Source organism: Stenella coeruleoalba (genome assembly GCF_951394435.1).
Source record: "Stenella coeruleoalba genome assembly, chromosome: 21".
NCBI classification, from domain to species: Eukaryota; Metazoa; Chordata; class Mammalia; order Artiodactyla; family Delphinidae; genus Stenella; species Stenella coeruleoalba.
Window position 1 is genome coordinate 4,179,622 of NC_137167.1, and position 143,606 is coordinate 4,323,227.

The 143,606-nt window shown below is 45.5% G+C and overlaps 3 protein-coding genes across 9 annotated transcripts; all 3 read right to left on the reverse strand.

Moving 5' to 3' along the window:
- Window positions 1-686: 686 nt before the first annotated feature.
- GPAT4 (glycerol-3-phosphate acyltransferase 4) lies at window positions 687-32,379 on the reverse strand. Of its 3 annotated transcripts, none has more exons than XM_079909023.1 (12): window positions 32,229-32,379; window positions 19,311-20,292; window positions 11,801-11,870; window positions 11,370-11,646; window positions 10,518-10,592; window positions 9,643-9,732; window positions 9,373-9,466; window positions 8,749-8,864; window positions 7,807-7,862; window positions 7,201-7,286; window positions 4,082-4,290; window positions 687-1,711 (listed from the first exon to the last, which is right to left on the reverse strand). In XM_079909023.1, the coding sequence occupies exons 2-12, from the start codon at window positions 19,473-19,475 to the stop codon at window positions 1,603-1,605; spliced, it is 1,347 nt and encodes a 448-aa protein (XP_079765149.1). In that variant the 5' UTR covers window positions 19,476-20,292; window positions 32,229-32,379; the 3' UTR covers window positions 687-1,602. The 3 variants fall into 3 exon arrangements, with proteins under 3 accessions (XP_079765149.1, XP_079765148.1, XP_079765150.1); XM_079909022.1 differs by having other exon boundaries at window positions 11,346-11,646; XM_079909024.1 differs by lacking the exon at window positions 19,311-20,292 and having other exon boundaries at window positions 11,346-11,646; window positions 32,229-32,300.
- A 28,606-nt stretch (window positions 32,380-60,985) lies between these two features.
- On the reverse strand, window positions 60,986-75,947 carry GINS4 (GINS complex subunit 4). 3 transcript variants are annotated; one of them, XM_079909116.1, is made up of 9 exons: window positions 75,783-75,947; window positions 75,014-75,128; window positions 70,076-70,162; window positions 69,142-69,255; window positions 66,048-66,145; window positions 65,795-65,883; window positions 63,368-63,458; window positions 63,159-63,277; window positions 60,986-61,193 (listed from the first exon to the last, which is right to left on the reverse strand). In XM_079909116.1, the coding sequence occupies exons 2-8, from the start codon at window positions 75,107-75,109 to the stop codon at window positions 63,181-63,183; spliced, it is 672 nt and encodes a 223-aa protein (XP_079765242.1). In that variant the 5' UTR covers window positions 75,110-75,128; window positions 75,783-75,947; the 3' UTR covers window positions 60,986-61,193; window positions 63,159-63,180. The 3 variants fall into 3 exon arrangements, with proteins under 3 accessions (XP_079765242.1, XP_079765241.1, XP_079765240.1); XM_079909115.1 differs by lacking the exon at window positions 60,986-61,193 and adding an exon at window positions 62,107-62,464; XM_079909114.1 differs by lacking the exon at window positions 60,986-61,193 and having other exon boundaries at window positions 62,107-63,277.
- A 13,956-nt stretch (window positions 75,948-89,903) lies between these two features.
- GOLGA7 (golgin A7) lies at window positions 89,904-106,464 on the reverse strand. 3 transcript variants are annotated; one of them, XM_079909118.1, is made up of 6 exons: window positions 106,357-106,464; window positions 106,067-106,199; window positions 101,509-101,661; window positions 95,021-95,122; window positions 93,824-93,886; window positions 89,904-91,263 (listed from the first exon to the last, which is right to left on the reverse strand). In XM_079909118.1, the coding sequence occupies exons 2-5, from the start codon at window positions 106,175-106,177 to the stop codon at window positions 93,839-93,841; spliced, it is 414 nt and encodes a 137-aa protein (XP_079765244.1). In that variant the 5' UTR covers window positions 106,178-106,199; window positions 106,357-106,464; the 3' UTR covers window positions 89,904-91,263; window positions 93,824-93,838. The 3 variants fall into 3 exon arrangements, with proteins under 3 accessions (XP_079765244.1, XP_079765246.1, XP_079765245.1); XM_079909120.1 differs by having other exon boundaries at window positions 93,824-93,891; XM_079909119.1 differs by having other exon boundaries at window positions 106,328-106,410.
- Between the last annotated feature and the right edge of the window lie 37,142 nt (window positions 106,465-143,606).

The window sequence follows — 143,606 nt, forward strand, 5'->3', positions numbered from 1 at the left end:
GCAGGCGGATTCTTAATCACCGTGTCACCAGGGAAGTCCCCAGACAGCTTTTAAACACTGAACAGTATTGCCTACAAAAGACTAAAAATCACTGTTTATTCTTGCACATTTTGTAAAACAGTTCATAAGAGGCTGTTCTTACTGTCCTAACAGTGTTTTAGTTTGAGAGAAATGGAATAGAAAGAGAAACAGAGTTTCCTGCCCGTTGGCAGGGGCGGGTAGGAGGAAATGAGAGGCTATCCAGGGGACAGGAGCAGCCGGCAGCTGGGTGGAGACTCAGACTGAGGTCAGAAGCCCCTGGAGCCAGGCTCACTGCCACCACCTCCCCACGTCGAGGCTGGAGGGCGGCTCGGACAGCTGACCCTCCCCGCGGCCGCGGCAAAACCCTGAAGGGTGTGGTGGCTGCTCTGCCAGAGCAGGGAGCGGGGAGGGACGGACGGACAGACAGAGAAGTTGGGGGAGAGGCAGCTCTCCCCTGAGGGATGTGAACTCAGGCGAGCCTTGAAGCCATAAGGGGGAAGGGGCCTGGCTTCGGACCTGCCTCCAGGTGACCACAGGCTGGCGCAGGCGGCCAGTGGCTTCCCTCTGCTGCGTGAAGCCCACAGGGCACCCAACCCCCAGAGCCCCCGCTGCTGCCCTGTCCGGGGATTTTCTCGTCGCTTCCCCCGCCCTCACCTCCAGACCGCCTTGCACGCCCTCCACCCGCCGTCACACACCTCCAATCCCACGGCACCCATATGTGGGGAATCCCAAATCACCCAGAGCTACGCAAACACCTAACACGAGGGCTTTACCTTCTTCCCACCTGCGTTAGTCCCTGTTCCAGAAGCCAAGTCTCCGCGACGGCTCAAGTCAGAGAACCAGCCTGCTGCTGGGAAGCATGCTGCTCGGGCCCACAGCCAGGGGCGTGCGCGTGAAGGAAGAGACCCCGCAATTCAGTCACCATCGAAGACAATTTTATTTACTCACAGAAACAAACCCGGAGCCCCGTGGGCAGCTCCAGCTCCCCTCGTCCCGCCCCACCCCGGCCCTGGAGCCGCAACGCTGAGCTGACCGGCCTCCCCTCGTGGTAGCGCGTGAGCTGCCACAGCAACCCGGTGAGGTAGGTGTCGCCACACCCCCAGCCCAGGGGACAGCGGGGCAGCTGAGGCCGAGCTGGCAGAGTGCGGCCGGAGTGGGAGGACCGGTCCCCATGCCCACCCGGCCCCGTGGCCAGCGGCCCAGGCCGGGGACCGTCAGTCTGCCGAGGGCCCCTGCAGACCACATGTTCTCTTCTCGAGTCTGCGGGGCCCCCGAGGCTGCGCCTTCCTCGGGGCGGGCCTGGCCTGGTGAGGTCCCCGCCCACAGGCGGGTCTTGGGGACAGACCGCACCCCGGGTCCCGAGTGGGGATGGCAGGCTCTCGCCCAGCATTCAGGCCACACGGGCACGGTGGGGAAGGGACTTTAATGGCACTCCTCCCGCCGACTCGGCGGAGAAGGAACAAGAAGGCAGCTCATCCTGGGAGCGGCCCGGGCGGCTCGAAGAAGCCCGAAGAGTCCTGTGCGCACCGCGGCCCATGGCGCCTGCGTCCCGGGCGGAGGTGGCCGGGCGGCAGCGCGGGCTCAGGACCGGCTCCGGTCCTCGTGGTTGCCAGCGATCATCTTGCTGTACAGCTTCTGCTGTTCCTCCTTGAACGTGTCCTTCACCTTCTCCCGCTTCAGACCACCGTCCCTGACGAGAGAAAGAGGAGGGCTGGATGCAAGAGCAGAGAAGCCTCGCGGCCGCCCTGCGCCCCGACCAGGTGTGCCCCCACTGGCCGCCCGTGCCGCTCCCACCCGGAGAAGCCCCGCGGCTGCCCTGCGCCCCGGCCAGGTGCGCTCCCACCGGCCGCCCGTGCCGCTCCCGCCCGGAGAAGCCCGCCAGAGTCGCAGCGGCTCCCTCGTCACAGTGGCCTCGGAAACCGGCCCTGGGCCTGTGGGACCCACCCTCTCCGCCTTACAACTCTCACCCCTGCCCTGGGGTCAGAGCTCACTCCTCTTATCCAGGGTACTTTCTAATTGCTCACACCTGCCAAGGAGTTAAAAGTTCTTTCTGCTCAAACATTCATCCTCACCTTACAGAAAGCAAAGGAGGCCCTGGCTTTATGGAAGGTGAGCCAAGCTTTAAGAAATACCAGGACTTATAATGAATCTGTAAAACTGATCTGTAAAATAAAATCTGTACAATTCAGACGCCGGGATTCTCCAAATTCACGCAAATGAACACAATGGAAAATACAAGTTCTTACTTCTTCGCGCTCAAGGGATGGTCCCGTAAGGGAATGGAAGTAACGCAGAGTTTGGGGCTAACCACCCACCTCCTCCAATAGCCCCAAAGAAATCCTCTAAACGTGGATTCGCTTCTTCAAAGTCTCCCCCCACCTGACAGACACCCCAACGCCTTGCCTGCACCCTAGAATCATCATCATCTTCAGTGACTGATGCAAACCCAAGCCCACCGCAGTCTTTCTCTCACACTTTGAGTGTGGAGGCGGGCTGGTAGGAAAAGTCTCTGGTGAAGCCCTCACCACCGGACCCGCCTTACCCTGGGAGCCCTGACACCTGCCACATCCTTTAAAATCCCCAGCAAAGGCCTCCTTTGGAAAGCGGCCACCCTTGTCTTCGTTGGGCTTCAGCGACAGGGAACGTGGGGCAGTGGCTAAACATTCAAGCCGGTCAGACCTGAGCTCAACATGCGACTCCAGGGCTTATTCTGTAGCTTTGAAAGACAGTTACTTAACCTCTCCGAGTTTCAGTTTCTCATCTGAAAAATGGCAGTAATGATTTTCCTACTCATGGAGTTACTGAGGGTGAGGTGAGATGATCAGACCAGCGGCAGCAGCACTGTGTCTGGCGCGCAGCAGATGCCCAATAAACGTCAGCATTTTTAAAAAGGGCCAAGCAGACCTAGAGACTGCCATACTGAGTGAATTAGTCAGAGAGAGAAAGACAAAATCGTGGTAGCGCTTATATGTGAAATCTAAACAAAATGAGACAAATGAACGTATTTCCACAGAAATTGAGTCACGGATGTAGAAAACTTAACAGTTACCAAGGGGGAAAGGGGAGGGAGGAATAAACTGGGAGATTGGGATTAACACATACACACTATGATATAGAAAAGATAAGTACTATGAAGAGCCCACCGTATAGCACAGGGAACTCTATTCTGTGCTCTGTGGTGACCTATGTGGGAGTGGCGTCTGGAAGAGGGTGGCTATACGCATATGTATGGCTGATTCACTTCGCTGTACAGCAGAAACTAACACAAGTGTAAATCTACTATACTCCAATAACAAAATTAATTTTATAAAAAAAGGTTACAGGTCAGTTTAAACGCCCAGTCAGTCAAATGCACTCCAGAGCTGACCCCTGCACTTAAACCTAAGGGTCCCAGGAGCGGGGATCAGTCCCCCTGACCCAGTGTTCAACCACATCAACCTCCTGTTAGCTGGAGTATAACTACCTCATACCCTAGCGTAAGGGTCTGCAAGCCATGGCCCACGGGCTGAATCCACCCGACGCCTACGTCTGTAAGTGGAGTTTCACTGGCACACGGACCCGCTCCTGGACTGTCTCTGGCTGCTTTCCTGCTACAATGGCAGTCAGGCAGTTGCACCAGAGACCATGTGACCCAGAGTCTAAAATACGTACTGACTCTTTTCAGAAAAAGTTTGCTAACTCCGGCTCTAGTAGGTAACAAGCTACAAAAAAACAAAACTGGCCTTTCTAAGGATGGTGCAATTTGCCAAATACACGAGATGAGAGAGCCCAATGCTCCTCTGAGGTTTCCAGGTTGGCACGGAGTCCCTGCCCGCAGAGACAGGGCTGTCCCGGTGCTCAGGTGGACTGTGTCCCCAGGAAGGGGCGCCAAACACACCGCTGCGTCCAAACATCCCGGGCTTCTGAGAGTGAGTCAAACTGCTGACTCTCCAGGACTGGTGGGCTCGTTCTTCACACCAGGGAGAGGAGGATCCTTCGTAAATGGAGTCAACCACCCAGCACCTGCTTCAGAAATTCCCATCCTCCTGGACTCGGCTGCTAAGATCCGGCTCTGACTCACCACAGCAGGTCCACAAGGCCTCCCTGCCTGGCAATGGCGGACTTCACCCTGTTTGCGAACTGGACGGCATCTTCCTCGGCCTCTCTCGTCATGGGAGGCAGGTACCACACGCTGCAGACGATGGCCCAGCTGGTCATCATCCTCAGCAGGTACGTCACCATCCCGTACTTGCTGCTGTTCCAGAAAGCATCACCGAACTGGGGGTCGTACTGCAAGACAAGGGAACGCCGGACAGTGAGAAGTCAGGAGTTCCAACCTGTGTGAGCGTCAACGGCAGCTCTGCTGAACGCTCCCTGCCATGCCCGGGGCAGGACCGGTACTAGGACGCTGCTCCCAGCCCCCTACGTGGACGCTTCCGCAGGAGCCCCACACCTGCGCAGGTGTGACACCTAGCACATCCACCCCCGAGCGCAGATCACTCAGGGGGACCAGCAGCCTTCCTCCAAGGTCCTCCCTCTTTGATCCAGGGGGCCTGTCTCACTCACAGGTGTCTACTATCTATTCCTCAAGTCCTCAGGCGCATCCGCACACAAAAGAGGAGCACATCCTCCAGGGATCCACGCCCTGAGTCAACAACCCCCAATGTTTCGCCCCACCGGCTCCATCAACCCCTCCTGTCACGTCACACACTCACAAAGACCGACACGTACCTCCACAGAGAGAGACTTTCTTACACAACCGCCAGCTTTCAAAGATCGCTTCTGGTGCCCAGACCAAGGAGAAAACAACTCGAAAGCTCTGCTTGTGTCACAGCGCTTCTAACGGAGCTGCCTGTCTGTGTGAGGAGGCCGCGCTGCCCCGAGGAAGTCGCAGCGGCCACAGCGGGCGGGCGGGCGTCAGATACTGCCACCTGCCAGCCGCTCCGAGGGAGGCGAGGGCTGTGCCTCAGGGGCATTTTGTGAGCCATGTGGCCGCAGCTGCGACCCTCATTCTCCCCAAAGAGAAGAGCTAGTGCAGGCGAGTCGGGAGGGAGAGCTGCCGCAGGAAGTTACACAAGAGGCAGCAAGAGGAACCGGTTCCTGAGGAGAAAGCCTGAAAAGGGTTAGGGCTGAACTGCCACTGCACGTCTGAAGGGCTCAGAGACAAGCCGTCACATGGAGTGTGTGACTGTGAAGCAAAGACCCAGGACCCGAGTGAAAAAACCAAAGGAGATGCAGTTTCACGAGCGGCCTCACAGGACCCAGCTGCCACCAGTGTGGAGGACGCCCCTCCCCGGAGACCCTGGGAAGGGACACGGGCCAAGATGCCGAGTGCAGGTTCTCACACTTGGGGGCGAGGGGGCTGGGTTACAACTATATGATTTTTTTTCAGGCCTTTCAAGCCGAAATTTTATGATTCTCAGAATAAAAATTAGAGCATTTTGCCTAATTGCACACCTGACTACAGAAATGAAGACATTTAGACTTAATCATAGAAACTAAAAAATCCGGATGTAACTACAGAAGGCTTAAAGGGTTCATGTTGTAACACCACGAGGAAACGTGGGAGAAGAACGAGTCTTAAACAGGAGCTAGTGTGCGTGACTGGAAGAAGGTGCTGTTACAGTTTACACGGCATGACTGGAGAGAAACCTTAGCTGAGGGCTGATTCCCTATTCCATGCTGGGCAGACACCGTAGAGAGAAAAACAAGGCAAAAGTTCAAAACAGCAATACATTCCTCAAAGTCAGACAATGGCTTAATTTTGGTGGAAATGTAACAAGAGCTTTAAAACCGCTAAGGTCATGCAAGTTTGGTTACCAATGACGTCTTCACAAAAACTAGAAAAGTATCTGGGAGGCAGAAGTTCTTAATCACATGTGAGCTTTAATAAACCTGTGGGTGGAAGGAAAATTTATACGCCGTGTTCTGGAGCTGGCACGACTGTCCAAGGGTCCATGTTCCAAAAGTGGCGAAGAGCAAGCAGGCTCTCAGTGTGGTCCCCGACCAGCAGTGTCAGCAGCGCCCAGGGACGGGTCAGAAACGCAAGTTCAGAAACTCCAGGCGTGGGGCCCAACGATCTGCCTTTTCACAGCCCCCCCAGGTGATGCTGACGCAGCTGCACAGAACCGATGCTCTGGAGTGAGCAGGAAGGGCTTCTGTGCAGCAACCGGTTTTTAATAAACACGTGGGGTGAGGCACTGGGCTCCCAGGACATTAAACTGTGGGACGCACGCACGCAATGCAAACATCTCTCCCCGTTCCCACACCCACGGCACACAATACGAACAGAACGTTTTCTGCTGCTCCAGACCCAGCACCCTCAACGAATCCCGTGGGCAGCCCTGGTCCAGGGACCTGTAACTGTGCAGCCACCCTTCATTCACCATCCCTGCCCTGGTGCTCGGCCTACCTGGGAAAGCAGCGTGGCTGGAAAGTGTTCGCTTAACCAAGAAGAACACCTCCTCCCCCAAATGCCCCAGTTGTGCTGCCAGGTGACAATGAGGAATATTTCTTCAGAAGCCTTTGCAGACAAAAGACGCTCGCAAAAGTATGGAGACTAAATTCTAACAGCAACTCTGACTCACTCTTACCCCGATCTGAGACGTCAACCTAAATACTCTAAACATAGTGACAAAGGCTGTGTTTTTTTTGAGGAAGTAGTGTAACAGCATTCTTTTAGAAATAATTATGTGTATCTATTTATAAAATCAGATGGATACGAGGGGGGAGAGAGAGGAGGAGGAAAAGGGGAAACTGGCTGAGTGCGTCCCATCTTCCTAAGCAAGTTTGGACTCTCAGAGGTTCAAGTTCTTAAAAGGTGGGGCAGACTAACAGGTTTGTTTAAGGCCCCTTTACTTTCACGAGAGGCCTTCGGTCTGTCATATGCCACGCGAACCACGGGAGCCACAGCAGCAGGGCTGTCTCTTCCTCCAGCAGCAAGGACACATCTGCACCTACCCACCCTTACCTCTAACTGACCAAAGGCACAGACCCAGCTGGGCAGCCCCGTGCCCGCAGGAAGCCCCTCAGGTGGACTGCCTTCCACATCGGCGGGGCTTAGGAGGAAAGAGGAACCAGTGGGGGAGATGCGCCAAGCTCAGGGCTCCGCAGTGTGGGCTGCTCCATGCAGAGGGGGCCCAGCTCCCCGCTGTGCGTCACAGCGGTGGCGGTGATCACCTGGCCTCAGAGGGCTCGTACCTTGATCGCAACAGGGTAAACTGTGGCTCCAATTTCGAAACTTCCCTTTTTGAACATCATCACAGATGTATTGTTGATGCAGGTTCCTAAAACGCAGGAGAGAGTAAAATGCTATTTCCTTCCGTCCTTTACCCCAGAGATTAGGAGTTTAACGATTAAATATAATAATAAAAATCATTCTAATGGCTCTTCAATGAGGATAAACCTGTCATCTCCCCAGCTCCTGAACGCACACTGAAAACAGATGAACAGACTACTGCGCTGCTTCCTCTTCTCTTCTTATAGGACCGTCTTCCCTGGTTCCCACGGCAGCCCAGATGAGAGGCCAGAGGCCCTGGCCGACTCGGGAGGGTCCAGGGAGGACCCTGCAGGAAGCTCAAGGAGCCTGTCAGCAACACTAGAGAAGGGGCTCCCGCGACGGGGAACGCCACACGGCGGCACTCTCAGTCCATATTCTGAATCCCCTGAGTTTTCAGTCCCACGACCAATCTAAAGGGCCCCCACATTGCTCAGTGAAGACAGGTCCCCCCAACAAGGGTGAGGGCCCGGGCTCCAACACAACGCTGGACTCACCCTCCTGCACGGCCTCCCCACACAGAAGCTTACCCTCCGGGAAGATGAGGATGGGCAGCTTGCTTTTATCCTGCACGTGCTCGGTCAGCCTTTACAAGAGGAAAATAAAGCGAAGGGTCAGACAGCCTCACGTCCATCATCACCCAAAGGCGTCTATCGATACCCTGCCTAGACGTGACGCTGGACGTGGTATAAAAGCAGGTTAACAAACACGACCCTCTCTTTTATAAACCCATGGGCTAACAGACAAAACTCCCAAGGACAGGGAACACCGGATGATTACTACTTAATGTGCACAGCTGTTCAATGAAGTACGTGAGTCTGTGCACAGGGACCATGGCTCAGACCTAGGACTGTCTAAAGGGCTCACCCTCCACAGAGTCCGGCAAAGAGCAGCCTCGAGAAACGCGCACCCCCGACTTCCTACAGCCATGCTTGCTTCCTCTCAATTTACGGCAAAGCTCTCGCCATCACTTGCACCATGTTTACTTTTTTTTTTTACCTTGAAAACAGAGCTGCACTCTGTTCTGTTGCCTTCAGTGTCTCTTCATTTGTGACAATGAATTCATTTTGAGATTTCCCTAGATCCCACATGCATGCCGCAACTAAGAGTTTGCATGCCTCAACTAAGGAGCTGGCAAGCCGCAACTAAGGAGCCCGCCTGCCGCAACGAAGGAGCCCTCGTGCTGCAACTAAGGAGCCGGCAAGCCGCAACTAAGACCCAGCACAACCAAATAAATATTTTAAAAAAAATCAAATCACATTAAAAGTTCATACAGTGTTCATTACAATGGGTACAAGGAATAAAAAAGGTTACAAACATTACTACCTTGGGTTAGTAATAACACTAGGGTTTTGATACTTTTTATACTCCCTGTTTCAGAAAAACACTACTATGAAAGCGGCTGGGGCTCAGTGGAGAAGGCTGTAGACGCACAGCTTCCCCTAAGCGCAGACTGTGTGTCACTTGTTTACCTTTTAGCCACCAGGTGGCGATCCTTCACTTCCGAGCGCTCGAACCAGACGTGGGGGCAGGCCTTCACCATGGCTCTCTGGATGACGCCCATGAGGCCGCCGTGCACCTGCCCCACCTGCTCTCAGACAAAGGAGCAAGGGCAGCGAAGCCGTCCTCACGCAAGCCCCCAGGTCCCCTGAGACACAGACCCCAACCTCTCACCCCGTAACGCTTTATCAGTAACCACAGGCTCTCACTGTTCAGAAACCACCATCAGACTCTCTGAATTTAAATTCTCCTTCTAATCAGTGATACCAGAGATGTGTAACTATTGATAAAAACACAGCTGAAAACCCTAAAACGAACCGTGAAGCAGAGCACACCTGTGTCCAACGCCCTCCCTGGGCGGATTATCCAAAGCCCCCGAGCCCAGTGCCTTCAAATCCTCCCTCCCCACCTTCACCCCTCCCCACGGTGCTCACTCTGCTCACAACATCCAGGTCCCAAGGAGTCCCCAAGGCCACAGAAACAAAGGCAACAACCTAGGTCAGGCCCGTGTATAAAAACGTGCTTACCTGTTCACACCCTTAAGAAAGAGCTCCCAGCCCCGACCAGCCTAAAGGAGCAACAGAGAGAGGCCTTACCATGGCGTAATAGCCATCACTGGCCAAAATGATGACGTCAATGGGAGACGTATGATTGGCCACGCAGATGCCGCCGTTTCTAGGCCGGTTCTTCCTGCGTTTAAATTGTAGGCAAAGCAACAAAAATCAGTGTGCAACAATTCATCTGGAACTCCCGCCTGGCCTCAGCAGCTTCCTCGGCTCTAACGACGCTCTGAGGGCCCACGGGCCGGCTGCCAGCCCCCCGTGTTACGCCAGCGCACCCCTCTGTCCCACCCCGAGCCCCCTCACCTGTCGTGGTAGGTAATGATGGCCGTCAGGGCTCGTACGCAGATGCGATAGCACATTAGGTGAACGTGCTTACTCAGGAACTCCTTAAACCTGCGACAACAGGACAGAGATTTCTGTTTTTATTTTTCATACATATAGGAAGACAGGAAAAGGTGCTGAGTCCAACCATCTAACCATCACTGCCTATGGCCTTTATGACTGAGGAGTATTTTTACAAATATTAGTGTCTATGGTAAAACTCTGTATTAGCATATTTCTGTCTACAGGCAAAGAAAGAAAGAAGGAAATGATGAGGGCTACTCAAATTCACACAAGGTAATGGGCTTAGAATTCACAGCCCTAAAATTTCCAGCTCACCTGAGTCTCCTAGACTCCTTTCCTTCTTGCTGGTCAACACCCAGAGGCAAGGCAAAGGCCAGAGAGTCAAACCTCCCCACCAGCCCGGGGAAAAGAGAGGTTTGCCAGCCCCATAACTTCCCAGAATAAGCCCATTTCTCTTATTAAAAAAAAAAAAAAGCAAACAAACAAAAAGGCCCTACCTACACGGCTTATCCTCTTACCAATTCATCAACACAGCAGAATGCTCAAAACTCAACAACATGCTATAAAACCTGCTAGTCCTGGACACTACGGGCTTGTGGTTTCTCCCTTTTGTCTTTAAAATGGGAAGAGTGTGAGGGCTGGAGGGCAAAGAGAACAGTCACAGATCATGATCAGCTGGAAGAAAACTTTCCTGCCTATGTCATTGCTGTCGTTGGGTTACTTTCTCCCTCTAAGAGTCTGTGGTTTGGGCTACGCCCAAAGAAGTGGCCTGGCCTTCAAGATGGGAGCCGTCCCCCAGTACCTGTAGACTCGGATGCCCGCGCTCTGCTCACCTCCCGTTTGGCAGGTATCCCACCACCGTTGTGCCCACCACCAGGAGGCTAATCCCCGTGAAAGCAAGAGCTATCCTGTAACGAGAAGACAAGTTACAACACAGCAGACAAATCTGTGCCCCGAGTACAGAACTGGACGTGTGAAAATGGAACTGGGCGTCACGAAACCCCCCCGCAAGATCTGATCACCTGGACCCCGACAGGAGTCCGGGTCCCTAGAAACGCGGGCAGGCCTATCAGAAGCAGAGGGCGTTCCGCTTCCAGGGTGGCAGGACACCACGGGTTTGGCATTCAGCCGACACCCTCTCCGCAGGCACTGGCAGCAGCCAGAACGACGGGACGGCCTACTGATGGCTGCGCTGCCCTCACGCACCTGCTGCCCTGTGGTCTTACCCTTCCCTTTGGCCCAGCTTCGCTGTGAAGCAATAGGAAATAGGGCCCGAAGGTACCAGCAGCCGACAAGACATACTCAGAATAGCATGTGGTACAGAAACACTGGGAGATCAATACTGCCTCTGTCCTGGAGAGGAAGCTGCAGGAACAGAATCAGCCAGGCCCGGGGAGGGGCGGCCAGGAAGAACATCGTGTTCCCCGTCCCTGTGTTTAGTCAGTCCAGACAAGCAATTTGTCTTTGAGAAACCCAGCTACGTCTGATACGCAGACAATCCGAGGGCCCTTAAAGGACAAGCCCCGGTGCAGCCTTCCGAGAGCCAGATGGCCTAGCCGGTGAGAGAACGGTACTGTCCTCCTCTCTAAAGTGGGAGAGCAAAGCGGAGGGGCCGGGGGCACGGGCAGGCAGATCAGGCAACGGGCTAGGCCCTGCCTCACCTGAGGGGCAGGAGGAAGCAGTACCGAATCAGCACTCCTAAGCCCCAGAGCACGGTGAGCCGAAGGCTGATGTACTGGAAGTTATAATTGGTCCTGCTCAGCAAGTTCCAGGACTCCAACTCCTCTGCCGAGAACCTCTTTGTCACCTCGTCGTCCATGATGGTCTCCATCCCTTTCCGGCAGAAGTAGAAAATGTCAGAGAGCTCAAACTCGCGAGTGTTGTCCAGAGCCTTACTGCTACCACTCCGGCGAATTTCTTTGATCTCTTCTTCTAGTGACGTGGGATCTTTTGCAATGATTCCTGCAAGAGAACAGCCCGGTCAAGCGGCCCACTGGGAGAAAGCACGCTGGGAACGCTCAGGGTGCTCACCAGTGACGAGTGGGAGCGGGGCGAAAGCGCGCGGGAACGCAGCTCCAGGGGGCCGCTGCGCAGGGGGACGGACACCCCGTCTTACCGTTCGTGTAGGGCTTGTAGAGCTGGTGGTTCTTCTCCTTGGCGCCTCGCTCCATCCTCAAGGTCGCCCACTGCGGAGGGAACAGCCACACACCGCGATGAGTCCCTTCCTCGCTCGGGGGCACCTCCACTTCCGTTCCGTGACAGACTCCAGCCCGGTGCCCCGAGAGCAGACTGCGGCCGAGAGAGCACTGGCTCTGGAAGGAAACTTGGAGCCCTCTCCTCCTAGAGGACACCCGTCCCAGATAACCTGGACCGAAAGCCACGTCCCCGGCAGTCACGAGCAGGGAACTAGGAGCTGGGGTGAGCTGCTCGGGCCTCGATTCTCACGGCCTCCCGGGTCCGACAGTCCACAGACCTCATGGGTTCCTTCGTTTCTGCCAAACAGCAGCGCTTCACCAACAGCAAAACCAAGCACCCTTTAAGCTACTGCCCGCCACCCGGTGCTGCCTGCCTTCCAAATTATTCCAAGAAAGCAACAATTTTAGTTTTCGAGTCGATAAAGGATTTAAATAATATATATGTCTGGACTGCCCATTCACCCTCTGGGTAACCTTTAACAGGAGACCCCACAAACTTGACACAGAAAGCCTGAGAATAGCTTAGTGTTTAAAATAAAATAAAATTTAAAAGAAAAAAAGGTATTAAAAAACACTATTTGGAGATAAAAAAACAAAAACAAAACTAGGCTCAAATCCCAAGTTTGACAGTTATGCTGTGTCCCTTAAGCAACTCATTCCAACACTCTGGGTGCTAGTCTTTTCTATCCACAGAACAGGATGATGGTCCTTCAACCTCCTACTTCACGAGGATCCAATGAGACCATATGTGACAGAACTCGGGAAACGGCAAACCCCCCGAATTGTCCTCAGTATCACTGAAATAATATGGGCTCCAGGAAAGTGAGGCTCTTCCTAGATCCTCCCTTCCTTCATTAAAATCCTTTTAGCTGCCTGAAGAGAGCCAGAGGCTGGGTCCCTCCTGCTCTCCAATGCTGAGAGGCAGACACACGGGCTCCTGTCCACCCTCCCGCTACGTGGTACCGCAGAACAGAAAGTTATGACCGCAGTGAGTCAAGGAAACAGAACGGACATTTTAAAAGGTGTGTTTTCACACTTCTGTTTCCACAGTTCTGCAAGGTAGAAAAGAACCCCATCATTCCATGACGCAGCAGAATCCACACGGCACAAAGCCTCTGGTGAGACTCTGCTGGCAGAGCCTGAAGTGTTAGCAAGGCATCAGAGCCAGGAGCAGGACACGAGCTTAATCAGCCGTCTGACCTCATCTGGAAGTTTCTTCAAACACCACTGTCTAGAGAAAACAGAGTTTACAGAGTCACCCAGTTAGAGTCTAGGGCAGGAAAACTCACACAGCCCACTTCAGGCAGTTAACCCTTGATGGCTTCTGGCACAGGTGATTTCCTTCTAGAAGAAAATGTAAACCTAGCTCCTACAACGGAGGAAGATGAATTCCATCTGGGAATGTCATCGAGGGAAGAGGTGGCTAAGGGGCGAGAGAGCTTACAACAAGCCCGGCACACCAGAGCTGAGGGTTGTCCATTCTGGCCAGGACTCTGCACTGGAGCTGCAAAGCACAGAGCCAGAGAAGCTTGGTTCTGCACTGACAGTTCTGATACTTGGATCCGCTTCTAAGCGGCAGGTAGCACCTGCCTTCAGGCCGCTGGATCACTAGGACTCAACGTCTGTGAGGACGCCTCACGACGGAATGTGCGGGAAGGCTGTGGCTTCTGTTTTAACTGGAAAGGTGCTGGTTGCATGAGAGTCTAGTCCCCTAGCTCTGTCACAAATATCCTCCTGCCCTCCCGCTTTGTACTCGAGCTTTACTTTTCCGAACTTCAGGCACACCTCAAAATGTCTCTGCGCTGAGGAGAGAACCGTCCAAGGTCAGCAGAGCAGGGGAAGAGCGCCGGGTGGGGCCGCCAGGGGCCAGCGCTCGCGACGGGCTCCTTCGCCTTGCTGCGGTGACTCCCGGGAGGGCGATGGAGAGCTACGCTTCTCCAGCTTCACTTCAAGAAGCACTGCGTCCAGACGCCCAGAATAAAAGCGAGAGCTCCGGGTTCAGAGGTCATTTCCCCACAACCCCCTCCGTTCCCTTGATCCGGGATGTTCAGGACCAGATTACTTAATTATTCCCTTTTCAGCACCTCCCAGACAGAGACTGTTAGGGGCAAGGACAATGCTGCACTCGAGCTAACAGTAAACCCAACACAGCCCTCGCAGGTGAACGCAGGCCCGGCCCCGAGAGGTGTGGGCGGCACCACAGTGCATCTTTACTGCACGCTGTTGAGCACTGCAGGTTAGGAACTGAGTGCACCGGAAGGCCTGACAGTCTCTGCAGCACTAATCTCAGCGGAGACCCGCCCCTCTTCTCAGCCAGCCTCCACCGCACTTCGCACGACCGCACTAGAGACACCCAAAGAACCAGACCCCAGCACCCATCACCGGCCACCGCCCAGCCAGCGACGACATCCCCTCTCCCTGCTCCGCGGGAATCTCTCAGTAGCTACTGTCAAATCAACAATCCTGACTGCACAGCGGCGTCAGCCTCACGTTTCCAATCACCTGCTGGGCATGACCGTGTGCAAGTCCCCCCATCCTCACACCCGGCCTGAGAGCGAGAGGCAGCCTCACACACCTGACCCCAATGTGCTCCCCTCCGCCCGGCCCTCCTTCCATGGTCCCCAAGCTTCCCCGCCTGAGAAGGGTCCTCCCTGGCTGCCAGTGTCAGGCCACCCCCTTCATCCACCCGCGGCTTCTCCCACCTACAGCTCTCTCCCCCGCCTTCCCCCCTCCAGGCCGTGTGGACGCGCACTCCCGTCTCACCATGCAACATCCCCTCCAGGCCCCCAAAGGCTCTTCTCTCCTGAACTAGGTGCTGCCTCTAAAGCAGACCGCACTTTCTCGCCTCTACCCACTGCACTTCTAGAATGCTCTCTCTCTTTTAAGATCCAGTTCAAAGGCCAAATCTTACATGAAATGCTACCTAACCAATTCCTGCAGTCACAGTTCGTCTCCGCCTGTGTATTTTAACTGGCGTCACATTCTGAATTAGTTCTGTATGCAGACATCTGTCTTTCCTTCTAAACTATAACTGCCTCGAGGGGCAGGAGGCAGAACCCAGCGGAAGCTGACCAAGCGCCCTGCACTTCGCAGGCAGTCAGTAAGGGCTGCATTTAATTTACCAGCTCCCAGTATTTCTCTTCATCAAGGTCTCCGTATGAAAGACAGACCTGAACCTAAAACCACTCCCTAGCACCATAATCCCACTCTCATCTCCTTCAGTTCGGCCTTTAAGCTACCCCCGGTGATGCTGGGACGGGGGGTGGGGGCACGGACCCATGTGAAGGAGGCCTTACTGCTCCCACTCCCCAGAGGAGGACGTAGATTGCAGGGTCTGAGGACTTCGGTCAAGTTCCAGAGCTGGTAAAAAACCCTCCAAAAAGTCACGCCTATCCCACCCGGACCCCGCGACCTGTTCAGTCTCTTCACCCCCCTCACGGCCATCACTGGTTTCCGACCCATTCCGCTGTGGAGCTCGACGCCGCTCATTACAGCTGGCCCATCATCACTGTACTGAGGGTAAGTGTGAAGCACGAACATGAGGACAACTAAGGTACTTTAAGTAACACGCTGCCCTCCGCACACAACCATCTCCCGCAACTCAGCATTAAAAGGACCTGCACTGAGCTGTCTTCCAGGAGGAAAGACCTGGAGGACCCGCCCATGCACACATCCCCCCTTGGCAGGTACCCCAAGGTTCCTTTATATGGGGAGATGAGCTGATCGTGGGAAACCATTTGTCAAGCTGCGCCGACCTAGGTCCCCCAAAAGCACAGGTATGTGTACTGCACGGACTACCAGACATCCAGCTTGGATCATCTTTATGAAGATTACCTACTAAACTGTAAAACTGGCTTATAAGATCCCAGAAGAAAATGCAGACATAAAATTAAATGTACATGCCATGAACACAGCCATAAAATACTGCCAAGACTGAAAGGTAACAAAAAAATTTTTAAGGTGTTGTCAGCTGTGAGACATGAATGAATGTTTAAAATTCTTTACTATTATTTGTCTGGTCATCTACTGCTGTGTAACAAACCACCCCATAACACTGGCTTAAAATACCACCACCATCTATTCTGCTCATGAATCTGCAAACTGCACAGGGTCCGGCATCGGCTGGGTGTCAGCTGATGCTGGTTGTCACAGCTCCCCTGGGACTGGAATATGGAACACATATACGGGGCCTAGGCTTCCTCACAATGTGGCAGCCGGGCTCCAGGGGCAAGTATCCAGAGGCAGATGGAAGTTAATACTGCCACTTCTAACCTAACCTCACACGTCACACAGCGTCACGGCCACCACATTCTATATGTTAGAAACGAGTCCCCAAGGCAGGTCCCCAACTCAAGAGGAGGGCAATCAGACTCCACCTTTTGATGGTAGATGCTAGAATCACTCGGGGAGCTTTTTAAAAATGCCCACCCAAACCAATGAAATCAGAATTTCTGGGGAGATTCTAGTGCTCCCAAACAAGTATTTTTTAAACACTCCCCAGGTGATTCAGATGCATAGTTAGGAAGAGACCCATGGAATTAAGATGATCTCTGAGCTTCCTTCCAACTGCAAAATTACATATAGCACCCCAGTTTAGGAAGGGATGAAGAGGATAAAAAAAGGCAAAATAAAGGTCTCGTCTTTATTAAAAAGCACCCACAAGTTTAGGTGTATTTTATTTTATTTTATTTATTTCTTTTTTATTTTTGGCCGTGTTGGGTCTTTGTCGCTGCGCACAGGCTTTTCTCTGGTTGTGGCGACCAGGGGCTACTCTTTGTTGCGGTGCGTGGGCTTCTCATTGCAGTGGCTTCTCTTGTTGCGGAGCTCTAGGTGTGCGGGCTTCAGTAGTTGTGGCACACGGGCTCAGTAGTTGTGGCTCGTGGGCTCTAGAGCACAGGCTCAGTAGTTGTGGCGCACGGGCTTAGTTGCTCTGCGGCAACTAAGGGCTTCCCTGGTGGCGCAGTGGTTAAGAATCCGCCTGCCAATGCAGGGGACACGGGTTTGAGCCCTGGTCCAGGAAGATCCCACATGCTGCCAAGAGGCTGAGCCCACGTGCCACGACTGCTGAGCCTGCGCTCTGGAGCCCGCAAGCCACAACTGCTGAGGCCCACACGCCTACAGCCCATGCTCCACCACGGGGGAGGCCACTGCAATGGGAAGCCGCGCACTGCAGCAAAGAGTAGCCCCCGCTTACCGCAGCTGGAGGGAGCCCGCGCACAGCAACGAACGCAGCCAAAAATAAATTAATTAATTAATTAAAAAAGGAAAAAAAAAAGATTACCTGTCCCATGGATTGGCCCAAAAATATATGATTATAATCGACATTAAAAGCCACAAGAACGTACATCTGAAAAACACAGTCAATAGTAATAAGGACTTACTTGGCTATGAACTTTAAAATACTAATTTGAGGGGACATTTTCAAAATGGAATAGGGAAGGTACATGGATTCTAGGTCTTTTGTTCCACCCAAAGTGGTCCAAATTTTAAAAATTTAGCTACTACCAAAGAACTCTGGTCTGATTACTCCTATTTTTATGTTTTAAGAATAAGTACTTCCATAGGTCTATGAATTAATCAGTTGCTTATAAACTTGAATAAAAGCTAGACATCACTCACTGTTGTCTCCTAGAAGTTTATCAGCTGTTCTACTCACTCTATACTGATGTACGTTTTTCAGTGGCAAACGGGCATGGGTAGTTACGTGGTTCACAGGAACCCTGGGTTCTACTGAAGATTTTCAGGGACTGAAGTTTAAGAAAATTACATTTCCTGATTAATTAAAACAAACACTAAAGACTGACAAGATTACTACTTCTCAAACTTTACTGTGCACCTGGGGCTCGCTGGAATGCTGATCCTAATTCAGTGGGTCTGGAGGGGGCCTGTGACCTGCATTTCTAACCAGTCTTGGGTGACACTCAGCTGCTGGTCTCAGAGCACTCTCTGAGTAGCAAGACAACCCCAGAGACCATAGGTAGGGCTCAGAAATCTTACTGTTGAATGTAAGTACTTAAGTAAGTACAAGCGCACCACAGCAGCATTACGGACAGCAGCCGGAAGGTGAAAACGGCCCGTCAACAGATGAATGGGTAAGCGGATTACGGTACAGACACACAGTGGGATACTACTCGGCCATAAAAACCGAAGTACTGAAACATGCTACAAAGTTATGCTACATGACGGGAGCCAGCCACAAAAGAGCGCACTTTATGTAATTCCATGAAAATGAAAGATCCAGAATAGGCCAAGCCAGAGACAGAGCCCAGGTGCACGGCTGTCAGAGCCAGGGGAGGGGAAGAAGGAGGGCAAGTGCTTAGTGAGTGTGGGGCCTCCTTCCGGAGAGCTGGGAGTGCTGTGGAGCCACACAGAGGTGGTGGCCCGGCAACGCGGCAACTACCGCGAATGCCGGCGAACCTTCCCTTTAAATGGTTACCTTTAGGTTCTGTCAACTTCACCTCCATTTTTTTAATGTGAAAAAAAGTCATATTCTTATATAAAATACCAAAACTCAAGATTCAGTAATATACCTAAAAATATTTCCTGCTGTAATGTAGCACTTCATACAGCTCACTTCATCTTCCAGAGTCACTATTTCTTCACTGGTTAAGTCTATCACTGATAGATACCCTGGGCCACTGCAGAATTACATACAGGGAACCAAAGGAAAACGACTGAGACTATTCTGAACCGTAAGATACTATCTGAACAAATATAACTGCGCTGTGTTTCCTATTATGGTCTCAGCCATGGAAAAGATGAACCTGAAGATCTGGTGACTACTGAAAACAGATCCTGCTAATAAACCACCACATCTCTGAAGAGACAGTTAAGAGGCTTGTGGCAGAGATCAACTTCCAGGAAATATCACTTCTCACTCATTTCCTTCCCACTGTGACCAGTTCTGTTCACTGGTATAACGACTTAAGTTCTGACATATGTTAAGAAATATACTCTTCTCCTCCTCTTTCAGAAAATAGAAAAATTCATCAAATGCCCTTTTCTGTTACTTCTTTTTGTCTGAAGTGCAAGAACGTATTAAGATAAACATCTGAAAGAGAGAAAAGACTCTCCCATACTTATCAGTCAGGGAATATGCCAGCAGCAGCTTTGAGTTGCAGTGACTTTTTCTTTCATTCTTAAGGCCCTCCGTTTGAAATAAACAGGCAAGGTGTGGGGTCATGGAATAGGTGCCTTTGCTCAGACAGACCAAACACACAAGTCCCTTAGCTCAAAAGAAAGACTGCTGAAGGCTTTCACAAGCTCACGTTTAGTTATTCTTTCTACTCAAAATGCCACTTCCTTCCCATTCTCCCAACTCTCCCCACATCCAGCAGCAAGTTCACAATCAACCAGACAAGAACAGCTCTTTTTGCTAATGGTACTTCTTCCCTCCTCCGTGAAGCAACCATTTGTAAACAGCACACTCACCGCAAAGATCTTTAACAAAGTTTTCATGTAGAGCTTTCGGATACCAAAGGAGACTCCGAAAATGGCGGGGGCTATGATGAAAACCAGGAGGAGGGTGAAGAGGACGGTCAGGGAGATGCCCAGGAGGCTGACAATCAGGCTGTCAAAAGGCAGCAACAGGAACATGGTGGAGGATGCAGGCCAGGCCAGCGCCCTCCTCCCCACGAACAAAGCTCGGCCTCAGATGGTCCTCTCCGACAGCACCGGCCTGGGGAGGGGCACCAACTCCATTCCCAAGTTCACCTCACTCGACGGCCGGAACAGAGAGCCTGGGAGTAGGATGAGAGCAAAAGGGGGCCCCCGAGGCGGCCAGCCCCCCCAGAAGAGATGGGCTGCAGGGGTGGACGGGGCAGGGTCAGTCTTCAGTGCCAGCATCCGAGGCCAGACAGAGTGTCTGGGCGAGTGAGCGGCGAGGGCGCGATCTGGGCTCTGCTACTCTCACGCTGCTTCCAGGAGTTTTACTTTTTCTCCTGTCCAAGAGCATTTAGCAGATAAATCTCTCCTGAGGATGTGTCATTGCCAGAAGTACCAAGAAGAGTTCAACTCGGTGCCAGAAAAATCCTGATAACTCCAGCGGAGGAGGGCGACTGCTGGCGCTTCCCACAGAAGGCTAGCGAACATGAATATGTGGAAGTTAAATAACTGTTCTCCTTAAAACTCCTTCATAAGCTGAAATTGCGTCCATCATAGAGGGTTCACACCTGGCCCCGTGCTTCCCCTGGAGAGGCTCCAGGCGCACTGCTCCCAGGACCCTCCTCTCTGGAGAGCTAGAGGCTGTGCCAGGAGGCCGCAGGTGCTGGCACGGCACGCCTCATGCTGCCTGCGGTGCGTGGAATTCCAGACGCGTCTGGCGCTGGTTTCCTCTGGATACTTTTCTCCCTAAGGCGCCCTTCTCAGCGGTGACCCGGGTCCTTGGCAAGAAGTTGCTCACATGCTGCCGAAGCTGGAGGTGGAGACAGAAACACCATCCGTCACACAAACACAAACCAAGGGGAGACACATCACGATGCTCTGGGGTGGGGCCCGGCGCGTTTTAGGGTCAGCCTAGAGCCTGTGCCGTTCTCACAACATCAAGGTCAAAGGGACTGTGCAGAGCAACAGGTGGCAGACGCGCGTGTGGAGGAGAACCACAGATGTTTCATAGTTCTCAACCCCGGTGAAACGACGACCTGTGGCCGCTCAAACTTTTCTAATAGAAAATGTATGCATATTTGGGGTTAGAAGAGGCAAACTATTACATATAGACTGGACGGACTACAAGGTCCTGCTGTAGAGCACAGGGAACCATATTCAATGTCCTGGGATAAACCATAGTGGAAAAGAATATGAAAAAGAATGTGTATGTATAACTGAGTCACTCGGCTGCACAGCAGAAACTAACCCAACATTGTACATCAACTATACTTCAATTAAAAAAAAAATCAATACCGTAGACTTCAAACAGAAGAAAAAGAAAATACATGGACATAAGACGCATCTCAAAAGACAAGGAGGGTGTACTAGGCGGAGTACACGTGCCTCCTACCTGTCCCCCCACTGCCCAGAGTTCTTGTCCACAGATGCAACCGCATCACCAGCTTCGTATTCTTCCTGAGACGTTCTACGCACACAAGAGGAAATGACTCTGGCCCACCTCGCGCCCAGGCAACAGTAATGACGGCACACCACAAACACTGCTTTTTGTTTTGTTTTGTAGCTTAACGTGTCTTGGGAGAGTGTTCCCGCAGTGCACACGGAGCTCCCTTACTCTCTGAAGGTGCATGGCTCTCAACTGTTAAGAACGTTCCCTGATTTGGTTAACTGCTTTCCTGAGGTTGGACACCAATGTTTCTACCCTTTTTTTTGTTATAAATAATGTAATGAATGTGCCTACACGATTTAGCATACAAAATGCACATGCAAACATATTTGCAGGATCAATTCCTAGAAATGGAATTGCAGGGGAAAAGGAAATCTAGGTTTTAAAAAAATAATAACTCTTGTTTTTATTTATTTCCCCCCAGATTTACTGACATTTAACTGACAGGTAACACTGAGCAAGTCTGCAGAGTACAAAGCATGATTGATACACCTACATATTGCACACCTGCATATCGCAACGTGACACCCACAGAGTATTAGCCAAATATTTACCTTTTGTGTGTGTGTGGTGGGAACATTTAAGATCTACCCTCTCAGCAACTTTCAAGTATCTAATAGAGTGTTGTTAACTATAATCACCACACTGTACATTAGACCCCCAGAACTTATTTATTTTATAACTGGAAGTTTCTACCCTTTGCCCAACATTTCCCAACTTCTCCTACCCCTTGATCCTGGGTAACCACCATTCTTTTCTCTGTTTCTACAAGTTCATATTTTCTGAATTCCACATTTATGTAAGAATACACAGTATTTGTGTTTCGCTTCTGACTTAGGAAATACAGTTTCAGTATTACAAGACATTGTCACGTTTTCTACATAGATTAACTCCTGCAGCCTTTCTGGACACCGTTTTTTTTGTTCTTTAAGACTATTTACACTGGGGATCACGCTTGGTGTTGTACATTCTATGGGTTCCAACAAATGTATAATGACATGTATCCACCACTAAGGCACCACACAGAGTATTCTCACTCCTCTAACAATCCTCTGTGCTCAGATTATTCACCCCTACCTACCCCCAACCCCTGGCAATCACTGGTCTTTTCACTGTCTCCATAGTTTGGCTTTTCCCAGAATGTCATTCGGTTGGAATCACAGAGTATGCAGCCTTCTTGGCTTCTTTTACTTAATACAGCCACTTATTTTTTTAAATTTCACTATTTCAATTTTATATTACTCATTCTTAACCACAAGTTACCACTCCAAGTTCTGAACTTGGGAACATCCTATCATGTCTCTCTGGCAAACATTTTGGCCTCACGCCAATCACCTTCTGGCTCGGTTCCAATACTTTTAGACGTTCAAGAAATGGAACAAATGAACAGGTCACTGACTTCACCTTGAGTTCTGTCCAGTGCTGTTTAGGATTCAAAGCCCTTTCTCATGTTATCTCACAACCTGTCAGTATGTATTCTTTCCATTTTACCAGTTAGGAAACTAAGCGAGGGAGACACGGATCCCGTTCTCTGACTCCTAACTGCTCCCATTACATCCCACACACCTAGCAATTAAATTAAAAAGACAACGTTTCAGTGGCAGGGATCCTCCACTTCTTCCACTTTCACGTGACCATAATCATTGCTAACGTTTACTGACTGCTCACAGCACGGACACTGAGCTAATACAACAAGCACTGTGCACACGCCGTCCTCACTGAATGCTCACAACAACCCCACAGGGGAGTTACCATCACGGCTATGAGAGGTGAGGGAGCGGAGCTTAGAGGACAAAGTCGCCCGGAGCCACACAGCTATAAATGGCACGGGAGGAATGTGGACACGTGCGCCTGTCTCACAGCCCCGCTCTTTAGCCACCAGGCCCTCCTAGCTTTCAAACCACCTTGAGCTACATTAACACTGCCTTCACGCCAGGCCTGCTCGACAGAACTTCCTGCCATCGGAGGAAAACCACAAGACAAATCTGGATTCGCGCATCGGAATTTGGTGTTCTCAGAATCCAAGGTACAAACCTGCTCGTTCATTTTTAAAAACTGGCCAAGCTGACAGTACATGCCAGATTTCTAATGACATCCCAACGGACGTTCAGGAAATTAGAGGTATTTCTGAGACTTAAGTCAGTTCGCTGAGTCACTGTATTCCTTAAACCTGTCCAATTCCAGCCTAATTCCAGGGCCACACCTCTGTCCCACTCTCCCATCCCTGCCCCACTGCACAGCTGCTGTCACATTAGCCAAGGTTACCTTGAGTTCCATGAACCAAAGGTGACCAACACCGGGGTCACTTTGACGTCCCAAGCCAGAGCTTAGATCACGTTCCTCTGGATCACAATCAACTGAGAATTTCCAAGGTTATTCTGGGTTCGTGTCCCCAAAACATCAAAGTAAACACATTTAGCAATAATTTCGTCACCTAGTTCAGAGGTGGACACACCAGGCCCACAGGACAAACCTGGGCCAGTTTTTACAAGGCTCGTGTCCTAGGAACGGTGTTTACATCTTTAAAGAGTTGTAAAAAAAAAAAAAAAAAAAAAGAATAACATGTGACAGAGACCACGGCCAGCAAAACCTCAACTACTTACTATCTGACCCTTTAGAGCAACAGTGTGCAGACCTCTGTCCCGGCTGCTCTTTCCTCCCCTCCAAGGCAGTGACCTCCCCCTCGTTGCCCTCCACTCCCCGCACCCCCAGAGACTCCAGGACTCGCAACAGCAACTAGCCAAATGAGTTCTGTGGCCAACATTAAACAATCCTCTCGTGAATTCTTAGAGGCAAAGATGAGGCCAGCACACTGGTTATCAAACAGGCCTCCAAACGTCTTGGCGGACTAGCGGACCAGCCATCACAGCCAGAGGTGCTGGCGTCTTAACCCCTTAACACAGACTTTGGTCTCTGGAAATATCGGGAAACTGCTCACATGAGAACTCCATCACAACACAATTTCTAGATAAATGCTCTCGTAAGAGAGGCTATCACTTTGCCTCAAGTAAATATAACCACGACTCCTTGGCAGGAGGCAGGGGAAGCTATCAGCTCAAAGCACTAGTTACCCCTTCTCTTCCATTCCACACCTTTCAGCCAAATCCACTGAGAGTCGCTTGGACCAATGTTCCCCCAACAGTCCATATGGTCCAGAGAAAAAGAGAAGACCCAACCAGTTCTGAGCCTCTTAGGAGGGAAGATGGCCTCATCCTAGGAATGTGGCAGTCCACCACCAAGCTAATGAAACTCTTCAACCCACTGAATGGCAAATCTGGGCCCCCATTGGCCCACTTTCCAGGGCTTCTCAGTTCTCAGGGTGACGACATCAGGGCACAAACTACGTGCCACACACCATGTTAGGCATTAGGCATTCAGTGCCTAGAGACAAGTATTCAGCAAACAGGCACATACACAGTCGTCACTGCCCACTTCGATGACTGCCAACAAGAAGAGAGTCCTAGGTGGAGAAAGAGGAACCCTCCTGCACTGTTGGTGGGAGTGTAAACTGGTGCAGCCACGATAGAAAACAGTATGGAGGTTTCTCAGAAAACTAAAAACAGAGCTACCATATGATCCAGCAATCCCACTCCTGGGCATTTATCCAAAGAAAACAGAAACATTAATTCGAAAAGATCCATGCACCCCAATGTTCACTGAAGTATTATTTACAATAGCTAAGATACGGAAGCAACCTAAGGGTCCATCAAGAGATAAATGGACAAAGAAGATGTGGTACATATATACAGTGGAATACTATTCAGCCATAAAAAAGAATGAAATTTTGCCATTGGCAGCAACATGGATGAACTTGGAGGGCATTATGCTAAGTGACATAAGTCAGACAGAGAAAGCCAAATGCTGTATGGCTATTGCTTACATGTGGAATCTAAAAAATACAACAAACTAGTGAATGTAACAAAAAAGCAGACTCACAGATATAGAGGGCAAACTAGTGGTTATCGGTGAGGAGGGCGAAGGGGTAATATAGGGGTGGGGAACTAAGAGGTACAAACTATTAGATATAAAATAAGCTACAAGGGTATACGGTACAACACTGAGGATACAGTCAATATTCTACAATAACTATAAATAGAGTATAACCTTTAAAAATTGTGAATCACTATTTTGTACACCTGTAACTTACATAATATTGTACATCAACTACACCTCAACTAAAAAAAAAATATAAGAGTCCTGGAAGAGAAAATAAAGGAGGGAAATCAGGGCTTCGAAACCAGTTCTGACTCGATCACAAGGCAGAGACTATTACGATTTGCAGCTATAGAAACTTCTTTTCTGCTAGCTCTCCATGACTCTGTGACACATCCTACACTTCAGGAGACCATACCTACTACCAGAATATGTCCAGAGACATGCCACATACGAACTCAAAAAGGAGAAGATATGCCATTTCATTAAAAATAAGTGCTTAGGCTACACTGGGAGAATGCATTTTTAAAGCACACTAAGCACAATGTCTGTTATATATATTAGATCTCAATAAATGGCACATATTATTACTTCATTACGATCAGAAGACACCCAGAGCACTGTCTGCAGTTCTAAGTACCAAACTTTTTAAGAGGGCTAGATAGAGGGGAAGGCATTTCAAAGTATGTCACAAAACCCACAAAGCAAAAACTACTCCGTGGTGCCTAGCAAGCACTAAGTGCTCATACAAAGGGGAGCTGTAAAGCCAAGAAATGTGAATTAAAAGTACAGTGAGGGGCAAAAAAGGTTTCTTATAACCCACCCTATTGGTGAAAATGAGAAAATACCCTCAAATACTGCTGACTAGAGTGTACAACGGTACAACCTCTATGCAGAACAATTCGGCAATCACCGTCAGAACTTGAAATGCATATAACCTTAGATCCAGCAACTCTACTTCTAAAAACTTACGCTAAAGATAAACTGCAACAGTAGTTCTCAACCAGGGGCGATTGACTGTAGCCCCTGGGGAACATCTGGTAATGTCTGCAGACATTTGTGATCGTCCTAACTTGGGATGCGGGGCTCCTGGCATCCAGCGCTGACTGTGGACAGGGATGCTGCTAAACGTCCTAAAAAGCTCAGGCCGCCCCTGCCACAACAAGGAAGTATCCAAATGGCAACCGTGAGGAGGCTGAGAAACCCTGTGCAAAAGGAGGTATGTGCAAGGTTACTGACTCCAGTACTGTCTGTAATATCAAGAGAAACATCACTGTCCATTAGTCAAGGATACAGTGGAATACTAGTCATCTGTTTAAAAAAAAGAGAGAGAGTGAGACATCTACATATGCACCGAGAAGAAACAACCTCCCAGTGAGATGCAGAACAAGGTCCACTGCAAATACCAACAGTGAGGGAGGGAGGAAAAGGACAAATACATACAGGGTGCGTGTGTACCTGCAAAGACACACATCTCTGGGAAGAGACACAGGAGACTGGCAATGGCAGCCGCCTCTAGGAATGGAAGGAAGGCATCACTTTATCTTTTTGGTACTTTTAAAACTGTATTTATCATTTTTGAATAGGTAACAGACTCATGATTCAAGAATCAAAACAAACACTTCAGGGTTTGAATCCTCACTCGATCACTTAACTGGTAGTGTGAGTGTGACTTTGCGTGAATTACTTAATCTCTTTAAACTTCTGCTCAACATCTACTAAAAAGAATGTTCACATTTCACAGTGTCTGGAACAAGGTAAATGTTCAAAATACATTAACTGTTATTACTGCTACACTAAGTTCCTGTTATTATGAAGGAGAAGGGGGCACTGGAAGGTATTTCCCAAGAAGTCATGACATTACACTGACAAGAAATCTCTTTCGACACCACTCCTGCCTAAAGGTGTTTACAATCCCTAAGGTAGCTGTCGCAAACCACAACTTTATTAGTGAATCACTGAGAATTCTAATGCAAGCTCCTCTAATGGCTTAAATTATTAGGCTTGGAAGAGTTGAGTGACGAGACAAGCTACAAAATTGGCCAGTAACAGAGGCAGGACTAGAACTTACATCTGCCTCCCAACCCCCCGTCTTATGGTCTTTCTGCTCCCCAAGCTGGCCTTTGCTTTGGGGCAGGTTACACTTGAGAGGAAAGCCATCCATTTTTCCTAGTTTACTCTGTCAGGTCACAGACCCAGCAAATGCCCCCATTCTGATGTGATGGTAAATAAATGCACGTACACAGAGGAAATGTACGCTGGGGGGAATTTGATGTCAAGCATGTCAGAGCAGTGGAGTATAAGAAATATGCCTGAATAGGACGCTGCTGCTTAGGAGGAAGGGTGTAAAAATGTTTCCAAGGAGTTGGGACAGCACAGAGCTGCTAGGTGAAGTGAACCTGAACTGCTGAAAAACCAGGGATATGCTTACGGCCAACAGCAATCCTGGATAAAACAGATGGTCCAAGACAAAGCCAGGATATGTCAGGCTCAAGGATGACTCAACTCACTAGGAAGAAGATAGGAACATGGTCAGTTTCAGGGTCTTGGTCTTAACTAAGGTCATTCTGACCCTAAGTACTTTCTCCTTGCCTAGAAAGGCCTCACATCAGCTGGACCTGGGTAACAAGAAATGTGGTACCAAGTTCAACCCAAAGCAACATAACCTGCAAAGCTGGAAAAGAAAAAAAGGACAAAGATACAGAATACACTGACATTCTGGGGCCATCAGTTTAAGAAAGGACAATTCCATTTGCTGGGACTATAAGACCCGAGAGGTTTCGTTACCCAACCTGAACGCTGCTCTCAGAGTTCCATTTCAAAATCAGTGCTCTGACATCTGAGTACTGTATATGTAACTGGAAGCAACTTCCTGGCCTTCTTTTTTCAAAAATTTGAGTCTGGTTTATTTTACTTAGCATAATCACTCTGAGAATCATTCATGCTGCTGCCCGTGTCAACAGTTCATTCCCCATTGCTGAGCTGTTTCCCTTGGTAGAACAGGCCACAGCTTCTCTATTCACTCACCTAGTGATGGGTCCTTCCAGCTGGCAACTGTTACAAATAAAGTCGCTACCTACAAACCTTGCATGGACATACTTTTCATTTCTCCTGCGTTAATACCTAGGAGTGGAACGACGTAAGTGTACGTTTAGCTTTTAATGAAACGGCCAAACCGGCTTCTGAACTGGTTGTACCATCTTGCATTAATTCTCACCAGCAGTGTCTGAAAATTCCACGTGCTCTACATCTTCACCAACACTCAATATGATCAGTCTTTCTAATTTTAGACATGCTAATGGATGTTAGGTGGTATCTCACGGTTTCAATTTGTTTCCCTCATGACCAATGATATGAAGCATCTTCCATGTGCTTATTGGCCATCTGTATATCCTCTCTGGTGAAGCGCTCAGATCTTTTGCCTGCTTTTTATCAGGTTATTTTATTATTGAGTTTTATCACTAGCCATTTTTTAAAAGTCAAACCTTCCCTCCCATGACTAAGCAGTCTCTTTACAATGAGAAAGCATTTCATCACAAAGGCACAAAATTTGTGAAACATCAGACTTCTTGGTTCAACTTGCCACAAGGTTGAAACAACCCTAATTGTGCAAAGAAAAGTCACCAAAACCACAAACTCTACTTTAACCTCAGACCTGTATATTACCAGGAACATAAAATGCTCTTTCATCTTTCTGCTCAGCTGACAGTGATTCTGCACTGTCCAACACAGCCGCTGCTAACCATGTCTGACCCTTGAGCACTGGAGATGTGGCTAGTCTAAACTGAAACGTGTTGTAAATGTAAAACAGACTCTGGAATTTCAGTGATTTAGGGTAAAAAAAATGAATGTAAAAGATCTCGTTAATAATTTGTACACTGATTACATGTTGAAGTGATATTCTAGATAATCTGGGTTAAATAAAATATATTATTAAACTTATCTTCACCTGTTTCTTTTTACTTTTTTTTAAAGTGGCTACTAAAAAATTTTAAAAACTATACGTGTGGTTTGTGTTATGTTTCTATTGGATAGCACTGACCACAAAGTTTTAAGGCAGACTCTGAAGATAACGTATCTCCAACTGGTAACGGAAAAAATACATATAGTATCTTCCCCGCCCTACTCCTCGGAGGTGTGAAGAGAACAGTGCAAAGGAAGGGACTGAGAAATGGACTCAGGAGTCGTCTGAGGTTGGAGGCCGAGCTCTGTTACTCTCTGCTCTGTGTGACCTTCAATAAGTCATTCACCTTCTGTGGATTTAAGTTTCCCCACCAGCTTTTTGGTTTCTGTTTTTTTAATTCAAAAAGTCAACAAAAGCGTATCATGTGCCTACTTTTTACAAAGCATCATTCTAGAATTGCAGATCTTGAGCTAACAGTTTAATAGAAGGCAAACACACTAACAACTATTATGAAGACAAAATAAAAAGAGCTCCCAGAGAGCAAACCAGCCTGTAGGGCTGGGTGGCGTGTGCATGTATCAATGTGTTTTAAAAGAGAGAGTACCTTTAAGGACTTACGAAAAACTCCAAGCACTTACAACACTCCTCCTAACTCTAAAATTCTGTGCTCTTAAAAAGCATTCATCATGCTATAGAGTAAGCATTATTATACAGGGAACTGATGACATTTGCTCAGGTCCTCCCCATGAATGTAGTGATACAGTAAGAAGTAAATGACATGCCACGATGAGGTTGTTTTACGTGAAGAAACAATTCTGCAGTACAGCTCAAGCTTAACCAGGACCAAATATTCTCCAACACACACCAACCCCTCAGCCAAAACATACAATTCCCCCACCCCCTCATGTCTTCAGGGGCAATGATTTACCAAGACACCCTGATGCTGTTCATTTGAGCGGCATTTCCATAAACTGGATGTGCATGACAACTACTGTATTTAGGTCACAAACTCACAGAAGAAAAGTCCATCCTGAAAATAAATTTATAAACAATTATGTCATATCATATAAACTGAGCTTACAAGCAAACTCCAAGAAGTCTACATACAAGGATTCCCTTGTTCACAGCATCCCTCAGGTAGCATTTAAGGGTAAAAAAAATTGAGGCCCAAGTACTGAACTTAGCTGTCTTTCCTGAGGTATGGAAACTTAACTGCCTAAAGTGTGCTAGGAAATACAAACCATGGTTTTGTTTAAAAAAAAAAAAAAGCCTAACCCAGCCCAGGATTCTTACCTGATCATGGCAAGGAAGGATGTTTTTATGGGAGGGCGCTACTGTTCTCTCAGCCACAAGAGCATAGCATCAGGGGTACACCCCCTAAAAAGCATTCCAGTTTCCCTTAGTCACTCTTCACTCAATAGCTATGAATGTCATCTAAATCTTTTAAAGCTTGTACTCATTCTGTTTGGATTTCCACTTTTAAGGTCAGCATCTTCCCATGTTTCCTAAAAGCTATGATGAGAACTCTTCAACTTGTCCCAAATCTAGCTTAAGAAATAATTTAAGGCCTATCCCCTAGTTTCATTATTCCATATTTTGGTGGAAAGGTTCATATTTGCCTACCCAAGCCCTTCATCGGAAGAGTTTTCAGTTACAGCCCTTCCACACACTTCTCTTTCCCAAAGGAAACAACATAAATGCAAGCAGCATGGTACAGGAGAAAGACTAGATGCGGAGTTGCGAGATGTCTTTTCCAGCCTCAGTTCAACCTCTCATTCTCTGTAGATCTGGACAAGTAACTGAACCTCTCTGGGCCTTGAGGGCTCATCAAAAATGAAAAAGACAAGATGATCTGGAAGTTCTCATCCATACCTTCTGTTTTAACCTGTCCTCCAGCCACTTAATTAATTTTTAGATGCCCTTTTCTGGTGCTTCTCCAATGCTATTATGTATTTTGGACTTGAAGTACTTGTAATAGACTATGTCCCAATAAAAGTAAGTTATGGCTTTACTCCATAAAGCCATAAAGTAAGATTTTTATTTTGACTCTCAAGCTACTTTTTTTTTTTTTTAAAGAACTTGGCTCATTGAAGGAACATGGTGTTTTTTTTAATAGATGTTGGGGGTAGGAGTTTAATTAATTTATTTATTTTTGCTGTGTTGGGTCTTTGTTTCTGCGCGAGGGCCTTCTCTAGTTGTGGCAAGCGGGGGCCACCCTTCATCGCAGTGCGCGGGCCTCTTCACTATCGCGGCCTCTCTTGTTGTGGAGCAGGCTCCAGACGCGCAGGCTCAGTAGTTGTGGCTCACGGGCCCAGCCACTCCGCGGCATGTGGGATCATCCCAGACCAGGGCTCGAACCCGTGTCCCCTGCACTAGCAGGCAGACTCTCAACCACTGCGCCACCAGGGAAGCCCTCTCAAGCTACTTTTGACATCAAGGATTTATCCCAGAGATATGGGGGCGCGCGGAAGGGGGATGTGGATTAGACATGCTCAGTCACAGGTGAGTTCTTGAGGCTGGATGATGGGTACATGCTGGCTCACTATTCTATCTACTTTTCCATGTCTGAAATTCTGCATAATACAAGGTTGAAAAAAACATCACTGTCAAAGTGAGAAAATAATACCGAACTGGCATTAATACAGGACTCTTTTCTACCATCTCTGGCATAAGGACAATTGCTTTTCATACCGTTTCCCTTGGGTTGAGATAGAATCTACAAGACATGAAACTAAACAGACGTACTCAAACTTCAGCCAAAATTAAGGAAAATGAACCAGAAAGCAAATTCTTCAACGGATCTCAAGAAACTTATCAGCGAGAAGGTCCGCGGCACAGAGGCCTTGAGCCGTGAGGCACTGGTATGTAGTACAGCATGGAGCTTACTTCCACAGAACTACAGTATGTTTCATACGGTATATTTTCCCTAACTTTTCAACTGCGAAAGTTAAAGCCCTCTGTGACACGGAGAGTGAGGAAATAAGACCCTCCGGCAGGAGGATGCTTCGCAGGGCGTGAAATCAAAACGGAGAGGCAAGGGATATCGAGGGTTAAGAAATCCTGAAGAAAGCAAAATGGGGATCCTCTGGAGAACAGGAGCGGAAAACGTACATCCCAGGGACACCAAAGAACTTGAGCGGTCACGGTGAAGGCCTTTCCCCGTGATCTTTCACCCTCCCGAACGCGCGGAGGGCAGGCCGCGGGGGCCGGGATTCGGCAGGACACGCGGGGGCGCGGGCCGGAGGGCGCCGCGGGGACGGGCGGGCCCGCTCTACCGCAGGGAGGGCGGCACGTTCCGGCGCCGGGAACCCCCCGGCAGCGGCAATGGTGCCTCCCAACGCCGTGGGGTGGGGGGCGCAGGGAGCGGGGTCGCTCGACCGCAGCCCTCACGGGCGCCGGCCCAAACCCCAGCTCCCGCAGACGCCCGTGACCTTCAGGAACGGGCCAGCCGGACCGTACTCACCTTCCTCGAGGCTCCAGGAGGCAAATCCCTCCGGGGACCGTCCGCCCCGCCCTCGCCGCCGCCGGCCGAGGCGTGCGTAAGGACGTGCGCGCGCCCGCCCTTTGTCTATGCCGCCTTGACGTGACCCTCGCGTCCAGTCCCCACCCTCCCGTCGTCTAACCTCACGCCCAGTACCCACGCGCTGGCGCGCGCCCGGTCGGGCTGGGCGGGGCCCCGAGGGGCGGGGATATGGGGGCGGGGCGCCGGGAGATAAGCAGACGGGGCGCCAAGTCTTGGGCCGGGGAGGCGGGGAGGCGGGGCGCCAAGGGGAGGGGCGATGGGGAGGCGGGCCTCCGAAGGGCGGGGCGCCGGGGAGACGGGCAGACGGAGAACCGAATGGAGGGCCGAGGAGGCGGGGCTCCGCGTCCCGAGCCCCAAGTGGGCGCGCCCGGTACCCTCCAAGCTGCCACCTGGCGGGCGAGGACCGCTGCCTGGGCCGGGCCAGCTGCTGCAGAGACCGGTACTGTGCGCGCCGGGCCCTGGTCGCCTGCTCCTCGCCTGGCGCGTGCCCCCGAGACTCCTGCTGTGATAAGGGGAGCACTTCCTAAAGAGAGGTCTCCACGCTTCTGAGCTGCGCCAGGACCCGAACGCTGGCTGCTTCCCGCAAAGAACACTCTTATAGGTTCTGGAGAGAGTGAAATCAGCCTGATTAGCGAGAAAAGGCTTGAAGTCACCAAATGGCCTTGTCATCTTGGGGCTGTTGTGAGTATACAGTGAGATACAGATCGGTATGGAAAGAACTTAGCTTGCGGCCGGCACACTCAAGAAATATTAGCTGTCATCACCACCACCATCATCATCCGAGTCTCATTTGCCAACTAGCGAAGCCAAGGAGTTAAAGGGTTGGTGTAGGCATCTCCCTGTTCCCTCGCAGCTGCAACTTTCCAACGTCTACCTCAACTTGTAACTTACCTCTCTGCTAAACTCTAGTTGCTGCCTGCTAGAGTTTGCATGTGTATTGCTCACCATCTCTTTAAACTTCAAACGCCTAACCCAAACCTGTATCATCTGCCCTAAAATTGGTTCTCCTTAAAAAAAAATTAGCCCTTTTCCTTCCTGTTCTTAAAAGATCAAGTCCTCCCTCCTAGTTTATTCTGCACACTGCTGTCAGATTGCCAATCCATGCTAAATGATCTGATAGTAAGGCTTGAGGGTAAAGTCCATATTCTTAGACCTCAAAATCATCATATAAGAATGATGGCTCTGCTCTCAAACACTGGACCGCTCATCCCCATGCTAAATGCTACCACACCTGTGGGACTTATCCCATATTCATTAACTCAATCACTTATCCATTCATTTAACAAATTTTGGTCCCAATGATGCAAAGCCAAACAATGCATGGCTATGTCTAATCTTCAAATAGATTAAGTTCCATAAAAGGAGAAACTGGACATCATCAATGCGAGGCATAGGGCTTTAAAGTGGCCACCACCATCATAAATGCTCTTTGAGTTCTTATATCTGCTCTCCTTTCTTGATCCAGAATCAGTCAAAATGTAGAAGTCATCCATTCACCTGCTTTGCTCATATATATTCATGTTTAAATTTCCTCACAATTCTTACCATACACTACATTTCTTTGTACATAATAATTTTGAAATTTAAAAATGTTTTACACATACTAGAGACTGAACACAAATAGTGTTGACTGATTCTTTGCCCAACCAAATAGTAGACTCAGTTGTTGGGTATCAACACACACACACACACACACACATACACACACACACATGCGTGAGAGAATATGTACACGTTCCCTGAGAAATCTCTAAACTTCTTGAGTGCAGGAAGGCAATCAAACTTCTCTCCAAAGCGGAAGCCAATAAGAACCGGGTTAATATAATTCCCTTAGGCTCCAAACTTTTGTTTGCAAAGGTCAGTGATCTGGTCACATCTCTGTCATGGTCATTTCTAGGCATGAGGAATACAAATGGGAGAGAGAAAATGAGCAGGCAGCTTGAAAAGTTAGACACAAAGTAGGTTTACTTACAGAGGAGGCCTCTTGCCTATAGCATGATCAGCTTATATCCAACAGTAAACTCCTTGTCACGGTGAATTGGGACTTTTAGATTATTGTTAAAGGAATTTTCACATTCTAGAATGAATATACTCTCATACTACAAAAATTACCTGAGTAATTTAAAAAACCTGATGAAGGATAGTCCATTAAGAGTAGGGGATCACAGTGTTTAAGAGCTCAGTGAGAAGTTTAATAACCTCCCACGCCGTCCTAACTTTGAACTCATTTCCCAAAATGCGCCTCTGTAATCACTGTGTTTGCTGTGTGTATGTCACACGGTGCTATGAACTGGGAAGATACTCCTTTTAAAAGATACTCCTGGACTTCCCTGGTGGCGCAGTGGTTAAGAATCCGCCTGCCAATGCAGGAGACATGGGTTCGAGCCCCGGTCTGGGAAGATCCCACATGCCGTGGAGCAACTAAGCCTGTGCGCCACAACTACTGAGCCTGCGCTCTAGAGCCTGCGAGCCACAGCTACTGAGCCCGTGTGCCACAACTACTGAAGCCCATGTGCCTAGAGCCCATGCTCCGCAACAAGAGCAGCCACTGCAATGAGAAGCCCACGCACCGCAACAAAGAGTAGCCCCCACTCGCTGCAACTAGAGAAAGCCCACATGCAGCAACGAAGACCCAACACAGCCAAAAAAAAAAAAAAAAAAAAGATACTCCTTCCCCCAGCAGAATAATCCCGTTCGTGTGCTGTATAACTTCTCTCCCATCCAAGTCACCTTTATGTGTGCAAAGCCTTTGACATTTATTGAGAGGTGAATCCACAACCAGCAACAGAGATGCTCATTTCCAAGCCCCTAGAGAAAAGGCCAAATTAAGCAAAAGTTGGGTTCTTTTTGAAAAATGTTTTCATTGTGGTGAAATACACATAAAATTGACCATCCTAAGCACTTCTAAGCATACAGTTGAGTAGTGTTCAGTATATTCACATTATTGTGCACTCAATCTCTAGAAATTTATCATTTTGTAAAAAGAAAACTCTGTATCCATTAAACAAATACTCCCTAATCTTTTTCCCCCAGCTCCAGGCAACCAACCATTCTACTCTCAATTTCTATGACTCTGAGTACTCATATCTCATATAAGTGAAATTATACAGTATTTGTCTTTTTGTGACTGGCTTATTTCAATTAGCATAATGCCCTCCAGCTTCATCCAGAATTTCCTTCCTTTTTAAGGCCGAGTAATATTCCACTGTATGTGCAGACCACAGTTTCTTTACCTGGTCATCCACTGGTGGGCATTCGAGTTGCCCCCACCTTCTGGCTACTGTGAATAATGCTGCTGTGACGTGAATGTACAAATATCTGAGTTCCTGCTTTCAGTTCATTTGGTTATATACCCCAAAATGGGATTGCTGAATTGTGTGGTAGTTCTCTTTTTAACTTCGGGGGAACCACCATTTGAGATGCTATTCTTTGACATATGAGTCTGGAGTTGGGGGGAGAGATCCAGGCTAGTAATATAAATTTAAGAATCCTCGGAATATGGATGATACACGTGTTGGATCAGATTAATACAAGGACACTCGGTCTTAAGTAGGACTTTGCAGTTAAGAGCAAAATGAAGACAAGCTTCTCAGTTTGTATCCACACTGTGGTCCTCAGTGTGAATACACACAGACTCAATCCTGCCAATTCACAGCAGGATGATCCGGCTCTGGGGATTGCTCTGTAGTAATCAAGCCAACAGGAGACACTGATAATAAGATAAGGCTTATTTCTTAATTTAGGTGGCTAATTGAAAATGCTTAATTCACTAGAATAGTAGAATAATATAACTGGGATAATAGGTCAGTTCATTATAGGTCAGTTCATACCCTTAGCGGTAGGAAATCTACTTGGGGAACCAAATCAATACCAATAGGTTGCTGTTGACGATAACAAAAAGAAGAAGAAAGGAAATGTGTGACTGTAAAGGCTCTGGCAATCTGATACACCCCGAAATTCTACTTGTACAGCATTCTACCTGCCACGTAGCTGAAAAATCCTTGGTTGAGCAAAGCATCCTCTTGGATGAATACGGGAAACTACTCCTCTTCGCCAGGCTCCCCATTTTCTAAAATTCACACCCATCAGCCATTATCACCTCCATTAAGGCTCTCCATTTTCTAAAATTCACACCCACCAGTCATTATCACCTCCATTAAGACAATGGGCTGCCTTCCAGAGAGTCTCAAGAAAAGAAAAGGGGAGCTTCAGTTGCTTTAATTCAAAAAGTCTAGTGGAAATTACATATGTAAATAAGGCCACTTAAGCTGACTAAAATGCAATTTCTGGCAAACATCTGCTCAGCTTGTAGGGACTCATGATAGCGGGCAACTCCAACAGGAAGTGGTCTCCGATTTCTCCCTCGTGTCCCCTAACACTCTTAGTTCCCTGACCAGAGATTGAACACACGCCCTCCTTCCCCTGGCAGTGAAATCACAGAGTTCTAACCACTGGACAGCCAGGGAATTCCCTGTTCATTTTTATTATCTATTTATATGGCTGGCTTCCCTCACTGGACTGTGATTTTTTTTTTTTTTTTTTTTTTGCAGTACGCGGGCCTCTCACCGCTGTGGCCTCTCCCGTTGTGGAGCACAGGCTCCGGACGCGCAGGCTCAATGACCCTGGCTCACGGGCCCAGCCGCTCTGCGGCACGTGGGATCCTCCCAGACCGGGGCACGAACCCGTGTCCCCTGCATCGGCAGGCGGACTCTCAACCACTGCGCCACCAGGGAAGCCCTGGACTGTGATTTTTTTAAATTCATCTTTCCATCCCTAGTAGTTAGTATCTGGCACATAGCACTTGCTCAATCAATGTTTGTTGAATGAGTAAAAACTACACAATGTAACCATCAGAAACTTGACAAATTATTTACGCAGTTAATGAAATCATGAAATGAACTAGTACTGAATGCATGAAATTTGGTAGACAACACACATTGTGTGTGGGGAAAAATAGTAAAAGGGGTTCTTAACAGCAGAAAGATCAGAGCTCAGTGAATGGAAATATTACCCAGATAAGAAAGGGTGTTATAAATTAGACCAGTTTATCTTAGTCTGGAGTCTTCAGAGGTCAAGAGGGTCCTGAGCCACTTTCATTTTTTTTGAGATTATCACTATGAAAAAAGAATTACAGGATTAATATTGTGACATATAGTACATGTGCATATTTCCAAAATCAACAATTCTAACAGAAAAGGGGGCAATGAGCACAGTTGTGCAATTTACAAGAGAAGGCTTTATAAAATACCAAATATTAATTCAAAGTGCACTACAGGCTTGCAAAATTCACAGATGATGATGAATAGCATCTTTTTTCAATCCTGTTAGCTATGGCTGTGGTGGCATGTATAACATCATTGGAGATAATATCAAAAACCTAGATTCCAGGTCCCCGTAATTGTGACACCAGACCCACATGGTCTTCCAGACTTCCGCTCCACAGTGGTGAGTTCTGACATGAGTAGTACTTTTTCAAAGGCTCATTGATGAGAGTTTAGAAACCTTAATTTCATTACAAATGTATTACAACACATTTCTAGGGGTAAGTCACCTTTATAGCTGGCTACTTACTTTTTCTGTTGACACTGATGAAATAAAAATTCACATTTTAAGGCAGACATAAAATTGAAATAAAATAAAACAAAAATAAACAAAAATGGAACATAAAATAGAAAATAAACAAAAAGTTAAACATAACATAGAAAATAAATATAAACAAAAAACCCCACAAAATTTAAACATAAAATCTGTCCTTTGAGGCCTCTTCTCTCCCCTCCAGTGTTCACTGTGCATCTGTTTTATAAGTTAACCAGACCTCTCCAATGGCAGAAATACTTGCCACATAGATCCATTTTTCTTCTTCTGGCGCCAGCCATGTAACTCCTTAGAAGATAACATTCCTTCCTCAATCTCGTAAGGGGTCATAATGACCCACCACTCACCTTGTATGTGCCGACACCTTTGGTGAGCTTTCTGTACAATGCCAATATATTGTTTCCCTTAAAGACAGTGGTTCGTGTAGAACAGACTGGTCAGATGACCTGGGGAGACACTAGGCCACACCTAATGGAAGTTCTTAGCTTAAATACTGACTTATGACCTTATTAATGCTACTAGCTATATTATTGATACTTGTATTCTGCCGAGTTTACAAGATTATTGTTTCTTGCAAATGTGTGACTGAGTCTCAAATAAAGTTAATGATTATTAGGTGACTTGAAATGATTGATGAACTATATAGCTCTGTAAGATCAATGACTGTACTATATTGTAACTCTAGATAAGGGAAGAAGCAAGAAGAGGGAACCATTTCCTGGACCACAAGAGACTAGTAAGACTGGCGATCCAGAGGCTCTGAGCTGCTATGAACAGGACCAGATGCGGTAATAGCACATTGAGAGGCCCATCAAGAAAATCCTCGCCTGGCCTGGGAATGAGCATTCCTAGCGACGTGAGACGAACTGGTCATGAAATGCTTCCCAAACCTTGGTCGAAATTAAGACCACAAGGGAGGGGACTGTAAGATAAAGAATGCTGCCCACCATCCAGTTCTACAAGAATCAGGTCATTAGCCACTGCAGTCGCTGACCTACAGGACACCCTGAAAGGAATTCTGGGGGAAGATCAGTATGAGGCACTTTGTGCTCTGGGAAAACTGGCCAAACTGGCCCTGAGGCAGTTAGATATTTTCAGGAGAAAATTTTATGACTCCAGTTTCTTGCATCTTCCCATACTTAGAAAAGCACTAAAACCATTAACTAAGATATCTGTTCATCGTGAACAGCAGTAACCTTCTACCAAGATGATTGCGTGGCTGCGTAAACCATTTGCCAAAATCACACATATACTGGCTTCCCCTTTACCTCTTCGAAAGAGTCCTCAGAGCCTTCTAAAAGACTGTCTCCTGGGTTATAATCCTCAGGTTGGCGTGAATAAAATTTTCCATTTCTTTCTTAGATTCACTGGTTTTTTTTTTTGTTTTTTTTTTTTTGCGGTACGCGGGCCTCTCACCACTGCGACCTTTCCCACTGCGGAGCACAGGCTCCGGACGCGCAGGCTCAGCGGCCATGGCTCACGGGCCCAGCCGCTCCACGGCATGTGGGATCTTCCTGGACTGGGTCATGAACCCGTGTCCCCTGCATCGGCAGGCGGACTCCCGACCATTGCGCCCCCAGGGAAGCCCCAGGTTGACTGTGGATTAACTTTTTCATGGACAAGTCTTACCAGCTTTAATTTCAGAGAGCATTCGTTCCCCAATCCTGACAACATACCTGTGGGGACCACCTACCCTATACCCAATCATTCCTTAATGGAGTCAGGACTAGAGGCAGGATATAGGGATGGGGACGAAACGGGGGCGGTCACAATAGCATCCCTTTTCAGATGAGGAAGTTGCAGCTGTGTTCACACTGTCCCTGGAAGCCTGTGTGTTTGGCTGCCTCTCTCTTTACGATGTTAACCACCTGGTTGTTTTACAGAGTGAATTGGCCAGGGCAGGCCCTTTAGGGAGAAAAATAAAGAGAAGGTTGCTTGCTCGACCACTATGACTGCATTTATATAGCCAGCCACTGGCACAAACAATTGTAGCCCAACAAGTCAAGGATCAGAGCAGATAAAGATTTTTTGAAAAGCATGGTTATTTAAAATTTGTCATCCATGAACAATAAACTGAGGAAATGAACAAACTCTGAAAAGAGATTAAAATCTTCCAAAGCCTAAAGATCTCAGAATATTGTAAACTGAAGCTAGAAGCATACTTGGCATGCTTGGCACAAATACTCATGTATTATACCAACCCATACATTCTGGGCGTCTCAGTGGTGGCCAGGCTCGGGGACTGCAGTGTACATGGCAGGCCTGTCCCAGCCTCCCCAGACCTGAGGGAGTTGTTGACTGAAATAAAACCCCACGACGTGAGAGCTGTTTCAGCTTTATTGGGGAACTTATTAAGGACTATAGCCTGGGAGACAGCCTCTCAGATAGCTCTGAGGCACCTGCTCCGAAGAGATAAGATCAGCATACGTTTGATTCTGGCAAAAGGGTATGTGCACTCAGGCATACATCTCAGCAGAAGGTTACTGCTCGTTACGAAGAGCAGGTGTCTCAGTTAATGATTTTAGTGCTTGTCTAAGGAGAGGAAGATGCATGAACCCAGGTTCATAAAAAATGTCTCCTGCAATATTTCTAACTATCTAAGGGCTCATTTGGCCTGTTTTCGCAGAGCACGAAGTGCCCCAACCTGGTCTTCGCCCTGAATTCCTTTCAGAGTGTGTTGTAGGCCAGGGACTGCACTGGCTAATGACTTGATTCTTGTAGAGCTGGATGGTGGGCAACATTCTTTACCTTACGGGAGGCACAGTTCAGTCAGCAGTTTCAATATGGGGTAGTAAATACAACAGGGAAAGTGTGGGTGGCCATGGGAGCAAAGGTCAGCCTTCTGGGCCTCAGTAAATTACGGCTTGAAAAAAACGGTACTAAACCATTAATTTTTTAAAGTCTACCTACTTAAAGTAGACAAACTTGTCCCTGCCTCTTATCTGCTGAAGAGGGGAAAGGTCAAGTGTTTACAACTTGAAAATACTTTAACAAATATTTCTCTTGGCCAAAGTTGAAGAAGCAAGACGATTCCGAGTTACCAGAAAACGAGACCTTTCCAAACAGGGAGGGAAGTAAAAGAGGCTGTTTCTGCGCTGCATCCTCCTGCCTTAATGCAAAGAACCCCTCCCTCACCCCTCCTACCCTCCACACCATCCTCATGGACACGCTCTGCCAGGCCTTTGAACAAATTATATAGAAAAGCTTTCTTTACATTTCTTCTGTTTCCACACTCCAAAAGCTTTCCTGCAGAGGGTGAAGGGCGCCATTGGTGGCATCTTCCTAAAGGAAATCTCATCTCTTTGGTCTACTTCCTGACCTTGTGAGGTAAGAATGCAAGGCATTCAGGCTTATTGGACGACTAGGAGTTGCGTCATTCCTGTCTGCCCACTGTGATGCAGGAGCTGTAAGGGTCTGAGATGGGCTCCAGGGAAGAGAGGAAAGGCGCACGTCCTGGGCAAGAGATTCAAGCTTCGCACATAAAAAGTATCCCCGAGGGCTCTGTCTGTGGGCCCTCGCCGAGTTCAGTTTCATTCCGATGAGCAGGACTGTGAAGTAGGCGCCAAGCAATAATTCTGCCCTTGATCATCGTCCCTCGAAAGCTCTGAACACACTCTAAAAAGGAGTAGGACTGGATGGTGCCCCCCGCCTCGGGGGGCCTCGCGGCAACACCGCGCGAACGTGTTGTCCTTTCCGCCAGCACCGGGCGTGTGACACGCGGCGCTTCAAGGACAGATCCCAGGCATCCAAGGCTATGCGCATCTGCAACACCTTCTGGAATCCCAGCCCGCGCGCCCGCACCGCGCCTCGCAGGAGGACCCCGGCCCCGCACACTGCTCCCGGCGCCCGAGGGGTCTGAAGACGCCTCCCGGGAACCCGGAGTCCTTCCTATGGCGGGGCAACCCGGAGCCTAGAGGCTTGGCTCTGGCGAGCTGGGCTGTGCAGGGCGCGCGCAGCTGGACCCGCGGCAGGAGTCCTCCTCTGATTCTCCGCCCACAGCATCTTCAAATCTGTGCACCGACGTCAGCGAGGGCCCCTTGGTGTCTGCGAACACCACCCGCTTTCTGGGTCTCCGGGCTTCAGGAGGCGATGCTAGGCAGGAGCTGAAGGATGACCGGGGACGCAGCTCCTCTGGAACGGTCCGTGGGGCGCTGCTGCGGGGATGCGCTGCGGCGGAGGCACAGGTGCATGGGGCGGCGCGCGGGTGACACGGCAGCACAGGGACCTTTGAACAGAGAAGGAAGGGCCTTCTGATGACAGGGCAGAAGGGCCAGGCATTCTCAACTGCAGCCCGCCTACCCCCTTCCCCTCGCCCCATCACTGCACTTCTCCTCCCCTGGGTCGCCGGCCCACACGTGTCGGATGAAAGTGGATACAAAGAAGCGCAGGCAGGAAGGGGCAGAGCGTTGCGCGCCCAGGGAGCTCCCAATTCCTGGACGCAGGAGCGCTTACCCCACTCGGGTCTGGGCAGCAGCGGTGGCAGAGATGTCTCTCCTCTTGTCTGAGACCAGGTTCCCCAGCAAGAACTATTTATATGCTCCTGACCCCCCAAGGGCCAGCCGCACTGAGGCACCGGCCCGGGACGCAGCCAATCAGGCCTTTCATGTCTTAAACACTTGGTTGGGGAAATGAAAAGGTGACAAGAAGCGTGACTCAGACACTCTGCGCAGGCGGTGGCACTCCGTCCCTGACCAGGCAGGCTTAGGGTCACCTGTGATAGGGAGAGGAAGGACGGTGATGAGACTGAACCCCTTTCAGCTGTGAAAGACAGGCTTCCAGTTCCAGGAGTGAGAAGTTTCCCCAGGGTTCCCACGGCACTCTCTCTCCTCTGCTTCTGTGAGAGTCAGCCTTGCTGCTTTTCCTTACGCTACTCCAAGCTACCCACTTTCTGGCCGCTTTTCTCCACCATGGTTTCCTCCCGATCACACTTCTGTTACTGCCTTCTCTCTCCATTTTGGATTCTGTGTTGATGTACTACTCGATACAGGTGTGATCCAAAGAGACTTGGGGGTCATTGGGTGTGGCACTCATTGACCAATACTGAGAGCTGGCACAGAGCCCTGGGCAATGATTTCTGGTTCAGTCAGTTGTGGCTGGAGTTACAGGGTCACAGTATACAAAGTACATCGATAACACATCCCACCTGTGTACCTGGATGGCACTCGCGGGCTTTGAGCCTCTGCTGGATCAGATGGTCTCAGGTGGTGGACCAGTTTCCTGGGGTTCTAGTTCGTGGGTCACCCATCCCGAGGGTATGGGATTTGATTTTATCTCGATTGCACCCCCTCCTACCATCTTGTTGTGGCTTCTTCTTTGTCTTTGGATGTAGGTTATCTTTTTTTGGTAGGTTCCAGTGTGGGTTTTTTTTTTTTTTTTTTTTTTTTTTGGTCGATGGTTGTTCAGCAGTTAGTTGTGATTTTGGTGTTTTTGTAAGAATAGGAGCTCACGTCCTTCTACTCCAACATCTTGTCTCTTTCCTGGGGTTCTTACCTTGGGCATCCTTCTCAGTCTCCTTTGCAGACCGAGTATACTCTCCCTACCCCTTAGGCTTTAATGTACCCCAAGTCCTCAGCCCTCACATTTTTCACTTTATACCTTTTTCTTGGATGTCTTTATCCGATTTTGACAATAGTCAATTATTTTCCTATGCTAACTCCCAAGTCTCTGCCTTTAGCCTGCACCTTTCTCTTGTGCTCCAGACTCCTAGATAATAATGCACTTCTTGATCTGGGTGGGGGTAAGTCAGGTATGTTCTTTGTGTAACTTTCTGTATGTATGTTCTACTTCAATCAATCAAAAGTTTATTTCAAAAAAAAAAAACAGCAAGAAAGTAAAGTTGTTGGTTATAAAGTGGTTTGGAGATTTTATTCTTACAAAAATGGCTTCAGTGTACATATAGGCAATGTGCGTTTTTCATATTAGTATATTATAGATGTAGCCTATTTTCCACCCTGGTGCATGGGAGTCCATCATATGGGTCCACCATACTCTACTATTGACATTTACGGGATTCTCAATGTTTTTGGCTAATAAAATAGTCCAACCAACATTCTTGTATACATACATTTTTGTACATGTGTGAGAATTTCTCCTTGACAGATATTTAGAATGAGTACTGTTAGTTCAAAGGTAGACATTAAAAATTCTGTTAAGTATGGCCAAACTGCCTCCAGAGAGGCTGAATACATTTATAATTTCACCAATAACCTTGAAGAATTACCCTTTTTCCGTACCTTCACCATCACTAAAAATGATCAAACTTTAAATATTTGCCAATATGATAGGTGAAAAACAGTATCTCATGATTGTTTTGATTATATTTTTAAACAAAAATGGTATGTATTATTTTTTCACGTATTTATTGGTCATTTCCATTTCCTTCTCAATCAAATGCATATTCCAACCTCTGGCCAATTTTTATAGTAAGCCATTTGTATATTTTTAAATTAAGTCGTAGTAGCTCTTAGGTTAATAAATGACATTGGCAAGTGGACTATCTAGCTGGAAGAAAATAAAGGTAGACCGCTACCTCACACCAAAAATAACTGAAGAATTTAATTAAAAAAATATCAGTCATAAGAAAGGATTATCGGAGAATATTTGTATAGTTTTGGGGTGGGAGAAATTCTGTATGGCTAATGACACCATAAAAAAATCAACAAACAAAAGACTAGGAAAATGTATTTGGAAATATTTGACCAACCAAGGTGATGTTACTTCTTCTTGAGTCAGTTTTGATCCTTTGTATTTTCTTAGAAAATCAGCCATTCTTCTAAACTTTAAATTTAAACTTAATGATGTGAAGTTGAGCATAGTGTTTTATTAATTTTTTAAAATCTCTGTGTTATCTGCAGTCCTTTTATTATACTTAATATACTTTATTTGTGTTTTCTATTTTTTTCATGATCAGACTAGGTTTCCTTTAATTTTTTAGGCAGTGATTTTCTTTTTGTCTAGCTCGTTTTCTTTTGTTTTCATTTTATGATTTCCCTTTTTCTTTTTCTATAATACTTTGTTTCTACTTTCTTCAGCAGAATACTTTATTTCATTTATTTGCAATCTTTTATGTTTTCCAAGAAATGCATTTAAAAGTGTAAATTGTCCACAAAGACAACCTGTACATTTTTTTTAAACTGTACTTTTTTTTTTTTTTTTTTTTGGTGGTACGCGGGCCTCTCACTGCCGTGGCCTCTCCCACTGCAGAGCACAGGCTCTGGACGCGCAGGCTCAGCAGCCATGGCTCACGGGCCCAGCCGCTCCGCAGCATGTGGGATCCTCCCGGACCGGGGCACGAACCCATGTCCCCTGCATAGGCAGGCGGACTCTCAACTACTGCGCCACCAGGGAAGCCCTAAACTGTACATTTTTATACACAGTACTCTTATTGTCATTTACTTTTAAATCGGTTCTAATTTCCATTTCAGTTTTCTCTTTGACACAAGAATTATTTTGAAGAGTGTAATGGAAATTTCTAATTGGGGGGAGGATGTATTCTTCAAGCTGCTTTTGTGTTGTATTGTGGGTCATCCTTCCTTCCTTAAGAAACTAATACTTTTGGATCCCTACTGTGTGCTAAACATTGTGTCAGGTGCTCAGGTACAAAGGTGAACAAAACTGGCAAGGTTGCTGATCATCTTGGGGTTTAATTCCTAGCATTCAGAAAATGTGGAATTTATTGAGCTTTTCTTTGTTGGCTAGTATGTGAACAAATTTTCTTAAAAAAAGCAAGTGTTTTCTCAGTTTGTTCAAATGAGGTTCCCCAATTTGATCTTCAGATTCTGAGAAAGGAGAGTTCAAGTCTCCTATGAGGTTTGCGTTTTTCTCAAATCCGTATATTCTCCAACAGTTTAGGGTTCATATTATTGTAACACTGTCTTATTCGGTGTGTGAAGACTCATCACTATTACATCTTCTAAGTGATTTCATCCCATATCAATGGATGATAAAATTCTTTATCCTATCTAGTCTTTTTCGCCTTGGAGTCTATGTTGATAATTCTATAGATACCTCTATTTTGCTTTGTCAATGTCAGTCTGTTACAGCTTTGCTTATTTCCCTGTTATCCACTTTTCCACTATTTTAAGTGTCAAGTTACTGTAGGGGAACAGAATGTAGTTGGACTGTGCTTTTCTAGATTTGGCTTCTTTTTTTCTTGTACTTTCAGTAAGTGTTTTCATGACCTACGTTGTGTAAGTTTGTTTTCCTCTGTTTGTATTGGCTGATGCCAAGCTCAGCATGATCCTGGCACTGCTATCAAAGCTTATGTAGATGGCAAGAGCAGTTTCACAGGCAATTTTTAAAAATTAATTAATTTATTTATTTTTGGCTGAGTTGGGTCTTTGTTGCTGAGCATGGGCTTTCTCTAGTTGCAGCGAGCTGGGGCTACTCTTCGATGCGGTGCGTGGGCTTCTCATTGCGGTGGCTTCTCTTGTTGCAGAGCATGGGCTCTAGGCACAGGGGCTTCAGTAGTTGTGGCACGTGGGCTCTAGAGCACTGGCTCAGTAGTTGCAGCGCACGTGCTTAGTTGTTCTGCGGCATGTGGGATCTTCCCGGACCAGGGCTCGAACCCATGTCCCCTGCATTGGCAGGCGGACTCTCAACCACTGCGCCACCAGGGAAGCCCCAAAGCAGCTTGATTTTTACAAGACTCCATTGCTTTCCCCCCACTAGTCATAATATTATAAATTTTTGGTCTTCTAACATTCACTAAAAAAAACTTGCAGGCTTCCCTGGTGCCGCAGTGGTTAAGCATCCACCTGCCAATGCAGAGGACACGGTCCGAGCCCTGGTCTGGGAAGATCGCACATGCCACAGAGCAACTAAGCCCGTAAGTCACAACTACTGAGCCCACGTGCCACAACTACTGTAGCCCATGCGCCTAGAGCCCGAGCTCTGCAACAAGAGAAGCCACCAAATGAGAAGCCCATGCACCGCAAGAAAGAGTAGCCCCAGGGCTTCCCTGGTGGTGCAGTGGTTGAGAGTCCGCCTGCCGGTGCGGGGGACACGAGTTCGTGCCCCAGTCTGGGAGGATCCCGCGTGCCGTGGAGCGGCTGGGCCCGTGAGCCATGGCCGCTGAGCCTGCGCGTCCAGAGCCTGAGCTCCGCAACGGGAGAGGCCGCAGCAGTGGGAGGCCCGCGTACCAAAAAAAAAAAAAAAAGAGTAGTCCTAGCTCGCTGCAACTACAGAAAGCCCGCGGGCAGCAACAAAGACCAAACGCAGCCAAAAATAAGTAAATAAATAAAACAAAAAAACTTGCTTAATTCCTTCCTTTTTCTTTTCAGCTGAGTAATTCCACAACCATTTCCTCCTGGATTTTTTAATCCCACAAAACTAATTTGCCCCTTAAAAATCAGGATCAAATTGGGTCATCAGATCTAGTATATGCCTTGAATTATCACATGCAAATTGATGGTCTCATTCATCACCATGTCCAGACCCCCAGCTGTTCTGGTTAATTCATTAAATGGAGCAGGTTCATTTTAAAGGTCACTGAAGTCTAAGCCATCAGTGGTTGGCTGTGAATCACAAGCAGTGAGGAAAGCCCAGGTTCCCATCTGAGAGAGGACAGGGCTATACATTTCTTAGAGGCTCCCAGGGATGGAAATTCCATGGGTCTCTTGTTTGCTGTCAGCTTGGGGTGGTAAAACAAAATACCATAGACTGAGTGGCTTAAACAACATTTATTTCTCATAGTTCTGGAGGCTGGAAGACTTGGGTCACAGTGTCAGTGCAGATGGGTTCTGATGAGAGCCCTCTTCCTGGCTTGTATATGGCTGCCTTCTTGCTGTGTCCTCACATGGTGGAGAGAAAGAGGACTTTGGGCTCTTCATCTTCTTGTAAGGGCACTAATCACATCATAGGGGCCCCACCCTCATGACCTCATCTACACCTAATGACCTCCCAAAGACTCCACCTCCAAATACCAACACCTGGAGGTACTGGAGCTTCAACACATGAATTTTGTTGGTGCAGTGGTGGGGACACAAACATTCAGTCTGTAACATTGCCCAGTCTACAATTTTATCTTCCTTGTAGTCTAGAGACTTCCTCATGTTCAGAGAACACTTCTTTTGCTGTGTAAGTAATTATATTACTGTTTAGTCCTTTTAAAGAATGAACTATTTAGCATTACTCTAAAAATTCTTCTTTATATTTTTTTTAACAGAGGGATTGAGTACCTTTTTTTTTTAATTTAAAAATTTATTTATTTTTGGCTGCATTGGGTTTTCGTTGCTGCACGCAGGCTTTCTCTAGTTATGGTGAGCAGGGGCTACTCTTCTTTCCGGTGTGCAGGCTTCTTATTGCAGTGGCTTCTCTTGTTGCAGAGCACAGGCTCTAGGCACGCGGGCTTCACTAGTTGTGGCACATGGGCTCAGTAGTTGTGGCTCGCGGGCTCTAGAGCACAGGCTCAGTAGTTGTGGTGCACAGGCTTAGTTGCTCCACAGCATGTGGGATCTTCCTGGCCCAGGGCTCAAACCCATGTCCCCTGCATTGGCAGGCGGATTCTTAACCACTGTGCCACCAGGGAAGCCCCCATCACTTTCTTTACTCCACTTCCACCTTACAAAATTGTTCTACATTATCCTGTACCAATGAATGGCATTGCTGTTTTCACAGTTACCCAGATCAGATGGGTAGCCAGCCTCCTCTCTCTCTTTTAAAAAAATATTTACTTTCTTATTTCTTTTAGCTGTGCTGGGTCTTAGTTGCGGCTTGCACGTGGGACCTAGTTCCCTGACCAGGGATTGAACCCAGGCCCCCTGCATTGGGAGCTAGCCACTGGACCACCAGGGAAGTCCCAGCTTCCTCTCTCTTTTACTCAAATTCCCACCCACCTCCAATCTAAGTGCTCATCCCCTTCTCTCAGGCTTGCTCTTTGCTAACATTCTTTTTCAAATCTGCAGCGTTACTCTGTATTCCTTCTAGTTCCTCCCTGAAATGTTTGCATTCGTGTTTTATCTCCATGAGGATGGTCGGTTTCCAGCCTGTGTCTATTAGTTCCACCATCTGGAGGACCTGCGTCTCTGTTATCTGTTCCCCCTTTGTTTTTTTTCCTTTTATGGCCAGTTATCTCTATGTTAGATATTGTATTTGAAAAATTATGTATAGAAATCATTTAAGGCCTAGGATGTTCTCTTTCCTCAGAGATGATTTTAGTCCTATCAGGTGCCTGGATTGCTTTAATCCAATTTACGAGTTTGAAATTTTCAGGACCATCCACTGGATTCAAAGCTGGCCTAAAATCTCTGTGTGAGGGGTTGGTGTGCTTCTAATTCACCTGCACTTGTAGAGTCCTGATACTGAATGAAGGGTGGTTTACCAGAACTCTCAACCTCCACAGGCCCTGGACTCTAACTTTTTCTGTTACCGAACCCATGTCCAGCTGCTTGCCGCTCAAAAGCCAGTTCTCGAGAGAGACAAGTGTTGGTAGGAAAGGAAAGGTTGCTTTATTTCAGAGGCGAGCAACCGGGGGGAGGGTGGACACCTGTCCAAAGGCCAACTCCCCGCCCCCCAACAATCAGGGAGCCAGAGCTTTTTTTAGAAGATGTTGAGGGTTGGAGTTTATTAATTAATTAATTTATTTTTGCTGTGTTGGGTCTTCGTTTCTGTGCGAGGGCTTTCTCTAGTTGTGGCAAGCGGGGGCCACTCTTCACCGCGGTGCGCGAGCCTCTCATTATCGCGGCCTCTCTTGTTGCGGAGCACAGGCTCCAGACGCGCAGGCTCGGTAGTTGTGGCTCGTGGGCCTAGTTGCTCTGCGGCATGTGGGATCCTCCCAGACCAGGGCTTGAACCCATGTCCCCTGCATTAGCAGGCAGATTGTCAACCACTGTGCCACCAGGGAAGCCCAGGGGGCCAGAGCTTTTATAGACAGAGGGAGGGGGCTACATGCAGAAACAGCACAGTCAGCTCTGACAGTCATCATGAAATTGGTCATGTGGTGGCCTGACCAGTGTCATCTCGATTGTTTTAGGTACAGTTAATCTTCAGTTCCAGGGTCGGTTTGTTTCCGTTTCTTTGAGGCCAATTCTTGGAATTGTGGCAGCTTATGTCATGGCTACAGCCTGGTCATCATGGAGTTAACTTCTTCCATCTGGTGGGGGTTTCAGTATCTACAAGACAGCTCACAGGACATGGCTCAGAATATTATCTATAGCCCTTAAGGAGGAACTAAAGATCCTTAACTATGCTTAATGACTAAACTGTTATTATTTGGTCTCCTTGGACTGTTTTCCTCTGTTTCTGCATTTTCTCACTTCTCTGATTAAACTTATTCTTCAGCTAAAGTTTTTCCACAGACAAAAGGTAGGCTGAGGACATGGGGTGGGGGGCAGGGAAGGACCAAACGGCTCCGTTTCAGTTCCACCAGGCCAGGGGTGCTTAGCCTCTTCTGTCCCTTTGGCAATCTGATGAAGCTGTGGACGCCTTCTCAGAACGATGGTTTTTAAAACATAAAATATGTAGAGAACAAAAAATAAAAGAAGAAAATAGAAAAAAATTAAAGGGAAAAAAATATACAGAGTTACAGAGGAAGCCCGTTAAATTGAAATACAGTTAACAAAACATTTATAAAAACCTTGTGATAGAGTCATGTGTGCTTCCTTATTAGAGCATTAAATAGCGAGTTCAAGCAGCAGGTCTGAAAGTGACTGCAATTTAGAAATAGTGATGAATGTAAATGACACTTTGTTTTTTGGCCGCGCCATGCGACGTGCAGGATCTTAGTTCCCCAAGCAGGGATCAAACCTGTGCCTCCTGCAGTGGAAGCGCAGAGTCCTAACCACTGGACCGCCAGGGAAGTCCCTAAACATTTTGAGATACATACAGCTGTAAATGTGGTGTGAAAATAGCTGATTTCTGTTGGTGACAAAGTCACAGGCATGCACACATCACTGAGGCTTGTGGCCTAGACTCATAATAGAAGGAAAATCTAAGCTTCATTTAGAGGTTAGTGAAAAGAAAATGTAATGTTTTTCTTAACCAAGTTCACAGACCCCTGAGTTGACCTGTCTGTGAACCCCAGATTTAGGGTCACTGCGTTTGCTGTAGGAAGCGCACTGCTGTTTCATGGCTACCATGTCGCCTTGGCAACGCTAGACTCACTCACCTGTCCTGACTTGTTTTCCTCTAGACCTTGTGCAACAATTTCTCACTAGCTCATTAGCCATCTGATGTTTTTAGAAAAATGCTTTTTCTATTTTATCCAGTGTATAAATTGTTTTCAGCGTGAGAGTTGCCCACGGAGATGCCGGCCCATCGCCTTGTGTCTCCACCTTTACGTGCTGCCGGGTCCTCATTTCTCCTCGCCTGGATTGCCAGCGCAGCCACCTGTTTCTAACTCCTCCATTCTCCACAGTCAGCAGAGGGGTTTTTCTAAATGCAAATCAGATTTCTACAATGCAAACCTGATCAAATCAAAGTCCTTCAGAGGCTTCCAAATGTTTTAGTGCAAAAATCCAAATTTTTTAGCATGGAAAATCAGACTCCTGTAAAACTTACACATCATGCATGTCTTATAAGCCTCCTATGAGACCCTGTGAAATGGGAAGCTGCTCTCTGGCTACACCCTGCCTCTCATCCTATGCTCTTGCAAGCTCCAAGCCAGCTCCTCGGAGGGCCCAGGATGCTCTATGTGCCCATGGCTTCTGTGCCTTTCAACGTGGCATTTCCACCCAGAACAGCCATCGCCTCTTCCCTCCTTGGCCGGGCTAACTCCATGAGTGCTCAAGTCCTGGCTCGGCCTCACCCCTTCTGGGAAGCTTTGGCGATTTCTTCATCTTTGGAGGCCTTCCCATGCTCTCTCTTAATGCTCCACGCCCATTCCTACTGTGATAAAAGCATGTTCTCCTGGGATTTGTGCTCTGGTTGGTCTCTCTCACTAGACCACATGCTGTTTCAGGTCAGGAGCCTTCTTCCTCTGAACGCACAGGGTACAAGCAGGTTACACACACAGTGTCTGACCCTATGTGTTCAGGTACCAATTGAATGGAGTTACAGTTAGCAACTACTATTTTTTTTTTTTTGGTACGCAGGCCTCTCACTGCTGTGGCCCCTCCCGTTGTGGAGCACAGGCTCCGGACGCGCAGGCTCAGCGGCCATGGCTCACGGGCCTAGCCGCTCCACGGCATGTGCGATCTTCCCGGACCGGGGCACAAACCTGCGTCCCCTGCATCAGCAGGCGGACTCCCAACCACTGCGCCACCGGGGAAGCCCGGCAACTACTATTTTTATTGCATCATTGACGTGACCTATTCCCTCTTTTTAGAGTTCTAGAGTGACAGGACTCTACGACTCTTGCCTTTATCACCACTTTTGCTGATGTGCCTCACTTAGGAATTTGTGTTTTGTGAAATGGCTCATTCTCATATATATTTTATTTTATTTTAAAAATGTATTTATTTATTTATTTGGCTGCACTGGGTCTTAGTTGCGGCGTTCGGGATCTTTAGTTGCAGCATGCGGGATCTTTACTTGTGGCACGTGGGATCTAGTTCCCTGACCAGGAATCAAACCTGGGCCCCCTGCATTGGCAGCATGGAATCTTAACCACTGGACCACCAGGGAAGTCCCCTCATACATATTTTTAAAAATTGGGGACGCAAAGTTACTCATATATGCCCAAGTGACTACTCCATACTGATTTATCTTTTACTTGATTCTTCCCCAAATTGGGCTCTCTTTTTAAATTAAGACAAAATAAAATAGAAAAATTGGAGGTATAAAAAGGAGATCAGAGAGTGTTTAAGGAAAGATCCAGGGCAATATTACAGGAAGCTGCAGTGAGACAGTGAAACAGGAATTGCCTCTGTGCCCCTTGCTAGGAAGGCTAACAAGGGGAAGTGATAGGACTCATCTGTCTGATAAAAATAAATCATAGGGCTTCCCTGGTGGCGCAGTGGTTGGGAGTCCGCCTGCCGATGCAGGGGATGCGGGTTCGTGCCCCGGTCCGGGAAGATCCCACATGCCGCGGAGCGGCTGGGCCCGTGAGCCATGGCCGCTGAGCCTGCGCGTCCGGAGCCTGTGCTCCGCAACGGGAGAGGCCACAACAGTGAGAGGCCCACGTACCGCAAACATAAATAAGTAAAAATTAAAAAATAAATAAATAAATCATAGACATTTGAAGAGGCAAACTTTTACTTGCACTAAATTCTAAGAAAAATCTATTACATGGATCCTTATAAAGAAAAGAATAGGTCATGTAATTGACCATGTCTTCAATTATAATTTTTGGAAGACAGGAGATGTTGCTCACAGGGCTATTTCTTCGCTAAAAGCAAGGAACTTATACCTTAGCCCAGGGGTATTGCTTTCCAGCATCAAGTTTGATATGGAAATAAAACTTGGGGGAACCAAGAGAAACAGACAGATGATACTGTCCTTACTATCTCTCTCGTTTCCCTTATCAAACTGTGGCCATGCCTTGATTAGCAGCCTGCTCATCACTGAGCCCACAGAGTGCAGACATGCGATGTTGTTGATTGGAGATCAGGAAGCTTTAGGTACCAGAAGATGGCAAAGTTGATGATCTTTCATAAAAATGAAGGAGGCGGGCTACAGTCTCATTCAGACTGAAAAGCAACCGACTTGCCCAGAGGTTGAGGGCAGCCATGCCTGCAAACAGAGCTAAGCTGCCGCCGTTTGTTGACGATGAAGTCAGATGAAGCATATGCCATTTTTCATTTAGGTTATTTTCATGACCTGTTCTGGAAATTAGATTGCAGCCATGCCCAAATCATCTTGTTGGCCCCAGTGTTACTAATGTGAAATTATTTATACCTTACTTAATTCCCCAAAGAATCTTGGTGGGATTTTAAGAAAGATAAAATAGTAAAAATGTAAGTATGAAAAGGAGATTAGAAACCATTCAGGGGAAGAGAAAATACAATTTAACCAGGAAGCTGGGATAGGATGGTGAGACTAGTGCTTATCTTACAGGGTTGTTATGAGGATTAAACAAGGTAATTTGTGGAGGGCAATCAGTCCACTGTCCAGGACACAGATGCTCAAAAAATATTAATCTCCTTCACCCCCTTCCTTTCCTGTAGGCAATAAGTAACCACGGAGGCTTTTTAAGAGAAGCAATGACATGGTTAGAATTATACTTGAGGAAAATTGCAGGTTCAGAGATGACAGAAGCAGTTAGTAGAAGTTTTAAAAAATTTACATTTGAGCTGGGAACAACTTTGGGTCCCAAGTAGTACCCCACTTAAACATTCACTGAAAACATTCTGTCATATACAAAGCTCTGAACCCAAGAAAATCATTTCCTTTCAAACTTTTTAGTCCCGGCTGTTAGGACAATTTTTCTTCTGAGTCAAACAATCTCATATGTTCAGATTTACTTAGGAAGTCTTCTTAGGATTCCTTGTAAATTCCTTGGGGCAGAAATAGCCATTTACTTTTGTCCTCATTCTCATAGAACCTAACAGAATTGGACAAGAAGCCAGGCTTAGGTAACTGTGCACTGAATTGATATTGTTTTTCCTTGTCTTAGCCAGGAGAATTCGTGAGCATCTTGGTATATAGAACATGACCTACTTAAAGCAGAAAATACTCCCATGTTAAGAAAAATGCCATCTCCTCTAAAGTCATGTGAATGGTAGTGGTTATTCCCCCAAGGAGTCTTTATGGAAGACTTGAATTTACTCCAGTGAAGCTCTCATGGCTCAAAATACTTCTGGATCTTCTTTCCTTTTGTGGAGAGAGTATTACAAGGTAATGAAGAGGATGGAATCTGGAGCTCTGAGCTCACCGGAGTCTGAACCCACCTTCTCTACCTAGTAGCTGGGTGTGGCCTTCAGTGGATCTGTCTGTTTTTTCCATCTATAAAATGGGGATATCAGTATTACCTACCTTACAAATACATGAAACATTTAAAAAATGTATTTAACAGTAGGAACTGTTGACTCTCGGACAGATGTAAAATGAACATGTGCCAATGATTTTATTTAAAAAATTTTTTTATTGGGGTATAGTTGTTTTACAATGTCTTGTTAGTTTCTACTGTATGGTGAAGTGAATTAACTTATTTTTTTTAATGACAGAATCAGGAAAATGTTAAAACCAGTTCAAATGAGGATTTAGCTTTATTCTCTACAGGACAAAATTCATTTTCATTGCCATGAATGGGAATCACTTGCATAGCAACAGTTAGGGAATATTCACATTACTATCAGTTTTCTATGAATTAACTTCTACCTCTAGAGAGTTGTAAAATAGCCTATTCAAAGACGTGGTCACACACCCTACAAGGCTCAAGCATCCCATTGAAAGGATATCTAGTAATCTCTTTTGTTCATTCCAAAAATCTTAAGTTTTTCCTTGCATAGTGTGGTTGTAAAGATTTACAGGTTTATCTACTTAAAGCATATGAGCGTCTGATTCATAGTAAATAAATCATAAACATTAGATATTACTATTGCCTTCAGAATCTACAGTGCCTTTGATATTCTATATTGATAATCTGTACTGCCTTTGAATACCCCCAGTAGTTGTTTTTCTGCTGCGGAAAGGATATTCAATTTTTTTGAAACGACTAAGTTATTTGAAATCAAGTCTGTTAAATATTAAGAATACTGATTTTGCTTTTTAAAGAAATGAAGGGTTTTTTTGGACAAGGTGAGAGTACTTTCAGAGCTAGTTGATTAGATACATTTAAAAAAAAATCAATTCTCAGAGGATTCTGGGAGGTGGCAGAGCAGGAAGTGCCAGGAAGCTGTCTCTCCACCCAGACAACAACTGCAATGGCTCAAGGGAGTCCTGTGGGGTAAAATGAAAGGACACTAGACAGTGACTTGAAGCTATATGGAGAAATAAAGATCTCAAAAAAGGCAAACACATGGGCAATTATGTAAGCTACCATCATTGTAACAATGGTTTGTAACTGTACTTTTTGTTTTCTACATGAAGTAAGAGACTAACACATTTTAAGAAAAAAAACTCCCAACAATTACTAGTGTAAAAGCTAGTATTACTGTAACTTTGGTGTGTAACTCTAAATCTAGACTAATGCATTTCAATGAATTTTTAATTTATGTTTTTGGGCATACAATGGATAAAGACGCAATTCTGTGACATCTGCGAATGAAAGGGGTGGGGACAGAGCTGTAAAGGAGCAGTTTTATAAAAACTTATTGAAGTTAAGCTGATATAAATTCAAATTAGAGTGTTAAAGCTTTACCATGTTATCCCCATGATAACCACAAAGAAAAGGGCTATAGAGTATAAAGAATGAGAAAGGAATTTAAACATTTCACTACAAAAAAATCAACAAAACACAAAAGAAGACAGGAATGCAGGAAATGAGGGACAAAATGGCTACAGGGCACATAGAAAACAAACAGCACAATGACTGAAATATGTCCCTTCTTATCTGTAATTACCTTAAACGTAAATGAATTAAACTCTCCGATCAAAAGACAGATTGGCAGAATGAATAAAAACACATGACCCAACTATATGCCATCTACAAGAGACTCCCTTGAGATCCAAAGACACAAAGAAGATGAAAGGGAAAAAGACATTCCATGTAACTAGTAACCAAAAGAGAGCAGGGGTGACTATACTAATATCTGACAAAATAGACTTTAAACCACAAAAGGTTACAAGAGACAAAGGACATTATATATTAATAAAAGGTTCAATACAGCAAGATGATATAACAACTATAAACATTTACACACCTAGTGACAGACCATCAAAATACATGAAGCAAAAACTGACAGAGTTGAAGAGAGAAACAGACAGTTCCACAAAAATAAAGACACCAATACCCACTCACAATAATGGACAGAACACACAGAAAAAAAAATGGAGGACTTAAAATAAGCTAGATCTAACAGACATATATGATACAGAGACCCCACCCAACAGCAATAGTGTACACATTCTTCTTAGGTGCGTATGGGGCATCTTCTAGAACAGACCATATATTAGGCCACAGATTAAGTCTCAATAGATTTGAAAAGATAAATATCATACAAAGTATCCTCTCTGGCCACAAGAGGATAAACCTGGAAATCAATAACAAAAGTAAAACTGAAAAGTTCACAAAATTATGGAACTTAAATAATACCCTTTTAAACAACCAATAGCTCAAAGAAGAAATCACAAGGAAAATTAGAAACTACTTAGATACAAACGAAAAGAAAAACACAGCACACCAAATCTTATGTGACATAGAGAAAGCAGTGCTAAGGGGGCAATTTACAGCTATAAATGCTTACACTAAAAAACAAGAAAGAGAGAATCAACAAACTAACTTTATAACTTAAGGAACTAGAAAAAAGAAGAACAAAATAAACCCAAAGCTAGCAGAAAGAAGGAAATGATTAGGACTAGAGCAGAGAAAAATGAAATAAAGCATAGAAAAACAACAGAGAAAATCAATGAAACCAAAAGTTGGTTCTTCAAAAAGATCAATGAAATCGACAAACCTTTACCTTGATGGATTAAGAAAAAAAGAGAGAAGACTCAAATTACTAAAATCAGAAATGAAAGTGGGGACATTATTACAGATTCCACAAAAATAAAAAGGATTATAAAAGAGTTCTGTGAACAATTGTATGCTAAAAATTGGATAACCGAGATGAAATGGACACACTCCTAGAAACACAAAACGCACCAAGACTAAATCACAAAGAAACAGAAAATATAAACAGATTTTATACCTAGTAAGCAGATTGAATCAGCAATCGAGAATCTCCAAACCGGGGGGAAAAAAAAAAGCCCTGGACTTGATGGCTTCACTGTGAATTCTACCAAACAGTTAAAGAACTAATACCAAACATTCTCAAACTTTTCCAAAAAACCGAAGAGGAGAGAATACTTCTTAACTCATTCTATGAGGCCAGCATAACCTTATGCTAAAGCCAGACAAAGACACTACAAGAAAAGCAAACTACAGCACAGGGGACTATATTCAATACACTGGGATAAGCCATAATGGAAAAATATATTAAAAAGAATGTATATATGCGTATAACTGAGTCACTTTGCTGTACAGCAGAAATTAACACAACATTGTAAATCAACTATACTTCAATAAAAAAAACTACAGACTAATATCCCTTATGAACAATGATGCAAAAATCATCAAGAAAATACTAGCAAATAGACGTCAGCAGCATATTAAAAGGGTTATACACATGACTGAGATTTATTCTTAGAATGCAAGGATGGCTCAACATATGAAAATTATCAATGTAATAGGTCATATCAGCAAATGAAGGAAAAAACACAAAATCTTTTCAACTGATGCAGAAAAAGCATTTGTCAAAATTCAACACTTTCATGATAAAACCACTCAACAAAATGGGAAGAGGAAACTACCTCTACATGATAAAAGCCATATTTAAAAACCCACAGGAAACACCACATTTGATGGTGAAAGACTGAAAGCTCTTCCTCTAAGATCAGAATGCCCAGCTTTACCACTTCTATTCAACATAGTACTGGAAGTTCTAGCCAGAGCACTTAGGCAAGAAAAATAAATAAAAAGTATCCAAATTGGAAAGGACTAAGTAAAATTATCTGTTTGCAGATGATGTTTATCTTATATGTAGAAAACCCTAAAGACTCCACAAAAAAGTTGTTAGAACTAATAAATGAATTCAGCAAAGTAGCAGGATAGAAAGTCAACACACAAAATCCAATTGCATTTCTATATGTGAACAATCTGAAAAGGAAATTACAAAAACAGTTCCATTTAAAATAGCATCAGAAAGGACAAAATACTTAGGAAGTAACTTAACCGAGGAGGTAAAACACTTACACAATGAAAACTGAAGGTCACTGCTGAAAGAAATTAAATAACACATAAATCAATGAAAACACATTGCATGTTCATGGACCAGAAGACTTAATATTGCTAAAATGTCAGTACTACCCAAAGAGACCTACAGATTCAATGCAATCTCTATAAAAATCCCAGTGACTTTTTTTTGCAAAAACAGAAAAAACCCATCCTAAAATTCATATGGAATCTCAAAAGACCCCCAATAACCAAAACAATCTTGAAAAAAGAGGAACGAAACTGGAGCACACACACTTCCTGATTTCAAAACTTACTACAAAGCTACAGTAATCAAAAGTGTGGTATTGGCATAAAGACAGACATACAGACCAATGGAACAGAATAGAAAGCCCAGAAATAAACCCTCACATGTATGGTAACATTATTTTTGACAAGGGTACCAAGACCATTCAGTGGGGGAAGGACAGTCTTTTGAAAAAATGGTGCTGGGAAAACTGGATATCCACATGCAAAAAAATGAAGTTGAACCCTTACTTAACACTACATACAAAAATTAACTCAAAATGAATCAAGGACCTTTAGGTCTTTAAATTTATTTAAGACCTAAGCAAATAAAACTCTTGGAAGAAAGCATATGATAAAAACTTCATGACATTGGATTTCGTAATGATTTCTTGGATTTGACACCAAAGGCGCAGGTGACAAAAGAAAACATCAACAAATTGGACTTTATGAAAAAAATTTTTAAATTTATGCATAGAAGATACTATCCACAGAGTAAAAAGGCAACCCACAGAATGAGAGAAAGCATTGGCAAATCATATATCTGATAAGGGATTAATATCCAGAATGTATAGAGAACTCCTAAAACTCATCAACAATAAAAACAACCTGATTAGAAAAGCACAAAGCACTTGAATATACATTTCTCCAAAGAAGACGTAGGAATAGCCAATAAGCACAGGAAAAGATGCTGAATCATTAGGGAAATGCAAATCAAAACTATAATGAGATACAACCTCACACTCATTAGTACGGTTACTATAAAAAAATAGCAAACAGGTATAGGCAAGGATGTAGAGAAATTGAAGCCCTTGTAAAATGGTACAGCTGCTGTGGAAGAGTGTGGTGCTTCCTCAGAAAATTAAAATCAGAATTACATTATGATCCAGGAATTCCACTTGTGGGTGTATAGCCAAAAATTTAAAAGCAGGATCTCGAAGATATCTGCACATGCATGTTCACAGCAGCATTATTCACAACAGCTGAAATGTGGAAGCAACCCAAGTGTCCACTGACAGATTTATGGATAAGAAAAAGGTGGTCTATACGTACAAGGGAATATTATTTAGCCTTAAAAAGAATTTCTGACACATGCTACAACATGGATAAACCTTGGGGTTTCCCAAGGTTTCCCTTATGCTAAGGGAAATAAGCCAGCCACAAAAAGACAAACTATGATTCCACTTAATGAGGTACTTAGAGTTGCCAAAACCGTAAAGACAAAGTAGAATGGTGGTTTTCAGGGACGGTGGGAAGGAGTTATTGTTTAACGGGTACAGAGTTTCAGTTTCACAAGATGAAGAGTCGTGGGGACGGGTGCTGGTGATGGGTGCACAACAAGGTGAATATATTTAATACCACTGAATGTGAACTTACAAATGGTTATTAAGACAGCAATTACGTTATGTGTATTTTACTATAATACAAAAAAGAAAAAAATCAATTTTGAACAATTCCAAATATTTGGAATGTTTAGCCTCCCATGATAAATTACTTAACATTATATGAAGGTTTATTTTTATTTATTTATTTATTTTTGCGGTACGCGGGCCTCTCACTGTTGTGGCCTCTCCCATTGCGGAGCACAGGCTCCGGATGCGCAGGCTCAGCGGCCATGGCTCACGGGCCCAGCCGCTCCGCAGTATGTGGGATCTTCCCGGACTGGGGCACGAACCCGCGTCCCCTGCATCGGCAGGCGGACTCTCAACCACTGCGCCACCAGGGAAGACCTATATAAAGTATTTTTTAAACTGAAGTATACAGTAGTTGATTTACAATATCGTGTTAGTTCCAGGTATACAGCACAGCGATTCAGTTATATATATATGTACCCTCTCTTCAGATTCTCTTCCCTTACAGGTTATTACAAAATATTGAGTAGAGCTCCCTGTGCTACACAGGTCCTTGTTGATTATCTATTTAATATATAGTATAGTAATAAATAATCCCAAAATCCTAATTTATCCCTCTCTCCCCCTTTCCCCTTTGGTAACCATGTTTGTTTTCTATGTCTATGGATTTGTTTTGGAAATAAGTTCATTTGTATTTTTTTTATTCCACATAGAAACGATATCATATAACATTTATCTGAAGTACTGGTGTATGATGTGCTCACTTCACAATCCCTCTGAGAGTTTCATGGTTAGCTCAAGTCCATCACAGACGGAAGGTGGATGTGCACGGGGTTGGGGGCACTGAAGCCTCAATGTTTGGGCACAGAGTAAACACAGCGGGTCTTGCTCCAAGGTCACAGCTGGTACATGTTTTTGCTGCACCTGCAGATATGGACATGCAAGCATTTCTCAGGAATCTCGCTGGCAACAAGCTTATGATAAGGTATGATGCCACTGTTTGAAGTCAATGTCCCATCCTGCTTCCAGTGATGAGTTTTTAACCATAAAGCAAAATACTCCCCACAAATTGAAAATGTTAAAGACGTCACACTAAACCACATCATTTCCCTTCACTTGGTTTTGAAATTCAACTTCCCCTTTATTTCGAAATGGCTTATCTAAACCAGTCTTCCTTTGCAGAGGTGACCTAGGAAATGGAGCAATGAGCTCTGTGGCTTCAGTGACCACCTTACTCCTCCGTGCTGCCCGGCATGAACAGGGCGGGTGACATGATGCAGCCCAGTCCTCTCCTCTCCACAGCAGAGGCAACGGTGACATGGGACCACAAGGTGGCCCCGAGGAAGGAGACTTGGGTTCAGACTTATTGCTAAACGCCCACCTTGTTTCCCACCTATTTACCTACTACCAGCCCTGCCTGCTTCTCAGGATGCTGTGAGGACCCATGGGGTCCTTGCTAACAAAGCCGTTAAGTGATCTGGGGCCAGCCTGCCTCTCAGACCTTAATCCTGCACGCTTCTGCATTGTGCCCACTGCCTTCTAGCCACACCGACTGCAGGTAGAATTCGTTTCTGCCTCAGGGCCTTTGCACAAGCTGCCTTTTCTGCCTGGAAAGCCTTTCGAGTTCTGTGTCTGGCCCCTTCTTGTTATTCAGACCTCAGCCTAATTCAGTGAGATTCACTGAAATCAGTGAGAGCCTCTCAGAGCACCCAGTCATGCTGGTGAGCCCCCGTGAGCCCCCCGTTCTAAGTCTCTTCAAGGCACTTCTCCCACCTGAGCAGGGTCAGTGACCATCTCATTCTGGCTTGGAGCCCCAGTGTGGTGGACTGTGCCCGGCATACTGTGTGCTCACTGCACATTTATTTAATGAATGGCTGAAGAGGGTGAAAACGCTCAGGAGAAAACAAAGCACTGCGTGAGATATAAAACGTTTTTATTAACGAATAAAACCTTCCTTGCTTTCACTTAGTGATTTCTCTTGGAAATGACAGCAATATTACACTGATTACTCCAAGAGCCAACATCATGTAGATGAAAACCTGCCTTTGCAGGAAAGAAAGACTGGAAGGCAGTTGCTCTGTATCACGTTTCAAGGGAAGACGATTCACGTGTGTACATCCCTCCTCGGGTGTCACCGAGACACTGTCCACTCACCGAGGTTAATTTCATCTATTCCCCTTGAGAAAGTGAAGAGCCTAAAAAGGAACAGCTGCCGCTGAGGTGGCGGCGTAAGAGAGCTGCTGCTGCTCTGCCCCCGGGGCCCTGGTCAAGGCTGGCACATGGCCTGCAGGCTGGCCCGGGAGACCGCCCGACGCTGCAGTTCGCCACGGGGAGGATGCACCTCACTAGACTACACGCTGGGAAATGCCCACGGGCTCCTTCTGCCATGAAACCGAGACCTAGTTACTAGTTTACTGGTTGTGATGCTCAGTTAGGCATGACAGAAGTTGGCTTTAAGTGTGAGAGCAGAGGCCCCAGAAGCTGAGTTTACACGAGTCAGTGACATACTATACAGGGCGGCCACACGGTTTAATCTATTTACACTCTTCCTACCAGGAGGGTTGAGGGAGCGCTCCTGCAGCTGTCAGGTTGGGGCCCACCAGTCCCCTCATCACAGGCAGCGAGGCCTTTCTATGCACCCCCTCGGCCTCACTTTCCTCAGTTCAAACACCACCACGAAGGGCGCTTCCGTGTCCCTGCCCAGCCGCGGGGTCGGCAGAGCGATGACCCCACCTGCTGATCCTGGCTGGAGCAGCCAGGGAGGGATCTGCCCCGAGCAGATCTCAATGCCCCAGTGACCCACGGCACTGCCGGGAAAAGTTCCCGTCCTCGGGCACCGGCTGACACGTGGGGTTTCCAAATACGTTCTCCAACCTTCCATGTCCTCACTCTTGGTTAGTTGCTTCCGGTTTTAAATCAGCTGTACGGCTCCAGAAGCGACCAGGGGTGCGATGGTTTTGTATCGGATCAAGTGCTGTGAGCCCTCCTCCAGGTCGATCACATAGTCCCTGGAAGAGAAAACAATGTACCCGCGGAGCTCGGCTGCAGCCCCATGGGGAGGAACGCTTCCCACGATCCACAACGCAAACGCCACTCACCTCTGCTCATCTGTTTCCGGTTCTACCAGTATGTTTTCTTGTCGCTCTTTCACCCTCAGAAACACATATGAATCCAGATCTGGTTTGGGAACTGCCAGGAGGACGAGAGTGTGATCAGAAAATGCTCAGCTGACAAGACCGGGATGGAGAAGCTGCTGGGATTAACTGCCTCAGGCACAAAGGGACCCCTGATGTAAAAGCCTCTTGGGGGCAGGGACCTGAGGAGGGATCTGGCTCCTTCTAGAACAGCACGCTTCCCTCAAGGTTTCACACGGCACCCGCTCATTTGACAAGTGATGAGGCCCTAAGATCTGCAGGGCGCCTGGGAGGAAGAGCAAGGGCCATGGGAGAAACACGCGTGACGTCTTAGGAGGACAGAGTGTGTGAATCGGGCCAGAAAGTATGTCTGTATAAAGGGTGGGAGGACTGGATGTTAGGGAGACTGGGTCACACGGCAATGGCCTTGAATGTCAGGGAGATGAATACGGGCTGCGCGCTGTAAGCATCCCTCCCTCTCTACCACCAGCCAGCACTTCACCACGAAGTGCCCCGCGCTGGCAACTCTCCAGCCCTTCCCTGCCTGCGGCTCCGTTTGTGCCAAGAGGACCCCATCACCTGCGGGGTCCGGAGAACCCACCGGACAACTCAGTGTTCAGAGCCCAGCTCAGGTGTGGGGCTGCCTCGGTTCCCTGTCTACGGGAGGGGGGTCAGGATAACTGACCGCAAAGGTCCAGGGAGGGTCCCCTGGGCTGCTCGGGGGTTCTGGGCCTGCCAGAGACACCAACTTCAGCAGGGTCAGCTGGGCCCACTGGGCTGCTGCTGATGTGAGGAAACCCTCGAAGGATGCTCGGCTACAACGCCCTTCCACGACCCTGCCACTGCGGTCTCCGTGCTCCAGGGGGCATCTGGGCTACGTGAGCAAGGCTCTGATCTCACGAGGGCAGGCTGGCTCCCAAACAGCTCCAGCCCTAGGCGCCCAGCTCTGGTCCTTGGAAGGGACCCAGGACAAGCAACACATGAGCGTCAGCAGGTGTTGGCCAGCATCAAGTAGAAGCAGCTCTGGGGCAACGGCCTGGACCCGGCTCAACTGGATATGACAGGTGGTGCTGGGCAGTGATTAGGGACGTGGTCCTTGCCCCACTCGTAAGTGCAGACAAAAGAGGCTAAACTGGACACGGACTGGGCCTCCTGTGTCCCTCAGGCAGGTTCACCAAAACGACCAGTTCAGAGTTCCACAAGCCCGGCACGCGGTGGGCTTGCTCCTGGTGTCCCCTCCACGATGACACGCTGAAGCCCCGAACCCCACTACTTCAGGACGGGAATGGATTTGGAGACCAGACCTCCAAAGAGGCAAAATGAAGCCGTCAGGGTGGGGTCCTGAGGCAACCTGCTGAGGAGAGGGACAGACGGCAGGGTGCGTGTGCAGGGGGCGGCCGCCTGCAAGCCAAGGAGAGAGACTCGGGGAAACCAACACTGTCAGCACCCTGACCATGGACGCTGGCCTCCACATCTGTGAGAAGATCCACGCTGGCTGGTCAGGCGCCCCCGTCCTGTCGGTGGTACTTAGCTGTGGCAGCCGGGGCTAAGTCCCCCGCCAGCGGCAGGGCTCAGGGCGCGACCCCCAGGCTGGGTCGGCGAGGGACGCTCAGGGCTCAGCTGTCGTGAACTCAGCTTGGGAACCTGTGGACTCCAGGCCCCCGTGATGTCCTGCGTGGACACGGCGAGCTGGGAAAGGCCGGGGAGGAAGACTGGAGGCCACAGGCCAGGGGCCCTGCTGGCTGACCCAAGGTTAGGGGTTACCAGCAGGGCCCCCCCCCCGTGACTTGGCAGACTTTCAGGGGACCGAGCAAGGGGGCGAGAGGCAGAGGAGATGGCTGTGCTTCCCTCCCTGGCGCCTCCCTGCCGTCTGTCCTGCTCCCCTTCCCACAGCCAGGAGGCTGCTCACAACCGAAGATCAGGAGCACTGAGGGACCCCCGTAGGCGTCCCAGTCTTCCAGCTAACGTCCCCCCCGAGGAGACAGGCCCTGCATGGCCTGGAACCTGTGAGGGGAACGCTGCTGCCCCCGGAGACCAGAGACCCCGGCATCTTCCTCGCCCAGAGGAGCCGAGCACAGCACGGACCCTCAGGAGGTGACTGCGTACGAGGGTGAGTCTGCACTTACAGTGGCAGCTACGAGAATTTCCTCTGAACCGGAAGAACACAAAAGTGATGCTGAACTCGTTAGCCCGGCGCCTGCTTTTCACGATTTTTGGTTTAACCCAGAACCCTTCCCCCCTGTCTCTTTTCTGCTGATCTATCTATGCACCTATTTGCCCACGTTCGAGAGAAGAGAGTGGAGATGAAGATGCTATTCTAAGACACCTGGAGATACGTGGGGTGTAAACTACGGCCCCTCGGGATGTCCGAAAGGAGAATGTTCTGCTCACCTGCCCTCAAGAGGTCCACCTTCTGTAAATTAGGAGGCATGTGCTTTAAGGCAACGTTCTTTAGGTAGGTCTCTGTGTTAGCCATGTACCTGAAATACACAAACCCACATCGCAGTGACGACACGCCCCGGAGCCACCAGGGCTATAAGACCAACAGCAGTGGCCCCGCGATTGGCCTGAGGGACACAACCACCAAACTCACACTGGCAAGCCAGGAAAATAAAGGCGGGTCCCACGCTCGCTGCTTACTCACTCTCTGGCGAAGGCAAACTCTTCCGGAGAAAGGCTGGAAGGCTCCCCCTCACGGCGTGTTCTCTCCTTTTCAAGGACGTGAGGGAAAAACCTCTCTATCTGTGGGGACAGGAAACACCTGTCAACGCTTTTTGCCATCAGCAAGTTCGATCAAGTGTGTCATCGAAGGTCTGGTCTGATTCCAGTGGCACACATGCTAGTTTTCGGAAACAGGTCGAGGTTAATCTAGAAAGTGACGCTTAAAATGACACGTTTTCATGGTTGAGACTCTTTCTAATCATAAGACTTACACACTGGACTTCACGAAGGCAGGTTTCAGAGAATTTGGAGCAAAGGCCAGGGCTCAAAAAAGGAAGACAGTTTAAAAAGATGAGAGGCTTTCACGAAAGAAACTCTGTGAGACAACTGGAAATGGAAGTTAAGAGAAAGGAAGGGGCTGTTACCCAGCACTTCTATGTCACTGTACAGACACAACTGTACAACCTGTGAAGTAAAACAGATACAGAGGCTGGAGAGACACACACAGAACATTTAAGCAGACAGAGAGTGATGCTCGATTATAAGACTATAACCAGGGACTTCCCTGGTGGCGCAGTGGTTAAGAATCCGCCCGCCAATGCAGGGGACACGGGTTTGAGCCCTGGTCCGGGAAGATCCCACATGCCACGGAGCAACTAAGCCCATGCACCACAACTACTGAGCCTGCGCTCTAGAGCCCGCGAGCCACAACTACTGAGCCCATGCGCCACAACTACTGAGCCAGCGAGCCACAACTACTGGGCCCACGTGCCACAACTACTGAGCCCACACACTTAGAGCCTGTGCTCCGCACCACAACTACTGAGCCCACGCGCCTAGAGCCTGTGCCACTGCAACGAGAAGCCTGTGCACTGCAATGAAGAGTAGCCCCCACTCGCTGCAACTAGAGAAAGCCCGTGCGCAGCAATGAAGACCCAACACAGCCAAAAATAAATAAATAAATTTATAAATTAACAACAACAACAAAAGAAACAATATAACCAGCAAGGATAAAACCCACAATGAGGTAAGGCTTGGGAAGCGTGCTAAGAACTACCAGAAAACAACAACAAAGCTAAAAGCTACAGAAAGGTGTGTGGTCAGGAACCAGGAAAGGCAGTCTCGTTTGGAGTCAAAGCTCTCACGATCACCTCCGCCAGGGAAACGCTCTCTGCGAGCAGGACCACGATGATGGCAAGGAGGAGCTGAAGGCCCAGAGAAGGCAGCACTTATCCTTAAAGCGGTGAGGTCTCCCGGCTCGGACGCACTGTGTTCCAGGATGAACTAAATTCTCGTCTGTACGGAGTTTGAGTGTGTGAGGCACCTTCTCCTGTCCTATGTGGATCACCGCTGCTACTGTGTCACTTCGTGCACTAAAAATACATGCCATTTCAGAATCTCAGAGTCACTGAGTTCAGAAGAGGTGGGGAAGATTAGAGGCGGACACATTTCCTGATTTTCAAAACTACAAAGGAGGAGACTCTTCCAACACACATCAGTGTCCTTCACGTTGTACGTGGCCTTACAGATAGACGGTCGGTGAACTCAAAGGAGAGTAGCCGTGCGCGCGAAGAGCATTCACCTCACCACACGCCTCAAAAAACTGAGCGGCCTGGCAGCTGAGGGTGGGGAGAGGCGCAGCGCGTCTCAAGCTTTTCAAAATGCGTGATGATATCTTTAACGTCCTTGGGGACAAGCTGTAGCAGGGCTGCTGGGTGACAGCACAGACTAGGAGACGCATAAATGAGTGAAAGAAGAACACGGATTCAACTGACGGACGCCGATCGGCGGGGAAGGCTCTGGCGGGACATCGATCACTGGCCCAGTCCTACTAAAGAATCAGATAAGATCTTTGATGACACACTCATCAAACTTGCTGAAATAACTAATAGTCTAGGTGACAAGACTGGGATCCAGAGACCAGGGAAATGGCCCCAAAAAAGAAGCTGAAAAGGGACAAGTACTGAGCCCTATACTGAGGGGTCAAAAATCAAGCCATGGAAATACAGGAGTGACGGGATGGTGTAATAATAATAACAACAGCTTAAAAACTTCCAAAGAGGTTGGTGCTCATGGCGAGTGCGGAATGAACCCAGGGTGACGTGTCCGTCAGACGCTACATGACACTGGGTGGCGTTACTACCAGTCTGATACCCACAAGGGAAGTGATCATCCTGCTTTTCACAAAAGTGACCAAACTACAACGGGAACTCTGTTCCATTGTAGGTGGGATAATTTAAGAAGGATACTGATAAACCTTTTAAGGGAAGAGACCAGGAGAGTAAATGGAAATAAACGGCTGAAATGTTTAGCTCAGAGGACTCTCGAGAGCCTTCTGAGCTGTCTTCAGTATCTGAAGCGCGTCCACATGGTAGAGGGTACGGCTGGCCCTTGAACAACTCGGGGCTTGAGTGTGCCAGCAGCCCTCCCCTCCCCCCGCCTTACAGTCGGCCCTCCGTATCCCTGGTTCTGCACCTGGATTCAACCAACCTCGGATCACTTTACAGCAAATAATGAAAAAATTCCACGTATCAATGGACCCACGCAGTTCACACCCACGGTGCTCAAGAATCAAGCATGTTTGCTTTGTAGTAACTAAGAGGACAAGTGGAACCAAATGAGAAGAAACTTCAAGGAGGTAAGAACTTCCAGGGTTAAAACAGACGTCATTGAAAATAAGCATGTGTTGCCGTTTCATTTTTATAAGTTAGACGGCCATAGAGATATAGCTGAATGTCACTAGCATGGTCCATTTGACATTGACTTAACGACAGATGCAAAACAGTTCTTAAAACCAGGTCTCCTCTGGTCAGTATTCCCTGTTCATCCACTGCCAATACCTCCACGCTCAGCACCGCCCGACGGTCACTCTGGGGGGGACCGTTCGCGCAGCAGACCGACTAACAGTGTCCCTGGAGGTGGGAGACAACCGTGCCGTCGATGCTTCTCCAGAACAGTGCCGCCCTCCCGACTCTGGCTCCCCTGACGTGGGGCCTCAGCACCATCTGCAGGCCCTGGACCCTCCCGCTCCTCCCAGGACCCTCAGTCTGCACGACAGCTGCCCCCTGCCCCCCGACCTTCATGAGCCGACACCGCAGGTAGCTGCTCAGGACGAAGCGGATCCTCTCCATCTCCATCTGATGGATGCTGACCTTCAGGTCCCCCTTCTTGGCCCTCCTGAGATTTTCTTCCTGTTAACAGAGAAAACACAGTTTGTAAAAAACATGAGAGTCAAAGACTAAGGACCTTATTTGTTGAATCAGCGCACAGCCCATCATCGCTGGCAACATTAAGGACTCACACAGGCTACATTTAGGTCAGAGGAGAAGAAAAAACTCATCGTTTAAGGGCTCTCATTTCCTTCTAATTTCTTAACTACACGAACAATACATGACCATAGTCTCACGACATAAAGTGCAGACAGCACTCGTTTACTTTTAGAAAATGACCACTTGAATAGAATCTGAATCTGGCTGGTCAGAAGGCCCCAGAAGAACCCCAGCCCGAGTGTGAAGGAAGCAGCAGACAGAAGAAATGTCTAAAGGGTCTTGGAAGTAGTTAAAACACCAGCTGAGAAACTGTAAAATACCAACGTTTCAAAGCCACCCTGAGGCTGACAGTGACTAAAGTCCGGCTCATCTAAGGCAAGGGCCACACACTCAGAGGCTTCGGGGCCAGGCAGGTAAGGTACCTGAGAAAGGTGGGCAGCCAGGAGCTGGGGGCCTTGGGAGCACATTGGAAGGGGCCGTCCCTACCCTGCTCTGGTCAGCTGTTCTCGCGTACAAATGCAGGAATGCTGAGGACAGGTTTTTAGAAGCTGACATCCAGATGTTCATAGGAGCTCCCAGGCTTTGTAAGTGTAGGTAATTAATTCAACATTAAAAACCAAAAAAAAAAACCCAAACTAGGCTGGGCCCAACGGAACAGATTTGCTTTCAGCCTACGGCCTCTCACTGTGCCGACACACCTTCTAAGCTGCCCTCCTCTGAACGCCGAGGGGCCACCTCTTACCATGTGCTGCAGCTGCTCCATGACACATTCTACGATTTCCGACTTGTTTTCCAGCAGCTCAGGGGCAAACTTTTCGTTCATCCAGGCCTAAAACGACAATGCCCGAAAAACGCACCAAGGGGCATTACTCACAATGGAGCAAAATAACCCTGGGAGTCAGTACTCACCCCTAAAATCACAGCTGCCTCAGCAAAGAAACTGTCTACCGGTTGGAAATACTGGAAGTGCTTTGAAGACAAGCTATGTTTAATGATGGCTTTTTTATTTCCTTTAGTGGAAAGGCTGTGTTGTCAGTACACCTATGGCTGAGAGTAATCCTACCTGGTGTCCACTCGGTACCTGTCACCGGGCACCAGTGTCTGTATCTGCTATTGCCCACCAGGGGGCACCAGCGCCCTCCCATTCAGCTCAGAGCATTTTATAATTTTTTCATTCATCACTATCATAACTGAGATGAAATGGATACAGTTATCCTTACCTTGCTGATGAGAAAACACAGATTACGTTATTTACTAACTTCCCAAGAGTACAAAGGATCACAAAGGAAATGGAGATTTATCTATTAAGCAGTTTTTGGAATAAGATGTTAAATCCCTAATTTATGACTTAGGCCCAGATGCTTGGTATGTTTCAGAAATTACCAAGGCTTAGGGAACTGAAGTATCCACTGGTGACTGAGGAAGCTGTACTTATCTTTCAATCACAGGAAATTGAGTTCTAGAATAGCTCAGAGTTACAGGCCAAGCACGCTCCAGTTATTCATTTTGACACACTTAAGTGTCTGCTTCTTCAATTATCACCATTCAGACGCATTATTAAATACCAGTATTGCTACTATCATAAAATGTCTTTTCAGGTGCTCAAGCTTCTGAATAGTGTTGCAGATATATAAAATTAATCAGAAAGACAATCTGTCTTTTCAAGTAGCATAATGAATGAGAAAAGATCAAACTGTCATAGAGAACTTATAAAGCAGGAGATTTTCTTTTTTTATATATAAATTTATTTATTTTGTTTATTTTTGGCTGCATTGGGTCTTCGTTGCTGCGCACGGGCTTTCTCTAGTTGCGGCAAGCGGGGGCTACTCTTTGTTGCAGTGCGTGGGCTTCTCATTGCGGTGGCTTCTCTTGTTGCGGAGCACAGGATCTAGGCGCGCAGGCTTCAGTAGTTGTGGCTCATGGGCTCTAGAGCGCAAGCTCAGTAGTTGTGGCACACAGGTTTAGTTGCTCTGCGGCATGTGGGATCTTAGTTCCCAGACCAGGGCTTGAACCCGTGTCCCCTGCATTGGCAGGAGGATTCTTAACCACTGTGCCACCAGGGAAGCCCAGGTTTTCTTTTTACCTGACTTCATTAAATACTGAATAGGTACAAAAATATTTATGAAATACATAATAACATGAAGAATACTGATAAACACCTATGTGCACATAGCTTCATTAAAGAGTATCATCATCATTTTACAAGTCCCCTTGTGTCCCCTCCCTCCTCAGAGGTGATCATTAGCCTGAATTTAGTGATTAATTTTCTGTAGTTTCATTACTTCTGTTTTTATCTCTATGTGGTGCTTACCAACCTTTCCATGACAGGGCTCTCAAAGAAATGACAGCACTTGTATGGTATACTGGGTAAAATGGAGTAGATTTGGGGGAGAGTTCTCATTTACAGTATGAAATCATGGTAATAAAACATATAACAGTGGGGCAAAGTTTATATTAGTACAAAATGCTCAAATAAAATCTTTTCAAAATTTTTAGTGAGAAACTTGTATTTAAGTTCACAGTCTTTTTAAAAATAATCAAGTTCTCTGTTTGAAATGACTGCATCAAAAAAAGTTTAACAACAACCTGTTTATCACTGTTACGGGTGAAACTGCGCCGCCTCCACCTGCCGATTTGTATGTTAGAGCCCTAACTCCTAGCACCTCAGAATGTGACTGGATTTGGAGATGCAGTCTTTTAACCAGGTAGTTAGGTTGAAAGGTGGTCATTAGGTGGGCCTTAATCCAATACGGCTGGTGTCCTTGCAGGAGAAGAAGAGGACACAGACACGGAGTTTCCCAAGGCTCAGTCGCTGGTACCTTCTTTCCTTTATGTACATTCACTCTCTATGGGAAATTATCTACAGAGAGGACAGAGCACATGAGGACACAGAAGACGGCCGTCTCCAAGTCCAGGAGAGAGGCCTCAGAGGAGACCGTGTCAGCACCTTGATCTCCTCTCAGATAGAAGAGCCTCCAGAACTGAGAAGATAAATTTCTGTCAGCAAAGCCACCCAGTCTGTGGCACTTTGTTAGGCAGCCTTAGCGAACTAACATGACCATTAAAATGAGAAACTTTGCATTTTAGGTACCAAGTTTTAAATTGTATTTTTACCAGCATTCAAGAGCATCCTACGTATGCGCCCAGAGCTGTGCTCATCAGTGGCCTGTCAGGCCGGCCCCGAGGCCATGCTACACGGCAGCTGTCCAGGCGGTGGCTGCCCTCCGGGCAGGAGAGCATCAGGCCGCAGGCGTGACTCCTGCTCACCCCCTGCCAAGGCCGCCAGACCCCACCCTCCTTGGGCTCCCTCCCAGGGAGCCCTGAGGACACCCAGAAGAGGCCAGCAGTCTGGGCCCGGCTGACCTGGAGGGTGAGGGTCAGCATCTGAGCCTTTGCAGAGCCTCAGCACCAGCAAGCTGGCAAGCTCGGCCCTGGACGACAGCTTTGCAAGGGTCTGAAGGGTACACAGACGGTTTCTTCAGCAACTTTTCTTTTGTTCTTCTGTGTGATGCTCCTGACAGCTGTCCATGCTGCGGCAGGAGCTTTTACTCATTTTACTGCTATTTTTCTCCCTCGTTACGTGTATATGCCGTACTCTAGGTATGCACCCAGGAGTAGAATAATTCGGCCACAAGACACGTGTGCCTTCTTTAACCTGACCAGAAAATAACGTTAATTTTTTAAAGTGACTGTACCAAGTTACACACACACCGTGGTATACGTGTGCTAAATTCTCTACATCCTTGCCAACACTTTATACTGTTCACCTTTTTCATTTCTACCACTCTGGTGGGTATAAGTGATACCTCATTGGGTTTTAAATTTTCAGGGTGCCTGTGAATCTCCTGAAATTACATGCAAAGTTCTGCATGGGTGTATATGTGCATTATTCTGGGAGGGAGGGCCAGAGTTTTCACCAGATTCTTAAAAAGGTCTGAGACATAATTTTTAAATGAACTTCCTTGGGTTTTATCACTCACAATGGCATGTAACGGTAGGAAGGAATGAAGAATCCTAAAGTAACAAACATGAGAGAGCTCTGGAAAGGGGCGGTGAGAGGGAGACGAATAAGGCAGCAGGTGTAGTAAATCAAAGAGACCTGGTTCACATCCTGGCTCTGCTGTCCTTGTGTGTCCTTGGCAAGTTACTTTACACCTCTAACCTCTAAGCTTCAGTTTCCTCATCTGTAAAATGGAGATGACAAAAGTGCTTGCCTCAGGGCGTTGTTGTACTGATTATGACCACTTGCACCTAACATTCAGTGAGCGCTCAGCACACGTCAGACAACACTCTGAGCTCTTCACACATAATACCCCATTTCATCCTCACAAGAGCTCAGTGAGGCAGCCACTATTATTACCTCCACTGACAGTCAAGGAAGCGCTAGAGACAAGCTATACAACCTGCCTAAGTTGTAAAACAGACGAGTGTGGACTTCCCTGGTGGCGCAGTGGTTAAGAATCCGCTTGCCAATGCAGGGGACACGGGTTCGAGCCCTGGTCCGGGAAGATCCCACATGCCATGGAGCAACTAAGCCCGTGTGCCACAACTACCGAAGCCCGCGTGCCACAGCTAATGAGCCTGCACGCTGCAACTACTGAAGCCCGTGTGCCTAGAGTCTGTGCTCCACAATAAGAGAAGCCACCGCAATGAGAAGCCCGCGCACCACAACAAAGAGTAGCCCCCGCTCGCCGCAACTAGAGAAAGCCCACGTGCAGCAATGAAGACCCACCGCAGCCAAAAAAAATATTTTTTAATTAAAAAAATTAAAAAAAAAAAAAAAACGAGTGACATGCAGGATTTAAACCCAGGTAGTCTGAACTCCAAAACTACCAAGGTCTCCTCAGACAACAATTGTGAAGAGCCCTAGCACACAGGAAATACTCGATAAGCCACAGGGATTATGACTAAAAGGAGAAACAGCCCAGAAGTGGTTTGAGGTAAGCAGTGGAAACATACAGAACGGTGGACAAAAGGAAGTATTTGGAGGAAAAGGAAGAATAAGACCAGTTTTCTCGGGCTTCCCCGGTGGCGCAGTGGTTAAGAACCTGCCTGCCAATGCAGGGGATACGGGTTCAAGCCCTGCTCCGGGAGGATCCCACATGCCGCGGAGCAACTATGCCTATGTACCACAACTACTGAGCCTGCGCTCTAGAGCCCTTATGCCACAACTACTGAAGCCCGCGCGCTTAGAGCCTATGCTCCACAACAAGAGAAGCCACTGCAATGAAAAGCCCTCGTGCCGCAACTAGAGAAAGCCCACACGCAGCAACAAAGACCCAATGCAGCCCAAAATAAAAATAAACTTAAAAAAATAAAAAAGACCAGTTTTCTCCTAAAGAAGGTGTTTCAGCACTTTCTAGACCTTACAAGTCTCTACCAAGCACTTCTGCGGTCCCCACAAATACCAAGCAGATCCTTTGCTCTGTGAGCTGTTCTCGTAAATGTCCCCAAAGCTGACCCTCTCTGGCCCCACTTGAGAATTTTGTGTCTGACATTATGAGGTTTCTATCCGGCTGTCCCCCTACTTCCTATTTCTGTGTAGATGGTAAGATGCGGTCTCTCTTCTCTTGAAATAAGCCTAGAGTTCCATCACATTTCCTGATTCCTGACATTTGCACAGCTGGACTAAATAAAAAGGCTGAGCTTGGAGCAGGGGGATTCTGTTTGGACTGCTTACCTGTTCCAGCCTGTCAATGAGCTCTGCAGGGGTCAGGACCACCTCCTCACTCCCCGCATCAGAGTCCTGTCCCGGGAGATCCAGTTCCTCTGTCATCTTCTCTGAAACCAGGAATCTAATAAATAAAAGAACCCATATTATGCTGTGTGTTCCATTTCTTTTCAAGAATATGCAACTACGTACCTGGAAAAGGGAAAGGTTTACTGCAGTTGTAGAGGCTCACTGGCAGTGGCTAGGGAATTCATAGGTTTTGGTTTTGTAATTCTTCACCTCTTCGTTCAAATCTTAGGTCAGGGACCAATTTCTCAAAGCGATCACTCCTTACAAGGGCTTCCACGTGCACCCTGAATTGAGCAACTACCACACCCTGCAGTAATTATCTGTTTGCCTTCCAGAAGGAGGTCCTCTCCTCGGGGGCTGCGTTCACTTCAGCTCTAATATGAATCCTGGAACCTCTAAGGACTAGGGACACAGTGACCTGTGCAGCCCCTGCGCTCAGCACGGCTCTTCACTAAGAGCAGGCAAATAAAATTGCTGGGAGAACCAATCCATGCCCGTTTCCTGGAGCCACAAGGCCACAAGCAACATCTGTCCGGTCAGTGACCCAAAGGGCTTAGGAAGGCGGGTGGTGGGGACGAGGGCGCGTCCCCGGAGCCTTAGGGACACCGAGAACACATTCCTCCCGCTCGCCTCCCGGGGCCACGAGCACAGGGTCACCTCCTCCCCCGAGGCGCGCGCGCACTCCCAGCGGTCCCACTCGGACGCTCACCCGGGCCTGGCCAGGCTGCGAAGGCACCCCGGGTTGGCGAGTGGCGAGGGCGGGACCCTCGCGGGAAGCAGCCTGAGGTGCACCGGCCGCAGAACGGTCCGCGCGAGGCCTTTCCGGGACGCACCCGACCCTCCACTTCTCAGCTCCCGCGCTCCTCTTGGACACTTCCCGTCCGGACTCAACGTCACTGCGCACGGACGGGGCTGACCAATCATGGCCAGACGGCCCCGCCCACCCTGGGGGCGGGAATTGCGTCCCAGTGGCTCGATCTCTGGGCCACTTCCTGAGTGGAGGCGGGCCCGAGCTGGGCCCCGCCCACCTCGTCCCGGCTTGGGTGTGCGGTGCCGGATGACACCTCCCAAGGACCGTCGGCAGGAGGCGCCTGGTCACCGAGGCTGGGGGCTCCGGCGGCGTGGGCCTTCCCGCCACCGGTTGCAGCCGTCCGCGTGTGCTCTGGCCGACAGAGAGGTGGGCTGTGTTAAATCAGGCCGCTTCCACCTCTTGGGTCGTCTTCTCCACCCACTTCCCTTGTGGCCCTTCTGTTACCGCATATCTGCAGGGGCTGCACCTGTGGCCACTACTCCCAGCTCTAAAAGCCTTTAGGCGAGTGGTTCTTAAAACGCGGTTCCAGACCACCAGCAACAAATCGGCTGGGACCCGAGAAAAATGCAAGTTCTCAGACCAGTCCGAGAACTGCGGAATCGGGAACTAGCGGGGGCCGGGGGAGGAGTGGGGGAGACGGTCAACAGGTTCATCAGGTGATTCTGAGGCAGGTGAGCTTGGAGAACCATGGCTTTAGGCAGTGCTTCCATCCCAGCTGCTCTCTAGGTTATATTGACATTTACAGTTTATGTCTTCTGCCTTTACTGTAGGGCAAAGATATATATATATATTTTTTTTCTTTGTGTGATTATAGTTTTTCATCTCTGAATTGCTGATGCTTTTCTTTCTGCTCTCCTTTGTTTTCTGTGCAAAGTGTCGCTTCTGGCTCCCCTAGAAGTATCTCTTCCCCACCAATCTGAAGATTCTTTGTGATGTGATTAGAAAAAAGAAGTCCGGCTAATTGACCGATTGGGTAGCACCTGCCTGATTACAATAGTGTTATAAAAATAATTACAATAGAATATACTGAGTGAGAGAGTGGGCATATTTACAAAGGGCTGAGGAAACTGGGGGACAGCAAAGAGGTATTCCAAGGGAAGGGCCCTTTGAGCTGTGCTTGCAGAACGAGTTTTGTTAATGACAGATGATGGCCTTTTCCAGGTCCATTTCAATTCTGTGTTGCAGTGGTTGGTGGCCCAGTTGTTTTTAGTTGTGGCAAGTTGTGTTTTCCCAAGAGAGCTGCTCTGACATCAGCCTTATCCTGAACTCTTCTGCTCACACCTCTCCATCAAGAGGTGGAGTTTGTGATCTCCCCTTTTTAAAAAAAATCTTATTTTGTTGAAGTATAGTTGATTTACAATTATGTTCATTTCTGCTGTACAGCAAAGTGATTAAGTTATATATATATATATATATATATATACATATAAACATACACATGCTTTTTCATATTCTTTTCCATTATGATTTATCCCAGGATACTGAATATAGTTTCCTGTGCTATCTGGTAGGACCTGTTGTTTATCCGTTCTCTCTGTAATAGTTTGTATCTGCTAATCCCAAACTCTGAATCCTGTCTGAGTCTGTTTCTGTTTCATAGAGAAGTTCATTTGTGTCATACTTTAGATTCCACATAAGTGATATCATATGGTTTTGTTTTTCTCTGTCTGACTCACTTCACTCAGTATGATCATCTCTAGGTCCATCCATGTTGCTTCAAATGGCATAATTTCATTCTTTTTTATGGCCGAGTAGTATTCCATTGTATGTATATACCACATCTTCTTTATCCATTCGTTTGTCGGTGGGCACTTGGGTTGTTTCCATGTCCTGGCTATTGTAAATAGTGCTGCTATGAACACAGGGGTATATGTATCTTTTTGAATTAGAGTTTTGTCTGGATATATGCCCAGGAATGGGATTGCTGGTTGTGATCTCTCCTCTTCAATCTGGGAAGATCTTTGTAACTGCCTGGACCAAGAGAACGTGGCAGAAGTGATGCTGAACGGCTTCCGGAGCTGAGTCATGAAAGGTGGTGCAGCTTCCCCCCACTGTCTTTCTTGAGCTGCATCCCTTGGGAGCCGTGAGCTGACAGGTAAGATGTCTGGCTGTCCTGCAGCTGCCATGGAAGGTCCACATGGAAAGGTCACTTAGAGATGGAGAGCCATGTCCAAGGAACCCCAACTGTTCTGTCCTTCAGATGTCTGAGTCGAAGGAGCCTTCAGATGGTTCTAGCTCTTAGACTTTGAGTGACCCCAGCTGACCCTAAAGGAGCAGAGACAAGCCATCCCTGCAGAGCACTGCCCAGATTGCAGATTTGTGAGCAAAATATAGGTGTTTTAAGGCCCTAAGTTTTGGGTGTTTTTTTTTAATTTATTTTTTAATTTTTTTTGGCTGCATTGGGTGTTTGTTGCTATGCACAGGCTTTCTCTAGTTGCAGCACGTGGGCTTCTCATTGCAGTGTTCTCTTGTTGTGGAACATGGGCTCTAGGTGCTCAGGCTTCAGTAGTTGTGGCGTGCAGTTTCGGTAGTTGTGACGCACGGGCTCTAGAGCGCAGGCTCGGTAGTTGTGGTGCACGGGCTCTAGAGCGCAGGCTCAGTAGTTGTGGCTTGCGGGCTTAGTTGCTCCATGGCATGTAGGATCTTCCCGGACCAGGGATCGAACCCGTGTCCCTACATTGGCAGGCGGATTCTTAACCACTGCGCCACCAGGGAAGTCCATTTTGGGTGGTTTTTAATCAGCATTAGAGGACGTGAACATTAGTCTCTGAGCACAATCCCATGCTTCCATAATTCTCATTCCTACATAGCTTTGCGATGGTCTTTCCAAATATTCCTTAAGTGTTCTAGATTGGAGTCCACTCACCGATGACTTCCCTGTATGAGTACCCATTGCTAAGTTTGCTCACTCAGAGTCTCCCCTTCCGTGGTGCCAACTGCCACCCCGGTCTCCTGCTGTGCCCCAGCTGGGGAGCTGGCGTCCAGCGCCTGCTTCCTTACTAAACAGGGCCGTTACCTGGGACACATCACTTCTTTGGGCTTCGATCAGTTGTACTGCCTGTCCAGTGAGAACGAGATGTGCCTTCCTGAAGGCAGAGAGATAGATACAAAATTGGGCCCCGCCTTTCGCTTCTAAGATCTTTGGTTCCAACTAATATTCATCAGATAAAATCACTCTAGAGTAAAATGAGTTGGCAGAGAACGATTTCTGCTATGTAAAGAAGGAGCATTGAAGGAGACGTTCCAAAGATAATCGACAGAGCTACCTGTGGGCAAGCAGCACAAACTTCTGGTGGGACGGTTGGCCTGTGAAGTTCAGGAAGGTGGGAGAAAAGACCCGGCTTAAGTTACGTTAAATGGAGAGAAAAATCAGGAACATCTGGTGGACGTAGCCCCATTGTCAAGAAGTTTTAAAAAATAATTACATAGCCGTGCAAATGGAACGCCTTTCATGAAAATGATCACGTGAAAAAGAGAATTACATAAGTTATGATAGCAGGAGGGTAAAGTTTGATGGTGATGTATGGAATTGCAGGACAGAATTTACAGGCAAGTTCTGATGATGAAAAAAGCAAGTGAACATGCCAGCATGGATTCAGATGAGTAAAACATGAAGCTACCAACATAGCAAAAGAAGGAAGAAGCTAGTGCCCAACGGTGAAGAGGATACAGAAAATAGGACCCTGTACAATTGAAGAAAGTCAATGCAATTTCCGGATACTGCTCAATGAAGGAGTTGATTGCACTTAAAGACAAGGCAAATGGAAACAGCCAAAATATATGTGGATAGGTATGGAAGTATCATTAATAAGAATGGACCTAATTTTTTTCAATCACTAAGGATAAAAGACAACATATACATACCTATACAGTACCGTGAGCCTTTCTGAAGATGATGCTTTCTAAATACGAAGTAATACCATCGTCACTGTTCATGTGTCATCACTGCCTTGCTCATTTGGTCAACAGCTGTTTCTCAGTGTTTCCTTCCTCTAAATTCCATCACATTCTTGGTCTTGGTACCCTCACAAGCAAAGCACTAAGTCTTGGGGAGTGTATTCGTTAAGCAGAGTTTAAGCCCCAGTTGTTCTGAATGAATGAAGACTTGGCCAAGGATAGGAAAGGAAGAGAGCAACTTGCATTTTTAAGGAAAGCAGAAAAGTACTCTTAGAATATTTCCTTTTAGCCTCACAAGGAAAGCTGTCGACTGGTGAATTATAAGTATTTTTCTGGCCGATGGTAAAACCCCATACACAGTTGTATGGCTGAGATGCTGGAAAACTCAGGAGGTCAGAGCCCTGAAAAATGTAAAATCTGGGCAGTGCATGATATTTCCAATTCCTTTTTCCCCCTCAGACTTTATAGCTCCTCATCCCTTACTCAAAATCCATCTTTAAAGCACATTGAGGGCTTCCCTTGTGGCACAGTGGTTGAGAGTCTGCCTGCCGATGAAGGGGACGCAGGTTCGTGTCCTGGTCCAGGAGGATCCCACATGTCGCGGAGCAGGCTGGGTCCGTGAGCCATGGCCACTGAGCCTGCGCGTCCGGAGCCTGTGCTCCGCGACGGGAGAGGCCACGACAGTGAGAGGCCCGCGTACCAAAAAAAAAGCACATTGAATTAACCTATATATGTTTCCAATAAAGATATAAACTTTTCAAATGTCTTCTAAGCTTTGAGATCACAGTTTCAAGAATAAAGTGGCTTTGTACTATTGTTTAATCAAAAAAAAAAAAAAGGCAGGTACAAACCTTTAACGCTCTTATTCTCCTAGCCGCTCCCTCGTAGCAGCGCGGTGAGACCCTCTTTCCTTAGTTCAGTCTTAGTGTGTTTCTAGTTTCTAGCACAGACGCGACCTTCACCTTTGTGTCTTGTTGCCTTATGGTTGATGGGAGGATGCTTTTTTTCCTCCCAAGCCCAGAATGAGCCTTGGGAATAACAAAAAGAGTCAGTTTGCTGTGGAGGGGAACCCATCTTCTGAAAAGAAAGCTGACTCAGGAAATAGAGCATCTGGCTTTGACTTCAGCTCTTATGAAGGCTCCCCAGCCCTGGGCAAAGCTGTAGATGCTGTCTCCTCACTTTGCCTGAGCTTTGTTAACGAGGAAGCAGAGGCTGACACCAGCCAAGGCTGGCACCTCCTCGGGCAGAGTGTAAGATTATGTTCTCTCGTCCAGTCTCGGAGCTTTCCTTGGAGGGGCGTGGACAGAACACCTCAGGCTTAGACCACTGCAAGGAAGCGGGTTGTTGGAGGCTGGAGGGAATCCCCTGAGAGGAGTCGGGAGGTTATGTGATTTTAGTCATGCTCTGAAAGCAGCAGTGTTGATTTTCTTGTTATTCAGTGTTTCCCCCTTACACCCTCTTTGCTCCCTTCATGTGGAACTGCTCAGGGACATGAGGGATTTTGTCTCCTCTCTTTGCACCTCCTGTTCCCTCTTTCTAGGCTTCTCTCTTTCCCTGTAACCACCTAACGAACTCGTACGCATCCTTCAGGACTCAGCCGAAGTACCTCTTCCTCTGTGAAACCATCCCTAGCAATTAGGTCAGTGTATATGCCTTACACTGTACCTTACACTATTCTGATATAGCATTTATCACACCATATGGCAGTGTTAACATGTCCATTTCTCCTATTAGGTTGTGAATTCCCTGAAGGTATCCCCAAATCTAGCACAGCACCCCTCATTCCCACGTGCATTCATTTCTTCATTCAACAAATATTTCTGAGCATGTAGTGATACTTGAGTATCTACTTCCAGGCCCTGTGTAGGTGCTAGAGATAAAGAGTGAATAGGAAACACAAACCATATGATGGGAGACAGACAGTAAACAAATATCAATTGTTTGTCAGGTGGTGATAAAATAAAGCTGGGTAACACATATAGGACATTAAGAGGAAGGACATTTTAGTTGGTTGTCCATTCAGGCTGCTATAACAAAATACCATAGAGTAGGTGTCTTATAAAGAACAGAAATTTGTTTCTCACAGTCTGGAGGCTGGGATGTCCAAGGTCATGGTGCCAACAAAGTCAGTGTCTGGTGAGGGCTTCCAAATGGCTGTCTTTTCACTGTGACCTTACATGGTAGGAGGGACAGTGGAGCTTTCTGGGCCGCTTTTATATGGGCACTAATCTCATTCATGAGAGCCCCACCCTCATGACTTAATCACCTCCCAAAAGTCCCACCTTCTAGTACCATCACCTTGGGGGTTAGGGTCTCAACATGTGAATTTTGGGGGAACACAAACATTCAGCCTATAGCAGACTCCCTAAGGAAGTGACATGTGAGCACAGCTTGCAGGAAGAATGAGTCACTTCCAAGGAGACGAATGTGCAGCACTGTGAGGAGATCCAAAGGCTGTGCAGTTACTTGCTCACTGCAGAATATAAAATGACCATGAATTTTCCTTTTTTTTAAAAAAATTAAATATATCTTCTGAAAAACTATGGCCAAATAGCATTTATCAGGCCAAGTAGAATGATTTTCTTAATGATTTTCTGGATAAGAGTCAAGCAAAGAGAAATGTGACCTTTCCACCAAGAAATATGTGTGCCTTTGTGTCATGAACCTGTGATGAAAAGCTTCTGTGTCTACGTGCTGGGCAGGTCCTCATGTTTATTTAGGGTCCACATAATTACTCTAGGGAATTGTCTCTAGGTCTAAATGAAAACCAGGCAAACTCAGTATTTCTAAATGCTTACAGCTTAGGGCAGTGCTCTTTTTTTGTTGTTTTAAAATATATAGCCATAGGAAAAAGCTAAAGGGTAGCATTACTCAAGAATGTACCCTGTATTGGCACATGAAAAGATGCTCAACATTGCTAATTACTAGAGAAATGCAAAACAAAACTACAATGAGATACCACCTCACAGTGGTCAGAATGGCCATCATCAACAAGTCTACAAATAACAAATGCTGGAGATGGTGTGGAGAAAAAGGGAACCCTCCTACACTGTTGGTGGGAATGTAAACTGGTGCAGCCACTATGGAAAACAGTATGGAGGTTCCTCAAAAAACTAAAAATAGAGTTGCCATATGATCTAGCAATCCCACTCCTGGGCATATATCTGGACAAAACTCAAATTCAAAAAGATACATGCACCCCTATGTTCATAGCAGCACTATTCACAATAGCCGAGACATGGAAGCAACCTAAGGGTCCAGATGAATGGATAAAGAAGATGTGGTGCATATGTACAAAGGAATACTACTCAGCCATAAAAAAGAATGAAATAATGCCATTTGCAGCAACGTGGATGCAACTAGAGATTCTCATACTAAGTGAAGTAAGTCAGACAGAGAAAGACAAGTACCATATGATATCACTTATATGTGGAATCTAAAATATGACACAAATGAACCTATCTATGAAGCAGAAACATTCACAGACATAGAGAACAGACCTGTGGTTGCCAAGAGGGCGGGGGGTGGGAGGATGAAGTGGGAGTTTGGGGTTAGCAGATGCAAACTATTATATATAGAATGGATAGATCATAAGGTCCTACTTCTATAGCACAAGGAACTATATTCAATATCCTGGGATAAACCGTAGTGGAAAAGAATATGAAAAAGAATGTATAACTGAATCACTTTGCTGTACAGCAGAAATTAACACATGTTATAAATCAACTATACTCCAATAAAATAAATTGAAAAAAAGAATGTACCCTGTATCAAAATTCCATTCATTGTTCTTCATTTTCATGCCACACCTTTCTTTGTGTTAATGAATTGTAGGCATGGCACCATTTTGAGAACGTCACCTAACGAATGAAATGGGTCATTCCACTTCAGACTAAAGTTTATTAAAATAATTTTTTCTGTATAGAGGCAACTGTTAGAATACAATCAAGTTTGTCTGCATATAGATAGTGGTTTCCCTGAGCTGACAATATACAGTAAGATTTATTTTAAAATTTTCTTAAGTTCCAAACTTTCTAATTAGAGTTACAGAGATGGAATTGTATTATAATTGTTACCATTTTGTTTTCATTTCTACACGGAGGATCTATAAATTATACATCTCTTGAGGTGTCAGTACGTGAAATAATAAGGAATAAGAGGCTTGGTTTAATATAAAAATGTGAAATTTAAAAATTTGTGACATCTTAAAAACTTTTGGCATTGTATCTAAATTTCTTCATTTAAACACTTACAGGTTTCTCACTGGTAAAACTAAACATTTTAATTGAGTTCCGTATTCACCCTCTATCAGATGGCTAAAGAATGGCATGATTAATTATGTTCCATAATTTTACTATTAAATTAGCTAGAACAGATAATGTATTGATAATAATTCCACCTTTAGGGTATCCAAAAGTAATTTTAAAAATTATATTTTCAGTTTATGCTATGTTCAGTCAGTTATAAAAATATTTTCAGCTGAAAATACTGAAATTTGGTCATGAAATTGTGTTACTTGTTGGTATCTTTGGAAACAAGAACCAGAAACCTTGGGTCAGTTGATCTGTCAGAGCTGATCTTGCTGTGAGCAGCTGTCATCCTGTGAGCTGCTAACTCAGTAGAATCAATAAGATTTGGATGTGACCCATGGAGCTCTGTGAGGGATGAAATTACTTTGGACTTTTCCCTGTTGGTGGGGAAGTGAGATCATACATTTCCCAGTCACCCTCTTTGTTTCGTCTTAGACATGTTTACTTTAAGAGAGAAATTCAGCTTGACCCTGAACTTTACCCTTAGCTAGAGGCTGCTTCTAGGCTACAAGTTTAATTCATTTCTTTTAGAGGCCTACTCACATACCTATGAACAGGAATAAGCTAGTTGTCCATATTTTTCACTTTTTTTTTTTTTTGGTATAAGTAGAACTAGCAGGACTCAGAGGCTAGTGTCTCTTGACAATGAGACCAATGAGATTAACAGACCTGAACACGTGGAGGAGTTACAGAGACCTGAGTGAAGTCCTGGGGAGTGGGGTTGTGTGTGTGAGTGTGAGAGGTATTGTGTAAAATGATCAAAGCCCAACCTGATACTGGAGATGTTAACTGGTATGCATAATATTTAGGATATGGTCATTTATGTTGACAAATATATGTAGTTTTTTCAAATTTTTTGATTTTTTTCTCTTTTTAATTTCTTTTTTTAAATTATTTTTTATTTTATATTGGAGTCTAGTTGATTTACAATGTTGTGTGAATTTCAGGTGTACAGCAAAGTGATTCAGTTATACATGTACATATATCTATTCTTTTTCAGATTCCTTTCCCACATAGGTTATTACAGAGTATTGAGTATTACTTTTTTTTTTTTTTTTTTTGCGGTACACGAGCCTCTCACTGTTGTGGCCTCTCCCATTGTGGAGCACAGGTTCCGGACGCGCAGGCTCAGCGGCCATGGCTCATGGGCCCAGCCACTCCACGGCATGTGGGATCTTTCCGGACCAGGGCACAAACCCGTGTCCCCTGCATCGGCAGGCGGACTCTCAACCACTGGGCCACCAGGGAAGCCCTGAGTATTACTCTTTTTGATTGCAGTATAGTTGATTTACAACACGTAACTGTTTTAGTAACAAACATTTTTTAGGCATTTGATGAAGTATGGAAAACAGTAAGCCATTTAGCATCACAAGTTCAATCTAGGCCCTGCACTCCTTTTTCTGACCCCATCCCGTCTCCCCCTCCAGAGGTAACAACTGGTGTTCCTCACTCCCAGGCATGTTTACATAGTTTATCAAAAATAATATGATAATATAAAAATTGTGTGGTGTGTGTGTATGTGTATCAGTTAGGATAACTCATGGAGTGTAGCCATAAAGCAACTTTGTTTTTGTCCCTTTACATTTATTTGTTGGGTATAGTTCTTCCCTGTCCATGGATGAAAACCGAGGAAGGTCCATGATTGCTCTGTCAGTGTTTGTTGGAAAATAGAATCCCATGATCACTGTCCCAATTCAGTAATTAAAATGTTTTGTTATCATCAGAACGCCCCTGGAGAAGGGTGCCATACTGGGGCTTCGCATGGGCCTCCGATGGCCGCCTGGGCACTCAGCCGTGGCCGTGGGCAGCTCGGCGGTGGAGGAGTCCACGTGGTTGAGCCACATGCTCCCCCCACCCCGCTGCAAGGACCATTTCAGGCGGCCCCACAGAGCAAGCACCAGGGAGGTGGGAAGAAGCTGGCAAACAGCAAAGGGTTTTCCACTTCCGCAGTGAGAAAGAACCTTTGCGGAGGATGCTCTCCAATGGGCACTCATGTGGCGTGGATGTCCTCACACTCTGAACCTGCTCCGAGAGGTCCTCACCAGGTTCCTCTGCTCCTCCGGGGCTGCGGGCTGACCCGCTGGCCACGCCCTGGATCAGTGCGCACACTCAGATCAGGCCCTGCGCATCCCTCCCACCGGTCGAAACTCCAGGAAGCTTGGACCAGGGAGCCGGGTTGAAGCTGTGCACAGGTCAGTTTTCCAGAAGGTAGCGAAGACACCGAAGGAGAAAGGATCCGAGGGGCAAAGAGACTGTCCCGCCCACCGCACGTGAGCCTGCGTCCAGCTCTGCATTCTGTCCCATCTAATGCGCGTCTATTCTTGCTCCAAAGCCACGCATATCAGCTCTAGGACTCGGCATGCCTTGCTAGTTGCAGGGCATGTCCCTTCACTTTCCCTAGAATCAGCATGTCAAGTTCCATTAAGACAAAACCCAAAAAACCCTTATTGACACTTTGATTGTCAGGCCAGTAAGTTCTTCAGTTCCTAGTCAGCTTGTCTGTTAAGTGAACTGACTAAGTTTTACCCCGTGAGCCTTTTAAATGCCGCCAGTTTCAGAGGCATTTTTATTTTCTGCCTCTGCAGCTGCGTTTTATTGACACCACACATTTCCTTGATAAATAAAAACATTGTATTCACTTCAAAATCCACGTAGAACTTGGGAGCAGAAAACAATGCACACAAGCAACTTTTTCTTTTCCTCAGAATTTTCTCAGTTTCTATCGGGGATCTGATTATTTTTAATGTATAGCTCTTGCTGGCAGGGGTTGGTAAAGTTTCTATTGTCAATATGATTGCTGTTGATAATTCTGGTTATTTAAAAGGATGATTTTTCCTGTCCTCAAGTAGCCCCTCCGTATCATGAGATATGAAGTGAGGATTTTTCTCTGCAGTATTAAAAATGCCCCAAACATCCTGTTAGGCCTTTCCTGTTTAACTGAAGCACTCCTCATTTTAAAATTACACAGTAACTTCTACAATAATGTTGCTTTTTCATAATCCTTCAAATATCTAAGAAATTAGGAATTGGACTAAATAAAACATTTGTAAATTGTATGAGATGCACAAAGATGTGCAAGAGTTGTGCACACCAATCCTTTAATTGGAAAGAAAAGGCCACAATACACCTAGGTTTCTGAGCCCTTGTGTATCACAGAATCTGAACTCCTACAGTTATGCTGTTTGGCATTTATTTGGTTGTTCAAAGAAGACTAATTGCTAAAACATTGTGAATACAAGTTATGATGTTCATTTCCTGGCAATAAAGTGGTCTGTGAAAACATGAAGTAACAGAACAGAAACATTAAGAACAACAGATCTGGACTTCCCTGGTGGCACAGTGGTTAAGAATCCGCCTGCCAGTGCAGGGGACTTGGGTTCGAGCCCTGATCCGGGAAGATCCCACATGCTGTGGAGCAGCTAAGCCCGTGCGCCACGACTGAGCCTGTGCTCTACAGCTCGTGAGCCACAACTACTGAGCCCACGTGCCTAGAGCCCATGCTCCACACAGGGGAGTCCACTGCAATGAGAAGCCTGTGCACCGCAAGGAAGAGTAGCCCCCACTCACCACAACTAGAGAAAGCCCGCGCACAGCAACGAAGACCCAACACAGCCAAAAAAATAAATTAAATAAAAATAAAATTTAAAAAAAAGAACAACAGATTTAGCAGCCAGTGGACTGATTTTTAGCTGCCATCCCTGCCCCAACTGCCTTTTAAAACAAAACTCTTTGTATGAGAAACAAAAAGAAATTCTTCAAAGTGATTTATTAATCTTAAGATTAAAGATTTCACTATCAAGGTAAAAAGTGATAGCACAAAGTTAAATAAATTCTTAACAAGGTCCATAAATACTTATTACTCAGATACTATTTAAAAAATCTGAAAATTCTGCTGGCATCAATTTGTTTTAACTTGACAATGATACTTAACTGAAGATCTTTGGTTTTGTCCAATTTATAAAATTATTTCTTTTTGCAAGTTGGAGGCTTAAAAAACTTTAAAGTAGGCATTAAGTTCCTAGTTTCCTAGTTTGAGGCAGAATTTCTCAGAACTTCACATCTGCACCATTTAAGGTTTATGGGAAGAACTTAGGATACAATACAGAAGGGCCATGACCTTTATTTGATCACTAATTCTGTTTACTCATTTTGGAGCAAAATGTACCACTGTCATATCCTAGAACTTGGGTGATCTAGAACCTACGTTTTGGCATTCACCATTCATGGCAAATACGATGTTAATCAGACATTTGCTATCCTCTACACATTTCCATGTTTCCAGTACTGCAGAGTACTAGTATATAACCATTTACTTCAGCTCTTGTGGGAGGAATAAAATCCTTCACATTTTACACAACTGCAGATTAAAGTTGGTCATTGTGTAATGGTTATATTTATTGATGTTTATCCTCCAGCCAGGCACAAACGATGAGGAACACTTTGACCTATTTCAATTAGTATTTATACCATTGAGTGGCGATATTTGCGAGCCTGTTTGATTCATTCTAGCTGCTAAGTGAGTGACAAGCACATCCTTCATACAGTCTCTTGTAACTTTGTACAGGGAAGTCTAGTTAGTAAGGTCTTACATGAATACAAAGTGTCATTCACGCTTTATGAGGTCCTAGAAAACTTTGATAAGTGGAAACTTTCTCAAAGTGAACGTTTATCAGAAGGTTCAAGAAGTTTAAAGAATTCAGGAGAAAAATACTTTAAAATGTTTTCTAGTTTTAACCAGAGCTAGATTTAACTTAACACACTGGCAAGGCCAACGACATACAGAATAACAAAAGGACAAAGTATGCGTAGGAGGCTTATTCGTTTTTTTCATTACTTATCTACTTCAGGAGTTTTGAATGCAATTCCTTTCCTTTCCCTGGGAATTCCTGATCCAGAGGAAGAAGGTCACTGAAATCCTCAAGAATAGTTACCTCTAGGCAAGCCCACTCTAATGGACTTTAAGCCACAGATACTGCCTCTTAGAACAAGACTTTATAAGGGGAGTTTACCAGCCACTATCTTATCAAGCCAGACAAACATCTTACTAATGAAGATGTAGTAAAGTAACTCTGTTAATGACCTGTCAACTTATATCTCGTGCATTTACACACTTTATAAATAGCTGAGTGCCAAGTGTATGTAGCACTGTGCGGGATGCTGGGAGTTGGGGATGGATGCAGGGAGAAAGAGGAATCACCCCTGCTCTCAGGGCATTCGACGGGCTAGGTGGGGCGGCAAGGGGGAGGGGAGGGAAGTTTGGAAATCAAAGGTGGCATGAATACCCTGACTTCCTTTATGAGACTGAAACAAACAAAACAAGGAACAAAGCCTGTCACTCTTGAGAAGCAATGACGCGGATCCAGGAACTAGGGCCAAGTGGAATATGGAAGGAATTTAAGTCGGAATATAGTCTCTATTTTATAAGCAGTTACTCTGCAAAGGCATTTCATTTAAAAAAAACTGGAGTCATCAGATGATCCAAGATTGTCACAGCACTGGGATACTTTTTTCCTAATGAGACATTCCAATCTCTTATTTCTGTAACTGAATACATTTTGACCATTAGGAGCTATTTCTTGGTTTTTACCTGTTTAGCTAACATGTCTGCGCTTGAGATAAAGCATGTAAAAAATTGCAAAGTGTGACAAACTGTATGTCAGACGTTTGTTTAAAAATACTAAGCTACACTGAACCAGGAATTCTTGTAGTATTGTCTATCTGCCAAATTTAATACCATATCGTTTATCACTTTACCAAATCACACCAAATATGACACAGAGACAATTTGTTTAAGAAAAGTTTTACTAATGTGTTAATATTTCAGCAAAGTTATTGCAATGGGTTTAAAAGGCAGACAGACACACTATTATAGGCTATAAAGTAACAAGTTTCATACAATTAAAATATTACATAGACCTATGGGATTTACTGAATAACTAACAGACCCATAAAAGAAATTAAATCTGAAAGGTTAAATCCAGTATTAGCACCTACAATATCTCTGAAAGTAAAACTTTTAACCGTTTCATTCTCTCCTAGTATATGTCCTAACTTTCTCCCAAATACAGTGCTCTCAAACCCCAAAGATGAAGGGCACAGGAAGTCCCAATACTAAGAACACACAGCCAAAAAGAACTAGAAACAGTGACACAGACTTGAGAGTTTTAGTTGGAAATCACTTAACTTACTGAACTTGAACCAATCATAATATTTCTGTGCACTGAATACTGTATATGAGGAAAGTCTAGGAATCATAAGGTTTGCCAGTAGGGATAGTTAAAAATTAGCAATATATAGTATTATTCCTATCAAATTTTTTTCTCTTAAGTTATATTTATAACAAAACTATAATTAAAATATTTATTAACACTTGCTCATTCAGGGACACAGCAGGGACATTTGTGTTTGATGGTTTAGCATCCACTTTATTGTGCTTACTTATTTTTATAAGGAACAAGCAACACATACCACATCTTCCCAATGTTCAAGGTAATGCAGTAATAACAGAATTCTCAAAAAAAAAAAAAAACCAAAAAACAAAAACCTGGAAATTGCATTAAATACTGCTTTAATCAGGAATTGCTATAATAAAACAAGTAACATTATACATTATTTTTCCAATGAGCTTCAGTTTGAGAAACTGAACAGCAGAACTTGATCTTTAAGCTTTGAGTCATGGCAAAACTGGTAATTCTCTGAAATCTGGGAGATGCAATAGCAAAACCAGACGCAGCCCACCCTTCACCAAAATCCTGGTGAAAAGCGTTTTATGAATTTGGGGGAGTAAGACTGAGCACTGGCTAGTTCACGACTTGCTGAGGCCCAAGGAATGACGAGAGCCACTGGCACTGCTGGCAGGTAAGAAATAAACTGTGTTGGGCTGACCAACTGCATATTTTATTAATGGCTTTGAATAAAAAAAGTGAAATGCTTCATTGCGTTTTCTCAAAAACTAATCAAAAGATTACAGAGTCCTACACAATTTGGAGACACAAAGTGGATGCTGAGCGACTAGAGGTCACTCCAGGTGTGGAATTTTACAAAGTCAGTCCTTGGAGTGAATGGCACCGTGGCTCTGGCAGCAGATACGAAGGAATGATGCTCTGGAGAGGAGGTGGGGGACACTCTGCGGTCGGCCGGTGGACAGATGAGGGTCCCAGCTGGAGGTGGGCCTAGAGTTAGAGGGGAGAAGAAAAGGTTTTAGAAAGGGATGCTAACTAACCTCCAAACATCGACTGATGGGAGCTCCTACACTCTATGAAGCCAGTGCTAGCTAATAAAATCCCTGGATCTGTACTACCTGCCGGAGTGAGTACACAGCTCGACGGTCTAGAGATCCAAGGCTGTGTATTTCCATCTCTGACCAATCCTGTCAGGACAGGTAGCACAGCACGGGGCAGGTGGCCAATCCGGGGCCTGGCTACCTCCATGACTGCCTGCCCATTTTTGGCCTTGTACAAGTAACTTAGGTTCTCTGTGCTTGAGTTTCCTCATCTGAAAAACAGGGATAACATTATCTACCTCACAGGGATGTTGTGATAATTAAAATGAAGCATTTAGAAAAGTACAGGCACATATGAAGTGCCAACAAATGGTTATTTTTATTATCACTTATTTATTGTGACAGAATAATGACATATTCTGTTTTTTGAGTAAAGAAGACAATCTTAATCCAAAGAGAGAAAACACCATCAGTCTGTATTTTTTTTTTGCTTTGCGGTACGCGGGGCTCTCACTGCTGTGGCCTCTCCCGTTGCGGAGCACAGGCTCCCGATGCGCAGGCCCAGAGGCCATGACTCATGGGCCTAGCCGGTCCGCGGCATGTGGGATCTTCCCGGACCGGGGCACGAACCCGTGTCCCCTGCATCGGCAGGCGGACTCTCAACCATTGCGCCACCAGGGAAGCCCACCAACAGTCTATTTAAAGGCCACCTCCAGGATTTGTGTACTCTTCTGTTAAATCATTAATTTAATTCCCATATAATACTTCAACCTGCAGACACCATGTAGACTTAAGAAAAATTATAGAACTGAATTCATTATTCTTATAGTTTTCCCCCTCCTCCAAGACCTCAGCCCACACAGGATCCTGGGTCTGAGGAACACATAACTCGGAAAACTAAACTGCACTGAACAAAAATATCTGCATTCACGAAATTACCACAAGTTCCTACTGTAAATCTCATTTCAAAATTTCACTGTTGTTGAATGTTGATAGATTGGTCTCTGGTGTGTAAATGCTCCAAACCCCGCACCACCTCAGAAAACCAGTGTATTGAGCAATAATAGCTGCAAAGTGAGCCATGATGACAAATGGATTGGGCCGAGTCAGTGCAGCTACAACTGATCAAACAAACTTATCCCAACGGCACGTCACAAATACCACATGTAGGGCTCCTGGTTGCTCGTTTGAGAATTACCAGTTAGGAAACTGCATGTGAGAAAGTGCATGAATAGGTAACACTAAGTGTTCCAAAACAAAGCCTCAGTAAAGAATAAAAAGCCGAGCAGAGGGCACCATTACTTAGGTCTGTGGCTTGTAAGAATCTGTGTGACACATTCCCTAGAGCTAAAAGAAGGCAGCTTTGTAGGATTCAACAAATGGCACAGGAGCAGACAAAATGTATTTTAAAAGGTAGTGAAAAAGAAAAGAAGGGGATAAATACTTAGAATAATCTGATCAACTCTTTCCTTTGTCCACGTCTCTGCTGCTGCATGTACTTACAGGAAGTACGGTGTAAAAAATAGGGGTTTTATGGTCCATCAGATTTGGGTTCATATCTCAATACCCATTAGCTGTGTGACTTGGAGAACATCATTTAATATATTTGTACCTTGGTTTGCTTATCTGTAAAGTGGGGGAAATCCTCTGCAGAATCTTGTGAGAATTGGAAAACACCGTTTGAATAATAGCGGGCACATAGCAGGTACCCTCAAAACGGTAGCTACTATTATGACTGTTGCCCTGGGAAGGAACTGGTCTGCTCTGGTACAATCTGTTTCTGTGCGGCCTGTGAATTAGTGATGGATGCCTGCAGACAAAGTCAATCAGGCAAGCACAGCAGCAGAACACATGACTGACTTGGCAGCAACAGTGAAGTACAATGTTTTTGTCACTTGGAAGGCTGGGCTAAGGTGCTGTGGCTTCCACGGGATTCTCCCCATAGATTCCCATCAGTATTCACCCATTTGTTTCTCACTTGTTCAAGGTCATTATATGGATATATAAGAACATAAACATTCTAAAAAGAATGAAAATTTATGGTTCTACCCACTAGAGGTAAGTGTTCTTCTAAAGGGCTATAAAGCCACTTAAATAAATGAAATATTTAGAATCTCCCTACCCCACTCTGAAACGTTTCTTTGGTTATTAAAGCCATTTGTCATTTAGGCAGGGAAATCTCTGAACTGATTCTTATATGCAAGATCTATCTATTAAAATGTCTAGGATAGTTTTAAAATATTAAAATAAGATGCCTCCCCCGCAAAAAAAACCTCTCAAAACCCCCAAAACAAAGTAACAACTAAACCAGTCTGAAAGCAATACAGGGGGAAGAAAAAAAATCAGGATTAAATTCTCTATCACTTGGGTTATAGAATTTGGTTTAAGTACACATTTTAAACATCAAGCCAGTACAGAGAATGAGCCACTACTTACGATGCAGGGAAGAAAATTCATGCATCCTACAAAATTGCAAAAATTGCACATAAATCATATCATTTCATATTTACCTTTAATCCTATGGTTTATCTTCCACTGCTCATGCCTCTGTCTTCATAAATAGTAATTTCAATCTAAACAGCATGGCTGTTAAGAAAACACACTAAAGAACAGAACATAGAAAAAGGGACCGCGGCAAGATGATAGGTATGATCTGTGCAGACTTGTCTTTATTTATTTTAAATTATTACTTAAATTCTTATTTAAATAATTAAATTCTTATTTAAATAATTAAAAATTATTTGCTCTACTTATTTTGAATTATTAAAGTTTTCTCCTGCTTGAGTTAAACACGATGTTTTCTACACCTTGCTAAAAATTTAAGAACTGTAATTGCTTGTAGTATACCACATGTAGCTCCTCCCCAAACAGATTATTCGTTTTTTGAAAAAAAAAAAAAAATCTGAAAAAGGATGCTTTATTGTAGAACTAAGGGGGGGCTCTTAACTGAGCATCCATGGAGGTAATGAAGTCAGGGGTTCAGAATGCCCTGAATTATATGCAAACTTTTTCTTGGGAGACGGCTCACAACGTCTAAAAGTTTAAGAACCATTGCTGCTGAGTATAATAAAACTGCTGAAATTATTATCAGCCGGAAGGCCTGGGGTTATCTGACCTAGGTTTTAAAAAAAATTTATTTTACCCAGTTATTTATTTTACTCCCATTATCAAGCTAAATTGGTTTTTTTGCAATCTTATTTATGAAATTCACTTTGTGATTTTCAAAGCTTGCTGCCTCTAAAAATACGCGCAGTATGTCAAAGGTAATGAAATGATACATCTGGCAGCTGCGGCTGATTTCAATGAGCCAGATGAACCCACGGATCTGTGATTCATCTGGACAACCTTGCTGCACGTTAGGAGTTCATGCATTTCAAAGGGGCTTTGGGTCCAGCCTCTGCAGCTGAAATGCATGACTCACACCACTCCCATTATTACTACAAGATGCCACAGAGCCACCAAGATGACGGCAACCCGAGCACTGCACAATGCACAGAGACCAGCATGATATAGAGGAAGGAGAGGCGTGCGTCAAGGGAGAGTGCTGGAGCTGGGGGGCTCGTGGCGGGTGTGCCTCCTCACAGAAGAGTCCTAGGGCAAGTACGGCAGAAGGGAGTTTAAATTCTCTCCGGCCGCTGCTCGACAGGACCAATCAAAAGGTTCTGTTTACAGATATTGAGACCTTGTGATCTAGGCTGAAAAGATACAACTCGAAGTCCTCTCTCGATGGGATCTGTCAGGAGGAGGCCTTGGGGAGCATAGATCTTCTCATTCTGCTCTTGAATGTATTTGGAGACTTTCTTCAGAACCTGACAAAAAGAAACACCACAGCTTTTTATAAATGTCATCAGATTTCCCTGTGAAGCATCAGCTGGACCTCAAAATATTCAGGCAGTGGAATTAGTTTTCAAAGCAAGAATGGGTGTTCACGTGGAGGGACGGCCCTGACTAGGTGGCTAAGGCCACGGGGCTCCCGACACCGCCTCCCCCCAGTCCCGAGCACCGTCCACACAGTTCAAGTGCCACAGCAGATGTGCCTCACGGTGGCACGAGAGCCACGCCCTCCCCTCCCGGTCACCTTCATCCTGGTTGCGGAGAAATACAAGGTGACTATATACACGAGGGTTAGCATGCTTTCCCCTTCCCTACTCATGAAGTGCACATCATGTGACCTCTTCTGATATCAAGGGCAGCTCTTGGCCTTCTCCTTAATCCTTAAGAACTGCTTCTCGGGACTTCCCTAGTGGTCCAGTGGTTAGGACTCGGCGCTTTCACTGCTGAGGGCCCAGCCTCAACGCCCGGTTGGGGAGCTAAAATCCCGCAAGCTGCGCGGCGCAACAAAAAAAAAAAAACAAAGAGAGAGAGAGAAAAAAGAAAAAACAAAGCACTTCTCTCCTTTGTACATTTTCATCAATTTTAAGTAATGATACAAGGTAGGCCTACAACAAAGGAGCCCAGTGAGTTTTAAACTGAAAAGTTTATTCCCTTCATCAAGCATGCACGTGCTGGCTGCCATGGTTCTGATGACAAGTGTCTTATATCATTTCCAGGCTTGCATGGAGCGTTGCTCTGTAGTTCGCTCTTGTGTCCTAGGTGGGAACCTCGCTAAACCTTATAAGTTTAGTATTAAGCTTGTAAAAGTCAAAGCAAATGTAGACAAAAGCCAGACAGGATACAAAGGAACTTGTGGAAATTGCCAAATCTCCAGCTTTAATAAGGGCAATTCTGAAACAGATAACCTAGAAGAAAATAAATTTTAATAGCTATATACAAAATCAAAGAGTTACATGTTTTATTTCAGATTCAAAGTCATTATAATCCTTTTCTGGCTCTAATCTTCAAAGAGGCTTTGATCCAATTCTTTAATTACTATATGCTTTCTTAAATTCACACTACCAGAATATGATAAAATCACAGATAAATGTGATCACAACATAAAGGGAAAAGAACTGTATGAAAATGAAGTTGGAAATTAAGAAATGATTTATGTGTGGGTCTATAATGTACCAGGCTAAACTAACAAATTAGGATGTTAAAATTTAGGTGCTTTGGTATAAGTTGATTTAGAATTTAAAACTCTATGTGGTTTGTATAATGAATTTTCTCATTAAAGGAAGATAAATAGTTTATTCAGGTTACATCTTTGGGGAATAATACAATCTAACATTTTACGCTTTTTAAAAAAGAGCATGATATTATTAAAAGAGCAATCTGCAGGGTTATGAGCAATTTAAGAATACTATTTCTAAAGAAAAGAGCTTTTCACCAAATTATCTGAAGTACATATGTCATTCTCCTATTCTCAACTCTCAAAGAATGTGAGCGGTGCTTGGTCTTTATGGGCGCTGTCTTTCTATCAGCGTTTGTTAATCATGCTGAAATGACATGGGGAAGGAAGTAGCCCATGAAGGTGCCCAACTCAGGACCCTCCATCTTCTCTCCAATTTCCTTCTCAGCTCACTGCCAGAGCTAGAAACTGGAGAGCCAGTCTCCCCTCACCCCAGTCCATTTATACTCGGGGGGACACTCAGAAAAATGCCTGCATGGCTGGTTTCAAAGAAAGAATTCCTTCAGAACAGCTTTCCTCCCTGTCTCCGTGGGTACAGGTTACTAGCAAAGAAACAGCATTCCTTTATGCGATTCATGCAGAACTTTGTCACGCAAGGTTTTTATTTAAACTTTAATAACATTCATGGGCACTTGGGTATCAGCTCAGAAAGAAAACAATTAGTTTTCTTTTTGTGTAAGTTCCAAATCCTCTTACGGTATTATGGTGAAGCCAGCTTTGTCCTAACCAAGATGCTTTTAAACTCTTAGTGTCATTAGCAATAGGAAAGCATTAATATGAGTCAACTCATACCTCATCCCAGACAGGACAAAGCACCGTTCTCACCCCCAAGAAACCTTATGTTGACATATTACTCATACTTTATTATTTTTGGTAAATCAATGTTAAAACAAACTATGATATTGAACAAAATTATCTGTTATCTTCACTCAATAAAACCTCAATTTATATAATATTTACCAAGCTAAACACTCAAACCTCAGGAAAGACTATTATCCTCCTTGAGAATATTAAACCGGAGAAAGCCTACCAGACCCTCAAGGAAAGATATCCTAAGTGAGGCTACATGAGAGCACCAGGATTTTAGTATTTTCAGAAAGATCTAAGCTCCTCTGATTGTGCTCCTTTCAGATCACAGCCCACGGGCAGGAGGGATGTCTTCTGGTTGATGAACACAGCAGACAGCTCCTGAGAGGAGAACCTTCTACAAGCCCATTTGTTCCCTGATTATAATGGGCAGCAACAGAGAGGAATAACACTGAAGCCTTTATCTTCATTTTAAATCAATAAATAGCACATTATAGGAAAAAAAATGCATGATTGTTCTAGTGGGTTTTAAAAGGCCTATTTACAATTTTCAAAAGTTTAACCCACGTGACTAGTGTAAGCACAATTATATTTGGCTTACTGTTTGTAGACTAGAAGTTTTAGTGTTTAAAACAATAAAGACTACTAAATGACTCAATCCTGTCCTTTCATAAAGTAGAAAATAATAGCACAGAAATTCCTGAGGGACAAACTGGAGAGTGGGAGTGGTTGGGTATCAAAAATACAAATACACGTTTAAAATGTTTTTTAAAAGTACAGGTACATTATATCTTAATTATGACCATTCCAGTTATTTACTTTGCATGATCTAGTTATTCATGTCCAGTTTCTAAAATAAAATCATGTATTTATAAAAAGTGACCATGCCTTAAATTTTGGTTTCTTGACTAATTTTACTTGGTTTTTACTTGTGTTTATTAATACTCACTCTGTAAAAAGAAAGAGACCTTAACTAGACTTATAAAGTAGTACCTTGTATGTTACCTATGAACTCAAGTCCATTACATTTCTGACACTGAGAACTTCCTTCCAAGATTAATAATCAAAAAGATTTTAACTAAGGGTTGCTAAATGTTTTAGTAGATAAATAAACTAGCAGCTGCTAAAAAAGATTACTTATACACTTGAAATAAAAAAACTGTACATGTAAGTTCACAAATATCTGATTAAAACATACATATATATACACTAACTTAATTTTTAAATCTATCTTAAGAAAACTTTATTAAGCATCTACCACATATAAAGCAATTTATTAATTCTAAGACCCATTTTATTTAATTTTTTTTAGATTTAGCTTTTTCTAAAATTGAAGTATAGCTGATTTACAATGTTGTGTTAATTACTGCTGTACAGCAAATTGATTCAGTTACACATGTATATACATTCTTTTTCATATTCTTTTCCACTATGGTTTATCACAGGATATTGAGTATAGTTCCCTGTGCTGTACAGTAGGACCTTGTTGTTTATCCATTCTCTATGTAATAGTTTGCATCTGCTAATCCCAGCCTCCCACTCCATCCCTCCCCCAGCCCCCTCCCCCTTGGCAACCACCAGTCTAAGACCCATTTTATGGTTGAGAGAACTCAGACTTGGAGAGATTAACTTGCCCATGATCTCATCATTAGTAAATGACTTGGCTGGCACCCAATTACCAATTTCTTTTTATAACTGAGGTCAGAAGCAGGTATCTGTATCTATTTTAGCAACTGCACACAAATAAATAAAAGTTAATTAAAATCTCATCAACAAATTTAAAAGCTAGAGTGAAATGAGAATTCAAGCACCTAATACTCCACTAAGCATGAATAAAATACTCTGGAGGATCTACTTCCACCTTAGACTGACAATATTACCCATGTCTTTAATGGCCACCCGGGATGACTGCTTTTACCCACCGTGGTCAGTGGCTCCTCAGGGTGTCCAGGCTCCACCACCAGCGCGTCCCCTGAATTTGTTCACCTCCTTCCATCCCTGCTGCTCTGCTCTCCATCCAAGCTATCACCCTCTCTTGCCTGGACTTCAACGGAGCGTCTTACTTCCACTTTTATTCCTTTTCCCCCCAGAGCCAAGGAATCTCTTTAAAATGAAAATCTAGTCCTATTATTACTCCTGCTTAAAACCTTTGAGTGGTTCCTCCCTGCAGAGAAATAAAATCTAAGCCTCTTTCCATGGAGCACACACTCCCGGAGGATGCAGGTCCCCTCACCTCTCGAGTCGCCTCCGCCCTCCTCTCCCCACGCCCCGCTCCACACGGGGCACACCAGATGCTCTGCATACACTCATCCCTCCGCCTGAAGGGCCCTGGGCTTCCCATCCTTCACGCGGCAGCTTAACGTTACCATCTCAGAGGCCCTTTCTGACCACACGATCTAGATTAGGTCTTTCCTGTATTTTCTATCCTAGGGAAGTTCGTTTTTTTCAAGGCATTTATCACGACTTACAATTCTGTGGGTTTTGTTTCCTTATTATCAGTTTTTACCACTGAGTTATAAACTCCATGATGTCAGCAACCATAGCACATGGTAGGTGTTCAATAAATATTTATCGAATGAATGAATCCCCTGTCCCTTCACTCACCAAATGTATTATTACAGAGAAGCTGGTAAGACAGACAGACTGAAAGCTGATACTGATCCTCTGTAACTCCTGATGTGGAATATTCAGCAGGAATGAGAGTGTGCGACATGGAGAGGGATATAAACTACTCTTCTTCAGTGCTCCCTTTTAGTAACACCAGGAGAATTCGTGTCAGGATGCTAAGGAAGAATGCAGCATCATTGTCAGCCGACAGCTCAAAATATTTTAGCTGCAACTGTATCTGCTCACCACCACATGGAGTGCAAGACAGTCACAGGGGAACTTCTATCAGGTGGGTATAATATAGATCTCCTTACAGCCTTTCGTTTTCTAATCATGGTCAGAATTTAATTATCTATTTGGGGTTTACTGTGATTAACGTAAATTCATTCACTTAACACACAGTAGATGAGTGCCTCATCTACCCAAGGTATGGTGCTAGGCCTGAAGAGGGATACACTGTCCTTGACCTCAAGAAAAAGACATACTTGAAGGGCAAGTAAGACAAGAATATAAACGGCTACGTTCCTAAGTAGAGAGTGCCAAGTGCCAGAAAATAGATACAAGTAAAGCATTGTGGGGATACAGAGGAGAGAACGAATTCTGATTACAGGGGTAGATAAAAAGTTAGCTGAGGGCTTCCCTGGTGGTGCAGTGGTTGACAGTCCACCTGCCGATGCAGGGGACACAGGTTCGTGCCCTGGTCCAGAAGGATCCCACATGCTGCGGAGCGGCTGGGCCCGTGAGCCATGGCCTCGGAGCCTGCGCGTCCGGAGCCTGTGCTCCGCAATGGGAGAGGCCACAACAGTGAGAGGCCCGCGTACCGCAAAAAAAAAAAAAAAAAGTTAGCTGAAAGTGGGACTGAGGGACTGGTGAGATTCGGACACGGGAAGAACGGCACTTCAGGTGGAGGAAAACCTCGGAGTTTTTGCGTGGTTGGCTGGAAGACAAAGTGAGGAAGGGGCGCAGGACAGAGCTGGAAAGGTGAGCTGGAGGTGGGCTCGAGAAGGGCCTGAAATGGAACCCGGGAAGGCCTCTCACTTTGCAGGAGTGGCAGGGGAGGCACGGCTGTGTTTTATGACACAGCAGCTGTTTGGAAATGGAAAAGAAGGGAAGGAGTGAGGCTCCGGAGACTGTGGCACTGGTCTAGGAGAAAGGTCATAAGGGCATGAATCAGGGTGGTGGCAGAAGTCATAAAGTTAATGAATGGGAAAATGGAAGCTATTTCAGTCTGACAACTGATAAATTCTCCCCCTCTAGCCCTCCACCTAAAGATGGTCCTGAAAAAGACAGGATGCTACTGAACGAAATGGGGAGGTGACTTCTGGACATCTAGGTTGAGAAGCCGGCAACCCTGGGCCCAGCAGACAGTTGAAAGAGAAGACAAGAACTCAGAGGGGAGGAAAGATGGAGGATAGAAATTTGGGGAAATGAAGAAAGGGCTTCTCAGAAGGCTAGGCAGGATGAGAACATGGATTTTCTACATTCTCCTTAAGTGTAAGCCGATTTGAATATTAACAGGGCAACCTGTTTCTGAAAGACTCAGGATTCTTTTCTATGTGTCTGGTCATAGAAGCAACAATAAAATCTGAACTATTATTATTATGAATGCCCCTTTAAGTTTTACTGCAACTGTCACCCTGTAAACATAAACCTGTAATAAACCCACCTTCTTTATGATTTTAAGAGATTGTGCGAAAACAGACACAGGCTTACCTTCTCGTAGTGAGTTTCCATGCACAAGAAGATGGTGTACGCTGTTAGGCAAGCCAGGCAGCCTTCAAGATAGGACTGGCCCCCGAGCTTCTCTGCTTCAGCATAAAGGTTATTTAGAGTTCGAACTGTTTCTTCAAATTGTTGCCTATCAATCTGTAAGGAAAAAAGAATTTAAAAACAAGTTTTGGAAAAAAAGACGAGCACCTCACTCCTGCTTGCTATCACTAATTTAGGTTGTTGTTTTGTCAACATTCTTATCTAACTGTCCGAAAACAAATTTTTAGGTGATTAAACCTGGACGTAAGTTACTGAAACTGGTATGTTTGTTTCATTTTATCCTTCTTATGGACACTGGATATCATCAAGGCTCAAAATGGTGTCTCTTTATCCTCTATACTGAGTCACAGGTAGCTTAATTAAATTATACAATCTTTCCATCTTTCCATTCTCTCATATTCACATTTACGGAGCACCTACCATCAGATATCATGACAGGCCTTAAAGAAAGATGACTAAGATACTTTCTAGTCCTCAAGGCATTTACAGTCATAAGCATAACAGATATGCAACAATAAAAACACAGTAAGTCAACAGAATACTGTAACTGAGGCATGTATAAAGTATGGTGGGGAAACAAACGGAGGGGTGCATTCTCTTTATCTGGAAAGAGCAGGTAATCTTAAATCAAGTCCCTAAATGCTGGAATCTACTTAGGCAAAAAAGGGAAGTAAGGACATTTTCAGCAGATCAAAAGGTGCAAACTGTATTATTTCCTCATTTCCCATCTCTTTTAAAGTAACTATTTGGTTACTAAAAGCTGACACGGAACCAGGCAAAATCTCAAACTACTACACAACTCTTCATACCACGGGTTCCTATTACCCTTTTCTAGTCAGTGACACCATGTACACTAATACTACTATTGTATACTCTTTTCACTCTCATCATCTGCTTTCACTTTCTTCTTCCAATAGCACATTACTTTCTTCTTTTAACAGTTCGTGGATTTCAAATCTCAACACTTTGCCCTAGGAATTTCAAGTCCCATTAGTTGAGTATTTCACCCAATTGTAGCATTCTTGGTAGGTAACAAAGCACAATTTATCTGTCCTTATTCTCCGCTTTCTCTCACACAATATCTCCCTTATTCCTAAAACTAGTAACTACTTACATATGAATTCTCTCTTTCATGAAGACTTTACATAGAAATAGACTCAGAAAGAAACTCAAAGAACCTCAGTATACAGTGTGAGACAAAATGTTCCCAAGAACATAATTCTCTGTTAACATACAGAATACATCTGATGATTTATGACCATCACCCTTAAGCTATTGAAACCCTTTAGGTGAGAGGCAGTTGTTTTGTCCTTCATGTGGAAAACCGTGAGGACTCAATGAGCCAAAGGCATGAAAACTTGAAAGTGGTGGTGGCTTGACCTGTTTCCAGAACATGCGTGTTTCTGACCGGGGCTGGGTGGGTGGAGATGGTGCTGAGAGCCAGGGCAGCGTCCCTTCACTGAGCCTCCACTTGAAGATGTGCTGTGTTACGAACGGTCACCCAGGCAACCTGTCACCATTCCCAGAAAACAGACTTAGGAGAACAACTCAGTGAACAAGTATTAATGGTAAATTGTTATCTCCACCTCGTTTTGCCTAAGTTAATGCCTTCAGTTTGTCCAGCAGTAAAAGCACAAAGGTCCAAATAATTTCAAACACTCGCATTTGATTTACTACGATGTTATGATCTGAGAAAGAAAGTTCTTTGAATTATTTATGTTTCTTTGGACAGAATGATTCAAAACTAGGGAATCAACCCAGAAACATTTTATTTCTTTCAGATCAGAATTACTGATCCTACCAGAAACACTAATTCTTAAAAGTTATTCCAAGATTGCAATGCTTTATAGGTTGGAGGCAAATCATAGATCATTAAAAAAAAAAAAAAATCCAAGGTGAAGAATTTTTTAAAAAAAAGTTTAATTAAAAAAAAGGGGGGGGGGGAATTCTCTGGTGGCCCAGCGGTTAGGACTCCATGTTTTCACTGCCCAGGGCGCAGGTTCAGTCCCTGAAGATCCTGCAAGCCTCACACCTTGGCCAAAAAAAAAAAAAAGAATAAAAAAGGAAAAAGCACGATGGGCAGCAGTAAGGGCAAGGATACACTTACGAAGGGCTCTGTAGAGGTGTGGGCCTTGTTCTCATACCCTTCAGGCACCATGAAGCACGGCTGTCAATGTTCACCCCTCGGTACCTGCACACTAATATAGCAGCTACACTGACATCTGGAGACATGTGAAGCTGGAGCTAAATGCAAATTTGGACCAATAAACACCGGCAGCCAGAAGAGAAATAGGAATCAGGCTCGTCTTCCCAAAATTTCTGTTTCTTGTTGAACTACCTGTCAAAGAATGGGGCTGAAGCTTAAAGAGACTGCAAGTCAAACGTAATTTCTACTGACCGGATGTAGAGGCATATTTTTAAAGGGATGCAGGGGAACAAATGCCTCAATTATAGTTCACTCACTTCTCTGCTGCCCAGGCCAAGGGTGCCTAAGATGTCTGTATTTTCACTAAAGTGAGAATCGAGCCTTCTTTAAAGAACTGTCCTGGCAACAAAGCACTTATACATCAAAGTATTAAGTTCTCACAGGCAGCGAGCAAGTAAACTTGTTAACAGACAGAACTTGTCCTCACTCACAAATTAAAGGGTACAAATATGTGTGTTTAATGCTTTAAAGTCATACAAAACATTTGCATGTTTATTTCTTCCTCTATTAAGTTGCCAAGTGCAATGTTCTCACAAAGGGAAAATCAGCCCCAGAGGCAGAGCAATCAGTACAATTTCTAGGGTAAGTAGTAAAAAAACAAAGAAAGAAACTTTCAATTTTCCATCAAACAAAGCAAGGAAAATTTAAATCTGTAATTTATAATTAATCTCGACACATTTAAAAAAAAAACCCAAAGCTTTCCCAAGCAGTTTAAAGTATAAGCTAGTGTTTTAATCCAAACATTTAAAAAAAAAGAAAATTCAAGGGCACAATTGAACAACACCAAAATATCATTCCATATAGTACTCAGAATCACAAGCAGTTCTGGGCTACATGAAGTCAAAGAAGTAAAAGGACTCCAGAATTTAGAGACAGCAATTTCCTGTAACAGTGAAGTTCCATGACTACATTGTTTCTGTATTCAGACTATGAAATAAAGGCTCCACCACACACAGAGTGGAAGGCTCATGTCTGATTCTACATACATATACTTGGGTCAATTATGAGTTGGACGTTTGACTTTTAAAACTTTTAAACAAAGGCATCATGTGACATCCAAATAAGTGTGGTGCAAAAGAACTGTTTACACTCTGATTTGAAAGTACATAAATAGTATTGTCAGGGTTTCAGTGTAAGAGGCTTAAAAGTAAAACATTTGATCCATTTCATGTAAGTCCTAAAATGTAAACCATGTTAACTGTGATGTTAAATTATTTTAAAAAAACAACATTCAGTAGCTCTAACCAAGAGGCAACACACTCAATGGCAATCAGGTAGGACAACCCACCTCCTCACAAGCCAATTTTAAATGACTGCTACACAGTGCTCCAGTAGACTCAACAACACCTTCTTTCTCCACAGCCAGCACCTCTCAGCTCCACACCCATGCCCAATGACCTCTCAGTCCCGCACCCACCCCTTGTCAAAGAGGAAAGAGCCACAAAACCTGCTCCCATCTAACCAGAAATTGACCTCTGAACAGGAAACACACAGTCAGGTTTATCTTACAAAGCTCAAGACCAAACAGTCTGTCTCTGGGTGTGTGAACACATGTGGGCACAAGAAAACACACATACTCACATATGCTCACGTCGTTGTACCTTTAAAGTAAGATACAATAATCATTACCATTATTTTTCCTAAGTCTGAAAAAAAGGGAAGCACATCCCTTTTTGTATGCAAGGCTGCCCAAAAGACCCACATCCTGATGACAACACAGTACAGGTGTCTCCCAGCTATCAGAACTGCGAGGGACAAGTTGAGGGCCTCGTTCTGAGATATTTCCCTGCCCAGGCCCATCCAATGCTCTGCGTTTTCCAGGTTCAAGGCCTGTCTGCACTGCCTAGCACAGCCCTTAATAATAAACCCTTCCGGCCAAGCAGTGTGGCCAGCACTGTGGCCACGGACGCCAGTCACGAAAATGATATTTATTTCCCTGGCGTGGTGAGGTTGGAGGATGCAGCTTACAACCCGCTGAGGTAGGTGGCCTGGAGCGCCAGGAATTAGTTTCTCATCACTGTGGTCAATTACCCGGGGTGGGGTGGGGACGGCCAGGCAAGACGGCGGCGCACACATCAGTGCCCTGGGCACCACGGAGCTCCACCAGGTCGTCAGACCGGGGGCTTGGCCTTATTTCTTGTCCTCCAAACACCAGGTCTGGCTTAGCGGCCCTCTTCGCACATCCCCAGCCCAGGCTCCTTCTGTGCCTGCTCCTCCCAGACCCGCACTCCCTGCCGCCCTAGGGGAGGCTCCCGGCCTCGCCCCAGAGCAGGTGCGGGGAGCCCGGCTGCATACCCGGTTCTCCAGCTCCGCGGGGAACTTGGTCTGGAACTGGCAGCGGGTGCCACTGCTGTAGTCTCGCTGAATGAAAACCTTCCCGGACACTGGCGCCTGCTGCGGCCTCATGGCGAGGACAGGACGGGCCGCGCTGCGGGTTCGGGGGACACCAACCACGGTCAGATCTCCGGCCTGGACCCAGGACTCCAGCCCGCCAGCCCCGCAGACCCACCCACCGCCCAAAGCAGCCCAAGGCCTCCCCGCCCCACTCCCCTTCACCCATGCTTTCACCGCGGGTCTCCAGCTACCTTCCGGGCCAGGCCCCGCGCCCCCCAGAGCCCGGTTCGGCCCGGGAAACACGAACCCGCCTCCGCTGCCCTCCAGCGGCTGTCGCACCGCCTACGCCGTCACTTACGTCCTGCCGCAAAAGGCCTCTTTCCTCGCCCCTCAACTCGGCCTCCTATCTCGAGTCTAGGACCCTCCCACTCCTCCGGCCGTAAAGCGATCCTGCCGAGGCTGCGCGCTGAGGTGCGGGGGCGGGCACCGTGGGCGGGGCCAGGGCCGACTCCGTCCCCCACCTAGCTTGGAAGAGTCCATCCGGAAGGAAAAGGCCGGGCGGGGCCGCAGGGCGGGGCCGGAGGGCGGGGCTGCAGGCCCCGGGGGGGCGGGGTTGCGGGGCGGGGCGACGGGGAGAATGGTGGAGAACGAGTTCATCTGAGGGTGCAAAGGGTTCGAGACTCGGGATTTCCCCGGTGTGTCATTTCCCTGGTGTGTCATTTCCTCGTTAATCATGGCGACATAGTTTCTGGTCACCGATTGTAAGGGTTTATTTTCACTCTTGATTGGAAGTCTCAGTTTACACGTGGGACACCACCCAACTCTACAAAACAACTGCTCACACAGATTTACAAATGGAAAGCAGGCTTGGCGGGGGACGATCGGTTTGGCAAGGGGCGGGGGGAGGAAGGGAGGAGGGAGAAGCTGCATGGGCTTCATTGTCAAGCATCCCTCCTTCAACTTTCCTGGAGGTGTTGTCTTTCCTTCTACCCCAAAGATTTTCATCCAGCAGTCCAGCCTCCACCCCTCCTGAGAGGCTTGCCAAGGGCCCTTACCCCCCCACCCCCACCCCCAGCTCGGCGTACCTTTGCAAGGCAGCCACGGAAGCCCTTCTTTATCTGGTGTGCCTGGCTGATACACTATTCCACCTTTGTTTTGCTTTCCCAGGTTTCAGTTACCTCCGCCCCCACCCCCAGTCAACCTCAGTCTGAAAATATTAAATGGAAAATTCCAGAAATAAACAATTCATGTTTTAAGTTTTGTGCCTACTGTGAGTAGCGTGATGGAATGTCTCGCTTTTGGCTCCAACCCTTTGGTATCACCAATCATCCATGTCCACTCCTGACGTCCCATCATTGACATCATCATGATCCAGGATCTCCCAAAGCAGATGCTCCTCTCTGACCTATTATCAGGTCAATAGCAGCCTAACGCTGTCATTCACCTCACATCATCTCATCGCGTAGGCGTTTTATCATCTCACATTATCACAAGATGAAGGGTGAGTACAGTACAATAAGATTCTGAAAGAGACCACATTCACATAACTTTCATTACAATATATTGTTATAATTGTTCTATTTTGTTATTAGTCATTGTTGTTAGTCTCTTACTGAGCCTAATTTATAAACTAAAATTTATCATAGGTATGTATATGTAGGAAAAACAGTATATATAGGGTTTGGTACTATCTTCAAGTATCAAACTAGTACTTTGGTACTAGTTTCAGGCATCCACTGGGGGTCTTAGAATGTACCCCCCGCCTTGGGTAAGGGGGACCAATGTATAACCTGTTAGCACCACTCTCTGATACTGCCTACTATATATTTTAAAAATTTTCTCTTATTGTATTTTAAAAAGAGCTTTATGGAAGTATAAATAGCATACAATAAACTGAATGTATTTAAAGCAGACAAATTGTTAAGTTCTAACATGTATACAACCATGAAACCATCACCTCAATCAAGATAATCCCTCCTTCCTTTCTTCAGTCCCTTTCCCCAGGCACTCATCTACTTTCTGTCCCTATACATTAGTTTGCATTTCCCTGAATTTTATATGAAATGAATCACACAGTATGTATTCTTCTTGTCTGGCTTCTTTCACATAGACTAATTATTTTGAGATTCATCTGTTGTGCTGTCAAGAACTCATTCCTTTTTGTTGCTGGATAGTATTCCATTGTAGGGACCCCACAGTTTGTTTATTCATTCATGTGTTGATAGACATTGGAGTTGCTTCCAGTTTTTGGCTATTACAAGTAAAGCTGCTATTGCACATTCATCTGCAAGTCTTTGTATAGATAAATGTTTTCCTTTCTCTTGGGTAAATACCTAGGAGTAGAATGTCTGGATCATAGGATAAGTATATGTTTAACTTTTTAGGAAGCTGCCAAACTATTTTCCAAAGTGGTTGTACCATTTTACGTTCCCACCAGCAGCAAATGAGAGTTCCAGTTGCTCCACATCTTTGCCAATACTTGTATTGTGGTATCCCCTTGTGGTTATAACTTTAGTTTTTCTACGCCTAATGATTCTGAACATCTTTTCATGTATTTATTTGCCATCCATATATCTTCTTTGATGAAGTATCTGTTCAAATCTTTTGCCATTTTTAATTTGTGGTTATTTTCCTATTTTGAGTTTTGAGAGTTATTTGTATAGTCTAGAGCAAAGTTCTGTATCAGACATATAGTTTGCAATCATTTTTCCCTATTCTGTGGCTTGTCTTTTTAGTCTCTTAACACATTCCTGGGTTTGGGGGGATTAGGGTGTGGACATCTTGAGGAAGGCATTATTCTGCCTACCACAGGTATGGAGTTCATTTTTCCCCTCCATATGATTATCCAATTGTTCTAGCACCATTTGTTGGAAAGACTCTCCTTTCTCCACTGCATTGCCTTTGTACCTGTGTTGAAAATCAGTTTGTGTGTTTGTGTGTGTGTGTGTCTGTTACTGGATTTTCTGTTCTGTTCCATCGTCTAATCTTGTTTTGCATTAAATGTCTACTAGTGTTTGTCTATGAAATTGATGCTTCCTTACTGCCTCAGTAAGATCTCTTGGGAGTTGTTTTCCTACACACTTAATATTTGCAGTTGGGAACACCCTGAAACAGGTAGGTAAAACAGTTTCCACCCTCAAACTGTCAGTTTAGTGGAGTAAACAAAGAAAACAGTTTTCATACAATGTGTACAAGGGTAATATTTTTGGAAATATTTCTCGGTGTACTTACCCTAGGGAAAGTACAACCCAACTCTTGATGCTTGGGAAGAGGGACCTGGTTGAAAGAGGGATTAAGGGACAATAAGTCAGAGTAAATGTCCTTGCCTACCCCCTTCACACAATCATATGTCTGTATTCTTTCGGGAGGAAACTGCCGGGGGAGGGAAGGAGGACGAAGGGGGAAGTCCAAGATGCCAGGACATCTTGCTCACTGCTTCTCAAGGTTTAGAACAGAAAGTCCCTCTTCCAGCATCGAACCGGCAATCAGAGGAGCCCAGGTGCCACACAGGTGGCAGGTGAGAGAGGCCAAGACCGGTGGGCCAGAGTTGGTGCTCCAAGGTCTGTGCCTGTGACTGGGGGAACCAGAAACCCCTCTGTGGAAATGCCCAGAGATCCGGGGACACGGAAGAAGCCTGGGGCGGGGATGAATAGGCTGCAGAACGCAAGGGCCTTCGGCTGGGCATGCATTCTTCTACATTGCTGCCAACGTGATGCTCAAAAGAATCATGTGTGCCCTACTGCACCTCTGTGAAGAGCAGCACAAGATGCCCAGAGGCTAAGCAGGGCAAGCTAGACCCGGAAGGATGCCAGAGCAAGAGCCCAGCTCCCCTTCCTGCAAATCAGAATGCTATGCAAGCTCCTCTACAACTTGCATTTCCTCCAGGAGGAGGGACTCAGAGTTGACTGCACTTAAAACCTAACCCGGGTTAAAAAAAAATACTTGGAAGGGAAGTTTTTTTGAATAGACAACTTTAAGTGCCCCCCTCCGCTGCTAAAGTAGCAATAAAGAGAAAATCAAGTTATATTTCTTTAACCCAACTATCACAGCCTCTAAATTTCACTTCTCGAAGCCAGCACCTGGAAAGTTATCCCCAAAGATGTGAAATCTGATCGTCCCTATGAATAGGAAGGAGTTAAATGGGAGAGGTGGGCTCTCTCCTGCACTTGAGTTTGTTTTGATACCAGTGATTAGGGTTGAGCTTCTACCTAATTACATTTGTTCCTTGGTATCCATGGGGGATTGGTCCTGGGACCCTCATGGATACCAAAATCTGTGGATGCTCAAGCCCCCTATATAAAATGGTGTAGCACAGTTGGCCCTCCACGTCCACGGGTACCGCAGGTTTGTTGAATCCGAGGATACAGAGGGCCCACTCTATTGAGGGAGATAAAAGTGTGACTATGGAATTACTTTTCTCCCAGCGAGACTGGTTAAGAATCAGAGATATACTTTTACCTTAGTGGCTCCCAAGCTGTTTTTCTGCCTTGATACACCAGATGGACGACGACTGCATTGATGAAACACTTCCATAGACGTGCCTAGATCCGGGACTATGGTCCAGAGAAAACATTTCCATTTGCATCAGTCTTCATTCTCCTCCTCCTTCCCCTACTTTTCCTCCTCTTTTTTTTTTGGTGGCCCCTCCCGTTGCAGAGCACAGGCTCCAGACGCACAGGCTCAGCGGCCATGGCTCACGGGCCCAGCCGCTCCGCGGCAGGTGGAATCTTCCTGGACCAGGGCACGAACCCGTGTCCCCTGCATCGGCAGGCGGATGCCCAACCACTGCGCCACCAGGGAAGCCCTCTCCTCCTCCTCCTTTCCCTCCCTCTTTTCCTCCTTCTTCGGTAGTTTTACTGTTCTTGGTTTAGAATGAGCCCACCCTAGTCTATGCATTCAGCATATTTTGGAATTCTGTACTATTAATACATATTCAGTTTTAGTTATCAGAGAAACCATCAGCATGGCATGGAAATGCCCTTGAAAAATTATCTAGGGTCTTCCCTGGCGGTCCAGGGGTTAGGACTCAGTGCTTTCACTGCCACGGGCCCGGGTTCCATCCCTGGTCTGGGAACTAAGATCCCGCAAGCTGCGTGGTGCTGGCAGTAAAGAAAGAAAGAAAGAAAAGAAAAAATTTATCTAAACAATGTCCTTGCCTTGTAGCACAAACCCCAGTGGTAGACTACTAAGGACTCTAGCAAGTATTTCACACACCTTCACATAGTCACCTTTCAACGTCGAATCCTGCTAATTCAGGCTGGCTTTCTGTGCCTTCTCAACAGCCATGTGAAAAGGCTGGCACGCTGTGCCCTCCGAGGCACACGCAGAGCAACGTGAGGGACTTGAGTGGGTGAGCTGTGTGGAGCACTGGGGGCGCCCGTGGCCAGCTGGGGAAACCCACAGTGGCTCATAAACAGGCTTCCTGGTGGAGTCTGCACCCTTCTAATGCCCTCTGAGGGCCCTGGCTGCCCCCATCCTCCCATCGTGTGGCACAGGTCAGTCTTCCGTTTGGGGTTCCTTCCACACAGCTGGGGAAGCCAGGCGCTTACTCGGTTTCACTTTTTCCTGTGGGAGAAATCACAGGCCAAGAAGGTTTCTCTTGGCACTTTTCTGAGCCACCTTGGGGGAGGGGTGACGTGGATGAAGGAAGATGTTCTCCCGTCCTTTTCAATACATCCAATATTGGATGTTTTCACTCCAGCAGTGTGCTGGAACTTCTCTGCTGAACTCCTGGACTTCCCCCAAACCCTCTTGTCCATGGGAAATTGTCAAAACTGGTGTTCTGGGCTTCCCTGGTGGCAGAGTGGTTGAGAGTCCGCCTGCCGATGCAGGGGACGCGGGTTCGTGCCCCAGTCCGGGAAGATCCCACATGCTGCGGAGCGGCTGGGCCCGTGAGCCATGGCTGCTGAGCCTGCGCGTCCGGAGCCTGTGCTCCGTAACGGGAGAGGCCACAACAGTGAGAGGCCTGCGTACCGCAAAAAAAACAAAACAAAACAAATCAAACAAACAAAAAAACTGGTGTTCTTCATAGGAAAGATATCTGGTAGAAACTCTTATTCCTCTATTTTTCTGACATCACTTCTCTCCCGTAGGTATTTTAGAGCGACTCAAAATTCAGCCTGTGAAGCCATTTAAGACCCAGCTGTGGTTATTGCCTGGGCCCTGTAGTCTTTAAACGTAAAATGTTACAGTAGGTCTGTGCACTTCCTGAGAGCTGGGCTCTAGTTAGATGAGTGTCTACAGCACCATCCTCCCGGGCAACCAGAGCACATGCCTAGAGCCACCCAAACGCTTCTGTAAGACTGACGGCTTGGCGATACTTCAAATGAGAAGCAATCGCTGTTTTGTTTGTTTGTTTGTTTTTGGCAGCACTGCGAGGCTTGCGGGATCTTAGTTCCCTGACCAGGGATCGAACCCCGGCCCCCGGCAGTGAAAGCTTGGAGTCCTAACCACTGGACCGCCAGGGAATTCCTGCCAAGCAATCGTGTTCTGATGGAATGTGCCCTCTGGTCAGAAAAATGGAGCTGTGGAGGGAATAAGAGTCTCCTTTAGAGAGTCTCCTTTCTAGTCTAAGATCGTCTCCAGCTGGAAATTGTTGTGTCATCTCTGGAACTGCAGTACATCTTATCCTCCACAGTATCTTGCAGTCACCATCTCATGTCCTGGCTGTCACCACCTGTGCCCTTGGTTGCTAGTTCCGGGGCAGGACTGGACAATCGCAGCCTTCACTGTAAGGTTTCAGCCAGCCTCACTCACCAGATCTTTTTGACACCTATGCCATATTGGGTACTGCATCAAGCCTTGGGGTAACGTTATGGATAAGACACGCTCTTGAGCTGCTTGCAGCCTAGCAGTGGACGCCAGAAACAAATTTCTTTTAAAGTATGGGATAAGCAATACAATAACAGAGAAATGCTCCTACCCTATCAAGAGCTTCCCTTCCTGTGAATCCCCCTGAGCTCTTCTGAATGCCACGTGTGCCACGTAATCATGCGCTCGCTTTCATGACCCCTTGGGATGACAGATCTTCCTCAACTTATGATGGGGTTACGTCCTGGTAAACCCAACGTCAGTTGACAATATTTTAAGTTGAAAATGCCCTTAGTACACTTAACATCAAATATAGTTTATATATTAAATGTGCTCAGAACATGTACATTAGCCTACAGTTGGGAAAAATCATCTAACACAAAGTCTATTTGATAATAAAGTGTGGAATATCTCATGTAATTTATTGAATACTCTTCTGAAAGTGAAAAACAGAATGGTTGTCTGGGTGCAGAATCGTTATAAGTGTATTGGTTTTTTACCCTCACGATCGCATGGCTGACTGGGAGCTGTGGCTGCCCTGCCCAGCATCACAAGAGAGTGTTGGACCACATATTGCTATCTTGGGAAAAGATCAAAATTCAAAATCCTAAGTACGTTTCTAAGGATGAATGAATGCATAGAGCTTTGGCACCATCCTAAAGTCGAAAAATCGTAAATCGAATTATTGTTAAGTCAGGGACTGTCCGTGTCTGTACTTTCTCTTAAAATATATACATTTCTCAAGTGTAGGGATTGACACTGTTATAGAAATAACACAGAATCTAGAATTCTAGAGTGAGAAAGATGTTACATGTTACCTGCCCACATCCCACTCTGCAGAAATTCCTTTCTACAACCTTCCTTGAACACTAATTTTAGAGGTCGGTAGACTATAACTTTATCGTCTGGATCCATTTTCTTTGTTAGACAGGTAACCTTTTCCTGGCTGGAAGTCTGCCTCCCTGTAACTTCTATAATGCTGTCTTAGGATGGATCTCACTATGTCTCAGAACTCCACAAAGGCTCTACATGCCGAGAATCGTAGGTGAAGCTGGTGCTTGACTACCTATGTGGACAGATTAGGGAGATTGCAACCCTTGTCCTATCAGCATCAGGGCACCACCCATCTCTGCTGGCCTTGAGAAACTTCTTTTTTTGAAGGATTATTGGAGTCCTTGGCATTTCCCGTCAAACCAAGTTAGAAGGGATTCAAGAAAGACTGTTCTGAGAGTTTCCAGTATGTCCCAGAGTCTGAAGAACTCATGCCTGAAATGTTTAAAGGCTGGAGGCTGTGCCTGCAGCTGCTCCCATCCAGGGCTGTAGCGAAGAGGCTGCCTGGGAAGGGAGCTGCACCTTCTCTGATGGTGCAGCGAAGGTGCGTGTTTTCCAGGGATCAGATGATCATGCAGAAGGGAGCCGGTCTGGGTCTTCTCAGAAGGGCTCCAAGGAACTTCTGGAGAGGCAAAGGGATCCCAATAGATGGGTAAGTGGCTGGGGGAAAGCTGTAGGCTGCTCTTGGGAGGAGAGGCATTGCCTCAGTCAGGGGAACACAGCCTGACTCTGGAGGAATCCCCAAGTGCTTACAAAAGGAACATACTTTTCCTTCTGCCCCCAAGAGGGTGAAACCATCAAATTACAACCATACCTACCTCTTTGCCCTTTTCCCCTAATCTCCCCTCCCCTTTAGGGTTTGACCCTAAAGGCATCAATCGAGGTGGCTGACAGTCTGGGGAAGGAGGTGGAGATAGGAAGAGAGACTGAGTCAACCAAGCCTCCTTCCCCAAACCTCCCCTCTATTGGCCTCCAAGCTGGGAGAAGAGGGAAGCCTCAAGTTTAAATGAGTTTGGAGTGTTGATGTTACACTAGAGAGATATTTTACTTACTGAAATGAAATTGTCCAACTGATTCAAAGGGCCCAGAAAAGCTGTGGGATCTGCTGGGGATTTCATCCAAGGATGGGAAAGAGCTAGTCCAGGGAGCAGACTGGGAGGCGCAGTGGGGGAGAGAATAAAAGTATCCCAGCTGGTACCCAATAAAACTGTTACCCTTCCAACCACCAAGCTCCATCTTCTCTCTAAAGTATCACAGGGTCAGTCTACTTCCTCTCCAACATTTTGACAAACCTTCAGCTATTTTAAGAGCTCATGGGCACGTGCCACTCCCCACCCCAGTCACCTTAAATATCCTTACCTTCTCAGGTAATAGAATTTTTGTTTGACATTGCTATACTCTAGTTTATCAACATCTCTCTAAATATACTACGTGCACCAGCGCTATTGCTTCCTGGGACCTGGACACTAGATGCTCACTAATGCCGGGCATCACATGGTTGATTCTTATTCCGTTTCATTTCTGTAAAACCCCTCTTAAGTTTTCACACGAGCTGCTTTTAAGTCAAGCCACCCCTATTTTACATTTGTGTATTTTTTTAAAACTCAGTTGCAGGACTTTATACGTTTTTTTCCTGTGACGTTTCATTTTACAGATCAGTGGATTTGGGGTCATGCCTGTTGAGAGTATTCTGAATCTATGGTCATCATCCTCCTTCCTTGCTTGGTGCCATTGACCAGTCTTATAAGCAAGGCTTCTATGACTTCATGGAAATGCCTGCAGGCAGGGTGCTGTGGAGGTCATAAGCTGAAGTTCAGGCCTTGACACTTTTTTTTAAATTGAAGTATAGTTTATTTACAATGTTGTGTTAATTTCTGCTGTACAGCAAAGTGATTCAGTTATACATATATATACATTCTTTTTTATTTTCTTTTCCATTATGGTTTATCACAGGATATTGAATATAGTTCCCTGTGCTATGCAGTAGGACCTTGTTGTTTATCCATCCTATATATGATAGTTTGCATCTTCTAATACCAAACTCCCAGTCCATCCCTCCCCCACCTTCCCTCCCCCTTGGCAACCGCAAGTCTGTTTTCTATGCCTGTGAGTCTGTTTCTATTTCGTAGATAAGTTCATTTATGACAAGTAGATTTCTATTTCGTAGATAAGTTTGTATATGTTCATTAGATTCCACATATAAGTGATATCATATAGTATTTGTCTTTCTCTTTCCGAATTACTTCACTTAGTATGATAATCTCTAGTTGTATCCATGTTGCTGCAAATGACATTATTTTGTTCTTTTTTATGGTTGAGTAGTATTCCATTGTATATATGTACCACATCTTTATCCATTCATCTGTCCATGGACATTTAGGTTGTTTCCATGTCTTGGCTATTGTGAATAGTGCTGTTATGAACATAGGGGTGTGTGTAACTTTTTGAATTAGAGTTTTGTCCGGACATATCCGGCCTTGACACTTTTTAGCTCTCTAACCTTGATGTCTCACTAACCCCTCTGTGCCTTCATTTCATCACATGTAAAATGAGAAACTGATAAAAATACACTATTATTATGGTACTCCCCGTGTCCTTTAGCTAACAAAACATCTCGAAACTTAACCGCTTAAGACAACTATCATTTATTTAGTTTATAGTTTTCAGGTTGGCAGTTTGAGCCGGGCTCTGCTTGTCAGTTTTTCTGGTCCCAGGTAGGTTCCTTCATTTGTCTGTGGTCAGCTGCAGGTAAGTAGCAGCTCTGCTTCTGAAAGGTGGCTGGCCTTTAGCTGAAATGCTTCAGCTCACTCTTCAGGTGGCTACCCTGGGCTCATTTTCCTGGTGTGGAGAGGGAGAGCAGGTAGGGCCCCTTTGAGGCCAAGGCTCACATCTGGCACACTGTCCCTTTCACTGCTCTCTGGGCCAAGGCAAGTCACAGGGCTGGCCCAGACTCAACGGGGGGCGGGCGGGAAGGATGCTCCGTCACATCTTCTTGGGAGGAGCTGCAAGGTCACTGCAGGAGTGTGGGTATAGGGAGAGATGGAGAACTGGGCCATTTTTTAATTCAGTCTTCACATTGCCTCATATGCGATTGTTTGAGAAGTAAATGTGTTAATATACATAAGGTGCTTAAATGGTACCTGGCACATAGGAAGTGCTCCATAAATATTAGCTGTTATTGATAATATTCACTAATAGGTGAACAGGATCTGGAACGTCCTCACTTCTATAAAAATGAATGAATGAATGAGTGACTATCATTAGAGAATTCTTGAGGTTGACGTCAATATATTGATTAGGATTCTTGGATGGCAGAAGATAAGCCAGCTGTAAATCTGTGGACCAGTTTACATGTTAAGAGCATGGGGGCTAGAGTCAGACAGACGTGAGCTGGAATCTGGGTTCATCCATTTCCTAGCTTTGTGTCCTTGGACGAGATGGGTCACCTCTCTATAGCTCCGTTTTCTCATTGTCAGTGAATGTGAAATACCTACTGTGTTAGTTTCCTAGGGTTAGCATAACAAATGACCGCAAACAACAAAACTTGATTCTCTCATAGTTCTGGAGGCTAGAAGTCCAAACTCAAGGTGTTGGCAGGGCCCTGCTTCCTCTGAAGTCTCCAGGGGAGATTCCTTGCATGTCCCAGATTCAGTGATCGCTGGCAATCCTTGGCATTCCTTGTGTGACAGCAAAACTCCAATCTCCATGCTCACACAGCCTTCTTCCCTGTGTCTCCCCCATGTCTTCAAATCTCTCTCTCCTTATCGGACACCGGTCATTGGATTTAGGGCCCACCTTAACCTAGTATGGCCTCCTCTAACTTGATTACATCTGCAGACATGGCCACATTCTGAGCTTCCTGGTGGACATGGTTTTTAGGAGCACCATTCAACCCAGTGCACCTGCCTTGTGGGGTTTCAGTGTGATATTGTATGGAAAGCGCTGAGTATGTGTTTGGCACATTAAATATTCAAAACATAGTCATCATTTTCTTTCTCTTCTTTTTTTAATCAAAGTATAGTTGACTTACAACATTGTGTTAATTTCACGTGTATGGCAAAATGATTCATATATGTATATATTTTTTTCAAATTATTTTTCCAGGACTTCCCTGGTGGCACAGTGGTTAAGAATTCACCTGCCAGTGCAGGGGACATGGGTTCGAGCCCTGGTCCGGGAAGATCCCACATGCCGCGGAGCAACTAAGCCTGTGCTCTAGAGCCCACGAGCCACAACTACTGAAGCCTGTGTGCCTAGAGCCTGTGCTCCACAAGAAAAGCCACCACAATGAGAAGCCCACTCACGGCAACTAGAGAAAGCCATGAGCAGCAACGAAGACCCATTACGGCCAAAAATAAATGAATAGGGCCTCCCTGGTGGCGCAGTGGTTGAGAGTCCGCCTGCCGATGCAGGGGACATGGGTTCATGCCCCGGTCCGGGAAGATCCCACATGCCGCGGAGTGACTGGGCCCGTGAGCCATGGCCGCTGAGCCTGCGTGTCCAGAGCCTGTGCTCTGCAACAGGAGAGGCCACAACAGTGAGAGGCCCGCGTACCGCAAAAAAAAACAACAAAAAACCAAAAAAACAATAAATGAATAAATAAATAGATTAAAAATTATTTTCCATTATAGGTTATTGCAAGATATTGAATATAAATCCCTGTGACATATAGGAAATCCTTATTGCTTATCTATTTTATGTAGTTTGTGTCTGTTAATCCCATACTCCTAATTTATCCTTCCTTCCCTCCCTCTCCCCTTTGGTAACCATAAATTTGTTTTCTATGTCTGAGAGTCTATTTATTTGTAGTATTTTTTAGATTCCACATATATGTGATACCATCTAATATTTCTTTTTCTGTCTGACTTACTTCGCTAGGTATGATATTCACTAGGTCCATCCATGTTGCTGTAAATGGCAATATTTCATTCTTTTTTATGGCTGAGTAATATTCCATGATATATGTCATGTCTTCTTAAGCCAATTGTCTGTTGATGGGCACTTGGGTTATTTCCATGTCTTGGCTATTGTCAATAGTGCTGCTATGAACACTGGGGAGTATGTATCTTTTCGAATTCAAGTTTTCTCCAGATATATATCCAGGAGTGGTATTGCTGGATCATATGGGAACTCTATTTTTAGTTTTTTAAGGCACCCCCATGCTGTTCTCCATAGTGGATGCACCAACTTACATTCCCACCAAGAGTGTAGGGGGGTTCCATTTTCTCCACTCCCTTTCCAGCATTTATTGTTTGTAGACTTTTTTAATGATGGCCATTCTGACCGGTGTGAGATGATACCTCATTGTGGTTTTGATTTGCATTTCTCTGGTTAATTAGTGATGTTGAGCATCTTTTCAAGTGCCTGTTGGCCATCTGTATGTCTTTGGGAAAAAAGTCTATTTAGGTCTTCTGCCCATTTTTTGAGGTAATCATTGTTTTTATTATTATTACTGTTATCTCATTAGAGATGGTCAAATGCTTTGCTGAGATCAACAGCTATCATGTATTGAGCGATTCGTGTCAGGACTAGGCTGGCTAGTCTATGTATCATCTCGTATAATCCCTACTACATCTATAATCTAGGAACCCTAGCCAAACACGATAATACAGTAGTTCCCCCTTATCCACAGTTCTGCTTTCCATGGTTTCAGTTACCTCCAGTCAACCATGGTGTGAAAAAATTAAATGGAAAATTCTAGAAATAAACAATGCGTAAGTTTTAAATTGCACACCATTCTGAGTAGTGTGATGAAGTGTTGTCCCTCCCTGGACCTGAATCATCCTTTGTCCCATGTGTTCCACCCATTAGTCCCTTAGTAGCCCTTTCGGTTATCAGGTTGACTGTTGCGGTATTGCAGGGCTTGTGTTCAAGTGACCCTTATTTTTTATTTATTTATTTTGCGGTATGTGGGCCTCTCACTGTTGTGGCCTCTCCCGTTGTGGAGCACAGGCTCCGGACGCGCAGGCTCAGAGGCCATGGCTCACAGACCCAGCCACTCCGCGGCATGTGGGATCTTCCCGGACCGGGGCATGAACCCGCGTCCCCTGCATTGGCAGGCGGACTCTCAACCACTGCGTCACCAGGGAAGCCCTCAAGTGACCCTTATTTTATTTAATACTGGCCAAGGGTAGTGATGCTAGAAATTCGGATATGCCAAAGATAACCTGTGAAAGGCTTCCTTTAAGTGAAAAGGTAAACGTTCTCCACTTCCTAAGGAAAAAAAATCGTATGCCGTGGCTGTGGAGATCTATGGTAAGAGCCAATCTTCTGTCCGTGAAATTGTGAAGGAAAAAGAAATTTGTGCTAGTTTTGTTGTCACACTTCAAACGACAAAAGTTACAGTCACAGTGTGTACAGTGCACAGTGTTTAGTTAAGATGGAAAAGGTATTAAATTTGTACAGTAAGATATTTTGAGAGGAGAGAGAGACCACATTCACAGAACTTTTATTACAGTATATTGTTATAATTGTTTTATTTTTAGTTATTGTAGCTAATCTCTTACTGTGACTAATTTATAAATTAAACTTTATTATAGGTGTATACAGGAAAACATATAGTCTGTATAGAGTTCGGTACTATCTGAGGTTTTAGGCACCCACTGGGGGTCTTGGAACGTATCCCCTGCAGATAAGGGGGGCTACTATAATACTATAATATGAATCAGACACAGTCTATGATCCATGACCCTATGCTAGCTCCAAATGATCTTTTATATGTTTTCAAAACTCCTTTAATATTTTAACTGGCTGAAGTCAAACTACTGGTCTCTAGCCTTGAAACTTTATTCTTTTCTCTTTTGAAGCTTGAGTCCACTGTCTGTGTCTAGTTTCTTTGAAACCTACATGTTTATTTTATTACTCTGTCCATGATAAATTCTCAAGAAATGATTTGACAGCGAATTCATCCAACAAATATTTATTGAGCACTTACTCATATGAAGATGAAGGGGTGAGCAAAGCATGGAGTAAGTCCTAGCAAGCGGGAGCCAGAGGGTGGGAGTGGGGAGATTATAGCAGGTAGATGAGCTTGAAGGAGGAGATGGGCTTTAACAGATGGAGAGGTAATAGGATATTCCAGCCCTGTGTCCAGGGAATGATGAGGGTACCTGGGGGCGTGGTAAATTTTACATCTCACCTTGACTTGGCCAAGGGCCGCCCAGATAGCTGGGTGTGTCTGTGACAGTGTTTGCAGAAAAGACTAGCATTTGAACTGGTGGACAGAGCACAGCAGGTGGCCCTCCTCAATGTGGGTGGGCGTCACCCAATCCACCAAGGGCCTGAATGGAACAAAAAGGTGGAGGAAGGTTGAATTTGCTCTCCACCTGACTGACTTGAGCTGGGACGTTGATCTTGTCCTGCTCTCAGCACTGGTTGTTCTCAGGACCTCAGACCCAGACTGGAATCTACAACATCAGCTTCCCAGCTCTTGGGTCTTCTAACTGCATCAGCAATTTTCCTGGGTCTCCAGTGTGCAGAGAGCAGATTGTGGAACTTCTCAGCCTCCATAGTTGCGTGAGTCTCTTTCTACATAAACCGGTCAGTCTGTCTTTCTGTCTCTCTCCTTCTCTCTCTGTCTCTCTCTCTCTGTGTCTGTCTCTGTCTATATATATGTATGCGTGCTTCGCTTCTCTGGAGAACCCTGGCTAATACACCTGGAGTGATAGACTTTGATGTCTGCCTAGGTGAGGGCAAGGTGGGCGTCAGGGTAAAAGACCTTCAACAGAGAAGAGAGATAGTGGTAAAAATCGTACATCCTCTTACATGCCCCTCTATTGTCTATTCTTCTTCAAGATAAATGAACCAGTTCCCTTTGTCTTGTAGGGTAGGATCTCTTTTCCAAAGCTTCAGTCTTTTTGTACGACTCTCGGACCCTTTTGGTGTTTAGAACTAGAGGCAGGACTCCAGTAAGAGCATTCATCTGTGCTGAAGATGATCAGAGAATGGCCTTTAGTCCTTTCATTGTAAACTCTATTTCTTTCTGATCAGAACAAAGCAAGCTTTTCAATATGGGACCCTATTCTGTATCACTGACTCATGTTCAACTTTTGACCCAGAGATCATTTTCAGCCCTGCTTACAAACAGCTTTCTGTGCTGCAGTTTATTTCCCTCTTCAGCTACCATCCCTCTCAGGTTTTGTTCTGTTTGTGCCTGACCACCTTCTCTGAGGTCCTTCACCAAGATTTGAATTGAAAGATGTACTTATACTAAAGAAATTTGAGACTGTGCTCCCTGGCCATGCTCGTGTTGCTAACCAAGCCTGCCATTTCATCCAGCATTGTTTTTTAGTTGTTTCCTTCTAAAGCGTTGAGGCAGAACTAGACGGGAAGATCACACCCATTTTTTAAAATTAATTAATTAATTTATTTTTGGCTGCATTGGGTCTTTGTTGCCGCACACGGGCTTTCTCCAGCTGCGGCGAACGGGGGCTACTCTTCGTTGCGGTGCACGGGCTTTACATTTGGTGGCTTCTCTTGTTGTGGAGCCTGGGCTCTAGGCGCACGGGCTTCAGTAGTTGTGACGCACAGGCTCAGTAGTTGTGGCTTGCGGGCTCTAGAGCGCAGGCTAAGTAGTTGTGGCGCACGGGCTTAGGTGCTCCGCGGCATGTGGGATCTTCCTGGACCAGGGCTCGAACCCGTGTCCCCTGCATTGGCAGGCGGATTCTTAACCACTGTCCCACCAGGGAAGTCCCCAGACCCATTTTCTTAGTTTTCATTTCTTGTTTCCAGAGCGCACTCATGTGATGGACAGAACTGCAAGGATCATTGTCTCTTTGTGTTCATGCATTTGAACACAAGTTAGCTCCTGTTTCAGAAGCTTGCCTGTCTTTATTGCATTTTCAAGTTAGCTTCTGTTTCAGAAGCTTGCATGTCCTTATTGCATTTTGAGATTGCATTATTAGCATATCTGAGTTGACAGCATCTGTTCCTTCCCAATTAAATCCCACCATCCAAAGCCACACGTTCCCCAGTTTCAGAAAGCAGGCTGAACAGATGCCTAACAGTCGTCCTGAACACTTTCCCCACAAAAGAGCTGTTCTCGCCTGCACTTTTGTTTCTTTCACTGTGAAGGAGAAGAGTGGATTCAACTATGTCATTAACAGGGGTCCTTTGCCATTATTGTTTGGGCTAATCATGCAGACCTCTCATCTCTGAAGTGGGTGGTGGGTGCAGGTTTGGAGATTTCAGACTCTCTTCACCAGCACAGCATAGATTCATAGAGCTGGAAGCAATGTGGCTTCGTGGACGTACAGCCTGTGTGGTTGCACCTGGCTCAGTGCTTGCGTGGACCCCAGGATGCTGTTGCGTCTTGACATCCTTCATTTTTGAACATGGGGGGGGGTCCAAATTTTCATCTAGTCATGGCTGGGAAGAATAAGAGAGCATCACACCATCACTGTCTTGGGTAGACGTGTCGACTGGAGAAAAACGCATAACCTACAAGTTGCAAATTATGTTTTATTCGAGGAACTTACTGAGGACTATAGCCCAGGAGACAGCCTCTCAGACAGCACTGAGCAATTGTTCTGAAGAAGAAAGGGAGGAGCCAGGATACGTAGGAGTTTTGCGGTACGCGGGCCTCTCACTGTTGTGGCCTCTCGCGTTGCGGAGCACAGGCTCCGGACGCGCAGGCTCAGCTGCCATGGTTCAAGGGCCCAGCCGCTCCGCGGCATGTGGGATCCTCCCGGACCGGGGCACAAACCCGCTTCCCCTGTATCGGCAGGCGGACTCTCAACCACTGCAACACCAGGGAAGCCCCTACATAGGAGTTTTTGTTCAAAAAACCCATGTAGTAGAACATCAAAACATTATCGCTAATCACAAAAACAGACGCCGCAAGTTAATGATTTTAGTGCTTTTATATGTATGGAAAGATACAAGAGCCTGAACTCATTGAAACTATTCCTTAACTATCTAGGGCCAGTATCCTGCTTTTCTCCACCCTGAATTCCCCTCAGGGCGCAACGTCAGAGGTGGCGACCGTGGCTGGTGGCTTGATGGCGTTGTTTATCGGAATGGCAGGTGATTTTTTTTGTCCACAGATGGTTAACCTGCCGTCTCTCCATGGAACCTGATTCAATGTGAATTTTTATAAAAGTGGAAAAGAAAAAGAATCTCTCTTAGAATTGAATCTTCCTAGAGTTAGAAGGGCCTGGTAAGTTCTGCTTCAGGTATCCTTCTTAGAGTGGAGCCCTGTTAAACCATCTTTGTGACTTGTAGGGATGAAGACTTCACATCTCCCCAAGAGGTCCTTTCAAGTCCACTGCAGGCTATACCCAGTTTTCTCATAAAGGACAAATACCCGTCAGACATGAAGGATTAATGCCTATAGTATCTTCATAGTAATATGCATTCCAGGGCATTGGAAAAATGAGAATTGAGGCTGTCAGTAAATTTAAGAATTTTTTTCCCCCTGAGAGCTAGCATTGTTGAAGAAGGATGCATACTTAGATCTTTGCTTTGGAAGGGGTTAGTAAAATTACTCCCCTCTTGACATTTGACCATGGAGACTCCTTTACAGAGGGGAGGAGTTGGAGCATTCAGGGCTAGAAGATAATCGAGAGGAATGAATGAAGGAAGGACCACCCCGCCACCGGCAAAAGGGAGAGAAGATGGAGGCCTTGGGGAGGATATTGTTTGGGATGGCTACATTACTGGCCACTGATTCGGTATGTTCTAGAATCCTCTCCACTTTCTAAACCATGCGTCCATACATGTCATTAAACCCTGCCCTGTATAAAGCGTGGCACGCTCTGTGCATCCCTAAACCCCTCACACCTGCCCTGCTGGGTGATGCTGAACCATGTGGTCTCCATATTGTTTGGGTATATTTTTAGTTCTTTCATGTAAGACTTGTACAATGTCCCTAGTAAACTCCATCTTGCCCTTGAAAATCAGTCCTATTCATGCCCTTCCTGCTTTAGTGAATCTCCTGCATTTAACCAGCTCCGTTTTTCTTTCTCAAGATTGCTTTGGCTATTCATGGTCTTCTGTGTTTCCATACAAATTGTAAAAATTTTTGTTCTAATTCTGTGAAAAATGCCTTTGGTAATTTGATAGGGGTTGCACTGTATCTGTAGATTGCTTTGGGTAGTATAGTCATTTTCACAATATTGATTCTTTCAATCCAAGAACATGGTATATCTCTCCATCCGTTTGTGTCATCTTTGATTTCTTTCATCAGCGTTTTATAGTTTTCTGAGTACAGATCTTTTGTCTTCTTAGGTAGGTTTATTCCTAGGTATTTTCTTCTTTTTGTTGCAGTGGTAAATGGGATTGTTTCCTTAATTTCTCTTTCTGATTTTTCATTGTTAGTGTATAGACATACAAGAGATTTCTGTGTATTAATTTTGTATCCTGCAACTTTACCAAATTCATTGATTAGCTCTAGTAATTTCCTGGTGGCTTCTTTGGGATTTTCTTTGTGTAGTATCATGTCATCTGCAAAGAGTGACAGTTTTACTTCTTTTCCAGTTTGGATTCCTTTTATTTCTTTTTCTCCTCTGATTGCCATGGATAGAACTTCCAAAACTATGTTGAATAATAGCGGCAAGAGTGGACATCCTTTTCTTGTTCCTGATCTTAGAGGAAATGCTTTCAGTCTTTCACCATTGGGAGTGATGTTTGCTGTGGATTTGTCATACACAGCCTGTAGTATGTTGAGGTAGGTTCCCTTTATGCCCACTTTTTTTTTTTTTTTTGCGGTACGCGGGCCTCTCACTGTTGTGGCCTCTCCCATCGCGGAGCATAGGCTCCGGACGCGCAGGCTCAGCGGCCATGGCTCACGGGCCCAGCCGCTCCGCGGCATGTGGGATCTTCCTGGACCGGGGCACGAACCCGTGTCCCCTGCATCAGCAGGCGGACTCTCAACCACTCTGCCACCAGGGAAGCCCTATGCCCACTTTTGAGAGAGTTTTTGTTGTAAATTGGTGTTGAATTTAGTCAGAAACCTTTTCTGCATCTATTGAGATGATCATATGGTTTTTATTCTTCAGTTTGTTATATGGTGTATCACATTGATTGATTTGTGTATCATGAAGAATCCTTGCATCCCTGGGATAAATTCCACTTGATCATAGTGTATGACCCTTTTAATGTGTTGTTGGATTCTGTTTGCTAGTATTTTGTTGAGGATTTTTGCATCTATGTACATCAGTGATATTGGCCTGTTATTTTCTTTTTTTGTGATACCCTTGTCTGGTTTTGGTATCAGGGTGATGGTGGCCTTGTAGAACGAGTTTGGGAGTGTTCCTCCCTCTGCAATTTTTTGGAAGAGTTTGAGAAGGGTAAGTGTTAGCTCTTCTCTAAATGCTTGATAAAATTCACCCGTGAAGCCATCTGGTCCTGGGCTTTTGTTTGTTGGAAGATTTTTAATCACAGTTTCAATTTCATTACTTGTGATTGGTCTGTTCATATTTTCTATTTCTTCGTGGTTCAGTCTTGGAAGGTTGTACCTTTCTAAGAATTTTTCCATTTCTTTCAGGTTGTCCATTTTATTGGCATATAGTTGCTTGTAGTAGTTTCTTATGATCCTTTGTATTTCTGAGGTGTCAGTTGTAACTTCTCCTTTTTCATTTCTAATTTTACTGATTTGAGTCCTCTGCCTTTTTTCTTGATGAGTCTGGCTAGTGGTTTATCAATTTTGTTTATCTGCTCAAAGAACCAGCCTTTAGTTTCATTGATCTCTGCTATTGTTTTCTTCATTTCTATTTCATTTATTTCTGCTCTGATCTTTATGATTTCTTCTCTTCTACTAACTGTGGGTTTTGTTTGTTCTCCTTTCTCTAGTTGCTTTAGATGTAAGGTTAGGTTGTTTATTTGAGATTTTTCTTGTGTCTTGAGGTGAGATTGTATTGCTATAAATTTCCCTCTTAGAACTGCTTTTGCTACATCCATAGGTTTTGGGTCATTGTGTTTTTGTTGTCATCTGTTTCTAGGTAGTTTTTTATTTTCTCTTTGATTTCTTCAGTGATCCATTGGTTATTTAGTAGCATATTGTTTAGCCTCCATGTGTTTGTGGGTTTTTTTTCCTGTAATTGATTTCTAATCTCATAACCTTGTGGTTGGAAAAGGTGCTTGATATGATTTCAATTTTCTTAAATTTACCAAGGCTTGATTGGTGACTCAAAATGTGACCTATCCTGGTGAATGTTCCATGTGCACTTCAGAAGAAAGTGTATTCTGCTGTCTAATGTGTCACTTAAGGCTTGTATTTACTTATTAATTTTCTGTCTGGAAGATCTGCCCATTGGTGTAAGTGGGGTGTTAAAGTCCCTCACTATTATTGTGTTACTGTCAATTTCCCCTTTTATAGCTGTTAACACTTGCCTTATGTATTGAGGTCCTCCTATGTTGGTGCATAAATATTTACTATTGTTATATCTTCTTGGATTGATCCCTTAATCATTATGTAGTGTCCTTCTTTGTTTCTTATAACAATCTTTATTTTAAAGTCTATTTTGTCTGATATGAGAATTGCTACTCCAGCTTTCTTTTGATTTCCATTTGCATGGAATACCCGTTTCCATTCCCTCATTTTCAGTCTGTATGTGTCCCTAGGTCTGAAGTGGGTCTCTTGTAGACAGCATATATAAGGGTCTTGTTTTTGTATCCATTCAGCCAGTCTGTGTCTTTTGGTTGGAGCATTTAGTCCATTTACATTTTAAGGTAATTATTGATATATATGTTCCTATTGCCATTTTCTTAATTGTTTTGGGTTTATTATTTTTTTCTTCCCTTCCTCTTTTGTTCTCTTCTCTTGTGTCTTTTGCCTAGAGAAGTTCCTTTAACAATTGTTATAAGCTGGTTTGGTGGTGCTGAATTCTCTTAGCTTTTACTTGACTGTAAAGCTTTTGATTTCTCCATCGAATTTGAATGAGAGCCTTGCTGGGTAGAGTAATCTTGGTTGTAGGTTTTTCCCTTTCATCCCTTTAAATATATCATGCCACTCCCTTCTGGCCTGCAGAGTTTCTGCTGAAAAAACAGCTGATAACCTTATGGGGTTTCCCTTGTATGTTATTTGTTGCTTTTCCCTTGTTGCTTTTAATATTTTTTTCTTTGTATTTAATTTTCATTAGTTTGACGAATATGTGTCTTGGCCTGTTCCTCCTTGGGTTTATCTGGTATGGAACTCTCTGTTCTTCCTGGATTTGGGTGACTATTTCCCTTTCAATGTTAGGGAAGTTTTTGACTATGCTTTCTTCAAATATTTTCTCAGGCCCTTTCCCTTTTTCTTCTTCTTCTGGGAGCCTTATAATTTGAATGTTTGTGCATTTAACGTTGTCCCAGAGGTCTCTGTGACTGTCCTCATTTTTTTTTTGTTCTTTTTTCTTTATTCTGTTCTGCAGCAGATATTTCCACCATTCTGTCTTCCGAGTCATTTATCTGTTCTTCTGCCTCAGTTATTCTACTATTGATTCCTTCTAGTGTATTTTTCATTTCAGTTATTGTCTTGTTCATCTCTGTTTGTTTGTTCTTTAGTTCTTCTAGGTCTTTGTTAAACTTTTCTTTTAACTTTTCAATCTGTGCCTCCATTTTTTTCCGAGATCTTGGATCATCTTTACTATTATTACTCTGAATTCTTTTTCAGATACATTGCTTATCTCCTCTTCATTTAGTTGTTCTTGTAGGTTTTTATGTTGCTGCTTTGTCTGCAACATATTTCTTTGTCATCTCATTTTGTCATACTTGCTGTTTGTGGTCTCCTTTCCACAGGCTGCAGCATCGTAGTTCCTCTTGCTTCTGCCCCCTGGTGGGTGAAGTTGGTCCAGAGGCTTGTGCTGTTCTCCCCCTGATAGGGGGTTTGATTGGTGTTATGTTGATCAGAGCCTGCCCTAGACATTGAGCGCGGGACCTCCCCTTTGCTCTGTGGTTGTCACTGCCCTGTCAGGGTTGGGCTCTGCTCCCTCTGTGTTGGAGTAGAGGTCCTCAGATCTGTTCCTTAGCTGTGATTCTGATCTGCAGTGTGAGGTAGGTGGGATTAGAGTGCTCCCAGTGGGAGAGCAGCCACTGAGTTTTCCTCCTCTGGAGTTGTTCACCTGTAATTGTGCTCCATTTTGTCCCCTTTCTCCCATTGTGTGGGCTCACAAAGTATACTGTTGTTGGAACTGTCTCGGTCCCACCTTATCTGTGAGTATGCTGGCACCTGGCCCTGGTGACTCTCAGGTGTTTTTTTCACCTGGCCACCAGCACAGATCCACTGAGGTTAGGTGCCAGTACTGCAGTAGTCGTGCACCTGGACCCACCATGGGAGCTATGTAGGCAGCTTGAACTCTGGTCTGGCCCTGCCCCAACGTGTACGTGCTCACAGAGCCCCAGCTACTAAAGCCAGACCCGCGATAGGTGGTGTGACTGGCGTTGTGGTGACCAGAGCTTGCCGTGGATGTTGCGCAGGGCCTCCCCGTTGCTCTGTGGTTGTCACTGCCCTGTCAGGGGCAGGGTCTGATCCCTAGCTGTTGGAGTAGAGCCCCCAGATCTGCTTCTTAGCTGTGTTTCTGATCTGCAGTGTGAGGTAGGCGCGTTTGGAGCACTCCCGCTGGGAGGTCAGCCACTGAGTATTCCTCCTCTGGAGCTGTTCACCTGCGGGTGTGATCTGTTGTGTCACCTTTCACCCGTTGTGTGAGCTCACGAGTTACACTGTTGTTGGCACTGCTCTCGGCCCCACCTTAACTGTGGGTGTGCCGGCAGTTGGCCCTGGTGTCTCTCGGACGTTATTTTCACCAGGCCACCAGAGTAGATCCACTGAAGTCAGGCCCCAGGACTGCAGTAATCATGGATCTGGACCTGCTGTGGGTGTTATGAGGGCCCTCAGACTCTAGCCTGGCCCACCCCCCATGTGTCTGTGTCCACAGAGGCTACAGCTGCTAAAGCTGGACCTGCCTTGGCTGTGGGAGCGCTCGTCTGTTCAGTTGTTCTGTAGGCGCTGAGTTCTTACCAAGCCACTTGTGGAGGTGTCAATTCTCAGTTTGCTCAGCTGCAAGGGGAGATTTCTACTTTTCTTCCTTAGTTGCACAGCCCCTGGTGCTCAGCTGTGGTTTCAGCCCCACCTCTGTGTGTGGGCCACCCACAGGGGTCTGCTCCCAAGGCTTCCCTGGAGCATTGGGTCTGCCCCAGTGAGGACAGGGCATGGAGGTGGCACAGCTGCCGGGGTCTCGGGAGCCCTGGCGATGACAGGTGCGCTGGGCATTTGGCGGCAGCTAGAGATCTGGCCCTGTCAGTGACGCGGCACGCAGGAAGGCTGGTGGCCTCAGGCGCGAGAGATCAGGCTGCGGTGGGAACCTTTCCTAGCTCCTGGCTACAGGCACCGGAGTGACAATTTCTTACTGGAGGCATGTTGATATTCACGAATGTGTTAGCCTAGACAGATTTCTCTTTTTCCTAGAAGCCTGGAGGGCCTTGGAGGATGTAAAGGAGTTTTATTTCCATGGAGAAGTGTGGAAAGAAGTAGTTGGGGCACAGGGAATAGCCCAAGTGAGCCAGCCCCCAGAGGGTTCCTCGAGGGTCTGGGGGCTGCCCAAAGGCATAGGGTGCCTGGGAAAGGGCATAGCTAGATGGTAACAGATGTTTATCTTGGATGTCATCGACATTTACAATTTTGCTAAGAGCTGGTCCAGGACAAGACGTTAGCCCTCTATTATGTCCAATCTGCAGAGAAGTTTCCTTTTTCCACAGGGCCACAGAGAACAGGACAAAGGCTGGGTGAGCCTGGACCAAGCAGAGGAAGAAGCATGAGGTCTGAAGCAGGGCAGGCTTTAGTATGATGATCTCTAATGGGCAGGAGGGGGAAGGATTGGGAGGGAAGACGATTGGGAGGGGAAGACGAATTTCTCCTGCTTAGCAGTTGTACTGGCATGGCCCTGCTTCGACCGATAAGACCATTTCAAAAATGAGCTAACCTTTAGAACCGGCTGCTTCAGGACTTAGTGCGGTTGAGGAGGGATGACCAGGTTTGCAGGTGTTAAGAACAGGTGTCCAAACCAGGTGTCCTCTGGTAAGTTGTATATCCTGCCAGGTGAGGTGTGTCCCTGTGGAAAACGTGCCCTTCATCTCATGCTTCTGAGGATGGGGAAGGTCCTTCCTGTGGTCTGTCTCTGGGCCATACTTATTCCTTGACATTTGTCTTTCTTTTATTTTTCAATCCATCCAGTGTACTTTAATGGGCAAAAACTCTATACTCTTGATTTCTTTGTATGAAATCAGAGGTAATTGATTGCTGGTCCCACAAGTTGTAACAAAGATGAAATGAGATAACTCAGTTAAGTTCCTAACTCAGCTTCTGGTAACTCCCGGGATGTTGGTTTTCGTTCCCTTCTAAGATTACTTTTCCTTCATTCATTTATTCATTCTTCCATAAGTATTTATTGAATGTCTCCTAAGTGTCAGATACTGTTTTGAATTTTGTAAAATAATGATTGCTTTGAAAAGAACTAAAGTACTGGCTTGCCTGTAGATTAGTTAATGTTACATGTCAATGTTAATCATACAGCCAACTAATAATACAATTACTAATCATATTAATTAGTATGATTGATCATCATACAATTAATAGTATGATGGGTTATTAGACTATGGTTTTATAAGAGGGTAGCATTTGTGGAAGCTAGGTGAAAGATATGTAAGACTTTTTTTACACAACTTTTTATGTAATTATTTCAAAACAAAAAGTTTAAAAATTGTAAGAAGTATTGGGTCTCTCTTTTAAGTAGCAATCCATATGTATTTATCTCTTTGTCATTAGGTGAGGCTTGATGAGAGCATTGTAAATTATCCTGGGATTCATTGACTGGGTAGAGATTCAGGGAGACAGATTTTGCGGTGAAAGACCCCTCAAACTCTGCAATTCCAAAATTGAGCCAATTCTCTTTTTTACCTGCTCCCCTTTCGGTAATTCTCTTAATGAGTAACTGGCGTCCCCTCCCTAATTCGTCACCATCAATTCGTCATTGCATCTTTGCCTGTTTACACGCAAATATCTCTGAAACTGTTCTCTCTCCATCCCCACTGCTCTTGCCTTTGTCTGGGGCTCATTCCTGATCAGTCTTGCATTCTTCTATACCACCTTTCACACCTCTACCAGGAAGGTCTCTCCAAAATGAAAATTTGACTGTGTCATACTCCTGTTTAGAGGTCCCATCTGCCTACATGATAAATTTCAAAGTCCCTAGATGGGTTAAACTGCATCCCACCCCCCAAAAAGTATGTTGGAGTTCTAACCTCTAGTAACTCAGATCGTGACATTATTTGGAGATAGGGTCCCCTTAACGGGGGATCAAGTTAACATGAGGTCATTAGGGTAGGTCCTAATCCACTATGGCTGGTGTCCTTATAAAAGGGGAAATTGGATACAGAGACAGACAGGCACAGCGGGAGAATGTCATGTGAATGCTGCGATGAACCAAGGAACCAGCAACAGCTAGGAGATTGGCCTGGGGATGAATCCTCCCCTAGTACCTTCAGAGGAAGCACGGTCCTACTGCCACCTTGATCTTGAACTTCCAGCCTCCAGAATCTGAGACGACACCTTCCTGTTGTTTGAGCCACCCAGCTTGTGATGCTTTGTGATGGCACCCCGAGCAAACTAATAGAATGAGAGTCTGTCTCAGCTTCCAGGGTTTACTTCATTTATTCACGCAGCCAATATTTGCTGAGAGCTGATCATTTCCAGGGTCTGTGCTAGCTCTTGGGATAGAGCTGGAAATAAGGCAGGTGGCTCCTGCCTCATGGAACCTGTGCTCTTGTGGAGACAAACTACCCTCCCCTTCTCCCCCTGCTGGCCACCCTTCCATTATGTTCCCTGCAGGGGTATGCTTTGTGGTTTCTTTTCCCCTTCAAACTTGACCTTATTCACTTTAATCAGATACAGACTATTTTTGAAACATGGTAAAGAGAATGAGAAGACAAGCTACAGACTGGGAGAAAATATATGCAAAAGACATGTCTGATTAAAGGAATGTTATCCAAAGTATAGCAAGAACTTTTAAAAATCAATCATAAGAAAATGAACAACTTGATTTAGAAACGAGCAAAAGACCTGAACAGACACTTTGCCAAAGAAGATAGCAATAAGCTTCTTAAAAGTAAGCATGTCACGTGTCATCAAGGGCATGCGAATGAAAACAATGAGTTCTGCTATTCACCTCTTTAGAGTGACCAAAATCCAGAGCGCTGACAACACCAAATGCTGATGAAGATGTGGGTCAGCATGAACTCTCATCACTGCCGGTGGGAATGCAAAACGGTGCAGCCACTTTGGAAGACAGTTTGGAAGTTTCTTACGAAATTAAAAACGTTTATCATATGATCCAGCAATCATACTTCTTGATATTTACCCAAGTGAGTTTAGACCCTGTGTCCATATAAAAACCTGCCTATGGGTATTTATAGCAAAACTGCCAAAATTTGGAAGCAACGAAGATGTCCTTCAGTAGGTGAATGGATAATAAACTGTGCTACATCCGGACAATGGAATATTAGCACTAAAAAGAAATGAGCTATTGAGCCATGAAAAGACATGGAAGAAACTTAAATGCATGTTACTAAGTGAAAGAAGCGCATCTGTAAATGCTACATACGTATGATTCCAAATATATGACATTCTGGAAAAGACAAAATATGGTGACAATAAAAAGACCAGTTATTGCCAGGGGTGAGGGGGTAGGGAGGGATGAACTGACAGAGCACAGAGGATTTTTAGGGCAGTGAAACTGTTCTGTGTGACACTACAATGGTGGATACATGTCACCATACATTTGTCAAAAATGCACAGAATGTACAGCACCAAGAGTGAGCCGTAATGTCCACTCTGGACTCTGGGTGATGATGATGTGTCAGTGTAGGTCCAGCCATTGAAATGCACAAATGCACAACTGTGGTTGCGGGATTGTTGGTAAAGGGGAGGGTACATGTGTGGGGACAGAGGGCATATGGGAACTCTGTATTTTCCACTCAGTTTTGCTGTGGACCTAAAATTGCTCTAAAAATAAAGCTTATTGCATTTAGAAACCAGAAACCGAAACTCATGGGTCAATAGAGTTGTGGGTGGGTAGGAGTTGTCATCTCTCCAGTTCTGTGCCTCTTTCTCCCACTCCACTTCCCCGTGGGTGACATTCCCAACCATTTCTCCGATTTCACCTCTGGCTCCCGTTTTCTTATTTTTCTTCCTTCCTTTTACTCTGTCAGAGTCCACAGAATGTCAGTTTCCTATAACGATGTTTCCGCTAACATCCAATTTCCATCAAAAATACTCTCTTATTTTTCTGATGCCCAATAAATTTTACCTCCCTCCCCAAATCTCTCAAAGCACAGGCTTCCCAGGTCTCACCAGTCACTGGTTTAATTCTACTTAATTGGATCTGTCCTTTATACATCGCCATATGGCTTCAATATGTATGCTTTCAGTATCTCTTAATATGTTATCTCCTAGATCCGGAGCATTTATAAAGATGTTGCAAATGGAATTTAATTAAAAACAGATGGATCCTCTTTGAACCGCTTCCTTATCAATTAACAATACCAGCTGTCTCACTAATGCAACCCTGGAGAAGAGAGAAACCATCTAATCTAACTCTTTCCTTTCATAGATGAAGAAACTGGGGGCCAGAGATGTGACTTTCCAAAGGTCACACAGCTAGGGAGTGACAACACTGTGCTTTGAGTTGGAAGACTTGAGTTCTAGTCCAGCTGAGTTTCATTCAGCTTAGGCTGCTCCCCACTGGTGATGTGTGTTTGCGGGGTCCCCATGGTCAAATGCTAGAGCCACTGCATGGAGGAAAGTTCATTCATTTCTGCTGGCTTTCTCCTCTTTCTTCCTCCTCCTTCACCTCTTCCTCCTTCTTCTGTCAGATAAAACGGAAATACATTTTTCACGATCTCACACCTTTTCCTTAAAAAAAATAAAAAGATGATTCATGATACAAATGAACTTCCTTGCGATACAGAAACAGACTCACAGACATAGAAAACAAAGTTATGGTTACCAAAGGGGTAAAGATGGGGAGAGGGATAAATTAGGAGTTTGGGATTAACAGATAGACATTACTGTATATAAAATAGATAAACAACAAGGAACTACTGTATGACATAGGGAACTATATTCAATATCTTGTAATAACCTAAAATGGAAAAGAATCTGAAAAAGCATGTATAGAATATATATACACATATACATGTATATGTAAAACGGAATCACTTTTCTGTACACCTGAAACTAACAAAACACTGTAGATCAACTACACTTAAAAAAAAAAGATTATTGCAAAGACTCCGGAGGTCACTAAGTCTTGCCCTGTCACTTTACAGATGAGAAAACTGAGGCCCAGAGGGTTGAATTAACTTGAGTTAAGTTGTTCCACCACAGAGAAATGGTAAATCTGAGATTAGAAGTCCACTCTGCAGACTTCTAGTGGAAAGTGCCCACCACAGCCTCCTAACACAGCCTGATCTGCAGAACAGCTTTGTTTAGCAAGCTGCGGGTGACGTAGGGCTGGGAGCATCACCGAGGGGGCCCCTTAGGAGGGATCTGAAAATGCACCATTAATTAATTTCGTGTGAAGGGGATCCAATACTTCTAAAAACATGTCCCTGGATCAGAGATACCACTGTTGCCCTGAACTTCTCAGAAGATGAAAAGCAGAAGTTTGTACTGCACAGTCTCCTTCAGTCCACAAAAAAGGAAAAATGTCCTCTTTTTGGTGCAAAGAACCACAAGGATTGTTAATTTCATTTGTGCTTTCCTAGGAATTTGAGAGAGTGGGAACAGATTGGCCTTTACTCACACATTATTTCTCAGTTTATTTTGCTGATAAACATATTATCATTTCCAGACCAATTAACTTTTGACCTCCAGAATCCTGCCTTCTCGACACAAGCAAGCTCAAAGGTTATTTTGTTCAATGAAACATTAGGATGGTTGTTATTCCACCAACTCAGCTGCTCCAAAATGTGAGGTTTTATTCCTCTTCTTATATCTATTTTCAGAGGTTTCCTTTTTAAAATCAAAACACTTCAGATTTTTATAGACAGGCAATATTAATTATTTGTGAATTCTAGCATTCTGTGATAATAAATTTGAACACATTTTAAGGCCTTAGGCTTAAAAATAACATTTCTTAGAAACTTCTCTGCATTAATAACACCAAAGATATTTTCAACTTTAAAAAGCATTAAAAATGCTTAATTGGTATTAAACTTCAAAGCTTAGTTTTTATTTCCCAATTACCTTGATTTTAGTCTAAATCAAGTGGCAATTTCAGCACTTCAGAGTAGGGAGAATGTTATTGTTACCAAGTCCAAGCCCCTTGTGCTCGCTACATGACAGGCCAATAAATCGGGAGATGAGGTGTTGGGGCAGGGAATATGACTTTATTCAGAAAGCCAGCAGACCGAGAAGATGGCGGACTAGTGTCCCAAAGAACCATCTTACCCAAGGTAGAATTCAGGCTCCTTTTGTGCTAAAAGGGGAGGAGGTGTGGCTGGTTGTTACAAACTTCTTGGTGTCAGAATCCTTTGTTCTTGCAGCTGTCCACACAGGGCAGGTCAGCATGTTCCTGTAAACCTCCAACAAGGCAAATGTTATTCTCTGTTCTGCAACTTTTTATCTCTATATGAATGGAAAAGTGTTACACCCTTAAAGGTCAGAGCCTTGAGAACTGGCTATCCTGTATATTTCAGGCTACAGGCAACATTCTTCTACAAAAGGTGCAGAGCCAACATGACTAAGCACAGGCCACAGGGCACAAAGGTTAAAGAAAAAGGAACAGATCTAATATGGAGTCAGATTTGTTCTTCCCCATTACATTATGGGTGGAATTGTGTTCCACCCCAAATTCATATGTTGAAGTCTTAACTGCCAGTACCTTAGATGTGACTGTCTTTGGAGATAGGATCTTTAAAGGTAATTAAGTTAAAATGGGTCATATGGGTGGGCCCTGATCCAATGTGACTGGTGTGTTCTTATAAGAAGAGAATAGGACAAGGTCGCACACAGAGGAAGGACCATGTGAGGACATGGGGAGAAGATCACCATCTACAAGCCCAGCAGGGAGGCCTCAGGAGAAACCAGCCCTGCCAACACCTTGATCTGAGACTTCTAGCCTCCAGGATGGTGAGAAAATACATTTCTCTGTATAAGCCGCCCTGTCTGTGGTATGGCAACACTAGCAAACTAACAGGAAGGGGGTTCTTGGAGAGAAAGTCCCTTCTTTCTCTCCCAGAAATAGCGGGACAGGCGGCTCCTCGCTTCCCTTACAGGGCTGGTGAGAGGCTGCAGTGTGATAACGCGTGTGAATTTGATTAGAAACCGTGAATCACTGTCTGGCCATGCGACCTTGGGCAAGTGTCCTTCGACTCTTCTCATCAGCCTCCTGTCCTGGGGGTCCCTCGACATTCTGATGGTGGCTCCACACTGCTGCTCAGTGCACCCCCTCCAGCTGGGCCCCCGGGGAGCCGGGTAAACATACAGATTCCCAGTCCCACCTGCAGATATTCTGATCCAAAAATCCTTGCAAGTGATGCACGGGAATCTCTATTTTTTAACATACTTCCCAGCAGATTCCATTGGGAAGGCAGTGCTGGGAACCGCTGGATTGGGTCATCTGCAAGCTTTGTGCCTGAGCCAGCACTCTGTGCTTCTGTGCAAAAGATTTTGATTCCCGACCTCCACCAAAGGGGTGGGAAGCTGGAAGCAAATGGTTGATGGGATCTTGTTGTCTCCATCACACACTAATTATGGCCCCATTTTATGGCTTGCACATTTCCCTGCCCATCTCCAGATGTTCTGAAGCAGCACAGGACAGTCTGGTTCACGAGGGGGCCTGATGGGAGACAGGCTGCGCCCTGGTGGCAGGCTGTTGTTGGTGCACAGCATGGGGCCGGTTTGAGGTTTAAGTAAAGGGATCAGAGACTGGGCCCGATGCTGGAAGGGCGGCTCCGGGCTGTGATGGCACGTAGATTGCTGGACTGAATTCTGTTCCCAGCTTTGTAAGGTTCTAGTTCTGTGGCCTTGGACAGCTTAGTCGGAACTTCAGTTTACTCACTTGCAAAATTCATTTATTTTCTGCTCTGCCTGTCTCATGGGACAATCCACTGAGATGATGCTTATCAAAGTGCCTTGAAAAATAGAAATCCTTTCCACTGATCTCAGGTTCTGTCGTTAGGATATGGCGATAGTAATGAGCTAGGGTTGACGGGACTCAAGCACAGGTCCTTCGAAACTAGAACGATGAGCCCCTTAGCTTTAACCACATTTCTGACGTGTGTCTAATGGAGCTGTGCAGCTTTGGTTAGTGCCGAGCCACGACTTGTCATACGATGAAATGACTCTGAATCCAACACAGGGAAAATGGGTTACTATGCCAGATACTGGTTCCAAGGCTCCACATTGACAGCGTTAGAGTATATGTACATCCGGGTCTTCTGACCCCAGGATTAGATGCTCCTTCCCTGTCCCATCGTGATTCTCTGAGTATAAATGTCGTGCTCCTGGCAGGGGTCTCACTCCCCAGTCCCACCCTTGGAAGGGCAGGTTCCCAAGAGGACCTCACAGGAGCCACCATAGCCATCTTTTATCAAGTCTCTTTACTACCCACGCCCTGATTTGTGGGAGATGTGTGGATATCTGCACATCTGATTTTCAGCCGCACAGTTTACAGATGTTAACTAGTAAACCCCCAGAGAGTCCCTCTGTGAGGCTGGTGATTCTAATTTCAATTTTACGAACAGAGCAATTGAGAAATGATGGGACTTCCTCCAGGCTCTTGTTAGTAGGGAGGCCGGATTCTAGAAAACTGATTCTTTCAGCTCAGACTGCACAAACTCATGACTCCCTGGCATATCAGAGAGTCCCTTACTCATCTCTCAGGTGGCTGGAAATCAGTCAGAGAGATAGGTCAGAGTAGTCGGTTTTTCTGTTTTAGTTTATTCTTTCCTTCTGTCTTTTCTTCGTGTACGTGTGTGTGTAGATATGCACACATACATACATAAATGCAAATTTTATACAAACACATGTTTTCCCCAACAATGTCTTTTGTTGATCATTTTGAACTGGGGTTTGATTGAGACATACACATTGCTTTTGGTTTTTATGTCTCTTCAATCCGGGTTCATCTAGAAGAGTCCTATCACTTACTCTTTTTCCCACAACATTGATGTTTTCAGAGTCCACGTCAGGAGTTTTATAGAATATCCTACCTTCTGGATTTGTCTGTCCTTTCATGGTGTTTGGAACCTGCTCCCCTCTCCCCTGCTTTTCTGGAAAATGAAAATTAGGACCAAGGCCTGCTTAGATTTCGGTGAAACGTTTTTGCGAGAATAAATCACAGGTGATGCCGCTCCCCTCGCCTGGCGCCTCATCAGGAGACCCTGATGTTGTGTGTGATTGCTGGGTACAGTGGCGACCGATGCGTCTTGCAGTTGTAAGGCACACTTGCACACTGGCCATCTGAGGGGTGACACTTTGACACCCGGTAACTCCTGCTTCCAACAACATCTCACCAAATGGTTTTAGCATCTTTGGAGGACGCTTAGCTGATGCACTGACTGCTCTGTGGGTTGCAAAGTACTATTTCTCTCAGTGCATCATCTTTTTCACATTACCTGGCCTTCTGTGAAGAAGAGCTTTCCTCTGCGGCCACCGCCAACCGCCTTCTCTCTCCTTCTTTAAGGATCAGTGCGGACTCCTGCACTTTATGTATTTAATATGTTACAATAAGTTACAGTCACTTGTGACGCTTAAATTTCCCCAAACGTAGACAGCGGCTGTGCCTTCGAGTTGGACCCTGTGTCCTTCTGGTCTGACACCGATGCTCCTCACGTGCTGTCCTTGCTTTCTGGCCCATGATGTCTCTGTGTCTCTTCTTCTCTCTCCCCAGACCTGAAATCAGCCATCCGTCACAAAGCCCTGATTTCTTTTAACGGGAAATGCATGAAAAACCAAGATCTGACTTAACAATACTAAACTGTACACTTAAAAATGGTTAAGGTGATAAATGTTATGTGTATTTTATCACAATCTTTTAAAAAAAGCAACAACCAAGATCATTGCTGCTGTCAGTTTCCAGGTCCTTTCAGTGGACAGAGCTAGGAAAGAATACTTTAAAAAAGGAGTTTATGTTGATATTTCCAAATCTAATCTAAAATTGGAGGGGTTTTTTTCTTCCCTTCTTTTATTTTATACAGGTATCTCTGCTCTCATTCTGAAATCTTGGTTTACAGAATAATTTATTTAACTTATTTTCTTTATCTTGTCGTATACATAAAATAATTTCATGTTTATAATCACAATTTTGCTATTAACAATACATTTACCAAATGAAGTTTAATATTTCCTTGCAGGACTTTTTGTCCTTAGAATACAGTCGTACAGAGAGAACAGAGCCGTTGGGGACATACAGAGTGTGGTATTCAAAAGTTACTCGAAATAATAATGTGTTGTTATTTTGATAGCCAGTTAGGCTGATTTGTTTCTGTTTCTGATCTGTTTAAGGTTTTAGTTGATTTTTCTCTTTTTGATTTAATTTTAGGTTTTGAATATGTTAAATATTTATAAAGTTTAAAGGTCAAAATAATATAAAAATTATACTGCTTGGAAAATTCTTGGTCCCATCTCTACCTGCTCATTCTGCATCCCACCTGCTGACCTCAGAGACTGCCAGTTTCATTTGTTGATGGTTTACATTTCCTATGTTTCTTGTTGAAGCAACAATAACATCAACAAGGCATATTTTTCCTCTTTCTTTATTTCACACAAAAAAGTATGTTTTACTTCCTCCCACTTTTTTCTTCACACAAAGAAGTATACTTTAGGTAACATTTACATTATTCTTGACTTTTTCCTTAATGAAGATCTTGGAAATAATTCCATATCCATTCACTAGAGAACTTCATTTATCTAAGGTTGCATAAAACTACACCATGTAGGTGTACCACAGTTTATTTAACCAGCCTCTGCTTGATGGACATTTGTATTTTTCTAGTCTTTGGCCGGTGCGAATAACTTCATGAGTGAGTGTGTGCGTAAGTCATACAGGTGTTGACTGAGCTGTCTCTTCAGGGTAGATTCCCAGGAGCCTCAACTTCCCTTCTTCAAGCCTTTTGCCACTCTTTAGCTAGTATCTGTTTGTTTCCTCTTCAAGTGGTTTGTGTGTCAACATGAAAGCAAAATGTACTACGGAATATGCGAGAGAGGATTTGGGATAGTTATTAGTGAACATCATAACTGAAAAAAGAATTTTTAATGTTAAACTCTGCATAAGACTCACACTGTCCAGCACAATCATTTGTAGCCTAGTACTTCGTACTTCTAGTTAAAATTGTCTTTGGGGTTGGACGGCACACAGGAATTACAGTCCAACACTGTTTCAATTCATATCCTCTTTTTTGGCTTGTGTTCTCTCCCAATGCCTCCTTCTGCTGTCACCGTCTGGGGGCACGAATGAATGATGGTAATCCCTCACACCTATCCCTGAGGGGGCATTCATACTTATCCACTGAGGAGAACTGTAACATTTCAAGATCACTCCAACAGAGGAGAGGAGAATTAGCAAAAACCCGATATGAATATCTGTGAAGAGTTTGACAGGGGGGAAAAAAGCGAACCGCCATCTTGCTAAGTATGGGCTAAAGAAGGCCTTGTAATCCAAATCATTAAGGGAATAGCCACAAGAAATACAAAATGTAAGCCAGCTATCTCTATCCTATTTTCTCTGCCTTTATACTCTAGCTCACAGGCGACCACAAACGAATCTCTGCCTAGGTCATCCTAGGGTCATCTTTTCCTTTCTGTCCAAATAAAGTGACGTGGCCAACAAGAACTTCTTAGGTTCCTACAGAACAAACGCGCTACTTAAGCAAATGTCTTTTGGGAAGCTATCCAGGCTAACTTTCCTTTTGAACGTATGCAGAGATGGCATGTCCTTCACAGGGTCCAGATGTCCCCCGTCTGGTTTGGAGACACAGAGCTGGCCGTGGTGGAGCCCAATCTCTTGCCTCATAGGAGGGAGAGGCTCAGTCTCCATGTAAGCTCCCATTTCGGACGCCTAGACCCCATGCTTTGGGGAGGTTCTAGGTAGCCCTGGGATATGCAGATGGATAGGGAGGTTTCCCCGCAGCCCAGAATGGAAACTTTACCGAGAAAGCAATGGTGGAGAGAATAAGAAATTGACTGGCCTGACTTGCGGCGGGGGCTGGGGATTGTGTTTGGGATGGGATTTTGGAATCACACAGAGTTGGGCAAAGGCAGAAAAGAGGAGCGGAGGGAGGTGTGGGGAGGGGTGGGCTTACGAGGCCCTTTTTTTCCCCAGATGCTTGGAGATTCAGAGAAGCAAACTGGCCAATCTGCGGGGAGATGAATACCGAAGAAGGTAAGAGCAATACAGAGCAGAGAGTTTTGCAGGAGAAAGCCAATTTCCATCAGCTAGGGAGACAGGAAATGCTTGCCAAGCAGACCTGGGCTGAACCAGGTCTTGTGGAAAGCACACGTATCTAATTTAGATAAGCCGAGAAGCAGAGGGCTAGTCTGAGCTGCCAATTGGTGATGGAAGGCAAGCATCACAGAGACAGTCTGGCGGAGCTGAGGGGAGGACTTGGGTGGGTGACTGGTGGGCGATGAGTCTGGAGAGAGGGCTTGAGGCGGAGGCGGAGCGGGGACGGAGCAGAATGCTTTGATCGCCGGCTAAGAACGTTCCATTTTACCCTAAAGGCAGGGGCAGAGTCAGGTTTTGCGTGTTTCGAAGTGTATGAAATTTGGAGTTCTCAGTCGAAGGCAAAGAATCCACAGTTATGAAAACAGACTTGCTGGGGCTCCTTGCAGGCGTCTGTGCCAGTGACAGGCCGGGAAGCTCAGCCTTCCTTCGCCTCGCTGTGCATGGGGCCCTGGGATGTTTTTGAGCAGTGGGGCTTCTCGGGTTGCCATGCTCGTCTAGAGCTGTTTGGTTGGGGGATGGATGCAGACACAATGTTTTGGAGCGCCCAGATTGGTAGCAGGTGTGTTGGCAAGCTTTAGGGGGGCTGTTGGAAAAAATCACCATAAACAGAGTGGCTTTAAAGCGATAGAGCTTTATTCTCACAGTTCAGGAGGCCAGGACCCTGAAATCAAGCTGTGTCAAGATTGGTACCCGCTGGAGGCACTGAGGGAGAAACCGCCCCACGCCTCTCTCCGGAGCTGCTGGTGGGCGCCGGCCATCCTAGGCGTTCCTTGGCTTGTAGACGTATTACTCCATGTCGGCCTCCATCTCCACATGGACTATGTCTCTGTCTTCTCCTCTTCTTTTTTTTTTTTTTTTTTTTTTTTTTGCGTACGCGGGCTTCTCCTGTTGTGTAGCACAGGCTCCGGACGTGCAGGCTCAGCGGCCATAGCTCACGGGCCCAGCCACTCCGCGGCATGTGGGATCTTCCCGGACCGGGGCTCAAACCCGTGTGCCCTGCATTTGCAGGTGGATTCTTAACCACTGCGCCACCAGGGAAGTCAGATTTTAATCTGTCAAGTGCTGGTACTGTCACAACTACCCCCTGGGGCCCGGGCTGTGTTAGATTTGTCACTAGGCATTTACACAGGTCACACAGAGCAGGTGGGGACGGAAGGAGAGATGCATGCAAGGTCCAAGGCTTTCTGCTCTGCCCTGAGTCCACGGTCACACCTGCCAGGTGCTCACCTGCTCTGGGATGTGTCCTGGATTCTCAGCAGTCATTCTCCCCTACAGCGGCACTGTGTTACGATCGCCTGGGGAGTCAGACAGTACTCACACCCAGACACTCCCCGGGCCCGTTAAGAACAGTCTTTCCGGGGTGAGTCTTGGGCAGGGGTATGTTTTGAATCTGTTCAGATGATTTCAGTGTGTCCTAGGGGTGCTTCATAGGTTTTCTGGAT

What these genes read in the sequence shown, in the direction of transcription:
- GPAT4 (XM_079909022.1), bottom strand. Translation starts at nt 19,475, where the DNA reads ATGTTCCTGTTGCTGCCTTTTGACAGCCTGATTGTCAGCCTCCTGGGC. An exon ending in GGATACCTGCCAAACGGGAG is followed by an intron (nt 9,733 to 10,517) that starts GTGAGCAGAGCG and finishes CTGTTGTCGCAG; the next exon opens with GTTTAAGGAGTTCCTGAGTA. An exon ending in GGCCTTGTGGACCTGCTGTG is followed by an intron (nt 1,712 to 4,081) that starts GTGAGTCAGAGC and finishes TTCTCTCGTCAG; the next exon opens with GGACGGTGGTCTGAAGCGGG.
- GINS4 (XM_079909116.1), bottom strand. Translation starts at nt 75,109, where the DNA reads ATGACAGAGGAACTGGATCTCCCGGGACAGGACTCTGATGCGGGGAGT. An exon ending in TCATTGACAGGCTGGAACAG is followed by an intron (nt 70,163 to 75,013) that starts GTAAGCAGTCCA and finishes TTGTCGTTTTAG; the next exon opens with GCCTGGATGAACGAAAAGTT. An exon ending in CCGGAAACAGATGAGCAGAG is followed by an intron (nt 63,278 to 63,367) that starts GTGAGTGGCGTT and finishes TTTCTCTTCCAG; the next exon opens with GGACTATGTGATCGACCTGG.
- GOLGA7 (XM_079909118.1), bottom strand. Translation starts at nt 106,177, where the DNA reads ATGAGGCCGCAGCAGGCGCCAGTGTCCGGGAAGGTTTTCATTCAGCGA. An exon ending in CCGCGGAGCTGGAGAACCGG is followed by an intron (nt 101,662 to 106,066) that starts GTATGCAGCCGG and finishes TTTTCCTTACAG; the next exon opens with ATTGATAGGCAACAATTTGA. An exon ending in TCGAGAGAGGACTTCGAGTT is followed by an intron (nt 93,887 to 95,020) that starts GTATCTTTTCAG and finishes CATGCTGTTTAG; the next exon opens with ATTGAAATTACTATTTATGA.